Source organism: Dasypus novemcinctus, chromosome 9 (assembly GCF_030445035.2).
Source record: "Dasypus novemcinctus isolate mDasNov1 chromosome 9, mDasNov1.1.hap2, whole genome shotgun sequence".
NCBI classification, from domain to species: Eukaryota; Metazoa; Chordata; class Mammalia; order Cingulata; family Dasypodidae; genus Dasypus; species Dasypus novemcinctus.
The window spans coordinates 48,850,655-48,994,833 of record NC_080681.1 but is presented as its reverse complement, the minus strand read 5'-3'; the positions used below and the strand labels follow the sequence as shown (position 1 = coordinate 48,994,833).

At 34.9% G+C, this 144,179-nt stretch overlaps 1 long non-coding RNA gene and 1 pseudogene across 1 annotated transcript; both read left to right on the top strand.

Annotated features, from left to right (window-relative positions):
* The first annotated feature begins 56,536 nt into the window (after positions 1-56,536).
* LOC101414144 (methylmalonate-semialdehyde/malonate-semialdehyde dehydrogenase [acylating], mitochondrial pseudogene) lies at positions 56,537-58,017 on the top strand (annotated as a pseudogene).
* Positions 58,018-78,694: 20,677 nt separating this feature from the next.
* On the top strand, positions 78,695-115,538 carry LOC105745126 (uncharacterized). Its single transcript, XR_001117956.2, has 3 exons — positions 78,695-78,790; positions 108,501-108,596; positions 114,546-115,538. It is a non-coding gene; the product is annotated as an uncharacterized lncRNA (long non-coding RNA).
* Positions 115,539-144,179: the final 28,641 nt, after the last annotated feature.

The following is a 144,179-nucleotide window of genomic DNA, read 5'->3' as shown; positions in this document are numbered from 1 at the left end:
ATACATTATGGTTTATATTTTAGCTTACAGACCTTTATACATTTTTGGTGTAATTTAACATGTCCTATATCCATCATTGCATGATCTTGTGATAAATGGGACTTCCTCAAAATTAAAGCTTTCTGCACCTCAAAGGGGTTTGTCAAGAAAGTGGAAAGAGAGCCTACACAATGGGAGAAAATATTTGGTAACCATATGTCTGATAGGAGACTTATCCTGCATAATAAAGAACTCCTATATCTCAAAAATAAAAAGACAAACAGCCCATTTAAAAATGGGAAAAAGAGTTTAACAGACACTTTTCCAAAGAAGATATACAAATGGCTAAAAAACACATGAAAAAATGCTCAAAATCACTAGCTATTAGGGAAATGCAAATCAAAACAACAATGAGATACCATCTTACTCCCATAAGACTGGCAGCTATCAAAAAATCAGAAGACGACAGGTGCTGGAGAGGATGTGGAGGAATGGGAACACTCATCCACTGCTGATGGGAATGCAGAAGGATTAAAGGTATTTTAAATGCTTCCATTTATGTTGCTTCCTCACCAAATACATTTACTTTAGTTCTAAAAAAATTTTTTTTTTAGCTGAAATAACACCCAAGCAAGGGCTCTGCCATTAATACAATACGTAGGGGATATCCCAGAAAGACTAACATTAAATAGGTATAAAATGTAGGCTTTTCTAATACAGTGACCTAATATGTTCCTATTATAAGTCTTTCTATTATTTAAACAGCTGAACTGGCAGCTTTAGGACTCTTTTAAAGTTAATAGTGGAATTTCAGTAAGACTTTTTAAGTCCATATGTGCTTTAATGGATGTTTTAATTACAGTGTTTTATACTTGTTCTTATATATGTCTAGAATTATATGTTTACAACTTTCTCATATAAGTTATATTATTGTAAATCCTTATGTTTAACTTTTATGATTGAAATAGCATTGCATTTCAGCTTTGTTCATTTTCAGGATGTCTGTAATGTTTTCAGTTTTACAATATACAATATTTTCACAGCTTTCTGAACGCACATAAAGAGTCCCCTCCAACGCTATGAGGAAAGGGACTTGCCAAATCTTTTCAAATAAAATGGTCACTTCCCCTCTTTCTTTGAAAACTCATGTTTTCTTGTATTTTGGCTTGCAAGAGAAAAAAAGAAATCTGTTTTTTAAATTTTAACAAAAGATATTTCAGATTGGAGATAGTCTCTCTTATTTTTGCATTTTGTTTACTTAGAGGCAGATACAAATAGCATATATAATCCTACTACAATAAGTATTTCGGAGGTCCACAAGTAATTTTTGGTTTTATTTTTTCCTTCCCTCTCCTTTTTCTTCCTTCCTTCTAAGCTTAATAGAATAGTTGTCAATTCATTTAAAAACACTGATACTATATTCCTGGGAGGAAATTAATTATTCCTACATCTGGAGATCCAATCAAGACACTTAATGGCAGCAGCTCTGATTCAATCTTTAGAAAATTCAAACCTCATTATCATGATAGAATAATGGATGAAAGGATTGAGTTTTAGCATGAAGACTATAGAATAAACTGTATATTTTTAGAACACAAGCTCAGTATATTAATTATGTTCTTCATGCTTATCAAGATGATCTGAAGTCAGTGTAATGATAGGCATCCTGCCATCATGAATAGCAGAGATTGTCCATTTATAGGCCTAAAATGGTATGTGTCAATATTTCCAGACACAGAAAGCACATGTAAATCATTGGAAAATCACAGGTACAAATGTCTTTTCAAGTATTTTCATTACATTATAATAATTAGAATTGTAGGTATATTTTGTCAGTCAGTATCTTATGAAATTCCATGAAATGTTTAGGAAATATGAAATATAATAATGTCTTTTTAACCAAATAAGTAAAGAGTTGAAAAAATTTCTCATATAACCAGCACACTTATAATGGAGAGGATGTTCATTAGATTTGAAAGAAAATTGTTAACATACTTTTGCAAACTTATTTGTAAAGTGTAACATAGTGGAGAATTAAAATGAATTGAAGTTACCCTAAGTAAAATGGCATTGTAGAAATTGAGATTTAAATCCTGATATACCTGAAACCAGAGAAGGATAAAGTTGGAACGATCTTTGAAGAAAAGAAAACTAAAATTTACAAATAATAATAATTCTACAGGGAGCATCTGGCTCTGGGCTCTACTTCCTGAGAAACAATATAACTACTCTACATCAGTATACCAAAGAAAAGGAGTTTGTAGAGGGTACTCAAAGATATTGATGAAGAAGGAGATGACGTAAATGTTATCAGCTTCTAAGGAACATTGTTGGACTGTTTTCCCCCATATTTCCTTTCTCAGGAAGCCAAGATGTGTATGGTTGCTGTGAATGAGTCATCAGCTTGGGCTCACTCAGCTCTTGCGGTGTGATTGTAAAGGACCCTATTAGAGCATTTGTCAGGAAATCTGGGGTGCTTAATGACATGCATGTATATTGATGGATGGTAAGCACGGTTGATATGGATCTGCCTGTAATAAGGCTGAAGTTTTTTTACACAGACTGCCTGCCTAACCTGAACCACATGTCTTGCTCATATGACCCACCCATGAGAGAATGGACAAGTTACTATGTATGAATTTAGACAAAACCCCTCTTTAACCTGGAAAAAAGGCACACATGTCATCATCATTTTATCATCAATTTCATTATTAGACTGATCAAATTTAGAAAGTTAGAATCTCAGTTGCGATTATGTGGCAGATATATGTTGTATAAACTAATGATCATACATTCCTTGAAGGAATCATCTATTCCTCACTCTTCATCCAAATATATAAATAGGAGGACCTCACTTCTAAGACACAGGAGTAGCCATATAATTCATGTTTGACCAGTGATTTCTAACTAGAGACATTTGTTGGAACAATTGGAAAAGAGATTTTCCTCTTTTGTTGCTTAGGTAATAGGATGGAAGCTGGGAGCTGCCAGAGCTGCTAGAAGGAGAAGACCTACCTGAAAGTAAGGCCAACATGGAGAAAAGGGGGCCAAGAGATGGGGAAAAAGAAAGAGTCCTGATGACTCTATTTGAGCCACTGGACAGAGTCACTCATTAAGGTTACTGATTTTTAGACTTCAGAGTTTTACAAAGTCAACAGGTCTCCCTCTTTTGTGTGCTTGAATCTATTTGGTTGTATTTTTATAGCTTGCAAACTTAAAATTCCTCATTAGTAGAACTTAGAACATTTTTTTAATCTAGCAAATTTATATTGAATGTCTACTTTGTGGTAAATGTTTATTTAACCATTTAATTCTGTTTTTTTTTTGTAGAATCTTAAAGAATCTTATCTTCATGTCATCTATGATGCAAATTATAAAAGTGAAGTGTATGTTCAGAAAAATGGCAAAATTTGCATTCATTTAAATAATGGGCATAAACATTAATATCATTAAGCAAAATGAACATGCAGATTTATTTTTCCTCCTGTCCTCACAAAATTTTTATACAATAATTGTGTCACATTTTTGTTTTAAAGAACTCAAATACCAACAAAGGCAATAAGACATATTTAAACATTGAAATGTAAAATTATGCCATAAATATTTAAACAATGAGGCAGGAGGGTGAGATACTTAAAAAAAATATTCTCCTTCATAGCCTTGAATCTGCTCTGGCAGCCAAGCTTGAATGAAGCAGCAAAGCTCAATGCACTCAATCACATGGATGTCACATCTATTCCAAACATATTATATATCACAACTGTTTCTTTCATATTCTATTGATTCTCAGTATGTTGCAAGAATAGACAAGAGAGTTCATAGAGATAGAGGTCACACTACAGAAAATGTCATTTTTATATAAGGAATAAATCGTGTAATGTCCTATACTGTTGGTGTTGCACATTATACAGTATCAACATTATCTGTAAATTATAATGGATACAAAATGTTGAAGAGAACAGACTGAAATATCAAAATCAATCAAACTTGAGGCACTCATTAACATCCAAATAACTGCTAGGAAAGGGAAAATTTCAATCGTACTTTCTGTCTCTTTTTAAAACTGGTTTTCTAAAATGCATCAGATTTATTATTATGAGAACTACCAAAACCTTCACAGACTAGGTACAGAACGAAAGGGTGAAAGGCTAAAATGAAAGTCTAAATTGAGTACACTTTTGATATTGCTTTTTACACCATTCTTTCCTCCTTATCTCCTCCTATGTGTGTGAACTCTTAATAAAGAATAAAGGGCAATCCTGCTTTCTGTCTCTTCCATCTTTCACATTATGGCATTATGCCACATTCCTCTTCAAACTTGCCCTGTCAACTTGAATGGTTACTAATGCAGAAAGTTCTTTTATGCGGCCTCTGGTCAGGGAGTGGGGTCTTAATTCAGATGTTATACTTTACTTTGGGTCAGTGCATAACTTTCTTTCCTATCTAACAAACAAATGACACTACAGATCAGAAGGATTAAGATCAAACCCAAACACCCTAAATTGATAGTTTTCCTTTTTCCTCTTAAAAAAGAGGAAATAGCACTTCTCTACCCCCATCCTCTGAAAATTCATGACCTGTTCCTCTCTTTATGGGATTTGAAGAAATGCTGGATGGCAGAAGAGATAATACATATATTTGACCTTGGAGTTTTATAAAAACTAAGTTACCATGTTTCTTGGTCTCACTGATAACACTTAAGGGAAGATTTAAACCCATTTCCTTAGAGCCCAATCAGATTTTTGTCTAGAACAAATGCCAAAGTTCTAAGTGACAAAGAGCCTGGTATGACTACATTCAGTGGCATTACAAAATTCTCTTTATCAACTATGTATTGTCAACTTCTGGTTCATTCTGTTTTAATGGGGAAAACATTAATTTAAAAAAAAACTCCATTCACCATGTACCCTGTCCCCCCTTCCCTGTCTGCCATGGACCACACTGTCCCCAGAATTTTTTTCATGGTAGAATGAGTGTGATCATAAGAATGGCAGTTCATTACTTCATGTTACATAAAAATCTCATTCCTTCAAATGAAAATGATCACCATTTCACCAATAAGAATTGAACTATGCTAAATAAAATTGAATGAACAAAATCTGTTATACACAATTTAGAAAATAGAAACTGATTTGTGATTAAGCAAATCAGAGATTGACTCCTAGTGTCTCCACTTATTGGATACACATGCTTCTTCATCTCCAAAATGGAAAAATTAAACTAAGAGTGATAAATCAGATAAAGTTAGGAAAACTCACTGCACACACTGCAGACATTAAGAAAATGGTAGTTGTTCATTATCATCTCTGGGTGAGTCCAGTAAACTGGAGAGTAGGTGTTTCAACTCTGCTGAAATTCAGGGCTCAAGTGACACATGGACAGATCAAAGATTTAAGTCTCTGGTACATATATTTATTAAGCATAGGACAACTATCAAGGAGATGATGATGGACAACGCCCATAACAAGAAACAGGGAGTGTCTGCAACTGTAAGCAAGATAGTTCCATCCATCTGCCCCATGAGATCTAAGCTCCCTCTCAGAAGCAAAGTGGGCATCACTACCCCAAAATCCTTAAGATTGGGAAATGAACACTAGACTAAAGTAGACATTATTATTCTTCTATAGACTTGTTACTATTTTAGGAATGGAAAACTCTTATCATTGATATAAAGGTAGTGGCCACCAGAGGTTCTGAGGGATGGGAGAGGGAAGAATAGGTGTGATATGAGGCATTTTCGGGACATTGGAGTTGTCCTGCATGGCATTGCAATGACAGATACAGACCATTGTATATTTTGCAATAACCTATAAAGTTGTGCAGGACAGAGTGTAAATTATAATGTAAACTGTAATCCATGGTTAGTAGCAATGTTTCAATGTGTGTTCATCAATTGTAACAAATGTACCACACACACTAATGAGGGATGTTGTTGATGTGGGAAAGTGGGGGAGGGGGAAGGAGTGGGGATTATGGGAATCCCTTAAATTTTTTATGTAACATTTACATAATATAAAGCATCTGTGAAAGTAAAAAAGGTTAATTAAAAAAAAAAGAAAATGGCAGTTCTTTCCAATTTAATTTGATAGACATTTCTGAAAGTCTCTTATGAGCCAAATACAAAGCCTTGCAATTAATGTTGGAGGGGACAAAGTTGAATGCAGTCTACTCAGAGCAGCATGTGAGAGATTGTCACAAAACAATGTCAACTGTGCCTATTCTTTTTCTCATGCCTCTTTCTCTTCTTCTGAATGAAAACTTTCTTGAATGCTTTGTTCTTTACCCTCTTCTTTCTTTCTTTGCTCCTTCTGTGGTTACTATTTATTTCAAATTCTACTTTATAAAGCTAATTTTCAAGTCAAAATTTCAGTTTTCTCCAACTTTCTAAGCCAACTTTGTGAGTGTCATGTCAGATCCTGAAATTTAAAATATAGAAATATGTGCTCATCATCTTCTTTGACCACAGCCGTTCATTCTTTTGAAATCTCTGTTTCTGTTACCGTACTTTTCATATCATTCTTCAAGTTCTACTGTTATAAGCAGTAAGAGGAGTACGTCACAGTGTTTAAAGAACATGCTTTCTCGTGCAAAGCTGCTGGGTCTATCGCAGCTCTGCCATTAGAATAATAAAGTACACTAACACCTTAATTCCGTGTTGTTTTTCTGTGGATTAAATTATATAATATGTGCATGTTCTTAGGGTAGTATGTGGTATATAGGAAGCATGGTGGTAAACAGTGGATCTTGCAGCAGACACATTTGTCTGCTGTATTGTAAGTACAATTAAATATTTGATCCAGAGTGGAATTAGATATTTTTGCCTGTCTTTTCAACTTCTAATAATTCTTGCATCTCCAAAACTAGATATAATCCTTTTCTCCCTTATACTTCTGTAATATTTTTTTACTTCCTTTCTGAAATGTACTTTCTGCTTCACATTTGCATGTTAATCATAATCCCCAATTAATTAGTAAATTTGAAAAGTCAAGAAACTGTTTGTTACCCACTTTGGGTCACCCTCCCTCCTACCCAGAACAAAAGCTTTTTCATTGCAGGAACTAATTTGTGAAAAAAACCACTTTGAGTTAAACTTTAAATACTACTCTATAAAACATTACAGTTGTTAGTGTTGTATAAAGTACTAACCACCTTTCTAGACTTTGTTGAAGCTGCTTGTCTTTTCATTTCAAAATTTTTCTCCCTCTATAAGTTTATTGATGGAAAGAGCACCCTCAGCTAATCATATGTCACTATGCTGTGTTAGCAGTGTGTGGGTTGGATGTCCTGCAATTTCCTTTAGTTTAAGCTACATAATTTATATGAAGAAAAACGAGTTGGGACTTTATATTTTATTGTAAGTGAATACCTTATCTGAGAATGTGTAGGAAACTGACAGAATGAATTACTAAGGTAGAGTTCTAGGGCGTTTATATTGAAGAGTTGATGAATTACTAAAACCATCAATTTTTACAGTCCCTTCTTCCCCAGAATAAGACACTTAATGGCAACTGGTACCTGAATTTATTGATTAAAGTGAGTATAGATTTAGGGCAGAGATTGTAGGATGACTGATGTTCTTTGCCTTAGTGTAACCTTTATAATATTAAGGTTTTTCTTTTTAAAAGTTAATATAAGATTGTTATGACAGGGGCACTTAGTAATGCTGCAACATACACTTACTTGGTGTGACATTACGAAGTGGGAAAGTGATCAAAAGCAGGAAGATGGGTGAGAAGAACCACAATCCGGGAGAGATATAACTGCTCTGGGGTTGGAACATAGGGGAAAAATAGAACAAATATTTCAGTAACATCTTTGCTTTGGTGTATATATCATCAGAGGTAGTAGTAGGCAAATTAGAAACAAGAGCTTTTAATTTGAAGTCTCCCCTCATCCCTTCTCAATTCTTGTCATGGAGCTTCAACCACATGTTGAAATCATGTGGTGTTTTCTGCCTGTGGTTACTATCAAGTTTTCGTTTATTATTTCACTAGTTCCTCTTCCCAATGCATTTTAAGCACTCACATCATTCATACATAACAGTAGGTACTAGGGTAAAAGAGTTAATGAGATAAGTCCCTTCCCTTATAGACTCAGAGGAATTTGGGATAAACACTGATAGTACTAATTAAAGACAGGACTAATTTTAATACTTTAAAATAGTCTCCATCCTATTTTCAAATTAGTTATACGTTCCACTTATCCAGAAACTTGAAAACTGAATGACTTCCTTTATGAGTGAGCTTCATAATTCTGTAGAGGTTGTTTTGGCCCTTCACACTAGATTTTTACAAATATCACTTCGGGGTACTTAGATTTTGAGATATTTTATGTCATCTCATTTTCCATTAATAGTTTTTAAATCCAGTAACTTTGGAAAGCCATGACATTGATTTAAGAATTAAAAAACCTTGTCAAAAGCTCAGTTCAATAACAAGAGAACTGAATACTTTGCCTTCTTATAATTGAGTAATAACAATTTCAGGATCTACCAGTGGGAATGAATTCTTGGCTCATACATTGGAGAGTTTTTAAAGTAGCATATTTTGCCTCAATTTCTGGGTGGTACTCCTTCTTTGACAATAGGCAGTTGTTAATTTATAAGAATTTATTATTCTTTAAGTGTTCTTAATGTCCTACTGTTTATTTTGCTAAATTTCCTCAAAGAGAATAAAAACTTAGCTTAGAATAAAGGTCAAAGAAATAGTTCAATAGATTAGCTGAAAGCAATTATAGAAGGTATCTTGATTCTATAAAGGGCACTTGGTAGCCACAGCTCTGGCCACACACATCTCTTATACTCATGATTCAATCAATATCTTTGCTTAAGCAATCACGGTCTCTAATCCAGAAGATGAAACAGAAATCATACTCCAACAAAATGGAAGCAGATAAAGTCAAAGTGCAATGGCTGAGCTATTTATAGGGAAGCTGAAAAAATACCTACCCTTATCTACTACTCTGTCAAAACAATCAGTTGAAAAAAAAACATAATTGGGTCAAAATAGTTACGTCAGGTAGAAATGCAGACTGTAGTAAAGAGCACAAATTTTAGAGTGAATATACTTCAGAGTAGGACAGAATCATTCAAAAATTTCTACTTAACTGCTCATGCTGCTTTTACTTTGGGTGTTATATACAAACCATCAATTTCCTCAACTGTAAAGTTAAATATATAATAGTACTTAAATGTTATAAGCATTAAATAAAAATATGTATGGAATACAGTTATGGTAGCACCAAATGTACTTGGCCATCAAATATAGTTTCTATACTCCAATAAAACAAAAGGAAGTTTTTACCAAATATAATTATTTTTCCCATTTATGGGAAAATAGTCTTTAAAAATTCTACCAAATTATTAAATAGAGAAATATAGTCCTGTCTTGTTAATTTCTAATTCAATTCAAGATTGGACTTCTGAGCAGCAACATGGAATTTATTCTATTTTCCCAACTAGGAAAAGCACCTCTTTAAACATATTCTGCTGATAAGGAATTGTGTCTTAACTCCCATGAGCAATCTTTTCCCAGCAGTCTCTATATAAGCAAGGAGCACAAAGAGTTATCAAATTCCTTCAGTTATTAGTTTATATCTAAGAGCTCCCTGGTTTCTGTTTTCAACTGATACAAACTGCTGGTGTATGAAGAAGGAGCATGCAGGTTAAGTATAAATGTCTCTATAAAGCGCTCACCTGAAGAATTGAGCACATTGTGGTTAATGGTGACCCTCCCGACATTTTGGTATGGGGTTGGTGAATTTAGTGAAACTTCATATCCAGTGAGACATCCTTGGGGAAATCAGTTCTGGACTTTGGAACTCTGCCCCTCAGCTAGATGGGGCCATCTTTACAGATATCTTCTATCAGTGCTCTTCCAATGGTAACCCCTAGTTGATAAAGGTGAAGAGATATGTTCTCAGAATGTCCAGTCTAGAGAGTAAAATAAGAAAACAATAGTAGGTATTGGTTATATTGAGAATTAGTATACATATGTCCCTCATATGATGCGATCTTGACAGCAAGTCCTTATTTTTTTAATATACTTTTTTATTCTTTCTTTTTTTAAAAGATACATAGATCACAGAAAATGTTACTTTAAAAAATATAAGATGTTGCCATATACCCCACTCCACACAACCCCCACTCCTCCTACATCAACAACTTCTTTCATTAGTGAGGTACATTCACTGAATTTGATGAATACATTTTGGAGGAAATCTTTAAAAAGGCCTCACTATACACAGATATATAAGATTGTGTCTATTCATATTTGCTGTGTTGGAATGGTTTCTGAAGCTATATCATTTATTTATGGGTTATAGAATCATTATAATCATAAGCATCAACTTCATGATGGCAAACCTGTATATAACCCTTACTTTATGCCAGGAAATTAATATCCCAAGCATTTACACATACACACACACGCTAGTTCATTTAATTCTCTTCCCAATCTTATGAAATAGGTATTATCAATTTAATCATTTTACAAATGAAGAGTCCAAGAGGCACAAAGAAATTAAGTAGCTGTTTATAGTTAGGGGGGCTCCTAGTTCAGGCTTTTTATCACTCTAATGTTTCATACCAGTTTTTCTTAAAGTTTCTTAATTCTAAAGATAAAAAACAAAGAGAGAAATGGGGCAAACTTCTAATTTGCCAAGCTGAATTTTGTACCCAAGAAGTTCCTTCTATAGTGATCTAATTTTATTATTATTTTTGGCAGTGTTGCAAAACAAACCAGTTAGCTGTTCTTTGGGGAGAATTTGAAAAATGCAAAAATTGTCACCTTCCTGCTTAAGTGCACTTTGAAGATATGTTGCCAACATTTTACATTTCCCCCAAATTACTTTAAAATAATTAGAGAAGGAATTTTATTGACTCTTTCGGGCAATAGAGTATCTATGGACAGAGCACCTTCTATTCATCAAATATTGGATTCTATGCACTTTCCATATTTTCATGAAAGAATTTATTAAATGGACAGAGATTGATTAGCCCAGAAGTGTTGCAATTAAATATGCTGTGAACTAATGGAAAATATGTCTGCAATCCTTGATGGATGTGATGAGAGTTTCAGGGTATTTCTGTGGGCATAGAAGTGCATCCAGGGACTGTTAGAGGCAGATAAGGAGGGCAAAGAGATTGGAGAAGAGAAGCAATGGCTTTCAGAGAATACTAAGAAGGAAAAAAATAACATCTATATAACAGTGCTAGTACAGGAGAATTTTAGGTAGTATTAACAAAAAGTTCAAGTCGGCTTGCCAGGACACAGATCTAAATAGGTAAATGTTCTATGTTGCAGTTTTGAGGTTGATAAAGATGAGAGCTATGATCCAGTCATAGTCCATATTGCTTCAAATGATGTGTTTCTAATTTTTTATTCACTTGTCACCTTTAAAAAATCTGTTTGCAAGTACTTAAAAATTGTACATATCACTTAAAGGTTTTTAATGATAAATATAATGTCTTTCCTCCTAAGATTTGAGGCATTCTGATCTCCTGCTTCAAATGCCATTCTGACATACCCTCTACTATAGTAATTTTTGGTTTTACATTATTTCCTCGATTAGAATACGTTTTGAATTCTTATTTTGGAAATTGTAGCTCATTTAGTTTCCTTTAACAATTTTCAGAGAATCAATTTAGGATCTGTTCCTAGCTGGATCTTTGCAGTAGGTTTAAGACATTTCTTCCCTTGTAAAATAAGGATTTTCCCTTAAAAAGACAAAACATAATAACAACTAGATCTGCAAGGAAAACTGTTTTGGGGTTTTAATGAAAGGTGTACCCCGTTTTGTGAAAACAATGCAAAAATGTACTTAAAGTGTTGCATATCTCAGTTTGTTTCATATTTTTTAAGGAATTGTTATTAACTTATGTACATATTATATATTAGAATAGGCTTGTCATTTCAAATATGCTTTCCAACAAAATGCATGTTGTGGAGTATAATCTCTTTTTAAATTTTTTACCTTTTTAATCAGTTTTATTGATGCATATTAATAAAGCATACAATCTATCCAAAGTGTACAATCAATGGTATTTGGTATAACACATGGTTGTGCATTCATCAATCCAATCATTATTAGAATATTTTTCTTGTTCCTTTATGAATAGTAATAATAAATAACCCAGACAAACAAAAAACTGTACCCCTTAATAGTCACCTCTCATTCTCTCTAAGCTTCCCCTGCCGTATATAGCTATTTCATTTCTTTCTCTCTGATTTTTGTACATTCATATTTTTCTTAAGCATTTTTTTCAATTTCATTGATACATATTAATAAAGCATAAAATCCATCCAAAGAGTATAGTCAATGATATTTAGTATAGTCAATGATATTTGGTATAATCACATGTTTGTGCATTCATCACTCCAATCATTCTCAGAGGACTTTCATATTCCAATATTAACAATAAACAAAAAAACAAATAAACAAAACTCATCACCTCTTCATCTATGCCTCACCTGGCATACATAGCTGTTATTCTTTTTCCTTCTCTCTAGTGTGTTTGTATTTATATTTTGTAAAAAGAGTCTTATGTATGCAATACTAGCCACATTTGTGGTTTACATGGTTTTACTATCTTATATAGTCCCATGTTACAGTTTTTCACTTTCCTTCTAGTAATATATATGACCTTAGATTTTCCTTGTCAACCAGTCATACCCATACATTAGCACTGCAGGTTATAAACACCATGATACGCTTTAGTCATTTCTATTCAACACATTATCCCATATGACATATCATTACAATGAAAACTAAACCCTCTCGAATGCATGCCAATTTAATGATGTGATGAATCTTTATTATTTAAATGATGGAGATAGTTTTCAAATGCTTAAAATTTTGTCCTTTATGTGAATAAGTGTTAACTATCTTTTTTTCCTCTTTCAAAGATAGCAGAAAAATTTGTTCTCCAAATGTGGTACTTTAACATAGATGAAAAACTATGCTAAAATGCACCATAATTCGTATATAGTTTTATTTCCATGATAAATATGTAGTAAATAGTGATTCAAAGTAATGAAAAAAGACTTTGGAGGCTTTTCAAAGAGGGTTATTTCTATAAAAATTAGATGCTGTGTTTAATTCAAGGAGCTGCAGGGCATGACAATTTAAAGGACCGCAGAATGTTGGCTGGCTTGGAAACAAAAATAATGAAAGAAGGTGGAAGAATTTGGCCTGGAGGAGCGTGTTCCTAGCAACATTGCTGGGATAACTAAATTTAAACCAAGTTGTTATCTTAATTTTTATATAATTAATGTATTAATTAATTATTTAACTATTAGTATGGAACATTATTCGGTTTAAGACACTGTGCAAGGCGACAGATATAAAGTGCTAAGACAAATACCTTATCTGCCCTTATGGAACTTATAACCTAAATTACCATAATTTTTTATCTATTATATTTCTGGACTTCCTGACTACCTATAAATTCAGTGTACTAGAGTGCATCGGGAGAAGAATAAAAGATGAGTTATGAGTAGAAACACAATGTACCATAAATATTCTGGAAGGCTACATAAGTCTAACATCAGAGAATTTCCCAGGAGCAGCAAGCTGGGAATATTTTCCATGCAAAGTACCTTTTAGTCAATCCAAATATTATTTTAGAAACAGACCCCCAGATTATGATACTATCAGATTTTGAATAACTTTTTAAAATTGTGGTATTATATATATATATATAGATATATATAATTTTGTGATATATATATATTATACATATATATATCACAAGATTTCTCATTTTTATCATTTTTAAGTATATACACTTCCATCATATTAATTACATTCACAATGCTGTGCCACCAACAACATCACCCATTACAAATACCCTTTTCATGACCTCATCCAGAAAATATGTACCTTCTTAGCAATACCTTCCTATTCCCCCTTTCCCTTAGCCTCTGATAACCTCTAATTTACTTTCTGTATCTATGGATTTGTTTATTCTAGATATTTCATATAAGTGGGATCATAAAATATTTGTTCTTTTGAATCTGGCTTATTTCATTCAACAATATGTTTTCAAAGTTCATCCATGTTGGAATGTGTATCAGAACTTAATTAAACTTTATGGCTGCATATTATTCCTTTGTGTGCATACACCACATTTTGTTATCCATTCATCTGTTGATGGACTCTTGGGTTGCAAACACCTTTTGGCTTGTCACTAATGCTGCTATGAGCATTGGCATGCAACTATCTGTCTCATTCCCTGCCAGGTTGTGAATCTTGCTCTCCTATTTTGTAGCTATATGACATTAGGCCATGCCTCGCTTTCCTCACTTTTGAAATGGGAATGCTAATGCCATTCTTATAGGATTGTGAGGGTTGAATGCATTAGTATCTATAACAGTGAAAAAGTAATCAGGCACTTTAAGTGTTAGCAATTATTACTGAAGTCACACAAGCCAATCTCTAGGTTCATGTTTTATAATAGTACTAAACCCCTTACATGTCCAACTGCTGAAGGAAACAAATGAAAAGACAAACTGTATTTGTTCTAGACAAGACATATGGGTATAGTGATAGCATGCACTCACTTTTATAAGTCAAAGAAAGTAGAATGTGAGGGCAGAAACTACTCTCCTTTCTACTCAGGTTTCTTAGGCTTACAGTAAGAGAGAAACAGGAAGGTCCAAATTCTTTTTTTAAATGATTCAAGTTTGTTGCTGTTTACTTAAAGCAATGCTTTGGCCTTAGCGTATAGGTTTAGTATTATTTATTTAGAGCATTATTTAGAGTAGTTGTAAATTACCTAGTGTTCATTTGGGAAATGTGTTGGGGCATTTGTTTGTCATGAGTATGGCAGTACTGATATTTAGTGGGCAATTGCCAGGGTTGCCAGATGCTCTGAATCTGTATGGGAAAGTCCTGGACAAGGATTGGTTGTATCACTATTCATGACTTTCTAATGGTCCATTGAACACCCTAGTAGGTGAAAGACCTACGTATAAAAAACAGACTAGGAAAATCAAGCTGTCTTGTAAATAGTTTAAATACACACGGAATTTTCCAATAATGCAAATACCATGTATATAAAGGAAAGATTATGTTTTGTTTTGTTAAAAACATAATCAATAGTTGTTCAGCATTTCTCAAAATCACATAATGAATGACACTGTGTTTCTCTGGCTTTTGAGGCAAAAAATACAACAAAAGTGAGTCAATTCACATTTTTATCTGCAGCATTCACAGAGTCAAGTATCTAATGATTTCATTATATTTATCAGGATAGTCATGTCTAAACTCATCCTATGTATATTAATTTGTTAAATATTAATTTTTTTATTTTTCTCTTTCATGTTACAGTTCATATTACAGATATGTTTTTAAAATTGTGTGTTGGTAGATCATATTACCTGTTAATTTCATATCAAGAAAATAAAAGTGGCATTATTAAAATATTTGTTATAAAAATGGGGTGTTTCATCTGATGGGGTTGAGAATCAATGGCCTGGAATCTTGTACCCAAAGGAATAATTCTGTATTCTAAAAGTTTCTAACAATAATTTTATCTATAATATATTTTATCCATAGCATAATATGTTCCAGGTTTTCCTTGTCATTAATTCGCAGTTGTACCTGTCTATTTTATTTTTCCCAGTGATGTAGTATCAGTGAGGCAATTCATTAAGGATTTCAGCAATATAATTTAATATGTATGCACTACTTGTCTGTATTTATCTTTAAACCAAAAATAAACAAAAAATATCAAATATTAGAGAAAATTATTGATTGGTATATCACTGAAAACCCTTTACTTTTTAAAGATAATTTAAGAAGCATTAGACGTTCACATTTGTGGACTAGTTTCAGAAGTCAGTGATACTGGGAGAATCAACAACCTGCCTAGTAACGAGAAAGGTGACCACTCAGGTCATTCAATAAGCCACTTACAGGTTTGGTTTGTAAAAACAACACTATGAGAAAATTGCCATCATTTAACTCTCTGATTATATTGTCTTATTTTCATAAACTGCTCTGCAAAAATTCTGAATTAAATCTTTGTGGGAAATGGGAGACCCGATATTTGCATTACCGTTTTGATTTCTATAATAGTTTAATAAATGAAAACAATGGCAATAAAACCAAACATAGACTGTGAACTGTGGAAAATGGATTATATGGGACATCAAAACCTTTTAGTATTGACTTCATAAGAAAAACCTTGCAAAAAAAAAACCTATTGGCAAAAAGAGGAATAAGAAACAATAGAAATATATATAGCAAATAGTGAACTAGAAAATGGAATATAAATGTCATGTTAAAATGTGAAGTAATAAAATGCAATATTGCTTGTTATATTCCTATATGAGTGTCTTAATGGAGAGGAAAATCTTGAAATGACAAGGAGATGAACTGAATGCCTTAGATTCATTTCCTGTATTAATGAATAATTATATTCTACTTCAGAAAAGTATCTTTCTGAGAACTTGCATTTGGTGTGCCATTTTTCTGGTAAGGTATTTTTCCAACAACACTATGTGTGTGTGGGGTTTTGATTTGCAGTATTTTGGAATTAAAATACAGAATAATGTCAACAGTCAGGCAGCACATTGTGTAGTAATATAAATGTGTACAGCACATACCAGCATGATTTATGGCCATGGAATAGAATTTGAAAGTGTTAAACTTCGAATTGTTGGTAAATTATGCTTTTATAGATTCTGATAGAGATTTTCAAGAAAGAGAGTTTGTTTGTTTGACTAATTGCATGGATGCCTTGCAAAGACATCTGGAATGTTGAGGGTGTCATAGAAACAATGAGGAAGGTAAGACTCACCATTGCCAAGAAAGCAATCCTCTACTCAAAGAGGACAGCAAGTTCTTGGATCTCACGGATCCAGCTTATGGTTCTATATCATTCACAAGATGAGGGATGAAGAAACTCTGGGGGTGGATTTTTGATGTCCTGTATACTCCTCCCTTTTTGGAAACTTAGGCCTTCCTTCAACTTATTCTCAACTTCTCTATATTTTCATTTTTCTCTCCCTTATTTTCCTATATTTTTTAGTGTTTTTATTGAGATATTAATTTCGGTAGAGTAAAATGCACAAATCTTAAGTAAACAAGATGGTGATTTTTAACATATACACCTCTGTGATGCCCCAAATCCGAGATACTGCACATGTCCATCACTGAGTCAGATTTCCCCTTTCCCCTCTTAGTCAATTCTTACTTTATTCTCAACCTATCCACTTCCCTTCCCACCTGTGCTAATGTTCTGATTTCTATCACCGCAATGTTTTAAGGTTTTGCCTGCTTTTGGACTTCCTATAAATTTTTTCATACAGTATATATTCTTTTGTGTCTCGCTTCTGTTGCTCAAACATGCGTTTGAAATTCATCCATGTTGTTGCGTATCAGTAGCTAGTTGTTTAAAAGCTGTGGAGAAATGTGCATCAATAGAAGCACTGTTTAAACAACCTCTACCCCAACCCTGATCCCATAGTTCGGAAGTGAATATTCTATGTTTCAAATCAAGGCCTCTGACTCCAAATTCAATACAAATTTTTTTGTACTATAGTTGTCTCCATGGTAAATGTATTTTGGAACTAGAAGGCATATGAGAGGGCAGAGAATAAGATAATGCTAGAGTTAGATTTTCAGTCTGTGAGTCTTATTTTTATTTATTTTCACCTAAACTGTACCAAGTCTCAAGAATAGTGGACTTTAAAATCATAGACCTGGAGCAGGGCAAACCACAAAAGTCTAGCAAAACTTCAAATTGAATGAAGAAACAGTCACAAATTCAAAAGAGCTCAAATATTTTCTGACATCTTATATCTTTGCCCCTAGAGTTTTTATTGTCCTTGTATTAATCTTTGTGGTGTCTTTCACAATCCCTGACAATTTATTCAACCAGCAATTGATGAATTTATTATTTTTCTGTCCTTACTCAAATCTCTGTCAGGAATATATAATAATTAGAATACAAGATTTCAGTCCTGAAATAGTTTATAATTCAGTTTTTCGCTCTAGGTTTTGCTTTTACATGACTAAAGTGCAATGATTCAAGCAATAACTTGGATATTATATTTGAAATATTTTGTTTTATAGTAAATATTTTAATTTTATTATAGCATATGATAAATTACATAGGCTTACCTTATTGAGTTGGAAAATAAAATGCTTTGGGGAGTGAAAATATAACTTACTTGGTTATCTTTTTGTAGTTTATTTATTCTATTGATTACATAATTATTAATCATATGAAAAAAATTTTAGTGAGTGTTATTTTCCATCTTCCCATGTAATTTCTCATTTGTCCAAATGCTCATTGTTACCAATTCCTCTGCCTCCTATCCCCATTCTAGCCATCCCCACACTCACCCTCATATACCTAGTCAAGCATCTTAATTTAATCCTTATGATAGGATTGGCAAAAGCTGGGGAGATCTCAACGAATGTCTGGAGAAATACTGAAGTAAAAAGGATGCAGGAGTTTTCCAAAGTAGGCCTCACTTCCTGATGCTTTGCTGTCTGAATTTAAGGTCATCCTTCCAGTGGGTGTTAAACAGACTCAAATGCTACTAATTGTGTTTGAGCAATCGATGATGGCAACCAAACAGCTGTCGTGTTTGCTCATATTCTCTCCAGCATGGAGACATGATTGCACTCTCCGTAGATCAGAAGTAAAGTTTTGATTGATTTCATTGCCAGCTTTGCAATTGAAAGGATAATAACATAGACCACTGATATCAAACTAATTTTTTATAGGATAGTCAAGAATTGGATTTCAGCTGCATGCTAGAGACTAGGGAAAGAGTAAAAAGGTGACTACACATTAGAGAACAATAATTTCATCACTATAATACCGCAGTAACACCAATTTCATTTATAGGAAATGGAAAATTTAAAAACTATGCTTACTAACCTTAATAATTTACTTAAAATAAGAAAACATGGCAAATTAGTCTTCTCATACCTTTTGGCCATTATTTTGTGGACTGTAACAATTCATCATTGGATATCTATTGAGCATGTACTATATGTCAGGAAGCGTGAAAGATATGAGACAAAAAACTCCTGATTCTGATTCTCAAAGGGCTTACATTCTAATGAAATGGAAGGAAAAGGAGGACCAAGAAATAAACAAGAATTATGGTACAATCTGGAAAGAGTACTAATAAACTTATGTGTGAAAAGGTAGTGGGTGGCAAAGAAAAAATGATAAACTAAATGACACTAAAATGTTAAACATGTTTACCTCTGGGTGGTAAATTAATGGACTTATTTATCTTTTTTGTGTTTTTCTGTATTCTCAAAAATATCTATAATAAGCATTCATTATTTTGGTACTTCAATAAATAGGTTATATTTTATTTAAAAATTAAAAAAAAAATTTTATGCCTTCCACAATGACTGGAAGTTCATTCATGTCCTAGGGAAGAGGGAATGAGGATAGGACATGGTTCCAAATTTTCTGTTTGCATATGTCGATATTGTTTTATCTGTTAGTACAAGCTTTGGGGAAGATTTTATTTGAAGCAATACCATCTATATGGATAGATAGGGGATAAACACAAAGTAGCCTGGCAGAGACTCTTCTTCAGTGTCTCTGGCGAGAGATTCAGGGTCATTTGAGACAATTTTAATTAGTAAACTTGGCTAAAAGGTGTCTACTACTCACACTGCTTCTGTTCAGCGACTGAATCCATGTTTGATTTGATAGTTTAGAAACTGGCTAATCTTGTTTTGAGCACATTCTTCAAAAAAAACCTGGGTCCTAGTGTTTGGGCTTTCCCTCTGTCCTCCCTGCCCAGGCTTGCACACCATTCTGAATATTGGCAGATCTCTTTTATGATAATACATTGTAGAAAGAGGTTGAATTAACATAATGCAGCCTGGCAGAATTAAAATAGCATATGGGAAGCTGAAAATTCTCACAAAACCTAGCCTGTTAAATGTCCTCTGCCTCACTCATGATCTGCTTAGTGGCTGGGAAGGATTCCTTCTGTCCTAAGCTGCAGGGGGTCCCTGTCTCATGCCTGCTTTCAATGTTGTAAGATCCACACTTCTGGCAATCTGGCCTCTCCCTGGGACTTTCACCCCCTTGCAATAATGTGTTTTCCTCTCTTCGGTGCACTATCAGCAGAATGATCCAATCCCTCAATTACCCTGAAGTTGGAAACAGACATCACTACTCTGCTTTCCTCTTTCTTGTGTCTTCCTCAAGTGGAAAAACTGCAATAAGAGCAAAAATCCCTGGTTACTATTAGAAGACACCAGGAACGTTTGCAGTTCTTAGTTACTAAACTGTCTTACTTTACCTATAAATCTCTACAATTGCCTACAATTGTCACAATTTATAAAAAAATATATTATGCCCATGTGTCCATTTCCTTTTTATTAAACAAATGGTTTGATTCTGTATGAATAATATGAGGGCAACAGTTATAAGTGCTGAAAAGAACTATCTTCTTACATGCTTTTAGACATCAAAAAATGAAGGCAATGCAATTTAGAATGAGAGTAAATAGAATAAGACTGAAAGACCATAATTGATCATGAAAATTTGGACCCATTTCTACTAGAAATAGGATTGCATTTTTTAAAAAAAGTTAATAAAATCAAGAGAACAGTATTAAAATAATACCTGATAACATTCAAGTGATGACAATAAAATGAATTGATTTTCTCAAAATTATCAAATAAAACAGCCTTTCACTCTGAATCAAAGTGGAATGATCTTGGCACTCCTGTTCAGGGCATGGGCTGCCCACAGTGAAAATAAATGTACACTCAGATTTTTCCCTGGGTCTCTTAGATTTAAAGGTTTTGTTTTCAATTTCTTTCTTCTTCTCCATCTTCTTGAAAGCTAACATATACCTTTAACTCTAGGTTAGAAATGTGCATTCACAGCCTGGTCTAGTTTGTCTACTCAGAGGATAAATCTCATTTGAGCTATACAGTACTCCTGTGCTTTACTGGGGATTGCACAGTTTTGTTTTGTTGAAATGAAATAGCACCACACATACCCAGACACTTTGGTTCATAGTAAGTTATCTGGCAGGCATCTTTATACAGTTCAGTAAAACAAACTGGTGCTCTCTTAAGATTCCCTTCCTCTTTCCAAATATATTTTCACTTATAATCTATAGATATTTAAAGTAATTTATATATTTACTAGTTTCCAATCTTCCCTCATAGTTAATTTTTCAAAAATTTTAGGTAAACACTGTTGGAAATGATGGAATACATATGATCTTACCAAATAATTTAATCACATTTAAAGAAGATTATTATTTTTTGAAATAGAGAAAAATGCTGTGAATGACTAGATGGTGTTACAAGAATGGAATTAAAACATCTATGGTAGATTGCATAATAAGATCACAAATTCTTCCTATTCTACTATATAGGTCTCTTCTCCGCTGACTCTGGAATTTGAGCTGACTGATAGACTAGGGCAGAAATGATGGTGGCTTAAGAGCCAGGAATCCAAGAAATCCTGCAGCTTCCACTCTTACCTTTTTCCAGTGTTGGCTTCACAAATGTGTGACCTGGGCAATTTTACAGGATACCACACTTAGATGAGACTGGTCTCTCTTTATTTTCTACTGTTGCTTCCTTTAACTAAATGATTTTTGAAAAAGGGCCCCATGTTTTCATTTTCACTGGGCCTCACAAATTATGTAGCTGGCACTGTCCTTTTGGGACCCTGAGATCACCAGGATCTGAAGAAAACAGTCCTTGAGAATGAAACTCCTTGAGAATGAAAGGCCCCTAAGGAGAGAAACCCAAGTGTTCTCCACTCACCAGGTGAGCTTAGCCACCAGTTGAAGCAGAGTTAAATGCATTTGCATGAGTGACCCAAGGTGGGACTAGGAGAAAAATTACTCAGCCAACCCACAGAGGTTTGAAAGGTAATAAATTGAGGTTGTGTCGAACCATTAAGTTTTGGAGTGGTTTGTTGGATAGCAATAATAGGTAATTAAAAGAGCCGCAAATATTCACAACAGGAGAATCTATAGCTTTACAAGAATGGATTTGAATTAAAATGTGAAGAAAATAGTTCGCCAAATTGATTTCAGATTCTGTTTTGCTAATGAATATTAATGCTCTTATTGTGAGAGCAATCCAACCTAAATGGTTGATTTATGTTTATTTTTTAAATGTAGAATATTGTTTAAAAATGTGTATAAACTGTATCTTGAGGTCTTCTGGCCTGACTGTAACATTCATTTATTCACTGTAGTGATTCAAACACTAAGTATATTGAAGTTAATAGGTGAGATCTACTTGTAATAGTTGGTCATATGGAATTTTTAATAAAAAAGATGAGAGAAATAGGAATCTAAGATAAAATTAGGGTAATATTTATAAAATATTGTGTAAAAGATAGATTAGTGAAATGAAATAGAATTGTTCTAAAAATGCCATTGTTTAAAAAGAATTAGTCAAAAACTAAATATATGAATGTGGACAGCTCTAAAATTGACTCAAACCAAAATGTAGTACAATAAACATCACTCAATAAATGTAATATTTAGAATTTTTATAAACCATTTTCATTAAGGTGGAAGGGTGTACCAAGTGCCAAGTAGTAATGCAACTGGAAAAAGACCTTGACCAAAAGGGGGAAAGGGTAAAGACAAATGAGGTTATATGGCTAAAATACTTCAAAGTGAGTGGGTGGGGGTATTTCCAGAAGTTTATGCTTCTGCACATCTCAGCAGGATCTCACTGACTGCCACAGTAAATATTGCCTCAAATAGCAGGGCTCCTGAGGACTCTGGAGACATTCAGACACTATGGGCAGGGCAGACAGCTCAAGAGTTTGGCACCCTACCAGTGGGCCCTACTTTGGAATTTATGTTCTCCAGTGTGACAAAATTGGTCTCAGTTGTGGTTTCCCTACACATGGCTCTTCTGTCCCTTCTATTTGAACCTATAGTTTGTAATAGAGTTGATAGGTATATATCCAAGAGACTTAAATCTTTGGGTTGTCCATGTGCCAGCTGGGCCTTGAATCTTGACAAGCTTGCTACATCTACTCTCTAGTTCATTGGACTCACCCACGACAACTAACAAGGAGATGATGCTTGAAAATGACTATCCCAAGGAACAGAGAGTTTGCAACTGCAAGCAAGATAGTCCTATCCATATGCCCCAAGGGAAATAAGCCCCTCTCAATTTGAGACAGAGTGATATAACCATCCCAGCATCCTTAGGATTGGGAAATAAATAAGGGTAGACTTATTGTTATTCTATTATAGGCTCATTGTTATTCTAGCAATGGAAGAACTTTTATCATTGATGTGGAGGCAGTGGCCACTGGAGGTTCTAAGTTGTGAGGGAGGGAGAAGGAAAAATAGGTACAATAGGGGGTATTTTTGGGACTTTGGAATTGTCCTGAATGACAGTGCAATGACAAATACAGGTCATTATGTATCTTGTCATTACTTACAAAATTGTGTGGGAGAGAGTATAAACTACAATGTAAAATATAATCCCTGTTTAGTAGCAATGCTCCAAAATGTGTTCATCAATTGTAACAAATATGCCACACTAATGAAGAATGTTGTTAATGTGCGAGGGGAAGGGAACAGGGCATACGGGAATCCCTACATTTTTTATGTAACATTTATGTAATCTAAGTATCTTAAAAAAATTAAAAAGTATATTAAAAAAACAGGTTATAACTAACATAATAATAGAAAAAAATCATTGCTATTCTTAAAATACATGCTAAGGAAATTCTTCATAATTACTCAATGTAAATGCTTTCCTCAGTTTTTAGGGACCCTTAAGTCCTATAAATTATATTACAACAATGGAAATCGTAACTGAGTTACAATTAAAAATAAGGACAGTTAAATTAGATTTGTCTGTGGTCTGGTAAAAAAATAATTATGAGCCTCTGTGCCAGTTTGGTATTGTTTATGATTTCCAAAAATAGATATTGGATTTTGTTTGTAAACTGGTATGTTCCTCTGGGCATATTAGATTGTATTAGACTCAGAGGCTTCACTTTTAGTTTATTAAATCAAGATTAGGGCTTTTATTTGACCAAGTCAGTAGGGTTACTCAGTACAAGTCCCTGCCTACAGCTAGCTTACAGCTGTGGGCTATATAAATGGATGCTCAGTCAAAGACAGGGAAATAAATATACAGAGAAGGATAACACAGAAAGTTTAGTTTTGGATGCTGGAGTCCCAGGGAGATAGCCAATCCATTTGCCTGATAGTTTGCAACTGAAAACACCAGAGCCCTGAACTGCTGAGAAAGCCCAGAAAGAAACAGGCCTCAGGGTGAGAGAGATGAGACTTACACTAGCCTACAGCTGAGATCAGAAGAAGCTGGAACCATGGAGCCTTTGGAAGAAGAAGAAGACTGAACCTTCACAGAGAGGCAGCCATCTTACTCCAACACATGGCAAGAGACTTTGGTGAGGAAGTAACCTATGCTTTATGACCTTGTGACTGTAAACTTTTACTCTAAATAAATACCCTTTATAAAAGCCAACAGATTTCTGGTACTTTGCATCAGCACCCCTTTGGCTGACTAATATAGTCTCAATCCTTTCCCATAATATTATCTTGAGACACAAAAGGTAATCTATATGATTCTTTAATGTGAATCTATTTATACTTTTAGATTTTTTCATGTTTGGAAATTAAATTCCCCTTAATAGTGAATGAAATACAGTAAAAATATTTTAACATGAATATTTTGGTATTTAGATAAGGTCAACATTTTGCAACACAGACATCCTCAAGGATGGAGGTCAAAATTTTTCATTTGGATGAGATGCCTTTAATGTCCATGAGTTTATTGAAATAATTACGTCCCCAATTTAGTACACATGAATTGCTTTGTAAAAATAACTTATTGAAACTTATTGAAAAGCAAGTCCCATGTAGAATTACTAAGAGACAATAAAATAAATGTTTAATTTAATTTTACTTATACTTCTTATATTATCCATTTAAGAGGCCTTGGTTATACACTTCAAATCCCAATATTGCCTTCATAGAACAGAATATTAGCCAATCCCACAGAAAATGTTTCTCTGTATACTAATTCATACCTAGAGCAATGATCACAGTATTTCAAGGCTAAAAAGTAAATGGCTAAGGAGTCTGTTTTGATTTCTCTTGACAGTGAGCATATAATGCAAATTATTTTCCAGGATTGAAATTACATTATGTAAATATAGAAAATGGTTAAATATATATTAATTATTTTTAAAATTTTCTTTGTGTTTCTGGTGATTGAGATCAATTTATGGTTATGTGAACTTTGCTAGTTTTGCAGAGTTGCAATATATGGAATGTGTCAACATGAATAGTAATACATTTGGCATTTATTAGCTGAATACAGTAGACAAATCCTGAAGCATGAATAAAGATACATGCTGGTGTATGGACTTTTCATTACTTTAGTAACTCAGACAAATAGTATATAAAATTTAAAACCAGTATTAAAAATTATGTCCAGTGAAGTGCCCTAAAATGATAACATAATATCCATATAGAGAAAACTGGTTTAATAAATTGTGGCATACTCATATAAAATAATTCAATACAATGGCATAAATGACTGATCTAGATCAATATGTTTCACAATGATAAAATCTAAAAACATATAATTTGAGTATAAGAATTCATTGCAGATTATCAAGTATGTTATCATCACATAATTTTTAAAATTAAAAGTAATGCTACATTTTGTCTGTGGAAAATTATAATACATAGTAGAATTATGAAAATGCTTGAGGGTAATAAAAAGTAAAGATTGTGGTTATTTGAAAAGTAGGAAAGAAGGGGAAATGGAAGATAAGTTACAGAGAGGTTTCAGATATATTTGAAATGCTTATTTTTTTAACTGGGTTTGTGGATATATAGTTCTTAATTTTAACATTACTGATATTTTTATGTTTTCCAGAAATATTACATACAAAATAAAAGATAACATATCAAGTATGTATTACTACAAAAGTGCTAAGTAAAAAATAACCCTACATCTCAATTGAGTACTGAGTGCCTAAGTACAAAAAGCCAAATTTGAGTGGTTTCACATGCACAATTTTCAGGTCTTGGCTGGAATCACTCAGGTATCTTGGAATGAACTTGATTTTAACTAATTTAGCCTGGTCTTAGCTTGGAAGGCAGAGATGACTTGGCTCTTCTTCATGTACCCCTTATCTTACTGGGTGATGATGGCAGAAGATCAAGAGAAAGAAAGTAGAAACCCAAAATGCCTTCTGATTCCTGGGTTCAGCATCAGCATATCACCATTTCTACCTCATTGTAGTAGTTAGAACATGTAACATGGATGAGCTGAGTCAGGGAGGCACCACACAATTTCATGTCAAAAAAAGTGAATACAGAGAGATGAAGACTTGGAGCCATTTTTGCAAGACCCCAGTCTACTTTTATGCATTTATTCTTAATTCTCCCAAATGCAAAACATATTCACTTCATCTTCCTTCGATCATATGTCAGCTCAAGTATATTGTTATCTACATCAATTTGAATGCAGGCAACTCTTGATCTGGAGATCTTTGAACAAAAAAAAAAAAAAGCAAGTAGTATGTGCTACTCACATTCAACATTCAATGGTGAAACAGAGGCAAGATAATAGCAATAATTACTACCATTTACAAAGGCAAGAGAGGGAGGCTCCTTAGCTATCAGTCACCTAGATTCTCAAATTACCCTGAACCCAAATCTGCTACCTAGGAAGTGTTATTATCCAAAGTTCTTAGCTCTGCCCTTGAAGACATCTCTCATTTTCCAAGAGAAACTTGATCTCTTCTGAAGACAGCACTGGAAAAGATACCATTTGAAGATCATTCATGGTTTTCTTAATGACTATATAAATTTGGGTCCTTGAGGCCTATCTGTATTGTGGAAAGTCTCAGTAAATAGAAAACTGTCCTGATAGTACTTTTACAACACAATTCTCTTAAAAATGTGTAATGTTTTTGAGTATTCAATTTCAGTCCACTCCAGGTTCCAAAGCCACACTCACTATTATTCTGGTGATCTGCTTTTCTCTCTGGACTTTGTTAAGTTACATGGGTTATCATAGGATCCTATGGGATCATTCAGTAAGTTCTTAAAAGTCCTTTTGTCCAGCTGGGGGAATCTAGGAGTAATAGTAACTGCTTAGTTTTTCAGAAGTCATCATAAATAGACTCATAGCTACACCCTTAATTTAGCTTAATTCCTGAGGTCATATTTCAGCCACACTTATATAATATTTTGTTTTCCCAAAGAAGTATTTGTACTTCTTTGTACACCACCTAATACAGAGAGATAGTCATGATTTTAAACCTGTATTAGCAGACTAGTTTCTTTATGACTCAAAGAATTTCTTTATGAAGTCTAAGATATGAATTTTAACACAATAAAAATATTTGTTGGAGAATCGCCCTTTAGTTTCAAAGCAACATTCATATAGGAGATGCTTTTGATGAAAATAATGTTGCATAGTAGATATATGAGGTACATTGAAAATGACTGCAAATAATTTGCTACTTCTCCTATTTAGAGGTAGCATGTAACTTTCTTCACTTCAAATCTAGGCTGACTTTAGTGAATTTTGGACGGATCAAATGCAATGGAAGTGACATTCTGGGACTTCCAATACTAGGTCTTTAGAAGACTTCAACTTCCACCCAGCTTCCATATAACACTCTTTGGAGCCCTAAGAAAACTTGTAAGAAAAGTCCTGCTATGCTAAGAGTGCTAAAATAGATAGCACTATCTCAGAAAATGGAATAGCAAAATTATCTTACTGAGTCTAGCTCTAATTTGTGACCCACAAAATTAAGATATTTTAAGATGATTGTTGTTTCAATCTGCTAATTTTGGTGTGGTTTGTTTTGCACTAATAGCTAATCAGAACAGAAAGGATGGCTACATTTACCCAAGCTTGAAACATGTGGCATTGGCTTTCAGTACAGATGGAACGTAGAAGCTGGAAAAGATTTCGGGAAATTCTTTGAATGCTGAGAGAAACTTGAAAAGACTATTTCTGTGGGATTGAAGAGAGTAAGTAAAGATTTTGATGTTAGAACAAAGAGAACCTTATGAAACATAAGGTTTTCTTTTTATTAGAGAAGTTATAGATTTATAGAAAAATCATGCAGAAAATACAGATGAAAGTATTTTGTTTTGGGAAAAATAATCAATTCATAAGGTTCCAAATCTCACCTTCTAAATCACCTAAATCAAATGTGGGTGAGGCTTTGGGTAGATCCATCTTAGGACAAAATTCCTCTTTGGGGAATAAGCATAAGAAAAATCTTCCAAAAGGGACATACTGGAAGAAAAAAAGCAGTCATGGGTCCCAAATAATTTCACATTATGAAATACCTGCTAAGGTAAATCTATAAATTACTTTTGAGGGTAAGACTATGTTATCTATAGTAGGAAGCAAAAATGGTGCAAATTTTTACGCTTCCCAAATTTGTGACCATGTCAAGTAATTTTATATTTATTTTATAACTACTATATAGTTCTCCCCTACTATGATGCTGAACTTAAAAATCAGATGGAAATGCAGTATGTCTGAATACAGGTCTCAAAGGTCTTTACATGTTTGAACTTCTGTTATTGCTGTAAGTATATACCTAGTCTAACTTAATGGAGAATAAGTGACATGCAGAGTAGAGCTGAGTTGCTTTAGTCACCCCAATTAGGGATAGCCCAGACTTGCCAACAGCCAGCAAATATGCAGACACATGAGTGAGCCTGAAATTTAAAGAACTCCCTTCATGGCCCAGTCAAAATCAGCATCACACATTTGTCCACTTTTTAAGCCATTAACTGTTGGAATAAATCTTCATAAAGCTTTCTATAGTAAGAGATAACTGATTTGGATAATGGTGTTAGGAGTTGGGAGATGCTGTAACAAAAGCATAATATAGTTGGCATTGGTTTTGGAAGCGGCAGATGGAGTCCAGAAGAACAGAGCAGAGACACTCATGATCAAGGGATAAACAAAACTAAGGGAGGGCTGTAACCACAGACCACAGTAGATGATTGAAAAATAGAAAGATCACCTAGTAAACTCATCTTGCTGAAAAGATTTCTAGGAAGAATTTAGAAAGTGTCGACTGACTTATTTGACCTGAATAAAATATGGAAAGAGAGTAAATATAACATCATTCAGTCTTAAAGCAGAGTTTAGAGAAAACATAAAGAAGCTAGGACAAACTAGAGCTGAAATTGAAACTCTCTCTCATCTCCCATCTCTCCTCTTAAAGTATTCTCAAAGTAATGCATGGCCTCAGAGCAAGGACTAAATCTAAGCCAATAAATGTTGTCAATGACTAAAAAAAGAACCAAGATTGTGGCTGAAAGAACTCTTATTAAGACCTCAATTTCCTTAGTAATGCTAATAGTTAATTGCTGTGTTGCTGCTTGTTGTCACATGGACTGAGGTATACAGAGAGACCCTTGTAAACAATAAAGTTGTCTGATGAGTCTCTACTCACAGACCCCCTGGAAAAAAAAAAAAAGACCTCAAAATGTTTAAGATCACTATTTTTTTGGCCCTCCAGATAACAGGACTTCTCATTATCTAAAGAACGTAATTTCACAGTGGTTTCCAAAGTGGTCAATGATATAAGGGTGATTATCTAAGCATAATTTATGGGTGTGGTTTTCGAGTGATTAAACAACTTCCAATTAGGTTTATATAAAACCCACAAAGTTTTTAAGAGTATTGTATTAATAAATATATCACCAACTTACAATGGGTAGGGAAAATTCATCACAAAACTAACATCATGACCTCTAAAATTCTATAATCAGGAAGCAGAATAAAAAGACTACATAGAGTCAAACATGGGTCATTTCTTATGGAAAAGAAAAGATAATTTCAAGGGCATACCAATGAACCTAGAGAACAGAGCCAAGGAATCATTCCCAAGGAGCAAGACAGGTATTAATCAATGAATTATCAACATGTTTTCAGCGGTAGATCATAATGACTGCCATGTAGTTCCAGTTCTGCACCCACCTTCCATTTTTGAAAGAAATTGTCTCTTGTGATTATCCTGTGCCTAACTTAGTGCTTTTTGGATGTATGTCTGGGACTGCCTAATTGCTTCTTATCCGTTCACAAACTTTCAGATTAAGTACCCTACATGAAGAGATGCACTAGGGGAATCATATCTAGGGAGTCTTACCCACACCTGTACCTGATTTAGGTGACAAGATCCTGAAAGTTAAACCTGAGCCTGGTACTATAATTGGAAAATTCTTTGGGAACTCTCTGAAGGGAAAAAGCATATATATATTTTTGAGGAATGTAAATAATTTGTAACCAGAGAATTGATGGTGGTAAATTAGATATGACAACAAGTAATTTGACACTTCCTTCATAGATGTGGGGAGTATGTGCCCTCCCATTGACTCCGGGCAAGCTCTGACAAATAGAATCTGTTGGAAATGACATTATTACAGTTTGCAATTCTGTCTTAAAAGACTAGCATTTTTTGCTCCCTCATTTTTGGACCACTGGTTCTGGTCAAAGTCAGCTGTTACATAAGAAGTCCAATTATTCTATTAGGAGGAAGTCCTAGTGAGCTTTTGAAGAGGATGCATGCAGAGAGAGAGAGGGAAAGAGAGAAAGAGATGAGTGAACATATCCAAGTTTTTCAAAGCTTAAGCAGCAGATATTGACTAAGGAAGATTTTAGATAACTAGTTCCAGGTCCTACCTGAATTTAACAGTATATGATATCTTGAATGAGAAATACACAGCTGAGCCCAATAAAAACTATGGAAACTTGAAAAAAATAATAAATATTTTAAAATCATTATATTTTGAAGTAACATTTATGCAGAAATACATAGTTGAAATAGATTTAGGTCTATTTTCTAACCTTTCTAATTTAGATGTTAAAATCCTGGAACTTGAACTTGAGCTTACTATTGTAATGGGACAACACTTTTATGAGCCTTGAGAGGATGTGAGTATATTTTGCAAGTGGTAGAAATGTAAACAATTGTTGGTCAGAGGTCATACTGTGGTAGACTAAATATTTATAAAAATTCTTTGCAACTTCTCTCATTGAGAAGTACAGTCAATTTCCCCAATGTGACAGCATTGATAATCTGGATATCCAAAACTGGGTTATAGGAAACTTGAGCTTCTACCGTTCTCTCATAGAACATGTTTTCATGAAACCCAGAACCATCATTTAAGTTTGACTACCCTGAGACCTCTTTATGGGTAAGGCCATGTGTAAGTGCTGAGGTGGACAGTCCCAGCTAATCCCATTCTTACAGCCACCCTTGCAAAACTCCAGATATGTGAATGAAACCAACTTGAACCTTCAGACCTGCCCATCTGCCAGCTTAATATCATAAGGTAACTCATTCACCAAGAGTGAATCTTATTCAAACTCCTGACCCATGAATAATTAGGAGCTATAATAAAATTGCTTTGTTGTTATAAGCTTTTACATTTTAGGGGGATTCTTAGGGAGTAATAGATTATTTTTACAAATTATGCAAAATAGTGGGTTAAATTCAAGCCAGAATACATAATTATTAAAGATGAAATAAAAAAAGAAAACTAACCCTCAAGGAAATTAGAAAATTCTTCAATAGATCTTTTTTTCAAAGATTTATTTTTTATTCATTTCTCTCCCTCCCCCCTGCCCCAGTTGTCTGCTCTGTGTGTCCATTCACTGTGTGTACATCTCAATTTTAAGGGAAAAATAGAGGAACACAGAGACATGCTGTTTTACTTTGCTAGGCAGCTGCAATGCAATACACCAGAAATGGGTTGGCTTTTACAATGGGGCTTTATTGACTTGCAAGCTTACAGTTCTGAGGTCATGAAAGTGTCCAAATAAGGCATCTTTAGGCAATGTTTTCTCACCAAAACCCAGCTGCCAGGGATCCTGGACTCCTCTGTCATATAGCAAGGCACGTGGTAGCATCTGCTTGTTTCTCCCTTCTCTCCAGGTTTTGTTATTTCAGCTTATTGCTTCTGGCTTTTTCTCTGTGTCTCCCTCTCTGTATTCATGCCATTTATAAAGAACTCCAGTAAGAAGATTAAGACCCACCCTGGCCAATGCCTTACCAACGTAACCAAATTGAAAAAGCTCCCACCCACAATAGGTGAACAACCACAGGAATGAATTAGCTGTAAGGACATGAGTTTTCTGGAGTCCATAAAAGCCTCAAACTACCCCACATACACAAGAGAGTACATATTTCTCCAATTTAGACAAAAAAACATTAAATTATATTTTATAAATATTTTGACCTGAAATTCTCACTGTACATGTTTTATTTAACATAAATTTAGTTAACTTAATTTCTTAGGCAACTGGCATGAACACAGGATCCAAAGAATCCCAAATTATAAAATTAACACATTTAGAATTTGAATTGACATATAATCAGTTTCCATATAATCAAGAACAAGAACACTCTAAGTCCTTCTGAATGAAACCTCTCATGCATATTTGGAACTTAAAATCATCCTTTAAATGATTTAGGAATTTTAGGGTTACTCACTACCTAACTCTTGTATTTCATAGAATACATATATAGAAAAGAGAATATTACCTGCTGTCATGAGCGTATCACTTGCAAAATTCCCCAGGAGGAGTTACTTGCTTCCTTCTTTGTGCTTCCCTGAAGAAACCTGATGTTTCCAACTTCTACTATTATAGCACTTATTACACAGCTAACTATTTTTGGCATCTGTCTTCTTCCCAAAATAAATATTTTAGGAGTGCATATTCCAATGTCTAGAAAAGAAACCAGTAAATTTTTACATAAATGAGTATGTGAACATATGATTCTTTTCCCAGTATTAAAAGATCTTAAAATTGAGAACAATGTATTATTCATTTTTGAATACCCCAGAATGCTAGAAGAATGCTTTTGATATTTTCCCTAACTAAGCAAGGGAAAGCAAGAAGGAATTACTTATTAGTCATTAAGAAGAAATAAAAATAATAAAATGAATATTAAGCAAAGAATTTTCAGTTTATTGAGCTATCCGAAATGGAGGAAAGGAGGACAGAAGATATGGGCAGAGATGAGGAGAAGCTCCTGCTACATAGAACTGATTTTTGACTACCACTGTGAGCAGTCCAGTGGTCACAGTAATTTTTGTTTGCAAATAAGTCATGTAAACAGCCATTTTATATCTAAAACTACTAAACATAGTTAGTATAACCAAAGGTATCTTTTCTGAATTGCTTTTATTTTTAGGTAGACCAGCCTATTTTAGTACTACATTTATATAAAACCATTTTTCCAGGAAAATTAATTCCATTGTTAAATAATGCTAAAATCGACTTCCTTATTCTATCACAACAGTAGCAATGGAAGGTTGTCACTCTGCTAGCCAGAAAGTGGATATATCAATTAGGTAACTTCTCAGTGTTATTACAGTTGAAATTCGTAACACCTATTTATAATTATGCTTTTATTTAATAGAATGTGTAAAAAGAAATACAAAGTAAATTTGATACATTAAATATTCAAAGAAGAATCCAAAAATGCTTAATATAATTTCAATGTCAAGTCTGACTTAATGAGGAACAACCTCTGGAATATCCATGAAGTTAAACTTTGGTCTCTGCCATTGAATTGCTGTTGTGCAGCAAGAATACTGCTGAGTTCAGTTAAATAGATGGATTCAATTATAATTTCTTTCTAAAGCTTTCTTTACTTCATTCCAAGGTACGTGTATTAGGATATTGTACAATTCTAGATTTTTATTTTGTTTGAAAATTGAACGCATGTGGATTCAGTCACTGTGCCTCAGAGTCCACAGCAGATGACATTTCATGCTTAAAAAGCTAACAGTGACTGAGAATTCAAAGGTAGTTCTATTCCGCATTCCATATTAGTGCTGCCTTTGCATGGAAAGCCAGTATAACCTCTTAACTACAGTGTCCTGGGGAAGCTAACTGAATAACTGTAGACATCTAATACATGACAGATGAAGACTGGGCTCCCAGATATGTAAGTGAGCTATGGGGATTGTCGTCCCTTTGAAGTAATCTGCTTGCAAAATCAAAAGGAGACATTTGAGGAACCCTCTTTAAAACAAATTTCCGAGCTCACTATGTGAACATTGCTGGTTGCCACTTGGTGTTCCTGAGTTATAAACCAGGACAAAATTTCCCTAATCTTTACCTGCATCCAGTTACAAATGTTTTTGCTATGAAATTAGCAATATTCATCTTTTTGTTGACTGAATACATCTAATTGTCAGAGTATTTTATTTGGCTCCTTTTATAAAAATGAGTAAGAATCTATAGAAAATAAACTATTCAACAGAATTTGATAGTTTGACAAGTTGATTTCTTTCAGTGTTAGTAGAACTTGGAGTGAATTTTAACTATTAATAGAATTTGTCATTTGAGAGTTTTAGTTATTCCTTAGCAGATCATGTTTCTTCTGTAGCAACTATCATTTTCCCTTCACCATCTTAGTTTGCCAAAGACTGCCAATGAAAAAATTTCCAGAAATGGATTGGCTTTTATAAAGAGGGTTTACTTGGGGTAAAAGCTTACTGTACTGAGGCTGCAAAAATGTCCATATCAAGGCATAATCAGAGATGCATTCTCACCAAAGGTTAGCTGTTGGCACATCCTAGAGTACTGCCATGTGGTGAGGCAAGATGGTGGGTGTGCTGGTCTTTCTTTACTTTCTCCTGGAGCTCAGCTGAGGGTAATCAGCCATCTCTTCCTGGGTCTTGGCTCCTTGAGCCTCTTGGGGCTTCTCTGTTTTTCCTGCAGCTCTAAATGAATCTGAAGTCTTCTCTCTCACATGGCAGGGTCAAATGGCAGAGCTCCCTTTTCTGCATATCTTTCTGTGTGTTCTCAGTGTATGTAAGACCCAGCAAGAGGGCAGAAACCCAAACTGATTAGTGCTTCACTGATGTAGTCCAATAAAAAGTGATCTAATCATGGTTCCTTAACTGAATCTAATACAATCAAAAGGTCTCACACTCACAGCAATGGATTAGTCCAAAAACAACCTTTTCTGGGATTCACAAAAGAACATCAAACTGTCACACCATCACATTTAACTTTTTAGAGATCTCTTGTAGCTGGACATTAATTGAAGATTTCTTAAATTTAAAATAGCATATTAATAGTATTTAAGATACTCATTATTTTTGTATGTTTGGCCTCATATTTACAAAACAATTATGCTTGGGAAGGTGGGGCTATCAATATGTACTGTTGAGAGAAATTTTGTCCTTATTTGGTTTCTTGTGTGTTTGGATAAAAAAGATGATTTGAAAAGAGTCTAAAGTCATTTAAAGAATAAAGTACTGATTAACAGAAATTAATTATTTTACAAATTTACTGAGAACCACTCAGTACATGAACTAGGGACATTTTCTCCTTCAAATTGCATGAATCTGAGATATATTTTTAATTTAATTATTAAATATTTCCTCTACAATTATTTGTCATGTGCAGTGTAATAAAATATGCTACTTTGAGAATTCACCTTCTGTTAACCAAATCCAGTATAAAACTCTGGACAATTCTTTTATAAGAGAGTCATAATTTACTTTAATAAAAAACATTAGTACATGAATTGAATAGACAAATTCAGCTTTCCAGGATACATCTATTTCATAAAAAAAAGTAAACTGTATTTTATTCTTGAATCTATTCTAACTCTAGGTAATGGTTTGATATATGATTTTGTGTTTTTATTCTGATTTTAATTGTTAAGGAAATTTAAGCATTTCAGAAATAAAGTCTTTTACTTTGATTTTGTATTTCTAGTTTTCAAGTTAATTAGGTGGCTAGCTACCTAATACTCTTGATTTTTTTTTTTAATTTTTTTATTTTTTATTGACTTTGTAATAATATTACATTAAAAATATATATGTGAGGTCCCATTCAACCCCACCCCCCCACCCCCCCTCTCCCCCCCCCCCAACAACACTCGTTCCCATCATCATGACACATCCATTGGATTTGGTAAGTACATCTTTGGGCACCTCTGCACCTCATATACATTGGTTCACATCATGGCCTATACTCTCCTCTATTCCATCATGTAGGCCCTGTGAGGATTTACAATGTCCGGTGATTACCTCTGAAGCACCATCCAGGGCAGCTCCATGTCCCGAAGACACCTCCACCTCTCATCTCTTCCTGCCTTTCCCCATACCCTTTGTCCATTATGTCCACTTTTCCCAATCCAATGCCACCTCTTCTATGTGGACACTGGATTGGTTGTGTCCATTGCACCTTTATGTCAAGAGGAGGCTCAGATTCCACCTGGATGCTGGATGCAATCCTCCCATTTTCAGTTGTAATCACTCTAGGCTCCATGGTGTGGTGGTTGTCCTTCTTCACCTCCATCTTAGCTGAGTGTGGTAAGTCCAATAAATCAGATTGTAGGTGCTGGAGTCTGTTGAGGCTCAGGATCTGGCTATCACATTGTCAGTCCAGAGATTCAAATCCCCTAAATATATCTTAAACCCCAACATTAACTGCACCTCCAGCACATTAGCATGAAAGTCTTATGAAGGGAGATCCCATCTGAGTCCAGATTCATCACACATAAACACCATTTCCAAAGAGGGGCCATCTGCCCTGGTAGTTAACCCCATCGGCCATGACCATAACTCCCATGGGTCTCTTTAGCCCTCAAAGGAACCAATATCTGGGGGTTGTATCTGCTTTATCTGTCTCTCTGACTCTGCTCAGTTGTGCATGAGGGCAAACCTTCTGCCAGCCTCCAGACTCTTTTTTAGAAACTCGTAGCCATATAAACTCATTTCTCCTTTCCATTTCCCCCTTACTTTAGGTCAAACAGCATTTTAAAGTCATGGTATTTTATGTAGACATGGATATTCTGCTGATCCGCATTGAACCTTCCGTATAAGGTCATTTTCCAGTTGTATCATCAGTTGGTAGTTGATAGTGGTCCCTCGTTGCCAGGGAGGCTCATCCCCGGGTGTCATGTCCCACGCTGGGGGGAAGGCATTGCATTTACATGCTGAGTTTGGCTTCGAGAATTACTCTTGATTTTTATGACTTATTATTACCTCACAAATCTGACTACAATGAACCCTATTGATTACATTAATGTTGTTCCATTTCATAAGAGATATGGCAATATTCTGATAAATTACAATCATGACACAAACAATGGAATAGGAATTATTTTAATTCCAAAAAACTATAGTATAAACAGGAAATAAAAATGCTTTAATTCACTCTTAAAACTCATAACATCATGGTTGTTCTTACAATAAATACATGGCTACATAATATGTTCTCAAATACTTGTTGAATGAATGAATAAGGAGCAAGCTAATTTCAAGTGTATGCTATTCGAAACTTGATGTTTTATTTGTAACCACCCCCTTCAAAAAAGGGACTCTGCCTCCTGCCAGTTTTGGGTTGGAAGCAGACACCCAGCTGGAATTAGAAGTAAAAAATAAAATATTAGAAGAAATGGCTGTGAAGTATATGTGGGAGATAAAACAGAAGTAGTCAGGAAGTACCTTCAGACTGTAATGTAGGTCAGACAGTTGTGAAGGGAGAGAGGGAGAGAAGGATAATTGGGTAGGGAAAACCACATATTGCGGTGAGCTTTGCATGAACAGGCTAATTTGGAGCCACAGAGCAAAATTTCCCATTAGGATTGATCTTGGGAAGAATGACTATGACTCAGCTCTACTAGGCCACCATGCTCAGTATTTGTCTGGGAGTACCTGAGGGAGAATGTGCCTTGGCCTGAACAATGTGATATATCCCAAAGTTGGGCCAGGTGGAAGTTGCCAATTAATTATATTCCTCCTGGCTGGTTCTTTCTTGAAGGGAGTGTTGAGTGACCTACTCCCTTGTCTACCATAGCTGTGTCCTCCAAAATACTTAGTTACTCCAAATAGGGTCTTGAAGTTTTCTGAACTTATGCCCATTTTGTTTTTGATATCTTGAAGACTGATATCCTTTTGTATCTATCATATTCTCCATTCATTACTGTTTCTCCAAGGCAAACCCAAAACTCAATCACACACTCTTAATCCTGTAGACCTTGGGATATACCAGTTGCAAAAAGTGGTTGAAGAGTGAGTTCTCTCAGTAAAAATAAGGGAGAGCAGGATAAGTGGGAATGTTTATGAATGCAAGAAAGTATTAAGTCAGTCTGGAACATGGGTCTGGTGGTGTATTTCATGGAACTGGTAGAAAAACAAATGATGATGAAAATTCTTTAAAAATACAAAACTCTGGGTAAAGATCAGAAAGAGATGGTGTGGCATAGGAGTAATATTTTATATATGGTATTCCAGTAAGGAGATTTGCATGAAGGAAATAAGTCAGTCAGACAGTTATGTGGAGGATGTACTTTCTAGGAAAAGAATAGAGAAAATTAAAGGCCCAGACCAAGCACTCGTTTGGCTTGGCCAGGGAAAAATCAAGGAAGCTACTATAGCTGGAGCAGAATGAGCAAGGAAGAGAGTGGTAGGAGATGTGTTAAGCAAGGCAGTCATTGTCAAGATAAATCAGGAAGGAATCGTTGGCTCTTGTAAGGTCTTGGGTTTTATTCAAGTCAAAGGGAAAACATAACAGTTTTCAACAGATGAGTAGCATGCTCTGACTTAGGTTTGAAAGAATCACTCTGGATTCTATGTGGTTAATGGACTATAGGAGGTGTTTTAAAGTATAGAGCATCAACACATCAAGTAGGGTCACTACATAAGAATATTTACTAAGAAGACATAGAAATTCTGAACACATATTAACATAATAAAAGGCCTCAAAAATATATATGAAATAAAAATTGATAGTACTGCCAAGGGAAATTATAAAAATAACCATACTATTAGAAAATTTTAATGCAAAAAATTTCAAATTCTAAAAAGAAAAATAAGTAATAAGTAAAAGAACTAATAAACTTGATCTGAGAAATAAAGAAGTGCACCCAACAATTGGAAAATTATTCTCAGATCTATATGGAACATTTACAAATATTGATCACATAAAGAGGCATCTTAATTTTCTGACTGCTGAAACAAGTACCATACAATGAATTGGCTTAAACAATGGGAATTTAATGGCTCACAGTTATGAGGCTAGGAGAAACACAAAATTGAGGCACCAGCAAGGCCATTGCTTTCTCCATGAAAAGTTTCATGTTCTAGGGCTGGCTGCCAGTAGTCCTTGGATTTACTTGGCTTTTCTGTCACATACCAATGTCCTCTTCATTCTCCTTTGGGTTCTGTTGACTTCTTCTTTCTAGTTTCTCCTGGCTTTCTCTGTATGCCTGAATTTCATACTGCTTATAAAAAGGACTCCAATTAAAGATTAAAGTCCAACCTGATTCAATTTAACCACGTCTTAACTGAAGTAACATCTTCAAGAGATCCCATTTACGATGGGTCCACACCCAAAGGAATGGATTAACATTAAGATCATGTCATTGTTGTTTTCTTGGAAGGGTGAGTGGGCAGGGGTACATAGCTCAATATATCACAAAAGGCCAAAAAACTAACCTCAAAAATTATCAAAGAATAAGTATATAGAGACCATATTGTCTATTTGGGCAGGGGTACATAGCTCAATATATCACAAAAGGCCAAAAAACTAACCTCAAAAATTATCAAAGAATAAGTATATAGAGACCATATTGTCTATTTACAAAATGATTTAGATATAACAAAATACATATCAACATTTCCTGAATTAAATAATGACACACTGATATATCATAATTGAAGAAGAGATCATAATGGGCATTAAAACTACCTAGAAATGAGGAATAAAGAATACACCACATATAAAATTTTAGATCTTGAGGTAGGAAAAACTTTCATAAATGAGAATAAATATTTGTTTAAACACTTAGCTGTGTAAGAAAAGTTGCTAAATTGAGCATATTAATTTTTTCCCCTTTTTTCAAAAACACTAAATAAAGTAAAACAGACAAGTTAAAACTGGTAAATATTTTAATACCTACAAACAATAACAGGTAATAATATAATATGTAAAAAATCTCCTACAATTTGATTATAAAATCTCAGAAAAAATACATGAATCCGCACATAAAAATACAGATGGCCAGTAATCATATGAAGAAACGTTCATTTCTAAGAATGATCATGAAAAAGTATATCAAGAATATAAGGACGTCCTATTTTTTATCAACTTACCAGTGAAATATTTTTTAAAATCTGACAGTAGCAACTAATAGGAACTGTATCTATGCAGGTACTTATTTATTACTGGTGGCAATGTAAACTAATATGCTCACTTTTAAAAAACAGAAATTGTCTTGAAAAGTTGTAATTTCTTATCCCTTACAACCTTAGAAGCAGACAAGGATGACTGAGAAATGTTTTCTTAAGGAAGTGCACTCAGGAGAAACTTGTAAGGGAGTTAGGAAGCAGAATAGGGAAGGCAACTAAGCTGAGCAAGTCTGTGGTTTCAGGTGATCCCTCTGAGGTCTTCCTTGCCTTGAGGTAAGGTAGCAGGGCTTTTGCACGTTGTTATTGACTCTCAGCTGTATCACATTGGGAGAGTGGAGGGGAGAATAATCCAGGTAATTCTGAACAAGGCTGCACCAATGTCACAAGAACAATCCTCCAGGAAAGACTGTAGATATAAGCTTGCAGCAGCAGTAACAATAGCAAGTAAAAGGAATCCCTGAGAATCTGGGAAGGCGCTAAAAGCATCTACTACAACCTGAGGGAAACTTCTCCACGTGGACAAGAGTGTCCATAGCTGCACTGTTTATAGCATTCTAAATCTGGAAATAACATTTGTACTAAATGACATGAGAGTGGATGTATCATCTGTGGGATATTTACACAATGGAAAGTATTCAGCAGTCAAAATGATTTACCTTTAGCTACATTCAACAATGTGAATGAGCAGCATAATATTAAGTAAAAATAAATTCAAATACACCGTGAAAGCCTTTTTTATGAAGTTAAGAAACAGAAATGTATATGAATACAGATATATTTAAAAAATAGCAAAGGAATGGTGAATCAAGTATCTTGATAATTGTTACTTGGGTTAGGAATGGCAGGGATATGGGGTAGAGGCATAGGGAATGAATATATAAATTACCCATTGAGTCCCAGTCTTTATATTGAATGATAGGTTCATGAGTGCTTACCACATTATTAAAAACAAACAAATGAATAAAATATAAAATAAATTAAAAAATCTTTATGTGGGCAAGTGAATGTGTAATGAATCATTAAGTAAGATCAATAAATATCTGTCCACCTATAAAATAGTATTTTAAAAAGGAAAAGAACAAGATTTTCTAATTATAGAGTAGAGGTTCTGTGAAGAAGATGGATTAGGTTCAGATGGCTTTAACAATTTTGGCTTGAACTGCTGAAAACTGTGATTGTCCTTTACTATGATGAGGAAATCTAGAGGGAAAGAAGATTGGCGGTAAGTGGATGGTGGGAATGAAGATACAGGTTTTGGACAGGTTAAGTCTGAAATGTGTATTTGTTATCCAAATACAGACATTGGGTAGAGAGTTGGATTTTGAGCTGGGATTAAAGGCAGAGTTCTTGGCTGGAGATAACTATTTTGAATTGCTACTATGTATTTAAAACCTGGGTACCTCATACAATCACTTAGGTGGTACATGCAAATAAATTGATGAAATAGAACTGATCCCTGGGGTGCGTCAAACATGTTAGATTTAAATGTGAGGATAAAGAAGAACCAGCAAGATGGCGGCGGAGTAAGGAGCTCCTAGAGTCAGCTCCTGTTACAGGGCAGTTAGCAAACACCCAGAGCTCTCTGGAGCTAGCTGAAGCACCTTTTTGGGGCTCCAGGAGATCAGCAGAGCATCCTGCAATGTCTTTGAAGGAGTGGAAGGAGGAGACTGCCCATCTGCAGAGAAGACTCATAAGTAGGGTGCTCCACTGCCTGGAGGCACTGTGCCCATCCTTCACTGGAGGCACAAGTCACCTTGGGACTGTTCCGCAGCTGGAACTGAAATCTCCACTTCCCCAAATGGGGGAGGAAGATATGATTGGGCACCAATTTCAGCCATTGATGAGTAAATTCAGTGGCTACAGTATCATCCTGAGAACAGCTAAACTTTGAGCTTGTCCAAGTCAGAAAGAGGCTGGAAGCCACCATCTTAACTCTGCACCTGGCATTAGGAGAAGCAGGGAGGACTGAGGATCCCAGTGCTGGTGGGGACTGACTTCGTTCCATCCAGATCAGATTGAAGCTCTAGCCTAGGCTCCAGTGCCACCTCCAGCAGGGAGGAAGCTGTGGGGACCTGTGCCAGCCTCTCTGGGAAATTACCGGCCAAGCCACAGAGGCTGGGGATTATACTACTCTGGAAGCACGAGCCACCTCAGCAGCTGTTCTGTGGCTGGAATTGGAAGCTCCATTTCCCAGAAACAGGGAAGGAGTAGATGGTTGGCTGCCAATTTTGGCTACTGATTGGTAGACTTGGCTGGCTAAGAGATAACCCTGGGAACAGCTGGGGTGTGAACCAGCCCAAGTCAGAAAGAGGCCAGAAGTCACCATTCTGACTCTGCCCAGCCAGAGGAGAAGCTGGGCTGATTGAAACTCTCAGTGTCAGCAGAAACTGGTTTCTTTCCCACAGATCAGCCTGCAGCCCTAACCTAGGCAGGGAGGAGGCTGAGGAGCCCTGCGCCAGCCTATACAGATAACTGCAGGTACTTTTGACTGGCATAGAGTGAAAATCAGAAGTCTACCAGGGCAACTGCAGTCATATTGGACCTGCACTGCCTAGATTCCTGCCCACACCTGCAGCTCCATCCCCACTCCAGGCAGGGGAGAAAGGGATGTGAAGCTTCATAAGTCTCTCTGGGCAACTACAGTCTAGGCCTGCACTTGGATTATTCCACAGAGCTGTGACTCTGTCCCTACTCCTGACAAAGGAGAAAGTTGGAAGATGCTTCATTGGTCCTTGGCTCAATGAGAGCAGCTTGAGCCTCCACAGCTTACAGCACCAACTATATGCTTGGCTCCTACTACACAACAAGCAAGGGAGAAAGGATAGTAAGTGCTAAACTAAAGAGAAAAACTGCACCCAGAAAAAAATACTCTAGTAAGCCAGATGCAAAGACATGAACAAAAAATTACAATCCATACCAAGAAACAGGAAGAGATGGCCCAGTTAAAGGAACAAGGTATGCCTGCAGATGACATAAAGGAGTTGAGACAACTAATCTTAGATGTTCAAAAATCTCCTAAATAAATTCATTGAGATGGCTAAAGAGATTAAGGATATTAAGACATTGGATGAGTACAAAAAGAATTTGAAAGCATACATAGAAAAATAGCAGATCTTATAGTAATGAAAGGTGCAATAAAGGAAATTAAAAAACATTGGAATCATATAATAGTAGATTTGGTAAGGCAGAAGAAAGAATTGGTGAGCTTAAAGAAATGACCTCTGAAAGTGAACATACAAAAGAACAGATGAAGAAAAGAATGGAAAAAATTGAACAAAGTCTCATGGTACTAAATGACAACAAAAGACATACAAACATACATGTCATGGGTGTCCCAGAAGGAAAAGAGGAAGGAAAAGGGGCAGAAGGAACATTTGAAGAAATAATAGTAGAAAATTTACCATCCCTATTGAAGAACATAGATATCCATGTCCAAGAAGCACAACATACTCCCATTCGAAAAAATGCAAATAGACCAACTCCAAGACACATACTCATCAGAATGTCAAAGGTCAAAGACAAAGAGAGAATTCTGAGAGCAGCAAGAGAAAAGCAATGCATAACAAATAAGGGATGTCCAATAAAATTAAGTGCTGATTTCTCACCAGAAACCATGGAGTCAAGAAAACAGTGGTCTGATATATTTAAGATTCTACAAGAGGGGGAAACGGACTTTGGCCCAGTGGTTAGGGCGTCTGTCTACCACATGGGAGGTCTGCGGTTCAAGCCCCGGGCCTCCTTGACCCGTGTGGAGCTGGCCCATGCGCAGTGCTCATGCACGCAAAGAGTGCCGTGCTACACAGGGCTCCCCACAGGGCTGTCCCCCGCGTAGGGGAGCCCCACGCGCAAGGAGTGCACCCATAAGGAGAGCCACCCAGCGCTAAGGAGGGAGCAGCCTGCTGAGGAATGGTGCCGCCCACACGTCCCGTGCCGCTGATGACAACAGAAGCGGACAAAGAAACGAGACACAGCAAAAAGACACAGAAAACAGACAACTGGGGGAGGGGAGGGGAATTAAATAAATAAAAATAAATCTTTACAAAAAAAAAAAAAAAAAAAAGATTCTACAAGAGAAAAACTTCCAGCCAAGAATCTTATAAATCAAAAAGGCCTAAATAACTGGAAGAACATTCCATGCTCATGGACTGGAAGACTAAATAGCATTAAGATGTCAATTCTACTCAAACTGATATACAGATTCAATGAAATTCTGATAAAAATTCCACCAGTATTAAAGAAAAAAATTGAAAACACGATCATTAAATTTATTTGGAAGGGTAAGGAGTCCTGAATAGCCAGAAACATCATAAAAAGGAAAATGAGCCCTCATCTACGGACTTTAAATCATAATACCTACCTATAGTGGTAAAAACAGCATGGTACTGGCCTAAAGACAGACACAGTAGACCAATGGAACTAAAGTTATGGTTCAGAAACAGACCTCACAGGTATAGTAAAGTGATTTTTGACTGGCCTGTCAAACTCACACAGCTGAGCAGAACAATCCATTCAACAAATGGTCCTGAAAAAATTGGACATCCATAGCTGAAAGGAGAGAGGACCTGTATCTCATACCTTATCCAAAAATTAACTCAAAATGGATCAAAAACTAAAAATAAAAGCAAGGGCCATAAAACTTCTAGAAGAAACTATTGGAAAATGTGTTCAAGGCGTGTGTTGTTTGGGAATTCTTCACATGTGCATGACTGTTTTATAAGTTTACAACTTCTGTCATGAAAAAAATATATTTAAAAAATAATAATAGGGTGGGTTGGGGGAAAAACACACCAAATGTAAGGTAAGGACTATGATTAGTAGTAAGATTTTGGCAATATTCTTTCATAGTTTGTAACAATCATCTCATCACAATGCAAGGTGTAGGTGGAGGGTTGATGTATGGGACGCCTGTATGATGTTATGCATGTTTGCTTTGTAAGTTCACAACTTTTACTATACACTTAATTGTTTATGTATGTTCATATATAAATGATATAAAGGTAATAATACTAGGATTGGTTAGGGGAAAATACTTTAGTAATAATATTTTGACAATGCTCTTTAATCATTAAAAAGGTTTAAAAACAATGCAAGTTATAGGTGGTAGGGTGAGATGTTATATATGTTTGTTTTGTAAGTTCACAACTGTCATACACTTATTGTTTATAAATGTTTATGGATGAGTGATATATTTCAATAAATTAAACAAATAAATAACTATGAGGATCAAGTAAAAGTGATTGAGAAGTAGCATATTGAGGAGGAAGAGATTTAAGAGAGAATGAAATCCAGGAACCAGATAAAACAAGTGTTTCAAGATTAAGCAAGTAACTAGACATTCTTTCAAAGGTCAGGTAAGATGACCATTGGATCATCAGCATGGAAGTCATTGGTGTCCTAGAACAGATAATTTTAGAATTGTGGTGTGGTATGTTCAAGAAAGAATGAGAGGAGAGAAAGGGGAGAGAGCAAGTATAGAAACATCTCCTTGTTTATGGGTGTCTAATGGAAACAAGTTTAAGAAATAGTGCTCTGGCCCACTTACCTTCCATGAGATTAGCGTCAGTGTTAAAAGTAATTACAGATATACTGATTTTAAAATCTGAGAAGGACCCTAGAGATGACTTTATGCAATTCCATAATTTTACACGTGAATAACTGAGGTCCAGAAAGGTATAATTAGTTGCATAATAACCTAAAGCTTAAGAGTTAATGAGAGAGTCAGGATGAAATGAGACGATTTCTGAATCTTAATTCAGTGTTATTTATATCCTACTGAAAAAGCCTGATAGCCTATAATTCTAATTTTTCATGGAAGCAGAAACAAAATGTATTTTGTTTAGCTATTAACAGAACAGAAAGCTTTGCTGTTGTACTTATGCAAGATTTATTGGACTACTTCATTCCTGGGTTGTACCATGTGCCACTTCTTTAGTCTGTCCATGTCATACTCATCATTCTTGTTGCAGCTTACATGCCAGGAAGGTCAAGTTTCTATTCCTCAAATTATGTACAGCAAAGCCAAATATAACACAATTTTTATTATTCATATTTTTGAATTATACATGAATTTACTTCTTTTATTTGCAGGGGTAATTGAGACTTTCTAAGTGTTTGAGCTCAAATGATTCCTAACTCTTCTAAGAATCAAGAAGAGTCCTTCTTCCTACCAGTAGATTTTCTTTAGTTATAAAAATGCAAATGTAGGTTAAAAAATTTAGAATTGTATTATTGATTACTTACACATTTAGCCCGACAACTGATTCAGTGCTTGTCAAGAGGCTTTTGCAAAGAGAAATATAATATTCCAAACAGGTTACAGATGAAAGATACATTTTTGGGAAATATGAATTTATATGTATGCTCAGGTCAGGTTACATATGCATTAAGAGGAATTGTAAGAGTTATTTCTCAACCATGTCATTATAGGGCAAAAAGAAAAGATTTCTTTAAAAGAATAACATGTCACATTCTTTGGGTACTTTCATTCAGGAGAAATATAATACTCCTAGAAATATTAAAAATCCCTAGAGTGTGCAATATGGCTAATGTCATCTTTTTTCCTCTCTCCCTTTCAATTGGAAGCTAACTAGTGAGAAAAATTGGGGATTGTTCCTTTCAGTGAAAAAAAAGAGACAACTAATGACTATCTATTAATCGAATTGGAAGCAAATGCAATGCTCCTTAAAAATACCCAGGGCTTGAAACCAGTAGAGGTCTCAGATTAGTTTCACCTTTGTAGGATGATTATATTGATTCCATTACGATAATGTAAAAAAAAATGGTGGCTGTTTGCTAGCTTCATCTTTTTCTAATATCAAGTTGGAAAGTTAGCATGAATTTTGAAAATCTCCTTGCTTTTTTTAAGATATATTTTTAATTTATTTTAAAAAGATACATAGATCACACAAAATGTTACATTAAAAAATATAGGAGGTTTCCCTATGCCCAACTCTCCACAACTCCACTATTCCCACATCAACAACTTCTTTCATTAATGTGGTACAGTCATTAAAATTGATGAATACATTTTGGAGCACTGCTACATTTTGGAGCATGGGTTATAGTTTACATTGCAGTTTAATTTCACTCCCAGTTCATTCAGTGGGTTATGGCAGGATATATAATGTTCTGCATCTGTCCCTACAATATCATTCAGAACAACTCCAAGTCCCCAAAATGCCCCATATTGCATGTATTTTTCCCCTCTCCTTGCCTTCAGCAACTCATATGGCCACTGTCTCCACATCAAGGATATAATAATTTCTATTATTAGAGTCACAATAATTCTAGAGTAGATTACCAGTAAATTCACTCTAATCTGTATTTTATTCCTCCCTCCTGAGGACCCTGGGAAACCCACTCCACCTCTCAGATGAGAGGGGGATTTGATCCCACATGGCTGGTGAATGGGACTTTCATGCCTACAGCTATAGACTCTCTTGGTTCCTTGGTGTGGTGGTTATCCATCCTCACCTTTCTGTCATCTGACTTGGGTAAGTCCAAGGAACTGGAGAGTAGGTGCTGCAACACCACTGAGTCTCAAGGCCCAGCTGGCATATGGACAGCCCAGAGATTCAAGTCTCTTGGGTATACACAAACCCCAGCACCAATCACAGGTCAAAAAAAGGGACAGAAGAAACATGTGTAGAGAAGACACATCTGAGTCTAATTCCATCACACTCAGGAGCACAAATTCTAAAGTAGGGCCCAGTGGCAAGGCACTGAACTCTGGAGTCATCTGCCATGACTGTATGTCCTGGGTGTCTCTGAAGCCCTAGGAATACCACTATCTGTGGTTGTATTTCTTTGTCTGTCTCTCATATCCTGCTGAGAAGTGCATAAGCGTGACCCCCTCCGATGACCTCTCAACTCATGTTTGAAGTCCTAGTCATATAAACTCATTTGTCTTTATCATTTCCCCTTTTATTCAAAATCTTTTTCTAGTTGCATCACCAGGTGGTGCTCGGTAATAATACCTTGGTGCCAGGGAGGCTCATCCTTGGGAGTCATGTCCCACACTGGGGGGAAGGTAATGCATTTATATGCTTTGTTTGGCTTAGAGAGTGGCCATATTTGAGCAAAATGGAGGTTTTTGGGAGGTAACTCTTAGGCTCTCGGCAGTACTAAGCCAAGTTGAAATTTCAGGTGCAACAGGCTCATAAGCATAGTCATCAGTATCAAGGGCCCATCATTGGACCATCCTTCTTCTCTGGTCATTACCCTTGCACTTGGGGGATTGTTGCTGTTCCATTGGGGAATGCGACAGAGCTCCCCAGGATGGGAACCCAGTACTCCCTTAGTTGTTGTGTGACCCACTGTGTCAATACCCAATGAACACCTGAACATATCTATATACATGCCCAGGTGAACTCCCTTCTATGCATTCCCCATCAATGACAGCCTACACCAATGCTCCTTCCCTGCCATAGTTGAACCCCTCTGTGATCCAAAACGTCTTAAAAAATGAAGCCTAATATATTGCCAAATTCAATTAATACAAAAATAAAATAGTAGTGACAGTTTTAAACATTAGAAATAAAATGCATAATAATTTAGAAGAACTAAAATAAAGTAAAAAAATTGGGATATTAAAAATGAAAAACATTATAAAAAATTTTTTTGGCTTTTTGTTTTTCATCACTATAATAGGTGTTGTCCTGTATGTACACTGGCAAGGCAATCTCTTCCATTTCTTCCTCAGTGTCTTACCTCTTTCTTTTTTTTCATTATGTCTTCAAAGAAATTTCATGTCATAGTAAAGTCACATACAGAATATAGGGGACTCCCATATACCCAACATCCTCCCCTTTTTCCCCCATCTCCAACAATTATATTTTCACATGAGGATGTTACATTTGCTACAACTGATTTACAAATATTGAAATATAGCTACTAACCATGGTCAGTAGTTTATATTATAGTTTATATTTTAGATTATACACTTGTAAATTTTTGGTGAAATTTAACAAGGCCTGTATCTAGCATTGTACCATCATACAGGACACTTCCACTGCCCCTCCTTTGCTTTTAATATTTAATGTTAGCTATAAATGTTCAATGTATTTCAAAGAAAATTTAATATAATCACTCCTGATTCACTTATATGGAATTCCTAAAACTTTGTTTTGATATTCAAGAAGTCTGAAGAGACTTTTTAAAGGCTTCACTTAGCGAAGAAAGAGATTTTATTTTAGTAAGAAGAAATAATTTGTAAGAATCCCTAAAATCTGTGAATGTTCTTAATGTAAGAAACTAAATGTATAAATAAAGGTGTGCACTTTATTCCAGAAAGCCATTCCTTTTCAAGATGGTTCTGGAATCAAGAGAAAAAAAACAAACAAAACTAAGAAAGTTAGCATTTTTGGTGTATCTGTTCACACCTTGGTGCCAGGTGTTTTGTGTATATTTTCTCATTTAATTCCTATCTGAAATCTGAGATTGATTTTTATGGAATTAATGTACTAGCTGTGATTTTATTGAATCCATTTACCAATTTCAGTAATTTGCCAACATTCTAAATCTGTCTGACTCCAAAGCTCAGGCTTGACACTATGATTTCATGTCAAGGAATAAATGAATGAAGTAAATTGAATTAGAAAAATTGTTCCACAGTCATATTTATCATAGGCCTTATGTTTTTCTATCACTACCTAGTTAATTCTCTCTTCCTCACTTGAGGACTTGTAACATAACTATTTTTGTGTTTCCATAGGACTTGGCCTATACAAAGAATTCGGAATAATAGTTAAGTTAATTTATCTTAGTTTAATTGCCTTTTGTATTTCCTTAAATGTCTTTTGTGGGAAATAATACAATTGATTTCAAAATGTGAATTATCATTGTTTTTTTTTTTTTTTAATCTTTATGTTTTAAAGATGACCATGATTTTTCCAGGGAAAAACCCCAAGTATTTGCAAGGTTTTAAAGCTATAAGGCATTGTCATTGTTAAACCATAATTAATCTGAAACTAGAAACTATATAATTCACCATTCATGGTTATATTTGTATTATAAGGGATACAAGATTTGTAGTAAAGCAATTCTGAAGCAAGGGAAGAAAGAACACAAAACAGGACATGAAGAACTAATTTATAATCCTGTTAATGCCATTAGAATTTCTTGCCTAAAATATTGAGCCACACTTCACAAGGTTATAGAGGGTCTACAATGTGGTTCTTCTTGTGAAAAACTCTGTATAACCTCTTTATGCTTAAAGTATTATTATTGGAAGATTTAATAAATTATGGGTTTCAAAGCTTTCTACTAGTAAAATGTCAGATAACACACTTTGTGACCTTGACTACAAATTGATTCTATGGCTATATCATCTTTATTAACAAAACGAGCTCCCCTGAAGTCAGTGTTAATATAGAGTCTGATACTCTTAGATGATGTGCTATACTTCAGCAAATTGTGTCTATGTGTGTAGGGGCCAACTTCTAATTAAAAAAAAAAGATTATGCATTCATTCATTCACACAATTGCTTTAAGTACAACTTGTACTATGTGACTTGTGCTAATCACTGTTGTAAGCACTAGAGGTATAGAAATGAGCAGAACATGAAAAAATCCTTGCTCTAAAGGAATTCACATTCCAGGGATATGGAAAGCGCGCAGAATTAATTATGAGTCTAGTAGATTCTATAGGTATTGAGCAGAATTCTATATTACAGAAAGATTTAATAAGCATAGCCAATTTAAAGTATTTTGTGATCAATGTTAATTGGTAGATGTGTAATTGACCCTTTCAGGGTCTAGTCACGTAATATTGTCTTACCTCTCCATCAGGTAGGTAGTTGTTCTGATGTAATCAGTTGGTGAATGAAGGCTTCAGTTCCTGTCAATATATTCCCTACAAAAAAGTGGAAAGCACCCCCTTAAAAGCATTTGATGAACTGACAAAAAAGTGAGAATTACATAGACTGAGGATTAAGTGAAGCCTGGAACTCAATAAAGTATGTTTAACACTGAAGCTGGCTTTAACCTTGAGGACATTTGTCAAACCTGGTGAACTCAAACTGCGGTTTCCATGACTTTGGGGAACACAGGAGACGGCACTCAGAGCATAATCACAGTAGGGCATCTACTAGCAAAACCTCACTGTAAATGTAATATCCCAAAGAGATAGTGTCATCCTCAGAATACTGGTGAATAAGAAATACCCCAATTCTGCCCCATCCTGCCCAACAATGAGCTATTGAGCACCTGAAGAAAAACATGTTCCTGAGAGGATGTATCAACAAATAGGATCTCACAAATTTGAAGCCTAAATTTAGTGTCTGAAATACCAAGAATGTATCTGAAGAAACTGAATAATTAGGCCAAAATGATCTCAAGCTGATAATGCTCTTGTCACCTGACAGGAGAAAATGCAAATCCTCACTAAGGGATTACACATTTATCCTTTGCCTCATTAAAAACATGTAATTCATAATTAAAACTCAAGATGCACATATGGGAACAAGGCCCAATTTATGCATTAATTTATTTAATAAATACTTATTGGGCATCTACTATGTACCAGGCATGTAGCAGTGAACAAAGTAATTGAAAATCCTGATTTTTATGAAGTTTACATTCTAAGGGAAGAGAAAGAACATAAACAAATTAATTAACATAAAAACGTGTTAGATGTTGGTAAGTCATAAGCACATAAATATATATATGAAATATATTTAGCCTCATTAATAATTAGGGAATTCAGAATAAAATCACAATGAGATTCTATTTCATACTTAGCAAACTGGACAAGACTGGCAAACCTAAGTATTGGTGAATATATAGCACAACAGAAATATTTCTCATTATATTAGTTTCACAAAGCTGATATAACAAATTGCCACTAACTTAATGGCTTAAAATAGCACAAATTTATTATCTTCCAGTTCTATGGGTAAGAAGTCCAAAATGGGTCTCACTGGGCTCTCTTCCATCTTCTAAAAGCTGCCCACATTCCTTGACGTGTGGTTCCTTCCATTTTCAAAGTCATCAAAGGTGGTAGAAGCTTTCTTACATCAAATCACTCTGATTCTTCTGTTTCCCTTTTCCACTTCCACTTTTAAAGGCCCTTGTTAATGGGACTCACCTGGATAACTCAGGATAAATAACATATTTCAAAGTTATTAACTCAATTAAAATGTAGAGTCCCTTTTGTCACTGAAAATAAAATATTCTCAGTTTCTTAGGATTAGAGCCTGGACAATAGTGGGTAGCCATTATTCCACCTACCAAACTCATCTACCACTAGTGTGAATGTTAATTAGAACAGCAGCTCTGAATAAAACAATATGGCGTTGTCTAGAGGAGTTCTACATGCACATGTTGAACTAGATATTTTGCTCTGACGTGTTTAACCTGAGAAACCTTTTCACATGTTTATAGCATATTGTTTTTAACAACCCCAAAGTGGAAATAAACCAAATGCACATCAACAATAGAGTGGCTAAATATATTGTAAAGTGTAATAAAACTGAATATTCTACAGTAGAGAAAATTAATGTATTAGCAACTATATTCATTAATTCGACTTTAATGACTCTCAAAAACATGATATTGAGGTAGAGAAGCAAATCATAGAAGATTATATATAGCATGATTCCATTTATAGGAAACTCAAAAACATGAGAAATAAAACAATATATTCTTTATGGAAATTGAATTGTTAATAAATTATAAATGACAAGTGCATTATTAAGCTAAGTAGTGTATATGCAAACTTCAGTGCTTTCTTGATGTATTTTGCTTGCTTTATTTTTATTTTTTATATTATTTACTTTCTTCAAGGTGTAACATATATTTTACAGTACATTTTTAAAACACATTTGGGCAGTCTAAACTTTCATTGATTTTTTGGAGCAACTGTGATTAGAGCAATTCACAGTTATTGGGTAATTACTGTCTAACATGGGATTCATGGAAGGAGCAGAATACAGAACCTCCTTCTAAGGCAACACCAGGACTTTCTTACACTCTTGGTCATAAATTGGAAATAGAAACATGGAATCATGAGCATTGAAATCAAGGGGCAGAGTCACTCCTGCCATTGCCCAGACACTGCTGAGCCCATCTTCCTGCCACTATCCACTCTGGACACAAAACATCATCATGGCTAAATGTGAGCTGGTGCAGGTCAAACCGACCAAACGGGCTGAGAGACACAATGAAAGGGCAGCCTTTGTAAAGTTTGTAACAGCAAGGAATTAATCACCCAAAGAGGAAAGGAATCTTCTTTCAGTTGTTGATATTAATGTTGTAGGAGCCCAGAGTTCATCTTGAAGAGTCATATATTTTTTGAACGTAGCATTTAAAAAAAAATAAAGAGAAAAAAAGGTTAAAGTTCATTACAGTCCTGATGTTCTGAAGCTTTCTTGTGATTTGGAGTGATCAAATACTTCAAGTTAAATGTTTTAAAATGATTTAATCCTTACACAAGAGAACAATGAAATGAATGTGTAAAGTCTGTCCTAGTATATAATATAATTTTCAATTGGTTAAAAAAAGAAAAAGTAAGGAACAAAGACAGAAAGGACTGAAAAACAAATAAAATAGCATATGGCTCAAGAATACACAAAGGAGAGCTGCCCAACACGAAAAAAGTGCAGCCTGCCCAGGAGTGGTACCACACACACGAGAGCTGACGCGATAAGATGATGCAACAAAAAGAGACACAGATTCCTGGTGCCACTGACAAGAATATACGTGGACACAGAAGAACACACAGTGAATGGACACAGAGAGCAGACTACTGGGGCGGAGAGAGGGCAGGGAAGAGGAGAGAAATAAATTAAAAAAAAAAGAATACACAAAAAAAACTGCTATTGAATTAAGATATATCTGCACTGAAGTACTATGTCTTTTGGAGTTCTTGATCCCCAATGCTTCATAAGAAGAAAACAATGTTTTCTATTTGAAAATGAAAGGAGACCACTACCATTACATGTCTGAGGTTGCTGTTGGTGACGACAAAATGAGAAATTGTGGATCAGTCACAGCAAGTATACCAATAAACTTTTGAAATTAGAAAAAGGAAATATTTGGTGCAAAAGAAATTGCCGTTTCAGACCATGAATTTTAAATCATTATAACTAGGCTCAAACACATCTTTATTAATCAAAATAGGAACCATTACAATCAGCACATTTTGCCAACAAGAAATAAGTTTGCTTATTCCTATAGCCTCCCCACACCTTTGCAAACAGTCTCTTCTGTTACTAAGCTTGGGAACGTCCAAGCTGTTTCCTCTTGATGTCCTGATTGACACAGAGGCTGTTGCAATAGACCACATGTGTAAAACAGGAGAGAGGGGGATAGAAATGGAGATGATGAATAGAGGTTATATCCTGGACATATTCTGTAAATACAACCAAAGACACTTGATGATGAATTGGATGTGATGCTGAGGGCAAAAACAGAGAAAGGAAGACTCCTGGGTTTGTTATCAATTAATTGGATGGTTGGTTCCATTAAAGGAGGTCAGGAAGCAGCAAGCAGACAACTGGTGAAGAGAAGAATGGAACTCAAGTTTTATTTTGGACATGTTATATATGCAATTGTTTGGCTTTCTTCTTTCTGTTCTTGTCCTCTATATAAAGAATACAGAAAGTGGTAGAAGGAGGCTGACCTTAGAGGGATTGATTCTGGGCAATGTTGTTGAGGTCAGTTTTCATCTTTGACCCAGATATGGAACTCAGAGGAGAGGTCTGGGCTATAGATATAAATCTGGGGATCATCAGCATGTAGATGATATTTAAAGCCATGGCACTGGTTACAAACACTGATGAAGAGAGCATGGATCTACTCTCCAAAATGTACAAGTCCCTAAAAAGCACATATGTCTTCTTAGTCCACCGCCATCTTTTATTTATTTTTAAAATCTCTCCCATTATCTATTTCATCTATTTCAGGGGTTTCAGAACTATGGGTCTCTACTTCTAGCGACTAAGTGCCAAATTTTTCTGTTTTATTAATTGTTCCCTTCCCTGAAATTATTATAAACAGCCTCTCTTCCTGCACTCCTGAGCTTTCTAATTTTGTAGAAGTTACTATATTTTCTCACACTTTTACCTATATATTCTATGTTTTCTCATTATCTCTCTGCTGCTGTTGAAAGACTTTGTTCTCTCAGTTGACCAAAATCATCAGTGCTCTGCACACTGCACAATGTTTTTGTAGCTACCATCTCTTACTGAACTCAACCTTTGCACTCCTTTTATTTCCCTTCTATTTTTAAGTTTTATCCCTTATTGCAGATTTTGATTATGAATTAACAAACTGCATCATAGTTGGCTCTAGAATTCCCTTAATTAGCTCTGTGCATAGAGGGAAGCAGTGTTTATTTTCCTTCAAGAAAGGACATAATTTGGAAGGCTAATATTTTTCTTTAATTGATGCTACTAGAAAGACCATCCACTGAAAGAACAAAACAATTTATCTAAGATAGCTTGCATTTTTTAATAGTTACATCTATAAGATGAGACAAATAAGATAGAAAAGGACCTTCAGTTCCTGGGGTATCAGGTAGCAGCATAATGTATTTAGTTTTCATCCTCCACTATTATACCAACCTATACTTAAATATTCCTTGGTAATTGTGCATATAATAGGATGATCAGATTCCCAAATTGCCTGTTTTAACACTGAAAGTCCTGTGTCCTGTTAAAACCCCCAGTCCTTGACAAACTGGTATAAAATAACTCTACAGTTTGCCAGATATTTCTCAGTCATTTCAAGTCAAAGAGATATAGTACAGAAATGCAGCATTTGCATTTAGGTAGCCAGAATGATTCAAAGTAACAATCTGTCTCATATTTATGAAGTTGCAACTCTTAGAAAATAAACTACTTTTGTAAGCAATAACATTATCAGCTTCTTTTTCTCATATTTTCATTCTGATATGTAAAGATGTGTGTAATGCATTTCTGTCTCTGGCCTAAGATGTGTGATTTATATATCTTGATGTTTTCTAATATTGGGAGGACATAATAAAACAAAACAGAGCAAAACTATTAGCTTTTATTCTGAGTTTCTATGTAATAAACAACAACATGGTGAGAAAAAAAATCCCATCTTGTCTCCTATGTGCCACTTTTGTGTACATATCTTATACCCTTGGTAATCTGTACATGTTTCCCCTTGTCCTCATACTATTATTTTTCTTTTCTTTGAGTCCATCAAAATGAATTGTTTCCATGTTTGATACAGCATTGTGTTCCTGTAAGAAAAGAAAAGCCTTCTTGTTATTCTACCTCTATTAAGCTACTTTCACTTTGCTGATACTCCCTCCTCAAGAATAGCTTAATTTAGCAATTACTCATGGTTTCAGATTGTTAGTTTAAAGGTTTGAGGAGGCAGGGAGTAGGTGGAGAGCCATGGCAGTGGCAGCTGTGGAGGCAATGCAGTCCTGCATCCTGCAGGTTTCTTCTAAGATGAACTCCACCTGGGGTTCAGTATCCTCCTCCTCTTCTTCTTTAGTGCCAACCATAAAACTCTTAATTGGTGGCACATTTGTTGAATCCAAGAATGACAAATGGATTGGCATGCACAACCCAACTATGAATGAGACAAACATCAGGGTCCCTTAGGCCACCAAGGATAAAATGGATGCAACCTATGCTTCCTGAAAAGGTGCTTTTCCTGCATGGGCAGGCACTGGATTAAGTCGTCAGCAAGTTCTGTTCCACAACAAATTATTAAAGAAAATTTGAATGAAATCTCCAGGTTAATCATGTCAGAACAAGGGAAGACTTGAGCTGATGCACAAGAGATGTATTTGAAGGCTTTCAGGTGGTTCTGCATGCCTGAAATGTGACATCCTTCATACTGGGAGGGACCATGCCATCCATCATCAAAGACATTGCACCATTCTGTTTTCCTGCCATGATCTCCCTTTGGATGTTTCCCATGGCCAAGGTGTATGGAAATACCTTCCTAATGAAACTATCACAGTGTGCCCTGGAGCAACTACGCTTCTTGCTAAGGTGCTCCAGTAATCTGGTATGCCAGATGGAATACTGAGCATCATCTATGGAAAACATGAAGCTGTAAATTTTATTTGGGATTATCCAGACATCAAATCAATTAGCTTTGTGCTATCCAACCAGGTAGGAGAATACATTTTCAAGAAAGGGTCAAGACATGGCAAAAGAGTTGAAACCCACAGAGGAGCCAAGAACTATGAAGCAGCCATGCAAGATACCAGTAAGGAAAATACCTGAGCCAGCTGGTTGGGGAAGCATTTGGAACTAATGGTCAGTGCTGGATGGCTCTTTCAACAGTGATTTTGTGGAAGATGCCAGGAAATGGCTTTCAGAGCTAGTGGAGTTCACCAAAAACCTGAGAGTCAATGCAGGAGGCAACCTGTAGCTGACCTTGGCCTTCTGATTACCTTCAAAGTCAAAGAGCAAGTCTTTAGTTTGACTGATAGTGGAACAAAGGAGAGATACTCCATTATCACTGATGGATGAAAACTTAGTTAAAGGCTATGATAATAGCAACATTGTTGGACAAACTGTCATCTCAGAAATCAAGCAAAATGTGACTTGTTACAAAGAGAAGATAATTTGGTCCGGTTCTCGTGGTTCTGGAGACAGAAGCATTGGATGAAGCCATCAAGATTATAAATGGCAACCCATGTGGAAATGGAACTGCCATCTTCACTACCAGTGGAGCCACAGCTCAGAAATAGTCCTACCTGGTGGATTTTAGCCAGGGATTATTAATACATCAAAAAAAACCACACACACACACACAAAAACAGGCAGATGAGGAGCCAAATTGCACTTGGCCTGTTTACCTGTGTGAGCTTGTGGAAATTATGTATCCCCCTTGTGTCTCAAGTTTCTCCATCTGAAAATGAGAATAATAGTCCCCACCCCAATCAGCATGGCAGAGTAAGACACTTCAGGGCTCCATCCCTACACAGAAACATTTGAACAACCAGTAAGAGCTGGCAAAACCATCTTTGCCAAAACTCCAGAAAACAGTTAAAGGACTGGAGTAATAGGGTGAGTGCTGAATAAAGAAAATGACCACTTAGAAGTGGTTGGATCTTAGGGCACCTTGGCTGGACCCATCCCTAGCCCTCACTGTCTCAGCACAGAGCTGGCCTGCTTTCCCAGTGCAGGTTCCCTAGTCCCTGTTGCAGAGGGAGCATGTGTATCTGACCTTTTCTTTTGGTAGTTGCCTGGTGGATTCACTGTCCCAGAACTTGCTCTGTATGTAGAAGGCAAGTTACTGAACTCTCCTACAGAAAGTGTGGGAGAGTAGTCAAGTCATGCTCCCTGGGGATTGCTGGCTGTAGAACTACAGTGCTCTGGATGATGGGAAGGGGGAATATTCATGTTCATGTAAACAGGGGAATTCCTTGAATCACATGCACTTGCCCAAAACAAGACACAAGTCCAGAAAACTCCAGGGAGGCCTCTACACTTTGGTCTAGAGCTATTGTCTAAATTCATTGTATGAATAATTCCTGAAGGACAGTACTTGCACAGGTCAATCTACAAAGACTTGGGAAGGGTGGGTTTGTGTGTGTGTGTGTGTGTGTGTGTGTGTGTGTTTATTAGCTCCTGACACGAAAGGTCTGTCACAATACTAGATGGATACAATCTTCAATAGCAGACACCACAGAGTCTAAATTCCAGCAACAACACATTAAAATATCAACATGTCCAGGTTTCAGCAAAACATTACAAACTATACAAAGAAACCAAAAGAAGTGGTCCAGGCAAAGGAGAAGATTAAAGCATTAGAAAACATCAATGAGGAGTATCAGACCGGGGATATACCAGACTTTAAAAAAAAAAATGGCCCTAAATATGCTCCAAGAGCTCATAGAAAACATGGACAAAGAACCAAAGGAAATCAGGAAAAAAAATGAATGGTATACTTGGGAGGGGTTGGGATGGGAAGATTTCTGTTGTATATATGTTTCTGCAATTAAAAAGAAAGAGCAACCAAAAAGATAATAAAAGTAAGTGCAATACATGAAACTGGATGGTATCTAAGAACAGAGAAGAAAAGGCTTAAAGGATATTATTGAGAAATAAGAAAAACTGGAATATAGAATTTGTGGCAGTTTGATATTGTTTATGAATTCCAAAGATAGATATTGGATTGTGTTTGTGGACTGGTCTGTTCCTTTGGGCATATTAGATTATAATGGATTTGGAGGTTTCCCTTTTACTAGATTGGGTAATGATTAGGGCTTTGATTGGGTCACATCAATAGGACTTTGAGTCCCCACCCACCAAGGAGACAGGGACTCAGAGAAACCACACCGTAGAGAAGGGAGGTGAGAGTTTTGATCCTGGAGTCTGGGAAGTAAACACAAAGAGAAGCAGATATGTGAGAAAGGAGAGAAGGCTCCATTAGACATGGCAGAGGCCCCAGGAAGAGAGATGAGCCATGCACCTCATAGTCTACCACTGGCCTTATGGAGAGAGCAGAGCAGCTGAGCATGGAGAAAAATGAGCCCTGGGAAGAAAGGAACCCAGGAAACCTGCATCCTTTTAGATGTTGGCAGTCATCTTGCTCCATTATGTGGCAACAGACTTTGGTGAAGTAACTTACGCTTCATGGTCTTGTAACTGTAAGCTTCTACAGATTTCTGGTATTTTGCATTAGCACCCCTTTGGCTGACTAATACAGAATGTAAGCTTTATATCAACATTAGCTTTCTTGGACTTGATAACTCCATTTTAGGTGATTACATAAGTGAGTATATGTGTTCATAAGGAAATGTACATGGATATGAGTTCAAGGGTTATGATGTGTGCAAACTGCTCTCAAATGTTCAAAAATAGATGATAGATAGATAGATAAGTAGGTGATGGAGTGATACGGCAAAGATGACAAAATGCTGACATTGGTGGATCTGTTTACCTGGGGTGTGGTAGAGGTATGTTTGATTTCTTTGCATGGGGTTTATATTACTTTTGCAACTGTCCTGTAAGTTTGAAATTATTTTAAAATAAAGCATTTTTAAAAATCAGAAAAAAATATTGTTATTTTAAATGAGAAAGTTTGAGAGGATTAGCCTCTTTCTGCTACTCAGTAAAAGCCAGAAAAATGTAAATCTTCTTGGAAATATGTAATATGTCTATTATTTCATTATCTATGCTTTGCAGAGAGAAAGATAGGGAAAGGATTGTACCCTAGTACAGTCTCCTCTACTCAAAGTGAAAGAGCATTTTAGTTGAGAAAGTGTCAAAATTTGACTTTTATTTTCCTAACAGAACTAAAGTTTGCCTGTGAAAAATCACAAAATACAAGACAGTGAAGTTTTTAGTGAACCCCTGATTATTTCACCTACTTCGTTCATGCAATCAGAATTCTGAGTCGAAAGAACTGAGGTTTATCTAGGCTTTCTCATTTCTAGCAACATTAAAATGACATGGTTAAGCAACAAGGAGGCTTTCAGGAGATAACTCTTAGAGAATATATACTACTAGGCTAAGTTTCAATTTCACAAGAATGAGATTCACAAATACAAGCATCATTAAGGGCCTAGTGCTGTAGTATATCTTCCTTCACTAGACATTGCCCTTGTACTCCCGGGATTCTTTCCACTCTATTAGTGAACGTAGCAGGACTGCCCAGGATGGAAATTCAACACTCTTCATTTGAAAAATGATGATGGACAACCCCCATTCCCAAGAAGCAGAAAATATCTACAACAGCAAGCCAGACAGTTCCATCCATCTGCCCCTGGGATCTAAGCCCCCATTCAATCAGAAGTAGAATGGGCATCGCCATCCCAGAATCCTCAAGACTGAGGAATGAACAAACCAGGGGGGGGATGCAACTACGGACTAAAGTAGACTTATTCTTCTTCTATTATCGACATTATTATTCTAGCAGTGGGAAAAATTGTACCATTGATGTAAAGGCAGTGACCACTGGAGGTTCTGATGAGTAGGAGAGGGAAGAATAGGTGTAACATGGCGACACTTTTGGAACATTGGAATTTTTTTGTTTGACACTGCAATGATGGACACAGGCCATTATATGTTTTGTCAAAACCTCTAAAGTGGTACAGTGCAAAGTGTAAACCATACTACAGTCCACAGTTAGTAGCAATTCTTCAATATGTATTCATCATTTGTAACAAATATACCACATTAAAGAAAGATGTTGTCAGCAGGGAAAAGTGTGGGAAGAAGTGGATTGGTGTATTAGAATTCCGTATATTTTTCGATGTAATATTTATGCAATCTAAAGCTTATTTAATAAAACAAAATGACATATTTGGGCTAAATTCTAAATTCCCAGCTTCTCCGAGGTAAAATTTTAATTGATCCATTGGAATATTTTCCTGATTAATATCTAGACTCAGAGAATGTCAGGTATTCAAAGTCAGAAAGTATAGTCAGGAGAGACAAATTGTCCTTGAGGTTATTGTATTAATTTTTTGTTTTTTGAGTAGGAGTATTTTGGCCATTCTTTAGCATAGCATAGTTGATTAAGTCAATTGGAGTTGAATGCCCTATTTTTTCCTTTTTTATTCCCTCTCTTCTCCTCATAAATCAATTTACTGCTTGACAAATAAGCACATAATGCAAAAGGCCAATTTACAGATCGGTATTATTGAAGAGAGAGCACAAGTTTATTGGCAAGGGACCACATTTCGCCTACACTGCAGCTCTGGTGGTGGAAAGCTGTTTACAATGTTTGATATATGACCTCTACATCTGCTGCATTGTGAGGAAATGAAGATATGGTCAAATGGGACCAAAATTAAAGTGTAGAAATTCAAATATTCATGCATTTTCTCCATTAAAATTTGATTCGTTCACAGTCTTGTCAAAATTGGGAATTGATTTGTTCTGATCAAAGTAATTTCAGTTACAAAAACATTGCAATTGTTTTAACAAAAATACTATTAAGAATTCTATTGGTTAACAGTTTTAATTATGCTATTCATATGAACAATTGAATTTTCAACGTCAAAGCAAAAATTATAAATAATATAAATAATTATACAAATTCTTAGAGTTTCTGTTATAAGGTAGTTTGTTGTGCTTTGTAGCTTTGGAGACCTGTGTGTGAAAGTGAAGAAAAGATAGTTGTTGGCTTAATATGAGAAAATATTTTTACAATAAGAGATTTTCAAATACAGAATGTTGCCCTGTGCAGCTATGAATTTCTCTATCAAGGGATGGATTTGACCAATTGCTGACAGACCTCCTCACAGAATTACTGCTAAGGGAATTTCTAATGTGTCAAGGAGCAAACTAGATGTCCTCACAAGTCCCTTCTAAACCTATCTTGATAACATTCTCAATAAGGATTCCATAACAGTTATTTCACTATAGTTCTATATGGTATATAATAAACCTGCTGCCAATATAGCTTTAACATTTAAAAAACAATTTAGGCTGTTGTGTTGGGGTAGATGTGGAGATGTTAACCTCTTTTAAATGTAGTGAGGGCTATGATTTTTCTTGAACATTGTCTTTTCCATTGTACTGTATGGTTCTAATATTTTTTTAAAGAAAACCTGTCTGGTGCTTTTAAATAATTCATGCTCTTTTTCATTACAAAACCAAAAAGTCAATTTAAAAAGTTAGTAAAATTTTTATGAAAGCTGGAGACTATAATAACTTTGATTTTTTAAGGAGTGTAAAGCAACAATATTGCTTCCTTGTATACCTCTTTTCAATAAGAAACAATTTAAAAATTTACATTTTTCAAGGGGAGATGATTCTCATAAACACAAATAAGTATGCATCACCCTGTGCCAGGGTGGATGACTGTCACTCAAATCACTGTCAGACTGCAAGCTACCCTGATAGAATCAGAAAAGAAAATAGAGTTAGTAAGATGGGTTTACAGAATGATGTCTGAATGAATGACAGATGTTTGTGCGATAACTATATTATGTGCACTAAAGCTTTACTATAGAATAATTGCTTCTAATAACTTTTATGTTCATGATTAATTTGTCATAAATTCACATGTATTTCAAAAATGACCTAAGAAATCTAAATAATTGTTCTTCAGTTGTTTTCTCCCAGCACGTTCATTTTAAAAAGTAACCGATTTGAGCAGCTATTGAATTGTGGATTCCAATAATCTGTGAGATCACAAATATATGGACCAAATCTTCCTGGCTCATGGAAGACCTGACATTATGCCCAAGATTATTATCACTCATCAGCCACATAATATCGTCTGCTATAAAATGGGTAGTGTGATTAATAACAATAATTTGGGCATGATCTAGAAAGCTGTGATCTTTATTGAGTAAATGGATTGGTGACTTTTTCTTTTCATGTTGATTTTACTCAATTTGTGCTGCTTTCAGTTATTGATACAGTTTATTACTGTTTCAATTATGATGGCATTTCACATTAAATGAATTCAATAGCAAATGTCAGGTGAAGCAAGAAATGCATTTATTTGTTCCGTAGAAACACTTTCAGCCTACTCTTGAGGTCTCCTATTTCATTCATCACCAAGCTGATGGAAATACTTAATCTATGCTTGATAGTCTCTTATTCAAATGTGTAACAGATTTTTGGTCTTGATATTTAAAAATATGAAGCTTTTTTTAATTTCTTCCCAATTCCTTTACATGAAGTTTTATTATGATGACCTTTTCTGCTGAATCAAAACAAAATATGCAAAATATTATTCCGTGAATACACATTTATTACTTGGAAATCAACTGTTACTTCATGTTTGTCCCAAGTATATATCTATCAAAACTTTAAATATGTGCCTATATATAAATGTATATAAAGTGCATACATATTGCTTTGGTTCCTACTGGAAACACACTGTGATTAAATTAAATGTCTTCCTGTATTTAGTTTGAAATGCCAGCTGGTCATCAGCCAAAAGCAATATATTGTAGTCAAATAAGAGAATAGGTAGGTGAAGCCAGCCAGTTTAAGTTGAAATTTTACTTAATAACTTATTTGCCATTTAATAAGATCTGAATTAAATTCTGTTTCATATTTTTCATTTGTAAGATGAGAGGTAATTGAATGTATTAATTCATTTTCTAACTATTAGAACAGAGTCTGGCTCATAAGAAATGCTTCATTACTGCTAACTATTACTGTTAATTAAAGGTCTGTCCTGAGGCAAAATTCCTCTCCTCTGTCTGATGGACTTGTGAAACCTAAGAAACAAGTTATCTGCTTCCAATAGGGAACTGGCATAGAAGAGCCATTCCTGTTCCAGGGGGAGAAGTTGAAAGGAGAAAAGGCATCACATGTCAAATGCATTTCTGAAAATCAGAAAGGCAATCTCCATTAGATTATAGGGTCTGAGTCATCAGTCCTTGTCTTCTGGGCATGTATCAGCCCCAGTCTTTCCAAGCCTAGGGAAGCAACCATGTTCTCTCTGACCATGTTCTCCTCAAACTCAGGGATAGGGCCCACTCTCTAAGCACTGAGGTGACAGTTGCACCTACCTGAAAGCTGATGTGGAAACACCAGGGTGGCCCACACTTTTCAAATGCCAGGGTGGAAGACCAGCCCTATCCAAAGTCTGGGGCAAAAGTTACTCTCTCATACAGAGGAAATATCTTATGCCTAGACTTCTGCTTCCATAGTTCTGCACTTGAAAGGTATTTTGCTTCACTTTGTGTTGTCTCTGTACTTTTCAGCTCTGGTTTGCAGTGTCTTTGTTCACACAAAATTCTCAAAAATCTTGTCAGCTTTACATGCAATTCAAACTACCACACAAAAGGATCTTCCCCAATCCTTCTTGGATAATTGTATTTCTATTCCTGGCTTATTTTGAGATTGTTAACTAACTAGATCCATGAGTTATAGGCCTAACCAACTTAGCAAACAAATCTTCAGCCACAGTATAGCACCATTTTCTGGTGACTTACCCCCTGGAAACTAAGTGAGGGTCGGTTCTGGCCCTAGTCTCAGAGCACATTATTTGAATAGGCTGAGAATTTTCCAAATAATGAAGTGCTGGTTCCTTTCTGCTTAACAGTTCAGTCCTTAGCTTATCCCTTTCCTCTCTCATTTTACTTTAAGTAGCAAGGGTAAACCAGGCTGTGCCTTCCATGCTTCTCTTGGAAATCTGCTCAGCTAAATATTCAAGTACATCACTTACTAGTTCCACTTTCAGTCCAACACTAGGACATAATTCATCCAAGTTATTACTAATTTATAACAAAGATTGCCTTTTCTCCAATTTCTAATAACACATTCATTATTTCCTTCCAAGCCCTTCCTGGAAGCACTTTTAATATTCATATTCTCTTACAGGATGATTTGCATGTTCTCTAAGATGATAAAGATTTTCTCTACATCTCTCTCTTATTTCTGAGCCTTCATCAGAATTGTCATCAATGCTCATATCTCTATTAACAGCTTCTTCAAGCAAGCTAGACTTTTTCTATCAAGCACCTCTAAATTCTTCCACTCTTTACCCATTACCCAATTTCAAATCCACTTCTAACTTTCAAAGTATTTTTAAGAGCAGCATCCTGATTTCTGGTACCCAAAACTGTCTCAGTTTGCCAGGGTACCTATGGTAAATATCACATACTATTTGGATTATACACAGGAATATACTATCCCGCAGTTTTGGAGGTTAGAATTTCAAACACAAAGTATTGGAAGGGCTTGCTTTCTCCTGGAGTCTGTAGTATTCTGGCCACTCTCGGTCACAGAACACTCTCTCTCCTCTCAAAAAATACTGTTTTTATGCACTTTATCAGGAATATACAAAATTGAGAAAGTTGAACAATAAAGGACAAGATAATGAAATCAAAGAATCAGAAAGCCAAAAAAAAAAAAAAAATGAAATAGATTCCACAACAAGTGGTAGATCAAAAGAAGAATCAACTCACATTGGAACAAGAAGGTATAAGTTTTAAGGAATCAGAGTTCTTGAAGTAAATTACAGTGATATCTTATATAAGGCAACTATATATATGAAAACCCAAATATATATAGGCTAAAAGTTGTATCATGAACTGATTACTACAGAAAAAAACTTTGTATGATGACCTGATTACTGTAGAAATAAGTATACAAATGAGAAAAGAAAGCAATTTTTGACTATGGGAAAAAGTATTAGTTGTATAGTAAAAAAACCCAATCCTATAACACTTGACTTCGCAGTATATTATTTTGACATATTCAAATATTATGTACACTAAATAATTTAAAGATCAGCTTAAATAAATTCAAGAATATCTGCAGAAAAATATTGTGAGGTCTTTGTAAACATACAGTGGGATAGTCATACACATACGTGTATGCAATCAAATTAGAATGACACGTGGAAAATAAATCCAAGGTAGGAGGACTGGTTTAAGATGCCTAAATATTTATCTACCTTATTCACAAATCATTAGATAATATGTAAAATGTTATTACATCTATCAATAATAATACATGAACATTGTTTGGAATTAAGGCACATATAAGAACAAATAGAAGGAAGTACTTTCACTTGGAGACAAGAACAGGAGAATGAGGAGAAAGGCAGCCAGGACTGTTCATTTACAGTGAGTCCTAGGCAAGTATTATTTCAATAAAAATAACTTAGCTTTAGGTTTAATGTGATTGCATACACATATGTGTATGACTACCCCACTCAATGTTTACAAAGAACTTTGTAAATGAATATTTACAAAATATTTACAAATATTTTTTTTTGGTAGACATTCTTGAACTTATTTAAACTGTGCAATTGATTAGTAATGCAGACCTAGTCATGTATATGCATACAATTATACAGGAGTACACACCTAGAACCCATACATACATACACACATGCATCATGTTCAATTAAATGCAAAGAAGGTTCAGCAGCCTGTGCTCAGTCCATGTTATCCTAAAGGTTAATTATCAGTCAGTCAACTCAAGGTGAGTAGAGAATTATAGGTGGTTTTCATGGCTATTTTAAATTTCAGGTGCTTGTTGCTTTTGCATTTACAGTAAGAAAGAGAAGCAGTGTTTAAATATACTGATTTTTAAATCAAGATGGAATTTATAGCTCTTGAGTGTACAAATGGATGATTTTTGACAAGTTTTCTCATATATTCCATACCCTAATAAGATTTGGAGAGTCTCCATCACCCCAAAAAGTTCCTCATGTCCTGTTCTAGTGAATTCTCACTCTCTCAAAGGCAATCACTATTCTGATTTCTATCTACATGGGTATGCCTATCTACATAGGTATGAAATGTATCATACAATATATCCTCTTTTGAACCTGATTTATTTCATTCAACATAATATATTTGAGATCATTCTTAATGTTTGGTGTGGAAGACACAGAAATGTTCTTTATTTTATTTTTTTATTTTTTTTACTGATTTTGTAAAAATATTACATTAAAAAAAATATGAGGTCCCATTCAACCCCACCACCCCCACCCCACCACTCCCCCCCAGCAACATTCACTCCCATCATCATGACACATCCATTGCATTTGGTAAGTACATCTCTGGGCATCTCTGCACCTCATAGTCAATGGTCCACATCATGGCCCATATTCTCCCCCATTCCATCCAGTGGACCCTGGGAGGATTTACAATGTCCGGTGATTGCCCCTGAAGCACCATCCAGGGCAACTCCAAGTCCCAAAGGCACCTCCACATCTCATCTCTTCCTGCCATTCCCCATACCCATCAGCTACCATGTCCAATCCACTTTTCCCACTCCAATGCCACCTTTTCTCTGTGGGCCTTGGATTGGTTGTGTCCGTTGCACCTCTATGTCAAGAGGAGGCTCAGATTCCACATGGATACTGGATGCAATCCTCCTGCTTTCAGTTGTAGGCACTCTAGGCTCCATGGTGTGGAGGTTGTCCTTCTTCAACTCCATCTTAGCTGAGTGAAGTGAGTCCAATAAATCCGATTGTAGGAACTGGAGTCTGTTGAGGCTCAGGGCCTGGCTATCATATTGTCAGTCCAGAGATTAAAATCCCCTAAATATATCTTAAACCCCAACACCAACTACAATTCCAGTAAAGTAGCATGAAAGTCTTATGAAAAGAGATCCCATCTGAGTCCAGTTTCATCATGCAGAAACACCAGCTCCAAAGAAGGGCCATCTGACATGGCAGTGAACCCCATCTGCCATGACCATAGAGCCCGTGGGTCTCTTTAGCCCTCCAAGGAACCAATACCTGGGGATTGTATCTACTTTATCTGTCTCTTAGACTCTGCTCAGTTGTGCATAAGGGCAATCCTTCTGACAGCCTCCAGACTCTTTTAGAGACTCGTAGCCATATAAACTCATTTCTCCTTTCCTTTTCCCCCTTAGATTAGGTCAAACAGCATTTTAAAGTCATGTTATTATATGTAGACAGGGATATTCTGCTGATCTGCATCGAACCTTCAATTCAAGGTCATTTTCCAGTTGCATCATCAGTTGGTAGTTGATAGTGGTCCCTCGGTGCCAGGGAGGCTCATCCCCAGGTGTCATGTTCCACACTGTGGGGAAGGCATTGCATTTACATGCTGAGTTTAGCTTCAAGACTGGCCACATTTGAGTAACATGAAGGCTGTCAGAAGGAAATTCCCAGGCACAGTGCTGCTCTAGGCCTTGTTCTTATTTCAGGCATATAGGCTCACAAGCATAGTCATTAGTATCAGGGGCTCACTGTTGGACCCTCATTCCTTCCCGGTCCTTGCCACTGCACCTGGGGGACTGCCGCTGCTCCCCTAGGAACCACAACAGAGCACCCCTGGCCAGGAACCCAGTATCCCCCCAGCTGTAGTTTAAGAAAGAACTCACTGGCCAGCTTCAAGACTTGTGGTTAATTGACTGCCTGTAGCTGTTAGCTCCTTTAGAGTTTGCCTCTGTTTTCTACCTATACTACACTTTTCTTGAAGGCAATTTCTGACCAATGGCAAATCAAGACAGAATTAATTGACCTTGGCAGTTCTTCAGGAAAACCTAAGCCCATGACAGACCAAAGTGGTAATACAAAGCCCTACACATATACTTCCAATGCAGGACTCCTCATATGAGTAATCTTTGCTCTGAAGCAACCTGTTGGACTAGCAGACACTCTGTCAAGACTGCATAATAATCTAGGGTTTCCTGACTGTAACAGTTTGAAGCTTTTTGTGGATCCCAGAAAAGATCAAGTTACTGGACCTAATCCATTCCTATGGGTGGGGGACATGTTGATTGGATTGGATTCATTTGGGGAAGGGACTTCAGTTGAATTGCTTCAGTGAGGTATGACCAGGTTGGGTCTTGGTCCTCTTGCTGGAGTCTTTTATAAATGAAAACTGGAACTAGAGACAAGAGAAAAAGTGGCAGAAACAGAGAAACCCCAAGACTGAGAGACATCCCAAAGGCCAGAGCCTAAGATCAGCAGAGCACAGAGACACAGAGAGACGCCCTGGAGAGGCTGAGAGAGAGACCTGGAGGAGAAGCGAAAGGAGTCATATGTCTAATCACCCACAACTGAGGTCAGCAAGTAAGCCTGGAGGGGAAGGCAGAGACCTTGGCAGAGCTGCCATTGTGCCTTACCACATAGCAGGAGTCCAGCATTGCCAGCAGCGACCTTTGGTGAGACAACTTCTCTGATGATCCTTGATTTGGACATTTTCAATGCCTCAGAAGTGTAAGTTTTTAACTTAATAAATTCCACTATAAAAGCCAACCTATTTCTGGTATATTGCATTGGCAGTCTTTAGCAAACTAAAACACTAACAAATTATACTTTCTCTCTTCTTCCCTAGATGTTACTCTCCAATATTTTTGCAGTTCTTATTCCTCATTGTGTACTTCTCAGTGTAACCAATCTGTGATATTGGATGTATTCATAGTTCTTTTCATTTTACTAATCACTAGTTCTCCCCTCTATGGATATACCACAATGTGTTTATCCATTCTCTTGGAACTTTCTCGTTTGGGGTTGTGTAACTGTAAACATTTTATTTAATATCCTTATTTTAGGAGGGGAAGGGGACTTTTATTTGCATTTTTTAGGAGTAGAATTGTTGGATCATAGGGTAGATGCATAATTAATTTCATAAGAAACTGCCTATTTTCTAAAGTGGTGTTATCGTTTTACAATCCCATCAGCAACATGTGAAAGTCCAAGTTGCATTACATCCTCACCAATATTTATTGTTGAAAGTCTCTAAATTTTAGAGTTGTTAAGTGGCATTTTGTGATTTAGATTTGCATTACTCTGATGTTCATTTTTTCATACGGTTATTGATCATTGTTTATATTTTGTTGTGAAGGGTCTGTTCAACTTTTGCCTGTATTCTCTATGGGGATTTTTTTTTTTTTTTTACCTTTGCTATTTAATTGTAGGAGTCCTTGTACATTTCTGGATTAAGTCATTTACAGATATATTGCTTTAAACAAACTAATCTTGACTCCTGTGAGAAATCTACTAACCTCCACTCCTGGAGTACAATCAAGGTGCAAGCCCAAAGGTCTCTCCTGCTATGCTTGCGTGCTCCCTGCTGGCTGGTTGAGCCACCTGAACCCATCAGACTTCCTGCTGACTCCTTGCTGCATCTCTCTCTGTAAGGTGTAACAAACTGATTTTACCATGCTTTATGGTCTTAGTTTCCCGTTGTGTCACACTGGGCCTCCATCCAAATCCCAATTTAAAATCCAAATTAACTAATTTGAAACAAACCCATATCACACTGACTTATTAATTTAGGTTTATAATAAAGTCTGGCAAGGTCTGATCACCAATATGCTTGTCTTTTAAAAGATATTTTCACTACTCTAGGTTGTTTGCATTTCCATATAAATTTTAGTATCGGCTTGTCAGTTTCTACAAGGAATGCTTATGTGGATGTTTGTTTGAGATTGCAATAAAATTATGAATTGAATTGGGGAGAATTAACACCTTAATCATATTGTACCTTCCAATTTTTCAGCATGGCATACTTTCCTTTATTTAGGTCTTTAATTTTTCACAACATTTTATTATTTTCAGTACAAAAGTCTTCCCTGTATTTAAAAAAAATACATGCCTAAATATTTTATGATTTTGATGCTATTGTAAATGACATTTATGAAATTTCATTTTCTAAATTTCTGCTGCAAATGTATGGAAATACAATTGTTGGACTATAGTCTTGCCAATTTGGTTTTTGGTTCTGTTAGTTTTGTTGCAGATTTTTATGATTTTATATGTAAAACAATACCATATTATCTGTAAATAGAGTTTTCTTCTGTGTAGTTTTAACTAGAGGTGTAACAGTGGGCATTGTCATATTATCCCTGATCTATGGAAAAGCATTCAGTATTTCAATATTAGATATGTGACTATGATGTTAGCTCTAAGTTTTTCAAGAATATCTTTTTCAAACCAAAAAAATTCCGAAACTGCTGAAAGATTTATAAAAATAAAAAATGTAGATGTTGAATTTCTTCAAATTTATTTCTGTGTTTTAATAGCAGCATTAAGAGACATAGTACACATATATAATATAATTCACCCTTTAAAGTGGTAAATCTCAGTGGTTTTCAGTATATTCAGAGTTGTGCAACTATCATTAGTATCAACTTTTAGAACATATCCATCACACAAAAAGAAATCCTTATTCATTAGAAGCCGCTTTCCATTCTTCCTTCCCTCAACCCCTTGGCAACGGCTCATCTAGTTTATGTTTCGGTGGATTCATATTTTCTGGACTTTTCATATAAATTAAATCATAATATATATGTGGTCTTCTGTGACTGACTTCATTCACTTGACATAATTTTTTCAAGGTTTAACATGTTGTCACACGTATCAGTACTTTTTTTTTATTGTCATATAATATTCCATTGTACAGAGATAGCATAGTTTATCCATCCATTAGTTGATGGTCATTTGCATGATTTATACTTTGTGATTGTTACAAATAATTCTGCCAGAAACATTTGTCTACAGAATTTTGAGTGGATGTGTTTTAATTTCTCTTGGGTACATATACCTAGAAAAAGAATTGTTCAACCATATGTAACTTTATATTTAAAAGTTGAGGAACTCTCAAAATATTTTCCAAAGTGGCAGTAGCATTTTGCATTCCCACCAGCAATGTATGAGGATTACAGTTTCTCTGCATCTTCACCAATAAGTATTATTACCTTTTTTTTAATTATTATTATAGGCATCCTAGCGAGTGTGAAATGATATCTCATTGTGGTTTTGGTTTGCATTTCCCTAACAATTAATGAAGTTGAACATATTACTTGTGCTTGTTAGCCATTTATGTATCTTTTTAAAAAAAAATATTTATTTTATATATTTATGCCCCCCCCACCCACCCATTGCTCATGGTCGCTGTCTGCTCTCTGTGTCCAATTGCTATGTGCTCTCTGTGTCTGCTTGTCTTCTCTTTAGGAGGCACTGGGAACCAACCTTGGGACCTCCCATGTAGGAGAGAGGCACTTAATCACTTGTGCCACCTCAGCTCCCTGGTTTGTTGTGTCTCTCATTGTCTTTCCTCTTTGTTGTATCATCTTGTTACATCAGCTCACCATGCCTGCCCTTCACACCAGTTGGCCTTCTCCAGGAGGCATCAGGAACTGAACCAGGACCTCCCATGTGGTAGGCGGGAGCCCAATTGTTTGAGCCACAACCACTTCCCCATTTATGTATTTTCTTTGGGGAAATGTCTATTCAAGTCTTTGGTTATTTTGTGAGTCAGGTTGTCTTTTTGTTCTTGAGTTGTAAGAGATTGTATATATTCTAGACATAAAAACCCTTATCAGATACATGATATGCAAATATTTGCTCCCATTCTGTGGGTTGTCTTTTTACTTTCTTGATAGTATTTTCTGAAATGCAAAAGTTTTTAATTCTAATGAATTCAAACTTATTTTTTTCTTTGCTGCTGTTTTTTTGTTTTCATATTTAAGAAACCATTGCATAATACAAGGTTATTAAGATTTACTCCAAAATTATTTCTAAGAGATTTATAGATTTATTTCTTACATTTGGGTTTATGATCCATTCTTAGTTAACTTTTGTATATCCTGTAAGGTAGAAGCTCTACTTTACTACTTGGATGTGTATATCCAGCTGTCCCTACATCATTTGTTGAAAAGTCTATTTCTCTATTGAACTGTTTTGGAACTTTCATTGAAAATCAACTACTGTAAATTCAAGGTTTATTTGTTGACTCACAATTATGGTACATTGATTCATATGTCTATCCTTATGCCAATATTACACTGATTATTATAGCTCGGAAGTAAATTTTGAAATTGGGAAGTATGAGCTCTCCAAATTGTTTCTTCCATTTGAAGATCCCTTTGGCTATTCTGGGTCCCTTGCATTTCTAGCATTGGTGTGGAACATTTGTTACAATTAATGATAGCACTTCTTATAATGGTACTATTAACTGTAATCCATGGTTTAACTTAGGGCTCATTGCTAAGTGTGCTCATTGCACACATCAAGGTAGTGTGGTTCCATGGATTTAAAAAATAATTACTGTTATCATTTATACACTCGAACATTTCTCCTTTTAATCACAATCAGATATATATTTCTGTGCTGTTAATTACATTCACAATGTTGTACTACTATGATAACCATCTATTTCCAAAGTATTTCCCTTATTCCAATAGAAACCCTGTACATTTTAAGCCTTAATGTCACAATTCCTATCCCCACCCTGTTCTTTGGTAATATTTCATTTAGATTCTGACTTTATGAGTTTGCTTCTTCAAATTATTTCAAATTATTTCAAATCAGTGAGCTCATAAAATATTTGTCCTTTTGTTCTGGTTTATCCAGAACCATGCTGTGTTCAAGGTTTATCCAAGTTGTTGGATAAATGTATCAGAACTTCATTCATGATAAAGTCTATTAAGGCATAAAGGTTAATTTTGAAGAAGTTCCATATATCTATTTTTTTGTGTGTGTGTGGCTTGTGCTTTGGGTATAAAGTCTAAGAAACTATTGCCTAACACAATGTCCTGAAGATGATTCCATATGTCTTCAGCTAGATGTTTAATAGTACTGATCATTATATTTAGATTTTGACCCATTTTTAGATGATTTTTGCATCAGTTGTGAGGTAGGGATCCTCCTTTTTTTTGTCTCCCTCCCACCCCCTGCGGTTTTTTGCATCCTGTCTGCTCTCTGTGTCCATTCCTTGTATGTTCTTCTGTGTGTATTTATTTATTTATTTTTCCTTCCCTCCTTGTGGCTTGCTTGCTGTCTGCTTTCTGTGTCCATTCGCTGTGGGCTCTTCTGTATCCTCACTTGTTTCCCTTCTTTTTGTTGTGTCACCTTGCTGAGTCGGCTCTCCACGGTGCCTGTGGGTTGGGTGGCACTCGGCAGTTTGTGGGCGAGCCTGCCTTCACAAGGAGACTCCAGGACACAAACCAGGGCCTCCCATATTGTAGATAGGAGCTCATCTAATTGAGCCACAGCCACTTCCTTCTTCTTTTTTCTTTTTTGTAAATGAAGGCCCAGTTTTACCAACATCATTTATTGAAGAGACTATTGTTGAATAGTCTTTGCCATCTTGTCAAAATCAATTTCCCATAAAAGGGAGGGGTGATTTCTGAGATCTCAATTATATACCATTAGTATATATGTTTGGCATTGTGCCAGTACCATGCTGCTTTGATTTCTGTGCCTTTTCAATGAGTTTAAAGATTGGTCAGTCTGAGTCTTCCAACTTCATGCCTCTTTTTCAAGAGGGCTTTAGCTTTTCAGAGCCCCTTAACTTGCCAAAAAAATTTGATGATTGACTTTACCACTTTTTCCAAAAAGGATATTGGAGATTTTATTAGGATTGTGTTGAATTTATACATTGCTTTAGGTAGACTTGACATCTTAATGATATTTAGTCTTCCAATTCATGAACGTGGACTATTCAATTTATTTAGGTCTCTGCTGATTCCATTAAACAGCATTTTATAACTTTCTTTGTATAAGAGCATTACATTAATAATTAGATTTCTTTCTTTGTATTTGATTCTTTTAGTTGCCATTGTGAATGGAATTTTTTCATGATATTTTCTTATGATTGTTCATTGTTTGTGTATCTAAACATTGATTTTGGGTTGTTGATCTTTACCCTGCCACTTTGCTGGATTCATTTAGTAGCTTTAAGAACTTTGTTGTGGATTTTTCAGGATATTCTGTATATAGGATCATATCATCTGCAATAAAGGAAAGTTTTACTTCTTTCTTTCCAACTTGTATGTGTTTTTTATAAACTTTATTTTAGAGAAGTTTTAGATTACCCCAAAATATATGAGATGTCCATATACCCCATATATTTCCTCCCCACACCATATTTTCCCCTATTAATATCATCTTAGATTAGTGTGGTACATTTGTTACAATTGATAAAACAGTATTGAAGCATTAGTACTAGCTACTGTCTACAGTTTGCCTTATGGTTTATACTTTACACTGTACAGTTTTATAGGTTTTGACAGAAGGTATAATGGCCTATATCTGCCATTGGATTGTCATGCAGAACAATTCCAATGCCTTAAAAATACCTTAAGTTCCACCTATTCTTCCCTTCCCCTCCCATAAGAACTTCTGGTAACCACTATCTTTATATCAGTGTTGCAAGTTCTTCCATTTCTACAATATTAATCTACTTTAGTCTGTGGTTGCATTCCCCCCTTAAATTTGTTCATTCTGCAAATTTGAGGCTTTGGGGATAATGAGGCCCACTCTGCTTCAGACTGGGAGAAGGTGTAGATCTTATGGGGCAGATGGAAGGAACTGTTTTGCTTGCAGTTGAAGATAGTCTTTGATTTTTGGGATATGAGTCGTTCATCATTATCATTTTATTAGTTGTCCTGAGTTAGTCCAATGGACTGGAGAGTAGATGTTAGCTGTCCCTCTGCTGAGAGTCAGGGCTCAACCAGCACATGAACAGAATGAAGATTTAAGTCTCTGGGGCATAAATTTAACTGGTAATAGTGTTGATTATAGGTTCAAATAAAAGGGGTAGAAGAATGAGGAGTAGGTAAATTATAAATGAGGCTAATACTGTTATACTGAGGAAACAGATTATCATATAGTCCAGGATAAGGTCCACTGATGGGATGTTGATTTCATAAGGCCATGGGCCTTGCCTAGAGTTTCTGGATATTTCTAGAGCCCTCAGGAGCACTACTGTTTGAGGCTTGTTTATTGTGGTAGCTAGTAAGATCTACCTGATACATGCATAAATGGAACCTCTGAAATGACTTGCCAATTCACTTTGAAATATCTTAGCCATAAAAACTCTCTTGTATTTAATATTTCTCCTTTTGGTCAAGGTCTTTTTCAAAATACATCATTGGTTATAACATTTGGTAGTCATCCCACAGAGTCAGAAAGTCTCATCCTGGGAGTCATGTCCTACATTGGGAGGAAGGTAGTGAGTTTATTTGCTGAGTTTGGTTTGGAGAGAGGCCACATTTGAGTAAAACAGACGTTTTCCTGAGGTAACTTAGGTGTTAGGTATTATTAGGCTAGGTTTCACTTTTAAAAGAACAAGGTTCATAAGCACAAGGATCAATATAAAAATCTTGGCATGTTGGTCTGTTTTCTTTTATTAGGCACTGCCAGAGATTTTTGTGACTATTTGAGAAACTAGCAGGACACCCCATGGCGGGAGTTTAATATTTTGTTGGTTATTGTGTGGGTCTCCACCCACAGAGTAAACACCCGATGACAATATACACATTCATTTTCCAAAGTGGCATGCCCCTATGAGGTGCACCCCTCCTTACACATCCCCCTATCACTGGTCTCCTCCACCAGTGACACACTCCTGTCATAGATCCCACAAGAACATTCCCACCATTGTATTCTCAACCCTAGTCTTGGCCTCCCCAGAGTTCACCAAGCCACACATTCACCTGTTCCTTCCCCCAGCCTTCTCCAAGCTCCGTGGATTATACAACCCACCTCCTTTTCCCATTCACACTTAATACTCTAGCATTATTGACCCTCCTCAGACAACTGCACCACCCTCACCCTCATCCACTCCAAAACTGCCACCATCCATCCATCTTATTATAGATTCTGCTGAATTTGAGTATCAGCTTACTACTCAATACTCCCTTTCTATCTCCTAGTAACTTATAGTGGAGATTTCAATTAATATCATAACTTTAAAAATCTAGTTAGGATTAAACCTGATTTAATTTCAATATTATACAAAATGTTTGATCCAATATAGCTTAAATTCTCTTCCTTCTTGTTTGTATTACCATGCAAATTATATATTTTATACATTATGAAACCATTACCACAGTTTTATATTTATTGCTTTAGGCATTTTTCCTTTCAACCAGATAAAAGAAAGAAAGCTTTGCAAACAAATATACATTTACACTGTCTTTTATTGTTATTTATGTAGTTCTTGATGTTTTCATGTGGATCTGAATTATGCTAGTGTCCATTCATTTTAGTCTGAATTACTTCCTCTATTATTTCTTTGGACATATCTGGTAGCAAAAGATTCTCCCAATTTGTATTTATCTGGGATTGCCCTAATTTCTCCCTTTTTATGAAGGGTAGTTTTGCTAGATATAGAAATATTTGTTGATAATCTTTTCTCTCTGCATTGTAAACATGTTTCATGCTGCCTATGGCCTCCATGGTTTTTAATGAGAAGTCAGTTATTAATCTTATTTAGGATTCCCTTTTGTGGTGAGTAATTTTTTTCTTGTGCTTTTAAGATGCTTTCTTTGTTTCTTCCTTCTAAAAGTTTGACTCTGGTGTGTGGAGGTGAGGCTCTGTTTGATTTTATCCCTCTTGGAATCAATTTGGCTTTTTGTTTAAGTGGATTAGGCTTTCTCATGATTTGTGAAGTTTGGGCTCATTATTTCTTTCGATATTTTCTTTATTTTCTTTGTCCCATTGTCCCTCTCCTGTCTTCTGGGACTTCCATTAAGAGCATATTGTCATGCTAATTGATGTTCCACAGATTTCTGAAGTTCTCTTCATTTTTATTCATTGTTTTCTGGATATCAAACTGGATAATTGTAACTGACATATTTTCAAGTTCACTGATTCTTCATCTGCTAACTAAAATCCACTGTTAAGACCTCTAGTAAGTTTTCTATTCTAGTTTTTATACTTGTTAACTCTTGAGTTTCTTTTTTTCACAATTGTATCTGTCTCTTTATATTTTCTATTTGGAAATATATTGTTTTTATTAATTCTTTTAATTATTTAGACATTTTAAAGTTAATTGAACATTTTTATAATACCCATTTTAAGTCTCTGCATAATGAATTCAACAACTCAGCTTCCTCAAATTTTCTTCTGTTTTTTTATTTGAATGGTTCCTATTTCATTGAGTATCTTGTATTTGTTGTTGCTATTGAAAATTGGAATTTTAAGTAATGTAATGTATAATCTCTGGAAATCGGAATCCTTCCCTCTGCCCCCACTGCAGTGTTGTTGTTGCTGCTGCTGCTACTGATTGTTTGTTCAATGACTTTACTGGACTAATCCTGTAAACTCTGTATTCTTTGTCATGCATGGCCACTGAAGCATCTGCATAAATAGCTTAGTGGATGGTAAATTATTAGACAGAGATATTCTTCAATTTCTTTCACTAATTCCTTGCTAAGTTTCTCCAGGCATATGTTGGAACATGCCCTCAGTAATCAGACAGTTTATGACTTTGCCTTATCCTTTGCTTCATGCTTGCAAACATCAAGGCCAGCCAGCCAAAGGTAAGATATTAAGGTCTTTCTGGGTCTTTCATGAGTATGTATGTAGCCTTCAAATGTACATGATCTTCTTGATTCCCAGAAATATGTCAGCACTTTTAATGGCCCCTACTGACATCTCATACCCCAGATTTTCCATTTAAGCTTTTATGGAAGGCTTATTCTTTGCTCCAACTGTTTTGCCACATCAGGCAATGGTGGTATGAAACAAATGATGCTGATTATTTTCTACAAGCACCCAGAGGATAGAGTTTTTTAACTGAGCTCTGATGCAAGTCAAATGAATACAAGCTCTGTGAATGGGTGAATGAGGCTTTTCCATGGGAGCTTCTGGCAGTAACAAATATCTGGGGAGTAGGCTTTGGGGGAAGCTCGAAATCCATTCTGATCTCTCCAATGGCTCTGCTATGGTGTTTTTGTTTTTGTTTTTGTTCTTTTTCAATATAGCTACCATGGTTTAGCATCTGCTTTTTTTCAAGGCTGCTTCAGATCTGAGAAAGGGGCATAGGAATAAGATCAATTAAAATAGAACCAAGCTCACCAGTTTACTGAGAGCCATTTTATTGACTAAATATTCCTCAGATTTTGTAAGCATTTGGTTAATTTCCATAGTGTAAAACTGTTGAGTCTGACAAATTTTTTTTGCAGTTTTTCAGGGTTGTGTAAATGATGGGGTTTTCTAAGGTTCTTATTCTAAAATTTTAGAAGTACTTCCCCCAGTATTTTTCTTCATCATTTAAAATGATAACATGATTTTTTACTTCATTCTGTTAAGGTAATTATTATATTGATTGATTTTCAAATGCTAAACCATCAATGCGTTCTAGAAGCAAAACCACTTTTAGTTAAGATGTGTAATACTTTTTATATATTGCTGAATTCAATTTTTAGCACTTTGCTTTTTTCCTGAGGAAAGTTGATATGTAATGTTAATATCTTATAGTGTTTTTGTTATGTTTGTTATCAGGATTACGCTCACTTCAAAAATGATTTCAGAAGTATTTCATTTCTTCTGTTTTGTGAGAAATTTTGTATAAAATTGTGTGACAGTTTGAAGCTGGGTAGATCCCAGAAATCCTGTTATTAAAGCTAATCCGTACCTGTGCATGTAAACCTATTGTAAATGGGACCTTTTAACTAGATTCAACTAAGTGACCTTCCTTTGGACCAGATCACTTCAGTAAGGCCTTATGCAGTTGGTGCAGGATGAGTCTTAATCCACTTATAGGAGTCCTTTATAAACCGAGGAATAAAAAGCCAGACGTACAGAAAGGCTACAGAGACAGAGAGATGCCTCCTTGATAAATATGAGAGAGAGAAAAGCCACAGAGCAGCCTGAAGCTGAAAGCAAAGAGACCCAGAGGAGAGGGAAGAAACATTTTGGACATTTTCCAAGCCTCAGAACTGTAAACGTTTAATGTAATGAATTCCCATTATAAAAGCCAACCCATTTCTGATATGTTGTTCACAACAGCTTTTCACAAACTAAATCGTACTGGCATTATGTATTCTTAAAAGTATTTGATAAAATTCACCAGCAGACAATTTGGACATATATTTGTTGTTCTAAGATATTTTGTTTTTATTACTAATTTAATTTAAAAGTAGCTATCATCCTATTCAGATTTTCTATTTCTTCTTGTCAGTTTTAGTAGTTTGGAATATCAAGGAATTTTCCTTTATCATTTAATTTGCAAAATATATTGATAAAACTTTTCATGATATTCTTTTATTATCCCTTTAGAATGTACAGAACTGAAATATTGCCTCTTTCATACATGGCATTCAATTATTTGTGTTTTCTCTCTATTTTTATCATAATCACTCTTATTGGATTTTTATGTATCAATTTTATTGATGAAAGCAAGGTATTTTGCACAATTGGAAGCACATAGTTAAGTCTTCATAAGTGTTATCTATTACTAGGTTTGAGTAAATAACTTTTATTTCCTTAGACTGTTAGGCTACCTTCTTTGCTTATCTATAGCTTGATATAGAGAAATAAACTGTGAAGGCAATAAACTACTTTCTTTAGTCCCCTTTAGGAAGAGCCCATGCTTTTTTCAATTGGGAAATGGGGTTGGGATTCTACCTTTTGTCAAATATACACTTTCAATTGTCTTAAAATTTCCAATTGTCTTAAACTCTCCTGATTTGATCACCACACTGTAAAAACTCCATATCCTTTAGTACCCATATCAAATATTTTATTCCTTATGAAGATAAATCCTTCTCACCAATTATGACTAATTGTTCTCTCTGTATGCTAAGCCTTAGTTTGGGTTCTTACAGAAACAGATCCTGAGTCAAGGATTCAGATAAAGGTAGATTATTGAAGTTGATCCCAGAAATTACCCATAGAGCAGAGGTTCTTAACAAGGGGTCCATGAGTGTGAACTGAAATAAAAAACAAAAAACAAATCCAGTATTCTTGTGGGGACATGTTGGTTCAGGTGTGATATATTTACTAAATAATATACAATATAGTGTGGACTTAGTAAGGGATCTATGGAACAAAAAAAGAATAAGAAACCCTGCTATAGAGGGTGAGGAAGGAAGAAGGGTTAAGTTGTTTACCACTGTGAGGCATTGGGACTCAGTTCCACTAGGGAATAGAAAATTCTTCAGTATTAGCCCACCAAGGGATAAACATTCTGGAACTCTCATCTGTCATTGTCCAAATCTCCTATCTTTTATTTCTTCTTCTAAGCACAGATACTAAGGATGATATGTAGACTTCACCTCTCAATTGAGGAGTGGAGTTTTCCGTCAGTCATGTCTTTTTTAATTGCCATAACTGTATAGATCATATGCCTTCAAAGCCATCATATGCACTGCCATAATAATATTGTTTTTAATATCCAAATCTTTTCATTCTCTCCCCACCCATATGCTTAAAAATTATCAAAGCTTCTATTCAGTATTGCATGTATGGTCGTATGTATTATGATCTGGTCCCAGCCTATCTGCCTAGCTCTTTTTGTCCTTTTTCTCCATGTAGCTATGCTCCAACAATACTGAGTCACTTTTAATTCTTTAGGAAAAATTGCCAGCAACTATATGCACTGTTCTCTGTTCAATAAATAGCTTACACATGGCCCCAATCCCAAAATATACACATACACACTTTTCTCTCTTTTCTCACAACTTAACCTGAGATAAAAATTTTTGTGTGTTTTCTCTTCTTAAAGAAAGAGATAATCCTACTTTCTAGAGGTATGATTGTAGTCGGTATGAGTTTTAAATTAGATATTATATGTGTATGGCATAGTATATTATAGGCATAGATATTAGTTCCCTCTTATCTTTTCATCTTTCATAAACTTTCATTTCACATAGAGATAGGTATTCCCGTAATATGTGGCAAGTTTAGTTGACATGATACAAGTGACTTTAGAAGTTAATCAATATAAACTTATTTGAGGTCCACAAAGTTGAGGTGGTCTCTATAGTCTGGAAAAGTTTGATATTAGATATTCTGTAGTGAGGTTTGATGAAATATAAATTAAATATGTTTTGTATTGTTGAGTATTTCTGTTATGACAAAATAAAGAGGGAGAGGTTGACAAGATAAATGTGCCATTTAAGTTCTTTTATTTTTCAGAAAACTTATAAATAACAACACTGACTTAAATCTTAAATCAGATAAAAGAAAGCATATTCCACATTTAAAAAAATCTTAAATCAGTGTTATTTTCATTTGGTTCTCAAAAATGATTTACATGCATTGAATTATGTGTTATAGAGTGGACTATGGGGTATTGGTGATGAATAATTTTTTGTCAGGGAATAGAATCCTGTGATTCTGAAATGGTTGGTTAACTATGGAATGAGAGCAAGTAAAAAAACATCTGGATGAGGAAGTGAAATATCCTATCTGTCCTCTGAGGTCCAAAGACCTGGGCAATATTTAACTAACTAGGAAAATTCTTTTCTCCTGTGTTTAGATGATACTACCTCCTTTAACAATTCCCTTTTTATTTCCTAAACCTTTAAGAGGGAGGGCATTTTCTAGAGCAAGAATTAAAAATTGGTTATTTCTTGGAACATACTCTTGGTAAACTAAATGGGCAGTTCTCAGAAGTGAAATATAATCTCTGTGAAGTCAGTGGACAGCTTCAAGGAGTACTTTGGTGAATTTCTTGGAGGGTGCTAAATATTTCGTTGACAAAGTGAGTTTCCTTAGAGAATGATTATTCATTTCACTCACCCTAGTTTCCTGCTGAAATGTAAATTTTAGAGAATTCCAACTTGTATTTCTTCAAATATCATGGATTTACTTTATTATTATTAACTTTTGCTTATCAGCTATATGCTAGATTATGAAATTTCTCCTATTCATTACTGTGTTTGAATAATTATCTTGTTCTACAGGTAGAAAAAAAAGAAAGAATAGCAAATATATATTTTAATTCTTCATAATTGTTTTTCAATGCTTATATGTTTAGTAAATTAATGAAAGCTTTTTTGATAAGAAAACTATGGAAAAATTGGATATAAGGGTATTTTTCTTGGTATTTATTTAAGTAGTGCCTTTGCATTTCATACGATTAAATGAAACATGTCTCAAAATATTTTCTGAGGTTTAAATGATTTACAACAGTGGTAGTGAATTCCTTCTTTCCCTTCATTCCCCAGCAAAGAAACAAGGAGACTTCTCTTTAGGGATTACATTGATTTGGAGTGACCCATGTTTATTGTTCCTTTTGAGTAATATTATGCCACTTTAGCTACATTTTTCCCTTATTAACTATACCTAGTGAGCTTTAGATACAAAAATGGAGATGCTAAAAGGAAAGAATTTGATATCTGTGCTATTTTAATAAATACTTCAGCTTGTTCTCTCTTGACTATGTTTTCCCACACTTCTTTGTGATTGCTAAGTGGGAATCAAATAAATTCTAAAGTTATTATTATGTATGCATTGATGTGTACATGAAGCTATCAACATAGGAATCTTTCACATTACAAACTTGCCATGACTTCCCTGAAGCTGTTATTTGGGAAGATAACTGTCTCTGATTTTTCCTCTTTCTTTTTTGTCAAACAGACCTTTAAGGAATAGAGCATATCATATATAGAATCAGGAAACATTTGGATTTTGCCCCCCTTGTAGGTTCATAGCAGCCAAACTATTTCATTTTTAAAATGTGAAAAAAATAATGCTCTGGGGCTAAGAATATATGCCAAGTTTACTCCAGCATCACATTTTTTCATAGCTGATTTATAAACCTCACAGAGACGATGGAAATGCTGACACATTAATAACTCTAACAGAATGAGTTCTGCATACTTCAAGAAAAAATACAGAAAATAAATAAAATGGACAATGACAGCCTAAAGAAAGGGAAGTTTCTTAATAAAATGGATGAGATATTTTGTTTCACATGAAGATTTTTCACCTTTGGAATTTGTAGTAATAAGTAAATAACCATATTTATTTTAAAAATAAATATTTACTATCATTTTATTTTACTTTATTCATTCAGATAATCTAATATTAGTATAGCATTCAAATAGGTTATGTTTTAATGTCAGTAAAAATATTTTCTTCTTTTGAGGCTGTTTATGTGTTATATTTGAACCCTGTAAATAAGTCTTAAATTGTATAGAAGGAAGACAAAAATCCTAAATATAAACACTGTAATCCTGTCATTAAAAATTTTATCTAGCAAAATATCAAAAGCATTTAAAAAGATAATATATAATGTCTTTATTGATACAGAAAAAAAGGTACTTTCATAAAACCTATTAGAAGGTAAATTTAGCAATATGTATCAGAACCCAGAAATTCATGCATGTAGACTCACTTATTACACATCACAGAATGTATCCTGAATTTAATTAGTATTCAGGTAAAGATTCATGAGTTAAGATGACATATATTACTTATAAAATTGGAAATAATTTATATGAACATTAATAGAGTGTATTTTACATTAATTATTGTATAAAAGCCAATGGAACAATGAGTAAATTTAAAGAACACTTCTTCAAAGAATTAACAAAGTGAGAAAAGTGGTACAAAATTAAGTGAAAAAGATATATGTATAGTTATAGATGTAATGATATAGTTATAAACGTACATACTGATATAGATATAAAAACAAGTAAATTATTGATGCCTCTACTGGGTACTAATATACAATATGTGAAAGTGTCTGCCAAATCACCATATGCATGCTTATGAAGTAAATTCTGTAGAAACTGGTCTAAGAATTTTTATTTCCTCACCCCCTTGAGACTAAGAAAGGTTCAAGAGAGGGGATGAGGGTGAATTCTTATGAAGATGCAATATTTGAAAAGGCTGTGTTTTGAGTCTCATGCTGTCTTCCAGCAGTGAGAGGATTTCTAGCTCTCTGTCACATGTGTTAGTAGGGAGCTTCTAAGGAGGTTCCCAGAGAGTTTATAGGTAATCCTCTACAATTAGCAGGCACGGTGAATTATGGTCTTGTGCCAACCCAGAATGTGTAGAATAAAGTTGAACTGACTGACTATGCTGGTACCTGACTGGTCAAGAACTGTTCCATTTGGGAAGGCTTTGAGCTTAGATTTCAGTAAGGCAAATGGTTCTAATGTTGTCAACAAGATGAGGCTGCCAAGAAGAGAGCATGTGCATGATTGTCTTTGATCTTTTCTTATTGCCTTGCTTAGAAGAGAGGATCCAGGAAGAAGAAAAGTGAAGTTAAATATTGAGGAGCTGATAAATGCATACCAAGTGACCACCCTGATCATAGGTTTGAAGCAACAGGATTACTGCCAAAGAAAAATCAGCAGTGATGTTCCCCAGAGGTCTCATAAGCAAGTCTGATGTGAAGTCAAACAAAAGGAGCTTACTACTTTTTTGAGGTGACTTTTGCAGACTAATACACTACAACTGTAAATAGTGAAAATATAGATGATCAGTTAGGAGAGCAGTCAATAAACTTTTCACTGAGAAGTCTTTATAGCTTTGTTGTCAGAGAGGACTAAATTAGAGTCTGAATATTCCAATGATTAGAATGAGTAATCTTAGACAAATTAATTAACCTCTTCAAACTACTGCTTCATCATCCATTTTTAAGAGGGGATCATAATGCTACCTAACTCCCAGAGTTAGAGTGAGGATTAAATGAGATAATTAATGTAAAACATTTAATCCAGTGTCTTGTAAGTAGTAAGTGCTCAGTAAATCTTAATTACATTATTATCATTACATCCATCATCATGCAGAGCAAAACACTTGGGATTATCAGGGTAGCTGTGATAAGCCTGGGCAAATGCTGTTGAGTCTCCTTCCACTTTTATGTCCGAGAGACACAGATGAATGCCTCATGATTAAAGTAGCCTCGTTGGCAAAACTGCTTTTAACACTGAAGTCCCAAATACTTTTGAAAACGTTAGAATGCATCTTTAACTTAAGACTCTGAAGCTTCTTGCAAATTGCCAACAAGGAAAACACACAAACACACACACACACACACACACACACATAAAACTGTCATTTCTTGGAATGCCAGCAATAAATGGAGATTACATAAAACTACCTATGTCCCCACTGGGAGTATGTGAACAAAAACAACATCCATTTCTTATGTTCTAGACAGTTTGTACCTTGCTAGAAAAGGACATAGGGCCTCCCTCGCTCTCTTTTCTCTGTATTATTTAACAAGGAGGGATATAATGTTCATCACCTCTCCATCTGAACTCTGTGTCTGCCAGTGTCACAAATGGTGTCACCAGCAGGAAGCTCACAAATGTTGTTTATAATTAAAAAGCAACATCACTCCCAGGCACATGTGCAGAATGTACATGCGGAAAATTTCTTCACCATGTGAACACTTACACTATAGTGTGAGATGTAAAAAATTAAATTAAAATATGTGCTCTGTTCTTGTGAAGGACAGTTAGTGGCCTGCAGTGAATCGGCATGATTGTAAGTTGTAGACACATGGCTTTGAATCCCTGATCTATAATTTACTGAGCATTCATACTCCTTTCATATATAAATATTCAGCTTGGCAAATCTGATTTCCTTTCCCACCAATCTCTGTGATTCATTTTCTATGACTACATGGTGTGGGCCTCCTGGGGAAAGCCTGGTATCACCCTCCTGCTGCTCTGTCCACCTGTTTAGAATTTACGTCCAAAATTCATCTCAAACATACCATTTTCCCTCCTGGAGAATGGCAAGTTAATATATTTACAAATTCCAGATGAACTAGATAAGTTTTGAGGACTTTGCAACTTTGTATTTTGCAAACTATACTTTGATGGAGTTGGCGATCTCTACTTTTCAAAGTAAAATCAAAACAGATCCCCTTCCCAAAATAAAGCTCAAATGAAACACACACACAAAAGAATTCCTCCTGTGCACATTTCCTGATTTTTCCCCCTTTAACCATGGCATTCCAACATGCCAGAACCAGACACAAACGATTATATGCATTTTAAGTTATATTTTCTTAATAAAAACAGACAGAATTTATTTTTCATGGGAATTATGCAATTTTTCTGAAGTTCAGGGCTACCTAGCCTCCTCAGGCAACTCTTCATACATCACAGCTTAGAGCAGAGCTCAGCTTCCTTTTCCCTTCTTACTAGTAAATTGTATTAGCATAAATTACTTTGCAGTGAACATTGTATGGGCTGATTTAATCAATGTTAGCAGAGTCCTCATGCTTGTAAGTTTATTCATAAGTTTCTCTTTTCTGTCTTAAAGTATTTTGGACTGAGAGTCACGAGCAGGGGGTGAGGTGGTGAAAACCTTCTTTAATTTAATATGCTCTTGCTAGAAAACTCCAGCTTCTGGAGAGAATTCTGAGGAACAGATGTATGCCTTCCAAAATGAAAAACATGCTTCTGTTTGTTAAAGGTCAAAACAATAAGAAAATTATAGCACACATGCATAAAGGTTTGAGTAGGTCTTCTAAAACTATATAGCTGAGCCTTATTTGTAGACAGCTGAAAAATCCACTATGGAAACTCACATATTATCTTACCTACACACACATGCAGTCCGGGGAGAAGGAAAGAAAAAGGAAGCTAAGGAAGAGTCGAATAGGCAGAGATTACACTATTAATGGAATAGGAATATAGTTGTTGGCTCCGATAATGGTGGGTTGTGACGCATACATGGCCATCTTTTTAAATATTCCACCAGGCTTTCTTTCCATTACTCTATTTTGGACTTACCTGGATTCATTTAGTCACAGTTGCCTATCTCTGCATCAGTGCCTATTTTGATTTCTGTTACCTGTAGATCAGTTTGTTTTCTTCCAAATGCCTGCATTCACGGAATGTGGTCAGGAACTGATAGGGTCCAGAATAAACTAGGCTGATTGTTTCTTCCTGTTTCATACACAAGCTTGCAGGAAGGATATCCCACCTTTTTTCTCCTTCAAAAATAGTGTTTTGAGCTGTTATATAAGAGAGAACAGATAAAAAGGAGGTTAGTTAGAGTGTTAATATTTCCTATACTGACTAGTAAGCCATTTTAATGTAATTAAGTGTTAAGATTAATTTGTTAATCCTTATATTTCCCCTTGTCCATTCAAGAAATGTATCTCTAATTAAATTTCCCTTTGGCCACACTAATGAAAAGAATATCATTTAGAACTCTAGCTACAGTCAGCATGTATGGGAAGTTGTGATAAGGTTGGATAATTGCAGGATTAATAATTGGCTTTCTACAGAGGCTGAAAGCTATGTACTGTATAGAAACTCACTGAATTATTTGAAATCACATCTATAGACACTTTGCTTTCTGTTGTTTGCTTTGTACTATTTATGCCAATAAATCCCTTTTCCCTTTTTTCGTGTTCTTCTGATTTTTGCAAGCAGGGTAACAATTATTTTATGGCTACTCAATTGTTTCCAGGTCATTTTTTATTATTGGTTTTACCTAACTCACTAAGTAAGAAGTGAAGCTGAAAGTGCAACTGTAGTTCTGTGATTATGAATACTGACTTACTATCTCTTAGTTTCCTTATTTGCACTATCGACTACAGAGTAACTGTAAATGTGGCAGGTGGATCAGGATCACTCTCATATCTTGCAGGGATGTGAAATAGTCTTATGATGATGTACAGAGCTTGCTGTAATACTGGTATATAAATAGTATAAATTTGCATCTTTTTCTTGATGGAACAGGGGTAGTGGGGGGTGAAGGGGGAGTCGTAAGGAACATAAGCCTTGATCTGGCATTCTAGCAAGTTTACCATCATCTCTTCCCTCCACCTTCTTAAATATGGAAACAAAACTTCTTTGTCACCCCTGGTACAAATTCTTTGTTAAAAAACAAACAAACAAACCTAATCCAGTCATCAGCCAAATCACTTAAAGAAATATTAAAGTATATTGGAAACAATCCAGAAGTAGGACAATGGAGAGAATGCCCTTTTGAATTGCTGTTATTTGTTATGGCTTAGGCATGATTTCTTCAAATACTGGAGCTAATAAAAATAAATATAAGGCTTAGCTATATAATGATGCTGTCTTGCACTAGGGAATTGGGGAACTTGCCACTCATTTCATCTTTTACTCTGTGAGCCTGCGAAGAAATAAAGCATCCATTCAATGATTCACTTCTGCCTGGTGGACTTCACTTCTGGTTTGGGTGACAGAGGACTCTATGTTCTGCTTAGCACCATTCTATTCCCACTATGCCAGTATATATACCCAATTAACTAAAGACAAAAACAGGTACTGTGGTTAGGGCAGAAGCATATTCTCCAGAGATCCCTAAGTGCTATGCTTTTTTTTTTCTTTCAGAATAAAGTATAGTGATAGTGTCTATGGAAGAAAAACTGACAATTGAAAGACTGAAAGTAGACTTTATCTATCAGAATTAATTAACAGCTTTACCCAACTGAGTCAATTCTTCATCCGTTTGGCTGTAACCACTGCCCATTTCCCTTCTTATGGTGATTCAAGTCACAAAATTTTTAGCCGTACAATTCTCTGCAGCCTCTGCTTTTGTTAATATCTATAGATTCCTGAAATACTGAATGACTGCCTTGAGGACTTTAGGTATATTATTATTCGTATTTTGGGCAGTTTAATCATTTAATATTCCTCTGCTATCTTCACATATTAATATTTATTAGCATTATCTAGTTAGAGCTTTATTTCATACTTTGGGGATACATTTCCTAGCACCATTTACATAGTTAGTACCCATGATTTCCAATGCACTTAGCAAAAGAGAAGATAAATCTCTAAGTAAATTGTAAACTAAGTATGGCTAAAAATGAGGTACTGGTATTCAAGGACAAGTGAAGTACATATTGTTCTTTTAAATCACATATTAACAAAACATATTTCTCATCCATTTTTCTTTGACTATAAATTTACTTTTAAAAGAAATGCTGTTTGGACCCTTCATTTAAGTATAACATAGAAGTTTCTTTTGCATTTATAATCTTTTCTCATAGTTTGCCTTGAAAGGAAATAGACTTCAAAGATCATTTGCTACAAATTTCCATAAAGAATGTAATTTATCCTGCACTATATGTCCATTAACTATTACTGTCTTCAATCTGTCAGCTCTTCAGCAATCTTTTCCTTAAATTTATATGCAAAGCTTATAGAAAACATCTTATTGATTGTTTCATTATTCAGCATTTTAATTTAATGTTTTTTGAAGAACTAATAAAAATCTAAACGATGAAGGAAAGGGAACTATTTACAATTCAATGAGACTAAAATACATCAAATCTCAAAATTTTTCATAAAGAAGAGTATAGAAAGAGATAATTTATTTATGTAAAAGCTTAAAGACCATCCAAGCAGGGGAGGAAAAATGACATTTTGCAATCATAGTTCTTTTTGTCAGAGTAGGAAATGGCTTTTAAAACACTGAGTTATGAGGGAGGGAAATAAGACAAACACAAGTGGAACTGTAGTCTACTTGGAGTCCACCTATGGTATTCTACATCCTTAGACAGATTATATGCAGCATTACATGTTATCTCCAGGCAAGTATATAAAGTCTGCTCTTTGGGAATCCTTCATCTTCTGGCATGTTGCACACACATGTACACGCATAGACACACACATTTGTGTTGTGGTGAGGGTGGGGTGGGGGTGGGATTCTTCATTGCCTCTTAACTCATTTCATGGCTAGAACAACCGCCGGTTCCAAAATCGTTAAATGTCCTGAGGTCAGTTATAGAAGTAATACCTGGGATGGCATTAGGTAATGCAAACATACACAGCCATTTCTTTTTTGGGTGTGACATACACTAACAACCGATACACACAACTGACACACACCCTTTAAATGAACAAACAAGCAAACCAAGCTATAGCAAAAACAACAAACATAAGCATAAGCTAGTCAAAATGAAATCAACATATCCCTGAGTTTAATTGATTAGAATTTGCCTAATGGTTACAGTGACATTAAAGTTATGATGTCTGATATTATACAGACCCTTTTGGTTGGATGGAGAAAAATTGTTTCACACACTATGGAGTCTTACCAACAGTTTCAATTATTATGGCTAGAGTAGTACAATCTATCGTCATTGCTGGGACAAAAAATATTCTAAGTCAAGAGCTATCTATGATTCAATGCATGTGAACAACGCTGCTTTGAAACATAATGAGCTAAACAGAAAAGTGGGCGACTGAGCGATGGTAGCCAGAAAAGAGTTTTATGAGCTGTCTTCCCAGAATAAATCAATCAAATATAAATGGAAAGGACAGAAAAACAGGTTTTAGATGGGCTTTCAAGGAAGAGATTAGAAGGAAATATCCAGTGAAATGATTCAGAATACTATTGTTATGTCTGTAGATTAAATAAATTGTGGGAGGCAGTCAATGTGACTAGGAACAATTGAAGACAATGCAAATAAGTAGTTAATTAGGGAAGATTCTTATTCCACCCTAAAATAAAAGGTTCACTTTGATTTCAGAGTTGATTAGAACCAATGTAGACTTCTGAAGAAGTAATATAAAGAAAAACAAAAACCAAAAATAGGCAATCTTGCTTTTCTGGATATTGTATAATATCCTAATTACTATATATTCATTCTTTTTAGTGGTGAAAAAGATTTTTGAAGAGTGCAGAATTTAAGGAATTTAATATAGGAGACCAAGAAATATTATATTTGAAACCTAAATTGTGAGTTATAGCAGACCAGAAACATATGGATTATTGTAGAATATCTCAACTTCTCTAGATCTCTACTACATTTTTGGCAAATAAGGAACCTAAAAATTAATTTCTAGAAATTTGAGATATAAAATTTCATGGCATATGAACTAGTAATACTGCAAAGTAAGGATATGTACATATTTTGCCAAATTAGTCTACTTTTTACATGAAGGATAGAAAGGGAGTGTAAGAGATGGTTTCAATATTTTGAAAATCTTAGGATCAAAAAACTTAGGGGTTCCACTTACTGTTGGGAAGATGTGTATTCCCTCACTTATTTTTAGTAGGCTTATTCCTTTCCTTGGCTTTATTTGTATATTTGGTGTTTCTTGTTTATTTGTTTTATTATTTACATTTCCTTTGAGAATGAAACTTCTGGCCACCAAAGTTAGTATTCTCATATGACAAGGGGAAAAAAACATGGCAAAATTTGATGAAATTGTAAAAGTCTATCCACTTTGCTGTGCACCTTTCCTGGGCATTAGTTTTATGAATCAAAACAGTGAAGTAGTAGTAGACTTCAATCATTCAAAACAGATATCTTTGAATAATAGTAGACCTGATGGCACATAATTTAGATCCTTCTTATAGGTGCTGGGGGTCAATGTCAGGAAGATTTGATCACAATGATGAACTGATTAGCAAGCCTAAGGGCACAGGAAGTCCACAGCCAACAGTAGTAGGTGAGTATAAACTGTTAGAAAATTCACATTTCTTACAGAGGTTGGCAAATAGCCTCTAAAACAGAAGATTTTACTACTTTAACATTGATGACAAAGTTTATCCTAGTGAACTTGGTAAACATTTTATTTTTCCATTGATAACAACTATGGTTTTATATATCCACTGCATCTCAAAAAAATAGATCCTGAATTAGTAGCCACATTATGGCTAGTGACCTGAGGCTGTGGCAAACAGGAATGTGTATGTGTATGTGCAGATTCATGAATACACGTATGTGGTTTTCTCTGTTCAGAGAAAAAACGGTGCTCATGGGGACATGGAGACTGATGATTACAGGCAGAAAGTTTATTGGGAAGCTCCCCCAATGGAGGGAGTCTGAAGATAAGACTTCAGCCCCACTGCCAGCATGGTGGGGGTCTGAAGAGAGACTTCAGCCCACCTCTGGCAGAGGTGGTCATGAATTTATACAGTATACCTATAGGTGGGAGAATGCTTAGTCAGCGGAAGTGGGTTGGGGCTTGATAAGACCTGAGGGCCAATAAGGAAGGCTAGGGGGTGATGGGCTAAGGTAGTGAATTCTAGGGATGCAGGAGGGGTTGGTGGTGTCATGTGGCTTCTTTGTCTATTCTTGTGAGGAAATGAACTGTATCTGAACATGCAGGGTCTGGATGGGAGACTGTTCCATGTAATGGGAATTCAAGTCACTGTTAACCATTGTAATCCTTGTGATCAGTTAATCATTTTAAATTTTGTAAGGGAGAAACCTCTAACTAACACTCTATATTCCCCCTTAAACTATCCAAAAATGGCTCTTTGATTCAATTAGTCACTAGCTGAAAGTCTTTCCACAGACATTCCTTACAAAGACAGAGAGAACACCCCCCCCCACACACACACACTGGTATACAGAGACCACGTACACTGTCTTATATTTTCTTGTGCCTAGTTTCTTGTTTCCTGCCACATAACTTTCTTACTTACCCATGTGTTAAATCCACTACAACATTCACTTCAGAAACAGTTTTTCTGTTTTACCTCTACCTTCTGTCTAATCCCTACCAATTCTCCAATTCTTCTAGCCTAGTCTGTAGTACATTCCCCATTATGTGCTTTCTTTGTTACTAAGCACATATATTGCAATTAGGATTTAGTCTTCTAGCTTTACATTAGATTAAAATGTCCTTGTATTGGTTAGATGTCCTTAAATTGCAATTAACAAGATATAATACAAGTTGGATAAGCAAAAAAGGGGATCTACTACAAATATTTAGCAATGCCTAATTGGAACCCAGGGGCTAGATTACAGCAAGTCATCAGGAAAAAACAAACAAACAAACAATAACAACAACAACAGTTTAAAGGATCTAAAAACCCAACAGAGGCCATGGGAGTTTTCTCTGTTATCTTTGTTTCTCTTCTATTTCAATACTGTTTCTCTTCATAGACTAGTGTCGATAATTCTGTTCATATGGTAGAATAGTATTTGATCACCCTGGAGTCCAAGAGTTTACCCATTATAGTAACAGCCACATGCAAACTAGTTTTCATGTGAACAGACTTCCCAAATTTGCTGAAGAGAGAATTTGATTATTTCAGCTTAGATTGCAAACTCACCACTGCTCTAATCAGCCAAAGTTAGAAGAATGTCAGAATAGCAACATCATTGTTGAGTGATCACTCTTATGGATAGAAGTTGCACAGAATCTTTTTATTAAAGTCTGGAGATAATCTTTTATCTCGGACCTCCTACTGGCACAGTTTTGGCATATAACTTTCACATACCTTTCTGAATGAATGAATCAAGAGATGCATGAAAATCAACTCTCTCTTTCATCGGCTATTATTTACACTTTTGCATTAGAGTTTCTTGGGCTTTTTTTTTCTTCCTGTCATCAGAAAGGGCAATTCACTTGACAGAACAATGAGTATATTTTGTTGAGTTTGCATTGTTTAAAATTTGCTTCAGAGCCACATTTAAAATTAATATTTTTTTCAATTGAGGAAAACACAATGGTGTTGCCATTTCAGGATTGGGATAAATGCTTTATAATCTTCTTCTAAGTAGATGGAGAACTGGGCCAAATTTTCCTCTCAGATATGTCATCTCTTTTCCACTCTGTTACTCAGATATGATTATGTGGAGGTCATACGACAAGGTGTTTCCAACCTGGAAGCTCCAACTATACCTGTGAGGTCTGCAGCTGCCATTTGAATGGTTGAGGTGTTTTAATTAATTTATTTATTTTCCTTTGTTTCTCTTTCTCCCCCATAATGAACAACATTGTTGCCAAAGACATTGATTCATTAATAATACTAACATTCCCTTAGAATATTATCTTCTAATTTAGAAATCTTTTCATGACTGCTAAGCAGTCCGGGCAACTGATTTGTGTATGTATCAAATTCACAAGCTGAGAATGTAATGAAGAGATCTAATAGTTAAGAGTATTTCTAAAAAATATGTTGAGATGCTAAGAATCTGGCAACCAAGTAAAGATTAGGAATTAGGAGAAACAATTATTTCAAAGAGTCACAATATAAGCATAATCTATTAACTTTGGACACTAATGCAGCTGATTAGGTTGTGATTTCTTTTGACTAAGTAGTTGTTCCAGTTCTAAGTTGTATGAATATATTATATGAACTTGATGTGATTCCTTTGCTAAGACTAACAACTCCAGAATTGCTAGGCTTTATTTAATGATTCCAGCAAACATACCTATTCCTGATGTTAAAAGGCATCTATTTCTAATTATTATTTCTAATAATGTTTTATCTGAAGTTCTAAAATAAAACATAAGAATACATTTAAAGGTCACATTAGCCTGTGCTCCCTTGGCTTCCACACTATTGAATCACGTAGGAAATTAGGGCAAAGGTGATTTCCTGTAGCCTACGAAGAGTCAAAACACACAGCCTGTACAGACAAGGTTAGCTCATTATTTACAGAATATTTACAGAATATGCTACTTACTTAGATGGAGTAATCAACTGAGGAACCACACCCAGGTCACAGAATCCAATGTAGAGAAAGATACTCAAGGACAGTAGCAAGTCATCTATTGTTTGACAGAAGCATTTTTAAAGTCTAAGAGTATAGGCTTATAATGAGCAAGGACAGTGGAAAATATGTCTCAGTATTAATATCTCATTCACTAGGGAATTAAGGTTCTTAAGTCTCACAAAGAAATAATGAGGTTCCCCCCATATGTATGTCTACAAAAAAAATTAAGATAATTTTGAACTCAGGTATTTTCCAACCCCAAACTTTGATTTAACATTCTGAGAAAAATCATATATAAGGCTTTGTGGAGTTTGCTTATTTCCAAATTGTCTAAAATATTCTGAATTTTTAGATATCTAGGTGCTTCTTGGCACAGTTATTGAAATCTGTAGACATACTATAATGAGACAGAGCAACAAGTTTACAAACCATATATTGATTAATGGAAAATGTATTCTCACCTGCTCCACCTTTTGCCATGAACCCCCTTGTAATGTCTATACTGCAGAGTATATGGTGAGAAATCAGACAGAAAGAATGGTAAGTACCAAGGCTCTATAGTGGGAGTTGGCAAGATCAGAGAGTTAGAAACAAATGCACAAAGAGTCCTGAAAGATATATTGTGGCCTTGATACTTTATTTGCAATAGGAAATAATTGAAGGTACTTAAGGTGAGAAGTAATATAATTGGACTATGTGTTGAAATGATCTTTGTGTACTGAGTTTTAAAACTAGAAGTTTACAGAGTGCAAAAGTTGTAGCAGAGCAGTTAGCTGGTGATTGTAAAGTGCAATTGAGAAAGTTGTTGGTTTGGATTAGAGTGACAGCAACTGGGATTGGAAGAAGCGAACAGACTGAAGGTATATTTTGTTAGCAGAGCAAATGAATTTGACATTGCAATGAAAACAAGACCATGAAGTAAGTGGCAACTGCTTTTCTCTTTATATAATGTATAATTGATATTGTCACACATTTCCTAAAAACTCTTTATTGACTGATTACACTAAAGAAAAAATTGAAAATCCCTATCAGATCCCACCAGGTCTCTGAACCTGCCAAGTTGTTTGAATCTATCTTCTGGCAATATCTTCTAATTCTTCCTGTTTTAGCTGGTCCAGCCCTTTCCCAATTACTAGAACTTGCCATTCTCTTTCCTGCCTAAGCATTTTTGTATGTGGTCTACTTCTGCTTGGAACATTTTTTCCTTTTCTTCAACTAAGTAACTCATTCTTCTACACATCTTATTTTCACCACTTTTAAAAAGTCACTTCTATTAAGACATACCTAAGATTGCCTTTTACGTGTTCAGATTATACCTTGTATTTCTTCATAGACCTCATCATGCATGATTTCTCCAGTAATCAATGCTATGTCAATGATATATAGGTCTCTGTAATTTTTGGATCACTATTTCCTAAGCCAATACCTAAAATTTGGAGAGAATTCAATAAATATTTAGACTGAATGTTGGCCTGCCTCTATCCTCCTTTTGATGACTCACAATATACATTGTTCTATTAAACACTCTCATCTTTATACAAATTCACACACAACTAAATAAATATAATGCATATATACGTATATATACACTTGCATACATACTTATGTACACATGTAATACCTTCATTTAAAACTACATCTCTTAATATTTTGTGTCATGGAGTTCTTTCTCACTGATCATCTATTATATTCTAATTGGGAAGTAGAACTACTTGGAGAAATGCCATGTTAGATTGTATTTTGTGGAAAATATTATTTTCTACATAGTTTTAACCAGCTAATATTAAAGAATGTTCATTCAATTTCCTATGAGCTAGAAGCAGTTGATATTCCTAAACCAAGGTTTCAATTTTTGTAAAATGAAGAATGTATCAGTGATTCTTTCATTGAACCGTGAGCATAAATGTGCTCACACATGTAAGAAAAGGGCTTAGAATGGTGACCTGCACATAGGAAGTACTCATTAGATATGAAATATTTTTATAACAAGTAATTTGCCATGTACAGTTTTATCTTTGGTGGGATAAGATCTTAAATTATAAATAAACCTGTAAGAGAGTTTGCCTTGAAATGTGCTTTCTAAAAAACTGTTTAGTGGTGAAATGTAAAAAACCTTGAAAATTGTTTAAGTTTTAATCCCCTTATTTTCTTCTAAGAAATTTAAACCAGATAATCTTTGATGTGCTTCAGTTCCTGGAAAACCTAAGACAAATAAATAAAAATGTGCCAAATACATATTTGATTACCTAGATATGAATATATGAATCATGAAACTAAAACCATATTTGATAAAGGGAAATATCAGGAAATGTATCTATTCAAAAAAGAACCTGTTACCACAGATTTTAATAACGTAAGATTGCTGAGGTTCTCATAAAATGAACTTGGAAGTATGACTTATTCATTTACCCTGGTAGTACTTTGCTCAGTTTAATTAAACATTACAATTGCCATTTATGTTCTAAGTTTGCAATACTTCATAAATTAATAACATTAATGATAGCAAGAGAAAAGTAATAATGAAAACATATTCACATTTATTAAATGCCTATAGTGTTGGGTAAAATACAGTCTCTATTCTGTTTTGAATACAGTATGTACTTGGAACTTTCCTGAGGTTGGTTTTCTAAAACTTTCTTTCTTGTACTTTTATGTTTCTTTGTCACCTGTTTTATAATTTATTCATCCTTCCAAGTCCTTTTAAATATCACATTTTTGTAATTCCAATGGAATATAGTTGATGTAGGGATCTAGTTCTCTTTAGAGAAGAAAATATAGTTTAAAACCTGATTCATCAAACTATTTCTATAAAGCAAAGTAACCAATTCTCAGTATAATATAATATACATTGGAGACTATTCTTTTTTCTTTTCCTGTTTATTTCTACAGTTCTTTCCAGAAAATGAAACATACCCCCAATGTGGTTATCTTTAATCTATCACAATAACCCATTGCAACTGATAGTGCATTCAATCGCTCTCCAATAGAGGACAACCCAGGTATTACAATGAATCCTTTGAAAACTAAGAAATTTTCATGCTTCTTTCTCAGAAGATGAATGGTTTGCTAAGAGAAAACTTTGCATGGAATACTCTGACTCAGTTATCCACAGATGAGGATGCAGTAGTGATCTGACATGTAAAGGAAACAAATCCAAATCCAAAGTCACCTAAGTGACTGTAAGAGACTTGTCCAGTGAGGGTAAATTTCTGTCTTTTTCAATTAATCAATTGAACACCAGACATATGAAGATTTTTTTTGACATATAAGGGGCTTAAAATTTGTTCCTATTTCTAGCAAATCAGACACTTAGCAATGGTAGTATTTTCCTTCAATCTTGATGGGAAACCCCTAGTTTTTACTCCAGGCATTGCCTTTTTGCATGGTTGCCCATTAAGTAATTGAACATCCGGTTGAGTAAAGAGGATAAAAATATGCAGAGAGGGTTCCTCTGTTTACCTGAATATTTAGAGCCTCTTCTTTAATGGGGCTGGGAATAGGGGTGTGGAAAATCCGATGAATTATCACATAAAACAAAAATAGTTTCATGCTCCAGAACTATTTTAAGAGGTCTAGTTTCCCATTCCACAAATTTTGTCACTAATTCTCCGCTCTAATATTGCTCCTTCCAAGACTCTATCATTCAATCAAGCTTTGTCTAAGTTCTGACGTCAGATCATCTTGCTTTTCAGGAAAAGTAGAAAACAAATGAACACATATTTCTCCCCACTGGAAGAATATAATGTTCCTTAGTCCTTCAAGGCCACTCTTCGTGAAATTGTAATGGCTAAAGAAACTATGTCCAACTAGGTCTGCTGTTGTTTATATAGCCTTATGTTAATGAGGTCAGAATTTTTAATTCCTCAATCATGCCATTATAGGAAATCCATGGAATCATAGTGGTGGGCTGTGAGAATGTGAAAACAGTAACACATATTTAGAGTGAAAATCTCATTCAAATTACTTTTGCCTTTAGTGTTTGTGTTTAATTTATTTAATGTTGTGGTACTGTTGAGTTCACCTGACAGCACCTAATGTCCTTTATAAAACATTCATTCTCCAAATATTCCCAATAACAAGGCAAGAAATGAATACCAAAAAAGGAAGGATTACTTGATGAAGACGGCATGATAGTTTCTGTTCCTTCTCTGATCTAGTTTATCAGTTATTTTTCTTTAGTCTAAGGATAATTAATTAAGGATATATATAATATCCTTCTAATTGATATTTCTGATGATAACAAATGAAGGATTCTAATACAGAAATTGTTACCAGGAGCTCAGGTGAAGGATGGAAGCAATAGTCTCAAAATTTCCATCTTTTGGTATACCTTAACCCAATACCAATTTCCAACCTCAGGTTTACTAAAACAAAACTTAAGATAACTTAAACAAAAATAGTAATTTATTAGACAGAAATTATATAGCTTACAGAATTGAAGGAAGAAATGGAAAACCAGACAAACATCAGAATATATCCAAGGACCTTGTCGGTATATGCAGAGTTCTTATGGGCTATCTCATTAGAGTTTTGCTGTCAGAAAGACACAGCTTTAATTGTTTTCTATCCCTGAGTGTCACACCTGAAGATTAAAATATCTGGGACTTATTTACTGGTATATGTTGAATCATATGTTTTCTTTGGGGATGTGGATGGGTAAGATAATAAGGTAGAAATTGCTCTAAAACTACATGGAATGTAAGAAAGGAAATTTCCATAATTTTGTGTTTTGTTCCACATGAATGGGTAAGGGATACTAGGCTGGCAAAAAAAGATCCACCTCAAACTTATAATGTAAAGCCATTTCTTTTTATGATATGTTTCTCTCCTCTATTCAAATCTGCTTAATATTCTAATTCCTTATCCATTAAACTTCCATATGATCTGTCATGGATACCAAGTTTCTCTCTATGATTGGTATGGTGAGGGACGAAACGGGGTCCCTGTTATGGGAGGAGCGGGGTCCCTGTTGCGGGACGAGTGGGGTCCCGTTGTGGGATGAGAGGGGTCCCTGGCGTGGGGAAGAAAGCCTCGTACGGCCGCTGAGGCTTCCCTCGGGGGCTCCGAAGGCGTGGAGGGCGCACGACCCAGGAAGGAGTCGCGGAGACAGGCTGATGGCACAAGTCTGGTCTATTGCGGAAGGGAATGCAGATTTATAGGATTGGGGAGTGGTGTGGCAGGTTCTGATTGGCTAGGGCAAATGCTGTTTCCATATCAGGCAATGTTCTGGCATTGGGCTAGTGATTGGCCAGTAGAGTATGTGCTAACTCTTGATAGGCTGACACTGTTACTAAGCTGATAGGTGGTTGTAAACTGTTGCTGGGCAAACAGCGTACTAAGAGATTAGGTTTAAGGGAGGGGGGAGGGGAAGTGAGAGCTGGGCTAGGCGGGAGATAGGAAGGGTGAGGGCGGTGCCGGCTAGCCGTTAGCAGCCAAGGCCTAGTCAGGCGTGGTCACCTTGTCTAGGCCCAGTGGGCAGAGGCGGTGTCACCTCTTGCCGCACTGTTTGCCACTGAGGCAAGCCGGGTGCCCCTCCTCCCACAGTATGGAAGTGTTCAATTCAGGTCACCTTGCCAACTGCCTTTTGCATGCATTATTTTCACTGGCTACTGAGTAGATGATGGACCTGGCTCATCTTTTTAATGGATACTACCTTGTAGGTTACTGTCCAGGCTATAAATTGGCTAGCTTTATATTTGTTGCCCACATCTGGTCCAGTCACAATAAGAAATGTTGTATACTGTCTAAAAGCTGCATCTTTTACTCCGGTTGTGAGCAAGAACTCTTAGATAAACCACTGTTTGATGTGGTCACAGGAGGAAATATCTTTAATATACAGTATACATTTAGAAATATCACTGGACAGCCTTATAGAGGAGTGTCTTTGGTTATGATTCTTTGGACCCTGAATCAATGACCTTATAAAAACCTCTGAATACCTGTTTTCAAATTGAATTCATAATTTCACGTTATGAACCCATGGCAAAATTTCCATTATCTATGGTTAAACCTCAGAAAGTTCTCATGGAATGTGTTGGGATATGTTTTTTTCAAACATACTTGTATATTCTCTGGTTGAATTTATGAACATCTCTACCTTCCAATTCTAGATTCTCTGCCTATAAAAATAAAGGTGATAGTTAAGCACAATGTAATTTTATATGGTATGCAGACATTTTACTTTATTAATATTGTGTAGAATTTCTCCCCCATAATGATTATATTGGGGGTCTGTTGACCCATTAAATGTAGTATTTCTCCATTTCTGAAAAAAAAAGTGGGCATTTACATGAATATGATTTAATTAAATATAACCAGAAAGAAAAATATTCTTGCAGCAATATTAATTCAACAAGATTTAAGAAATGTACACATTTGCATTTCTATCTAGAAGTCATTCAGTAGATAAATCTAAATTCTAATTTAAAATATATCCTTATGAAAAAGTTCAAGTTTTTATCAGTCAACTGATTCACCTTTGAGAGATATTTTTTAAAAATATGGGCAAAGCTTCCACCATAAAATTTATAAATCATTTCTTCATGGTGTAATATTGAAAAGAAGATAATGAAAATCTTGCCCCATATGATTTAATTATTTTAAAACTTATGATAAAAATTGTGCTGATTCTTCTATAGAAGGGATTAACCATTTATAAACTGAAGATTTTACAATTTCCCTTTTCCTAACTGCTAATATATTAAATCTTTTTAGTGGCTATTAATATGAAGTCAATCATTGGAAAGGCAAAGTAAAATCATTAGTTTTTTTTTTTTTGCATTCAAATTATCTTGATATTTGGTACTGTAGATAAACTATAGAACGTAACTGTGTACCATATATTTTTGTCTTCAATATTACTACCATATTCATTTCCCAGGAAGGATAAAAATATAACTTTTGTAGATTAATAGGGTCATGGAAATTGAAGTTGAAAATCTTGCTCCAATGACTTTTCATGCCAGTAGAATATTTTTGAGTTTTTTTAACTTTTAAAATTGAAGTTTATCATTCATATATGAACATCAGTAAACAATAGTGTATAGTATAAGTGGTGAACTTACAAAACAAACATACATATTATCCTACAGGGCTCCTATAGGTTAACCCACCACCAACACCTTGCATTGTTGTGAAACAATTGTCACAAACTATGAAAGAGCATTGTCAAAACATTACTAATAACTTTGACCAACATTTTACCTTTGGTGTATTTTTCCTCAAACCCACCTATTTAAGGAAACCCTTGTTTCAGATTCTTGAGAGAATCATCTTGTATTTGTTCTGTTAAAGTTGTTTTTATTTATTAAGATATGTTTACCTACCATAAAATCCATCTAAGGTGTACAATCAATGACTTTTAGTATAACCACAATCAATTTTAGTAGATTTTCATATCATCATAAAGAAAAACCCCATAACCCTTTGCACTCCTGTCTCAGTCCCTCCACCCTGTTTCTATAGGTTTATTTATATTTACATTTTACACAAATGGAAACATACCAAATGGAGTACTTTGTGTCTGGTTTCTTTCACTTAGCATAAAGTTTTAAAAAAATTATTGTAAAATTTTTGTTCTTAGAGATTTTTCTGTTTACATAAAAGTCATGTACAAATATAATATTCCCATATACTTCCCCATTGTTGACACTTTATACTTTGCATTGGTGTGGTATGTTTGTTTCAATTGATGAAGAATATTAAAACATGGCAATTAACTATATTCCAAAGCTTGTATTAAATGAATTTTCCCCTTATATCATCCTATTAATTTTTTATTCTACCAGGCGTCTGAGTGCACTAGCAACCCAGGTCTATTTTAAACCATATTCTTAGCCTGAAGTTTCTCTGGTACAATTCTAGAAGTGTAAGTTTGAACTGAGAACTCAAATGAAGGTCTTCTTTTGTGGTTATCAGTTCTTAGGAGATATTTTCCTCTCCTCTACTAGCACTAGGGTATGAAATTAATTTTTCTTATTATACCTTATGCAGGAAACTGAGATCCGTGGGTACTAGCTTTATTTTTAGGTTTCCTATTAGATTCCTCATCTTGGTCAGGCCCTTGATTTGAATTTGTATCATCTTATCCCATGACCTTAAGAAAGTCAAAGATCAAGGTTATCAAGGATCAGTGAATGTTACCAGAGTGAAAACTGACTTCACAGTTCAGTTTGCATTTCTGGAGTCACATTTTCTTGCAATTTTTCACACCTCAGTTTTTCTTACCTTTTTGTCAGCTTATTGGCACATATGAAAAGCAATTTCCTTTATTTTTATGCAACAATTTTGGACGTTTTCATTGGAGGGATCATTCGGAGTATCCAGGCAACAACACTGACTGAAACAGAAATATTCATTATTGTTTTGAAATAAGAAGATTGAAATTTCTCAGAAATTCAGGAAACCTTTCGAAATTCCTCATTACCATCACACCATAATCAGAGCACAAGTTGGATAATTAATTTGCCTAGGTAGGAATCTTGGTTTTACCATTCATGAGCTGCACTGTGAGGTATAAGTTAATTAGCCTCCCTTTGCCTGTTTTCTCACAGGTGATAACAGTACTTATTTCATGGGGTTGTGATGAGGATACAATGAGTTAATACACATAAACACTTGGAATAGTGGAAAATATTAAGTACTCAATGTATCTTAGCTATTATTACATTTGCTATTATTATCCTTTTACATGTTCTTCTAAGTTCTATAAAAGCTAATATGACTACTGATAGTGCTCAAGTTATTTTAGAGAAAAATTTAGGACTAAAAGACTACCAGTTAGAAAATTAAAAATGCTTGATCCCATATATTTACTCAGTAATTATTAAGCATTTATAATACCATTAGACCTTTTTTGTGTCAGGCAATTAGCTATGTCTTAGGGGGTAAAGTATTTTAATACATTAATTAAGTATAATTATAATTTAAAGGGAGACTGTTATAACCAAAATATTTTCATCTTTCTCAGCATAAAATGTAAATATTAGTTGATGGTACTCTTCTCGGGTACCTCCAAGGATTCAGAACAATAAGTGTCTTACTGTGAGATTTTAATTTACATCATTATAAAGGATACCAATAACAAAGTTTGGAAATCAAACGTTTCTTTTTCATTTAATTCTGAGGCACAAATAATCATTCAATTGGAATTTATACATATATATTAACACCTATACATGGGAGTTATTCTTTCTAACTTTATTTTAAAGTCTGATCCAGTTTATTTTTATTAGAGTATAGAAATGAACCCAGCAATAATTTCTTCTCAGTGGATGAAATATTTTAAGTGTTTATGTTATAACTAATGTACTTTGAATTTTTAAAATTATTGTTGCTTAATATCCTTAGTTTCTTCCCCCCTTCTTAGAATTACTATTAGCATTTTGGAATGTTTGAAGAGGTTATTAGGGAATTTGAAAGGTTACTAGGGGTTCTTGCATCTCAAACATGGTAAAGGAAGACAATTATTTATGAAGTTCAATAAAAGAATAAAACCCATTCCTTTCTGAGTATTTGAAATGCAGGACTTAATGTGAAATGCAGATAAGAATATATGTTGAGGTCTGGAAGCAATTTAATACCTATAGTTGTTTTACAGCTTTAAGACAGACAATAATCAGGCAATATAAACATAGTTTGATCAGATTGGACCCAATAGATTCCATTTTAATTCTAATACTCTGTTACTGTATGGATTGGTTAAATCAAATCCTACGGTATTTCATGTGTGGACTAAACCATTGCCTTTGCCTCAGACCTCCAACACCTTTGACACCTGGGGATTTCCTTGGTTTATTTTAGTAAAAGGGGCTCTAATTTTATAACTTGGTAGAGGAAAGGGATATGGCTGTTATTAGTGTACACAAGGTTACTGAGGGAAGACTACATGAAATCCTACTTGCCTGAAAATATAAAGCCTCTTGGGAAAAAATGATGAAGGTTATCTGGGGTTGTTTGTCCAGTTCCCTCTACAACACTCTTAAAAAAAATCAAAACTAAACAAAAATATAAAAACAAAAACACAAGTGATGTGAGTGATGGTCCAGCACTTACTCCAAGAAACCAAGAAAAGGCATGCTTTTTCCTGGAAACAATGATCATTATCAGGAACAAATAACATTTCAAAGCCATATAATATATAAGTAAGGAGAAAGAAAATCAGTTGGTCAGGAGGAGTCTATTAAAGACAAACAAACAAGTGAAAATACAAGAATGGGATTCTATTATATCACACACAGTCCAATTTTGCTCTTTAAAGAAACAATTTTACAAGTATTTTTGTCTTTGAATCCTTGAGTGATGCTGTCCATAACTTTAAATATATATATATATATTCATGTTTATTTCTTAATCCATTAATTTTCACATATGCTGTGCAAGTTGAGGATTTGCTCATTCATACTACTCTCTTTTCTTTTCCTGAAACCAATTTTGAAAGTTATATTATTGTTCCTTTTTTTGGTTAACATAGTAAAATTACATACTTTGAACTTTATTTCTTTTTCCTTCAAATTTCAGTAACAATGTTATTGAGATTTAACTTCAAATAATAAAGTGCACCCTTGTAAAGTCTAAAATCAAGATAGAGAGCATTTTCATCATTGCCCCAGTTTTCTTTGTTGCCTTTAAACCTATAGTTCATTATAATTGTCTACCCAGACTAAAAGTAATGCAATTTTCTGTCACTATAGATTAAATTTCTTGAAATATATAGCACTATAATAATAATTATGTATATACGCTTTTGTGTCTGGCTTCTTCAATCAGCAAAATGATTTGAGGATGATCCATATTGTTAGGTGTACTAGTACTTCTTCCTTTTTACTGCTAGATGGTATCCAGTTGTAAACACCATATTGTTTATCTACACATCCATTCATGGACACAGATTGTTTTCAGTGTTTGGCTATAAGGAATAAACCTGCTTTGAATTCCAAGGGGTAGAATGAATGAGTCATATGGTAAGTGTAGATTGAATTTTGCAAGAAAATTCTAAAGAGTTTTCTAAAAGTGGTTGCACCATTTTCCTTTTCACCAGAAAAATAATTCCAGTAGCCCCAAACTCTCACCAATTCTTGGTACTGATATCTTTTAAATTTTATTAGTTATGTAATCTCATTGTGGTTTAAATTTCATTTTCTCAGCTACTAATGAGGCTGAACATCTTTTGCTATGGTATTGACCATTCATTTATTTTCTTTTCTGAAATGTCTGTTCAAATTATGCCCATTTTATTGGGTTAGTTGTCTTTTTATTATTGAGTCATGAGTTCATTATATGTTCTTGATACAAATCATTTTTAAATTATATGCATTGCAACTTTTTCTCCCATATGACGGTTTGAATTTTCATTTCCTTAACAATGTCTTTTGAACACCAAATATTTATAATGTAATAAAGTACATTATATCATATTTTTCATTGATCATTTATGCTTGATGTAAGAAATATTTCTCTGCATGAAGACTGCAAAATTTTCTTCTAGAGGTTTATAGTTTTAGCTTTTACATTTAGATTTTCCATCTCTTTGAGTTAATAATTGATCACATATGTGTGGGTCTATTTCTGGCCTTTATTCTGTTTCATTAATTCTCTTGTCTATCCTTTTTCTTTTTCCAATATGAAATTCTTAACTAATATATCTTGATAGTCAATGTTAAAATCTGTTTGCATAAGACTCCATCATTGTTCTTCCTTTTAAAAATCGCTTTGGCTTTTCTAGATTGTTTGTATTTTAATGTATATTTTAGATTCAGTTTGTTGATTTCTATTTAAAAATCATGCCACAAGTTGGACAGATTATGTAGAATCTTTAGATAACATTAGAGAGAATTGATATCTTAACAATATTAAGCTTTCCTGTTCATGAGCATGGTATAGCTCTTCATTCATTTTCAGTTTGGATATCTTTTACATATTTTGTTAAAATTTTTGCCTGAGTAATTCATATTTTGAATTCTACTGTAAATAAAAATTGTATTCTTGACAAAATCTAATATGGTACATGAAGTATTTAAAAATATGAAAAGTCATGTTTTCATGTATAAATGTATATAAAGTAAATTTGTTTTAAATGAATGGGAGTGATAAATATCAAATTCATGGTAATGCTCATTTATTGGAGAAGGATAGAGATAAGATAAAAAAGAAGTACAGAAGGTTTTAGCTATGTCCGTAATCATTTTTCCTTTAAAAACTATAACGTATATATGACAAAATAAATTCCTGTTATTATTCTCAATATTTTTCTGAATATTCAAAGTAAGCCACAATGAAAAAGAGAGAGAAAAAAATGAACCTGCAGTGAGCCATCAGGAGATTTTTACATTGAACTCTGTGAGATATAATGTATATTTGGAATAGTGTAGCAACATTGGAATTGAATCCATGATGTACTTAGGAGGAAGAACCAATGGCATAGGTTGTGGAAAGGATGTAGTAATCAACTTTACTCAAAATTCATTCATTAAAACTGGATGCATTTGAATATTGCAATTCTGTTGTGGCTAACTTGAATCATTCCTTTAATTTTTAAGGGTAAAAATGGTAATAGGACAACTGAATCCAATGCCCCAGGTTAATTCCAAGTGTCTGATGATTCTGTTCTTGGCCCAAAGTGACTGAATGGAACTCGATAAAAGCACACAATCATGTGGACTGGAGTCATTTTAAATTCATAATCTTAAGTGGATCCTTAATGCTGCTTTATATATTCCCTTAGTCTAATAACCAACCATCTTTCCTTGTTCTGTTCACGATTACAAGATGCTAAATGTGATCTACACCCTTTAAGACTTCTAAACATTTTTAAAAATTATTTTTCTTTATTAATCGCCCACATGGTTCTCTCATCTGTCTACATATTGTTTGCTCACCTTTTCCAGGAGGCACCAGGAACCAAACCCAGGACCTCCCACGTGAGAGGCAAGTGCCCGACAGCCTGCGCTACCTTCACTCCCCACGGGATGCAGCATCTGCTGGTTTGTGGCATCTTCTTGCTGTGGCGGGTGGCGGCATATGATCTCTGTCTTCCTTTTTTTTTTTTTAAATTCACCATACTACCGTTTATTGTTTGAAATCTCTGAGTGAGATACTATGCTTGTTCTTTTTTTTAAAAATTAATTTATTGAAGTATAGCACTCATACATAAACAATAAGTGTATAATAATAGTTGTAAACTTACAAAACATATATAACATCATACAGGACTCTCATAACTCACCATACCACCAATAACTTGCATTGTTGTTAAACCTTTATAACTAATGATTAAAGAGCACTACCCATAACCTTGATCTTAGTTTCATTTTAGTTAAAAAAATTAAAATTAAAATTAAAAAAACCAGTAGTGGTAATCTGATCTAAACTCTAAACTTCATCCTCCAACATAGTTCTACCTCAACCTTCTCTCCTTCTATTCAGTTTCTTATGTCATGCTACTTCTACTTCTCAAAATCAGCCCCTTTTATTAATACCAATTTTCATTTTTCCCATTCTCTTCCTCCATGAGTTATTTCCATCAATTAATTTTCTGACTGCTTTACATTACACTACACTTTAATGTCACTTTCTGTTGATTCATTTTATGTAGTCTAAAAATGCTCCAAAGATTACACTTCCTAAAAGTTGTGCTTTATGTGGCTTTTCCCTTAAACATACTGCTTTTCTTTTTAGGTGAACTTCTTAAAGAATAACTGCTTGGGCCTTCACTTTATTGCCTTTTCATATCCTTCTGACAAATGAATATGGTTTCTCTCTCCATCACTCCATTAAATTTCCTTGATGGAGCTACTTGATGACTTTCTAATTGCCATACCTAGTGACAAAGACTTTATGGTCTTTATTTTATGCCAAAACCGTCTTATATAACTGTTTACCTTCTCTCCCTTATTGCACTACCTGGCCTAACTCTTCTATTAAACTACTGTCTTCTTAATAGCCTTAAGGAGTCGTCTTCCTTTATTCTTCTTCCATTTGACTATGAGTCAGTTCTTGGCTCACGGTGTTTATTATTTCATCTATTCATCTTGTGCATTTTAATTGTGATTACCTGATATTTTTATGCTGTTGAATATAAAGTCTGACCTTTAAACTCCCTATTCTTTATATATATGTGTGTATAGGCATATATATATATGCTTCAGATTATATAAAAAATATCTGTTGGACCTCTCTGAATATCATGCAAAACACTCAAAATCAATTTTTTTCCAAACTATAGTAATCATTTCTTCCCCAATACTAAGCCATAAATCCTTCTCCTTTACTTTCTACTACTTTTAGTGCTCTGCTAATTACCCAGATTACCAAAATATGCAACTAGAGATTTTTCTGGACTTTTGTCTCAGAATTTTGTACTACTATCTAGTCAATTGATACATTTTTCCTAACTTTAATTACTTTAAATGCATCACAATTCTGTCTCCTCTTCCCATCTCTAACCCTATTGCCCTACTTCAAGTCCCCATCATCTTTGACCTGAATAACTGCAATAATCTTATTAAAACATCTTTTTCTTTCTTCAAGCCATCTTTCCCATGCCTGTCAAGATGATATGATACACCTGGAACACAAATATAGTAATTCTCCAATAAATATCTTAAATAGCTTCCCATTATGAAGAAATAATTTCTCACTGAGGGTTAATCTGTGAAGAATTGGTAAAAAGGTTGTAGATCTTTGGGAATTAATAGAAACGGTGAAAGCATAAGGTGTTGGAACCTAGCAGAGCTATTATATGAAAATGAGTGTGGTTGAAAGGAAAAGTCTAAGGTCATGTATATTAATAGAAGGAAAGCTGAAAACTGTAACATAGGAATGTGTATGATAGGAAAAACACATGTAAAACATGAATATGGGTGGTATTGCATATATAAGCCTGTTTTTACAAAATATAAATACAGTTATACTAGATAGAAGGAAAAAGAATAGCAGCTATGTACAGCAGGGGAAGCATAGAGAGAATGACAGGTGATGAGTTTTGTTTGTTTATTATTACTATTGGACTAATGAAAGTGCTCTAAGAATGATTAAGTAATGAATGCAAAATATATGATTACACCAAATACTATTGAGTGTACATTTTGGATGGATTTATGCTTTATTAATATATATCAATAAAATAGATTGTTAAAAAATTTTTCTGATAACTATAGTAGAACATTCAGTATTCTCATGCAATGTCCCTGCATATTTCAACTGTTCCTACTTCCTGATACTAACTTCAAATTCTACTAAAATGCCAGATTGCTAGTATTTTCTAAGATGTTACATGATGATACATCGTCCATGCCTATGCAGATACTTTTTTGTTGTTGTTCCTCCCTGCTACTGCTTGTTATACCCTCCCCCTAATTTTCACCTGGTCAATTCTTACTCATTTCTGAGAGCTTTGAATCTAAGGCACATTGTCACCTCTTTAAGGAAGTCTTAACATACTTTTGTTGATCTTTTGCATCCCATGATTATTTTTTTCATAGTACCCCATTGCCTTAATTTAATCTTTTTACATATGTGTCTACTCTATGAGTAAAGGTAAAATCTCTTTATCTTTTTATCCTAACAGCCTAACATGAAGAATGTAAAGAGAAAATGAAAGATTTCTTTTGTGGAAGGCAGAATTCTAAGATTGCCTCCAAGATTTCTACCCCTAGTATACACACCTTAGAAAAGCTCCTCTCCTTGAATGTGAACATGACCACTGAATTTGATGAAATATCACTCCCATGATTTGGTCCCAAATCACTTGCTTTGAATCAGTCAAATGGGAGATTGTCTTGGATTGGTTTACAAGATTTGAGAAATTACATAAACTTCTCATAGGGGCTGGGCTCTTCCTGCAGTCAGACAAATTTGCCTGCTACCTCCATGAATTCTAGGATGGCAAGGAAATTAATTTTTCTAACATTTACCTTAGCGTGGAATGGTACCCTGAGCCTCAGGCAAGACCCAGCCCTGGTCAACGCTTTAGTTATAGCCTTATGAGACCCTGAGCAGAAGACCTACTTAAACTGTGTCTGGAAGGCTTCTCCCATGGAAAGTCTAAGATACTATATTTGTTCTGTTCTAAAATGCTAAGTTTGTAGTAATTTGTTCCACAGCATAATAAAACTATACTATTTTTAAAAGAGGAAACACAGAGTTGCAGTTCACTGAGTTGGCCAGAGGTATTGTAGACACAGGAGAAACTATATCCTATGAGATTGCATGTGGTATTCATGTCAATGGAAAACTATTGGTGAATGACCAACAATGAGTGCATCACAACTGGAACAATGATACATTTCCACTTGCAGCATTGACTGAATTGAGGGAAGTAATAGTAAACTAAGAGAATAACTAAGGAGTAAGAAAATAAGAAAGAGAAAAGTTTTGGAATGTTGCCTAGCAACCAATATGCTGTTCTAGCATCTTCAAGAGTTAGTAGGGGCATGCTAAATTTAATTCAATCTGTGTGGTTGTGTTGCAAGGATACACCAGGAAGTAAGGAGGCTCAAAATATATAAAATAATCTCAGCAAGAGCTGAGAGATTTTTAAGCTAAAACAACTTTTATTTTTTGCTCTCTTTTTTCTTCTATTTCTATTTTATGTCTATCTCTGCTTTTAGTATTTAGTCTTCTTTGGGGTTGATTCTCCCAAAATGTGTCTTCTCCAAACAACTCTTCTAACCTAGATAAATCATAATATTATCAGTTCCTTTGATAATGATTGGCTTATGGTGGTTACTTAAACAAAGATTGGCCACTGAGGAAAGAGGACAAGTCTTCTGAAGGGATCCTGGAAAAGACTTATTTCCCTGAACATAGGATAGGCAGAAAAAAGCTGGGGTTTTCTTATTTTCTTGGTGCTGTTGGAACTGGATTTACTTTTTAAACCACTAAGGCTATTTTGCTTCCAGCCTGAGAATAAATGTAGGGATCGGACATGATTCACAGGGAAGTGGAACTGGAGCCTTGAAATGTTGTCCCTAGACGATGACTGGTTCTGCATTTCTTAAGTGAGAAAAAATTGATTTCTTTATTATTCGGTATAATTTGGATCAGACTACACTATAAACTGCAGTCAGAAAGCATACAACAGGGCGGCTGACTTGGCCCAGTGGTTAGGGCATCCGTCTACCACATGGGAGGTCTGCGGTTCACACCCTGGGCCTCCTTGACCCGTGTGGAGTTGGCCCTTGCGCAGTGCTGATGCACTCAAGGAGTGCCCTGCCATGCAGGGGTGTCCCCCATGTAGGGGAGCCCCACGTGCAAGGAGTGCGCCCCTTAAGGAGAGCCGCCCAGCGCGAAAGAAAGTGCAGCCTGCCCAGGAATGGTGCCGCACACACGGAGAGCTGACACAACAAGATGACGCAACAAAAAGAAACACAGATTCCTGTGCTGCTGACAACAACAGAAGCGGACAAAGAAAATTCAGCAAATAGACACAGAGAACAGACAACCAGGGTGGGGGGGGCGGTGAGGGGAGAGATATAAATAAATAAATCTTTAAAAAAAAAAAAAGAAAGCATACAACATGGTATACTTACTCCAAATATCTCTTAGCTACTATACCACTTTACTGTATACCTTTTGTATGTCTCATAATTGAATGTCCCAAGACAGTAGTCATTCTGTGGAATAGGACATCTTTCTTAGCTAGAATTTTTGTATTAGGTAGGATTAATCATAGGCCACTAACATTCTTCATATCTGCTTCAGAGTCAGAATTTTATGCCTGGGCAGCTCAGAGATAGTCTGAGATACAGGTTCTAAAGACAAAATAAAGGTAATTTTCCTGAAGGACAAGCATTCGGCCATCTTGTACAGACTTGGGCATTGGGACTGATAATGGCCTGTCCAGGGGAGATGCCAAGAAATCTAAAGATTAACTTTACTCATGGAGTTGGATTGCCCTGTGTTGACCTCAGTAACTAACCAACCCAAACGATTTGGGGTGGCTGTGAAACTAAAGAACACACCTAGCACTGAGATATAAGCTTTATTTGAACTTAAGACAGGTGAGAGTCTCCAGTGGCAACCATATGGAGAATGAAGATAGTGTTCCACAGAGATGGGAAACTGAGGGGTGATACAAGGGGTTTCAGAACAAAGACATTCCCCAGAGTATGAGAACAGACTTCCTGCTAGGGTCCCATGACAGCACATATGGGGTGTGGTGATGTTATCACAGGAATGAAGTTTTACTGCTCTGAGGAGATTGTGGTTTACAATACCATCTATACATCCTTTCCGCTCTGGGGAAACTTATGTCTAGGTCACACAGGCTGCTGTGTGCTGAAGACTTAGGGGGAGCCCAGGTCCTGGGTTCCCACAGTAACAAACCACAAAGTAAGGCAAAGAAGAAAATGGTCTTACTCCACTGAAAGCACTAAGATCGTCTAAATAAAGAGACACATCTCTTTAGGTAAAGTTTGCTTCAGTCTTCGGCAATAGGATTGCACACTCAGATCAGTTAATTTGTTTTAAAAAGTCTATAATAGCATAGTAGAAATACAAAAATAAGTTGGTCTACAATGTTTGTATGTATATTTGAATTAAGAGTAAAAACCCTGCTAATGTAAATAAAATCAAATATCATCAAACTTATTCTTTTCCAGTATTTTTCTTCAGATTTTTCAAAAAGACTAAATTACAGAGCAATTTTAAGTGATTTTACTGAGAGTTATATAAATTTTATATACTGCCTTCAATCTTAAAGCTACTCATTTTTTTTTCCAAGTTTCAAGGTACCAGCCACAATTGAAGCCCAGACATTTTTTACCATAAGAATAGAATAAAATGGAAAGCTCATTTTCTGGGTTATGCAATAGAGAAAGAGACCTAAGAATAAATAGATTATTTGTGTATCAGAATGAAATGTGTCAGAAAATGACACTTCTCTCTCTCTCTCTTTTCTCCCACTTTTCATTTCTTCTCTTATTTTTTAGAATGAAGATACCTGACAGAACAATCAATTTGTGAATGCGTATGAATTTCCAGTTCACTGCAAGATAAAATCACTACAAAGTTGATCTGATAAATGATTATTCACAACCTAAGAGATGTTTCATGTAATAATAGAGCTCTGATAAATAAGTATATGTTAAAAGAATAAGCATTTTCTACAAGAAAGTTATTCATTTAATAAATTGTTTCCATTCTTCTCTGGCAGAATGAGTGACCGCCTGAATACTAAATAATATCAATTTGGCCTGCTATTTTCTGACATTTGTATTTGAAAGAAAAATATTATGTAAACCCAAGCACGTTAGTGAGAGAAGAGAAAAAAAGTGATGCTTAGGGCAATCGGATGGTATTCTCTAATATATAATGCTGTTTGTGTCTCTTCTTTGATTATCTTTATGTACCAATTATTAGCAGCCATTAGTGCCCTCAGGATAAAGCAAAGCAAAGCAAAACAAAACAAAGACCTGTCAGTCTGCAACTGACAGATAGGTCTTTGAGGTTATAGATGGATTTATTGGTTCTCTGTTCCTAAATCTCCCAAAAAGACCTGAACAATATCCTGCCTGAAAGAGACTGAGGACTGAGCACCTGGAGGCCTTTAATAATGATGATGGTAGGAAAGCATGATACTTTTGAAGTTAATTTTCAGTGTGAATTATATTGAGTGCTCTTGCTCAGAAAGAAACTCCTCTGGTGAGAGAAAGGGAAATATTTTCTGAAGAGGATATAAATGTTTTGTTAGATTCTTATTCTTAAAGGGTATTTACAACCCCAAGTTATAAAACCTCACTTGGGCTCCAGTGAAGAATATAAAATATTGTACTTATTTATACCTACTTTTGTTTCAATTCTCATACTTTGTTTCATATTTGAAGAGCTAAAACAAAACAAAACAAATATAGTATAAAAAAAAGAAACAGCATAATCCCTCTTGTAATTCTATTAAATGCAAATAAGGTGCATCATTCACAATATCCAACTAAAATAAATACACACATGTGAATAATATTTTATGGTAAATTCTGGAAATATTATTGTATTGTTTGCTACTTTTTTCAATAGCATTTGTTGAACTTCTACTATGTGCCAAGCAGAACACCAGGGGCTAAGAGATTAACATATATGTGATTTCTTTATGTGTACTCCTTTATGCTTAGAATATTATGAGGGGAACTAACAAGAAGAACTAAATAGACAAATATAGTAATATACTAAGTATTGTAACAAGAGAAGTGCCTGTTTCTGGTTGAACTAACTGTGTCATCAAAGTACTTGAGCTCAACTACTTCATCTGTAGAGTAGGGATTATAATTTATTACCTGCCTGAAAGCAGTCAAATGGAGCAGATGCTTTCTTGGGGTCTCTTGCAATGTTAACATTTATGGTTCAATAAATGAATAATTTCCTGGAAGTTGCTTAAAATATAAAATGTTCCCCTAGCAATGTAACCCATTAAAACAATCATAGAAAAAAATACAACCAAACACACACAATCTGACCTGTTTGCCCTTTAAGGGTTCACTAGGTCTGTTTAGCATACAGAGATTTAAAGCAAGGATGTGGCAGAGAGACAGACAATGCTAATTTGCCATGGTATTGTCGTATTATTGAATTAATATTCTTGTACTAACTGCTAGGTGAAGCTAATCATTCTACTTTTATGGCGAGGTCTTCCGATAAAAACAATGACAAAACTTCTTTTAAGTTCGTAACTATTTTGTGTCTTCTCAACAGATCCTACAAACCATGTTAGAAATTATAGAGAAAAATAATAGATTCATCTTGTTGGTGAATACTGTATGCAGTTTCCAAAACTGTATCTGGAGAGAAAATTGAAATGAAAAGGAATTGAATACAATCCCAAAAATGGTACTAGTAACTTACATTGGTAAATTTGTCATTTTTACACATATCAAGCTTTGTATTAGAATTTATAGAATATGGTACAGGTTTTGTGCATTTGCCAGGTCTTCAAATGAGGATACTATGTGGATGACAACTGCCAATGTGTTACTGCATCTTCATCTTTTAAGATTTCTAATTTACATTTTATCATACTTAATTTAAACAATATTCTGAGAATATAATTTTTAAATTAGCCCCCAAATAGGATAGAATGTGATTTATCTCAAATGACTGACACAGACTGCAATATTACTAAGACAGAAGAATACTGGCTAGTCAAAGTCAATTTGAAAGTTAATTTAAAAAATATATTAATTTTCCTGAAAGAGGCATAAGATAATTCAAATCAGTAGTTCTATGTCATTACAATCATCCTAATTATAGGAATGAAGAAATTGGACTAGATGACAACGTAGGTCATTTTTAGTGATAATAGCTTTTGTAGATCTAACTTTAACACAATTCTATAAATTAGTTGAAATAGTGTATATAGAAGTGATTTGAAAATTATATGCTTTTGCATAAATATACAGTTCAGGCCAACTGATTGTCGGCTCTTTCTCAATTTATCAGTTAGTTCAAATGTTTGATTTAATCTTTAAAAACAATTTTACTTATTTTTCATAAAAATAATTCTATGTGTTATATATTGACTAAAATTTGAGGTATTGAGGCAGCTTCTATATGACTATTGTTAGCTGGTTCAGATCTGAGAGTCTTAAAGACCAGAAATGGAGGAGTTAAGCAACATTTCTGCTTTGGTGCGCTCTGACTAGGCAAACCCAACTATTACAGATGGTGGGAAATTTTTTTTACCTATTACAGAATGTTCTTTGGAACTCGTATCTTGCTATACTCCTGAATTTCATGAGTCTTCAGAATTCTGTGGAAGAGAATTTCATCCCTATTACAGTGGTTTTCATATCTATGAAAATATGTGAGAGAAAGAGCATCCCTAAAAGAAATGAGGCTTGTGGGAGAACAATATGTTCTTTGAAAAAAATGTCATGGGGTGGGGAATGTTTGGCATAATGGGCCTAGGTTATTAGCAGGTCTGCATTGATGAAGGAGTGCTGTTTCCAGGCATAGTATCTCTGGGAAAGGAGCGTTATAATAAAGGAGGAATCAAATATTTTGCTGAGAAAATTTCCTAAGAAAGAGCTATTAGTCCTATCAGGAAAGCATTTTCCTAGTGATTAGCAAAGAGTGGAACACAAAATGATGGGAGTTCAGAGTAGGGAGAATGTTAGTCTATTTTTCTTTTAGGAATTATGTTTGGAATTTCAGTCATGGATCATTTAACTAATTAAACAATCTTTAAGTTTTCCTCTGACATATATCAACTAAGAGGATAAAGAACTATGATTTATTCAGCATCTACTTTGCATTAGACACCTGTTCATATGTTATGTCATTTCATTTATCAATTTAACATATATATGTGCCTATGATATACTAGGCAATGTTATAGGCATTAGAAATTCAGCAATATAGATGACATTACATGGATTTTAGATTCTAATAGAGCTGAAATTTAGAAAATAAGGTAATTTCTTTATCATAAATATTATTAGGAAAATAATAATGCAAAGTTGTAGAAAGACTGGGGCAATTTTGATTAGTGTGGTCAGAAAGTTACATTTGATTCAGGCCTGGAGAATAAAAGGAGAGTAGATTATTATAGATATTTAAAGAGAGTAACTCAAGAAGAAAGAAGAGTCCAAATGAATCAGCTTCTGTTGTTAGGTTCCAAAAGATGAGGACAGAAAAAGCATCATGAGAATTAGTAACATAGAGGTCATGGCTAACTTTTAAGAAACATAGTTGTAATTGTTGAGAATAACTTCCCAGAACTAGACATACTGTATAAAAAACTCTTTCAGTTGGCTTTGCTAGGAAAGAAAACTGAGTTAGGTAATAGCTGGAGAGAAATTTCATGTCCATGAAGGAACATTTTTCATGCTCTGAGATTAGAGTAGAGTGATAGAAATAATCTTTAAGTAGCAATAATAAAGATGATAATGATGAGACAATAACAATGGTGGCTTATAAATGCCAGGTATATTTCTAAAGACTTTAATTAAATAAATTTATCCTCACAACATCTCTTTGAAGAAGGTGCTTTAATGTACTCTGGTATACAGATAAAATTAAGACACAGAGATGAACTACTTTTCAAATTTATACAGATAATAAAATGGCAGAGTCATGATTTCTACTACAATATCTGACTGAAGAATGTGTTCTCAGTCATTTCTTTATAATTCAACAAAGCAAAAGAGAATGAAGATAATTTCTGAAGCAAGAAACATTATGAGGATAAGTAACTTGCAAGAAGTCATTCAACTCTACTTTCTACATCCAGTAATCATACTAGCAACTCTGATTCCAAAACTTTTTCTCAACTCATGTCACAAAGCCAACAAATCCCAGTTTACCCAAAGTGACCCCAAACTGTGTATGTTTTGGGGTGAGGAAAAGGAGAAATGATTAAAGGAATTCATTACATAAAATTTGCCTATCCTAATCTGAATATCATATCTGGTTATATTTCAAGGAAACACATGCTATTTTGAATTGAAAGCTCCTTATTTATTATTTATGTGATGATGGCCAAGTCTTAAACATTTTGAGCTTTAATTTTCATTTTATAAAATGGAGACACTAATAATTTCCTTAGTAGATATTTGAAAGACAAATTATGTCATGAATATGCAGGTTCTTTCTAGGCTGTGAAGTGTTATATTTAAGTAAGGTGTTATGAAGATCTTTACTATGATTGCTACTGTGTCCTTGGGTGCTTGGGGTATACCAGTCATTCCTGTGTATTACCTCCTGTGTATTACCTCTTTGTTCTCTCTTGTTGGAGGAAGAGGGTAGTGGGGGTGACATCTAAGTAATAATAAATTGGTCTTCTTTGCTATCTTTTAGTTGCATTTAGTCAGTAGAAGGCATCAGTATAAAGGTAAAGGATAGAAGGAAAAGGATTATTCCCTGGTTCACATCTTGCCAGGACACAGTTTTGGAATAGCTCTGTTTTTCTATAAAAGCCATCAGTCCAATTAGGCTCTTTCCATAGGTTCAGGTAGTTGTTCCCTCACCTTGCCCCATCAGGACTATGGGTGATAAGAGCTTTCTGCTTGTTGGTTTCTCTATGCTTGCCCTTACCTTCAGTAATGGTCCTTTCATTAAAATCTCTTCAATTACCCTTTTTGTCTATGCCACTTGTTTTTTGCCTAGACCCTGTCAGATACCTTGTCCATGAATGGCTCTCACTGTTGGTATTCTAAAGGTCTGCTCCTAGTTTTGATTTTTGCAGTGCTTTCTACTCTTTTAGTCAGTGATTCTTTTTCATAACCACCCATATCCAGAAGCATCTTTGTGTTTTATGTGCTGCATTGATTTTTTAAAAATTAGTGACACATAAAATTGTCCACTTGAACTTTTGATAAGCATGAAAAATTCAATTAAAATCTAGGTGTTTAATAAGTACTGGAAAATATTACCAGGTTTATTAATCATATGTGTTGCAAATACCTTTTATACTTTGTTTTGTAATATATTTTGTAAAACAATAGTTTTAAATATTAACATAAATTACCAACTTTTCTTCTTTGAATTGCGTTTAAATAATTTAATGAAGACTGATGTCATAAATTATTCTTCTAATAAAAACTTCATACTTTTACATGATATATGTAATTATTTAATGCAAGTACAATTGATTTTTAATATTGTGTGGGAAAAGATACAATTGTCATTTAAAAATATAAATTACTAATTGTGCTAGTACTATTATTTAATGGTTCTTCTTTTTCCCATTTTGTTTGCAGTATCAGCTTGAGCAAAGTAAGTTTCCATGTCCCTATTCCTTCCATTGGTTTGTTTTTCTGTCTTCATACCAACAACACCATCTTGATAAAGCTCTATAAGTTCTTCACAGCTGATTGGAACACACCTACTTTCTTTTTTTCTTCCTCAATAATGTCCTGGTTCTTGACATTTTATACTTCCACACAAACTTTTATGTTAGATGGTCAACCACTTTTTAAGTATGTTGGCATATTAATTTGAATTGCATTTAATCTATTATTTTGGGACATTGACAGCAGTGTGATATTGAACCTTAAATACATGAGCATGACTTGTTCTCATTTAGTGTGTGTGTGCATGCCACATTAAGGTAATTCCTTTATATTCTAATTTATTGGGAGATGAAATATTAAACTTTATCAAATGCCTTATCAGTATCTATTGTCATAATTTATAGTTTTATTTTTCTTTAATCACTTAATTTTATGATTCAACTTAGTTCATTTATAGTGCTAAGTAAATATTGCCATCCTGCAATATTTCAGATTTAGTCATGAGAAATTATATTTCTATAGACAGCTAAAATCAGTTTGCTAATATTTCACTTAAGATTTTTGTATTTATATCTATGAATGAAATTGGTCAGTAATTTTCCTTCTCATTCTAACCTTGTTTCACTTTAATTTGAATTAGAAAATCTTCATGTTTCTCTGTTCCCTAAAAAAAAAGTACAAAATTTGAATTATTTGTTCAATTTTTGATTGGTAGAATTCATCAGAAAGATATTGAGTACGATAGTTGTCCTTCCTTTTGGAAAGACATAAATTTGATTTAATACATTTAATGGTTGTAAAGTTAATCAGAGATTTCAATTATTCTTAGTCCATTTTGAAATTATTGACCTTAGCAACTATTACTACCTCCATTTTATAAACAAAGGTTCTAAAAGTCTGCTGCTTCCCCAAGATTACCCTGAGAGAAAGTTGTGCAAGGCAGAATTTGAACTCAGGCAGCTGAATCCACATTTGGGTAACAAGGAGGTAACTCTTAGACATTAATAGGGGGTTACATGTATTTTCTGTGTGATTTTTAAAATTTGATCATTTCTCTCTTCTACTTACAAAACTTCAGTGTCTCCTTCTTCCCTTGAGGATAGAAATCTCTAATCTGCCATGAAAGGATTTTTATTCTGATCCATTTTTGTTTAGTGCTCATTTCCTGCCTTTCCCAAACTGAATTACTTGCAATTTTCTAAAGCACAATGGACTCGGGTGTGTAGTTTCCATACATTGTACCTTGCACAAGATTTTTAAATATGTGGTTCTTTGCACCTGTTCTCCACATTGAAGACTTTCACTGTCTTCTTCTACCTCTCTTCACATGATAAATTTATACTTAATAAAAACATATTAGTGATTATATCAATTTATAATTTTTCTTCTCCTCCCTCCAGAATAGGGATTAATGTTCTCCCTTATCATTATCACACCCCTATTGTGAATTTATCATACTGAATTCTGTTATTATCTTCAAATTACAGATGAATAAAGCTAAAAATAAATTATTTTCTCAAGCAAGTAGTAGATTAGATTTTACTGTTCAGTTTTTGATCTTATTATGCTCTGATGTGAGGAATAGAGAGAATCCAAATCATGACTTGCATAGAGGTGAAGAAATTCTAAAGGATAGTTTCAGTTAGAGGTCTTCAAATGTTAAAAAAAATTTTTTAATTTAAAAAACATATGAAATCTTACCCAGAAACTCAATAGATAACATCAACTCCTTTTCCCAGCTTCCTGGGTATAGTAGTTTGAAAAACACTGCTCTGTCTGTTTTTCTGGTAGAATCAGAAACAATACAAACCTGCATGCCTAAGAAATCATTTGTGAGATAATGGCAAGAGGATAGACAGCTTAAGAAAAACAGGAAACAATCCCTATGGTACTTTGGATATTAATCAAAACAACTTTTCCTTAGGAAGACTTACAGTGAAGCAAAGCTCAACAGAATGAGTCATATCCAGTCCTGAAAGAGCCAGGGGAGGTGAGAGGAAAGTGTCAGTTTAGTATTCATTCCACTATTGGAAAGAAGGTTTTGAAATTATAACAAATACATAAACTAAAGCAAAACTGGATCATATGGCTTATCTTTGCAAAAGGCCTAATTATTTCTAAGATTCATGACTTTATGACAGTATTTATTACATCTTGCAATATTATTTGTCCATGAACTCATAGCCAGAAAACTAGGTTTAGCTGTAAGGAGTCCTGATTTGGAAACTACATTGTTTCTCTACATTTTGCAGAGAAGAAGGGTATTTTGTTTCCTAGTATTTAAGAACTTAAAATATGTAGTTAGACAAACAGGTTCAAAACTCAACTGTGCCATTTACCAACTAGTGACTTTGAGTAACTTGTTTAACCTCAGTAAGTTTCCTTGTATCTGTAAATGCAGGTAATAGTATCTACATCATATTATTTCCATGAGGATTAATAAAATTAAATTTCAGTTATAAGTGACCAGAAAAACCCTACTCAACTAGCTTATGTAAAAGGAAATTTATTTATTTGTTCTCATAATTGTCAAGGATAGCAATAGTTCTGCTTCAGGTAAAGCGTGGTCCAGGTTTTTTAAAAAATTGTTGCTAGGACCTGGTTATTCTCTCTACATATCCTAACACACATTCTCTTGTGTCAGCTGCTTCTAGGCCTTGCCCCTTATTTGTCTTGTCAAAATACCCTTGCAAGGCCTCATAAACTTTTCTAGTCACCCTGTTGGAAGTTCAGTGGAAAAGATAGATCTTTATTTTAGGTATATCTCCCCCAATCTTGTGATCCACTTTGATTGGAGTGCCTTAGATTGTCTGCCTCCCTTGGAACCACTCACCACGGTTGGGGGAATGTAAAAGCCTATTTCTTCTTCCCTGCACCTGAGAGTTGACAGCCCAGTCCCTTCTCAGACCTCTGAACTGAGAGAAAGGAGGAATGAATTTTTGAGTAAAAATTACAGGTGTGTGAAAGAGAGCTCTAGGTAAATGGCTGCCCAGGGAGGGGCTAGTGAGTAAACAACAAAATTCTACTGTCCTATATAAAGAGGTTAATGCTATAATTGCACACCAGGGAGGTCTCAATATGTGACAATGTCAGATAATATTTATCTGATATTGTCAGATAATAATCATTCACACCAGCCAACCGATATGATGCTAATCTTAATTTTTAATATATCATTCTCCCATGTTTTTGAGTTTCAAGAATAAAGATCATAAGCAGTAGACTTTCATGTTTATGAGATTTTCATTGAGGTTTTTTTTTGTGATTACTAGGGAAGCATCTGTGATTCTCTTCATCAAAAAAATGAAAATGATCAAATAAATGGTTTTTCTAATAAATTAGAAATAATCTGTAACATGATTATTCTTCTAAAATGATATTGGAGTTGATAAATAAAGAAGATAAAAGCAAAGAGTAGCTGGGGTTCTATAGCAGGATCATTTCATAAATATGTTCGGCTAAGTGACAGAAAGAGAGACCAAACAGGGCCACTGGTATAGGTCATATTAGACAAAAGGAAGTGCTTTGTCCCTATTTAGTTCTCTTAAAACAAATTAAAACAGTCTTAAATTGTTAGTTCCACTTATCCAAGTTGTATTTGTGAAAGGGCATTCATTAAGTTGATTTTTCACCAAACTGCTCTTCCCAACATCATATATACAATTTGTTTCAGCATTAGTGAAAACCAAACCAAACCAAACCAAAACGAAACAAACACACCTTTTCTATTAGCCTTGGACTACACACAATTGGGACTGCACACTATTCCAGATGTTTTGATGTAGTATTCTAACTTGCCAGTCAAGTCACAAATGGTATAGTTTCTCTGTCTCTCTCACCCTTCAACCCGGTGGTCCAGTAGCAGTTCCTGGTGGGCTTAGTATGATGTAGAATGAAAAGAGAATATGTGTTAATTTGAAGTATTTTTAAATAATCTCCTGGTTTATGACAGAACAGATATGCTAATTTTGTGTTTTTAATTGCATGTTGTTGTGGTTGCGCTGACTCAAAAGAAGCTGTCCTGTAAATAAACTGGCAAATATTTACCTGGTACTACATAACTAACAGAGTCGATTTGAGACTTAGTTCCTGGGATACTTGTAGTTTTAAATACAATACTCCTATGAATGGAATTTTAGTTTCACTAGTTGTAATAGTTTGAAGCTGTATAACTCCAGAAGAGTACATTTTTAAAGTTAATCCATCCCTGTGGGTATGGATCCATTGCAAATAGAATCTTTTGATAAGAAGGATCTTAAGATGTAACTCACATTATTCAGGATGGGTCTTAATTCTCTTACTAGAATCCTTTAGAAGAGAAATTCGGACAAAGATAGGAAAAGCCACAGAAACAATAAGCTGGGTAATAAAACTTGAAAAAGAAGAGGGAGACCAGCATGCAACACCATGTGCCAGGCCATGTGATAGAGGAGTCTAGAATCAACAGCAGCTGGTCTTCAGAAAGAAGGTATCATCTTGTTGACACCTTGATTTGGTCATTTTTATAGCCTCAGAAATGTAAGCTTTATACGCTAATAAATCCCTATTGTAAAAGCCAATCCATTTCTGGTATATTGCTGTTGGCAACTCAGAAACAAGAACCTTAATTTACATTAGTGTAGGTCCATCTACAACCAAGTGGAATTAGTTGAGATCTAAAAATAATTGACATGCTTATATGGATAACATAACTCTTGAGATTATTAGTCTTTCTTACCTTTAGTAATAAGAAAAGGAGTGGGACACATTTTTGGCGATGTACAAATAATTTTGGGTGCTGGATTCTGTTTTGGGACCACCTTAAAAAGTATAATTTATTCTTTTTGGGCTAAAGTTTAACTTTCTATGAAAGAAAATATATCAGGATTCAAGCAGAAAAGACAAATGGCAGGAAAATGTCCTTTCATGTTATTTTCATAAATAGTTTCTTAAAGGAAAAGTACTTCCTTAGATTCTAAGAAGTACACATCAAACCAGCATGGGTTAAGTCATTTGGATGTGTTTGCAAGAGACGTCTTATTACTTTAGCCTTTATTTCCTATCCCCATTTCCTGGTTGCTTTCAAGTAGGTGTGTGAACAAGACCCTAGTTAGGCATATTCTTTTGTGCCTTAAAGGACAGGGAAGGGCAAATACTTGTTAGTACCTATTTTTGTTCTAAAGCTTTTAACTATTACCAAGTCTTGTTCCAAGCGGAATAGTGATGAAATGTTAAGGGATTTTCAGGAGTGCAAATATTTCTTCAGTGACTAATTTGATTGAAAACTTCGAACTTTGAAAATTTAGATCTATCACTATTGACCATAAATTTACAGAAGATTTTCATTGTCTCCATGAAGATTTCACTTTTCTAAGCCATTGAAGAAAAATTTAGTGGGATTATTTCTTTAGGGGCAGTGAAAGGTACTCGGGAGGAATGGAAGTAGGACATTACGTCAAATGATTGAACATATGCACTAAGGGAGTAATTTGCTCATCCCTGTCCTCTCCAGGATCAGACTAAGTATAAGAGGTCATCTCATAGATTTATTAGTTAATGTTAGCAAAAGACAATTCGGGAAACTGCTGAAATTAAATTAGAATTCTGTAATTCAGCCTAGCCAATTAAAATACATTATCATAGTAGCTTACACTTTTACAGAGGCTTATTTCTAAATATATTAAACTACCCTTTGAGCATTAATTAAAGAACACTCACAATTCACTTGAGAGAGATCATTTTTATGCCAGTATTATTATTTCCAGGTAAGAAACATTAAGGAAAGAGAATCAAGGCAGTTGTCCACCCATTCATTGATGAGTCAGAGGCTAAAGCATAAACAGGACTCCTGACTGCAGTTTTGTTCTGTCAGGTGATTGCAGTATCTAAACTGCTCCCTTACGTCCTGGTCTTGTTTCCTGACATTGAAAAAAAAGGTCAACAAACAGGCTGTTGGGTCGTAATTAAATTCTGCACCATTAAAGTCACCAGTCTTTTATAAAAATATAAAATGTATACTTGCATCATCTTAATTTTTAAGAGAGACTGCTTTTGAATGTCATCAGGGCATGCTATGAGATTGAACATGTTTAGGTCAAACGGCATTAGTAAAAATTTTAGAACAAAACTCCCCTGTCCTTAGTACACCTCCCTTCCCTTTCTCTGCAGCAACCTACACTAGAAGGCAGGAGACTACAATCTTTTCCTTAGACTAGTAACAAAACACTTAAAAAAGATGAAAAATGATTCTGACATTTTCCCCAGATGTTGATTAACAGCTCAAGAGAGTACAAATGAAAATGTTTAATCACAGATTTAAAGGAGCAATATAAGTATAATACCATCTAACCCCTGGAAAAAGAAAAAAAATGTTGATCTTTGCAGTGTATACTTCTTACCTTTATCAAAAACAACACCTATTCAATGTGTTACCTATTGTCTCTGGTCTAAAATAACTTTTTTCAAGTTTAAAGGTTACCTCCATGAAAATGTTAGAGTATTTTTTTAAAGCACCCCATTTTAAATGCAAGAATGTGTTGAATAACTTTAATTAAACACTTTTATATTGTCTGTTAAGAGACACATCAAATGTGCTGAGAAAAGTTCTATTTTTCCACAGAAAATCCATCATGTATAACTTGTCCAGTATGGAAAAAATGATTCAACATGTACTTTGACTCCTAAGTTAGCCTTAAAGCTATTGCAGTGGTAAAACTTTATAATCCAATAGTTTAAAAATAAACAATGATTCTTAAAAAACAAACAAAAACCTTTCCCAGATCCTTAACTACCCCACCCACCATTCTTTATGCCTAAAATTAATGACTTCCCAATCCTTTTAATGTCCTGTTCTCCTCCCATAACCTCTTTAATGAAAAATAGAAGAAGCAATATTTCATTGTTTCACATCTTGGTATTCTAAGATGCAGTCTTGTCAAAACGGACATTAAAAATCACAATTTGCATGTCTAGAGTAGATTGAAATGTGCATATAACCATTTTAATGATTTACATGTTCATTACATGTCCTTCCACCTGTGCATTAAAACGTGAATATAAATTCTTCCTAACATCCAGCTTCTGGACACATTTTTAAATAGGAATGATAATATTAATAATAATGAAATATATCCTTGACTTGGAAAAGTGAAAACATGATGAATGTATTCTTTCTACGTAAATATTCTCCAAAGTGAATCTTATAAAATGTTCTTTAAATTACATCTCAAAAAGAAACTGAGTATGAGCAATTCAATTAAAACACCATTAAAGATCAGTCACTGCTCTTACTCCAAATTTGTTTTCATAATAAAAGAAAGTGTGATTTTCTACAAGGTCTTGTTTTTACTGGGACTAGAAAAGGAACCTGGAGTGAGCTTTCAGGCAGAAATCACTGGGCGTGAAAAGGTTAGATTATTCACTGGCTTTCCATGGGCAGCTCAGTACCCAGGAGGTCCCACTCCTAAGCGTCCTTCACACACCTATGTTGCCCTTCCCCTAGCTCATCTCTTTTCACTTCTGTGGGTCTGACTCACTGCTCACTGTTTTTCATGTTTTCATGTGCATAATGAGACAGAATTATTTGTCACCAGCACAAACCTATTTACACTTAACAGTTTTGCCATGTCCTTCTTCACAAATGAGCCACGGTACTGTTTCAACTTGTGTATTTAATGTGCATCACTACAAATGGACCAGATGTGCTCTTAGATTAAGTAAGCAGGTAGAAACTCAGGTCTTGTATCTAAAGTGTCTTTTGAAACCCTGAAGGAAGAAAGTGTGAGAAAATTCAGTGGTTATTTTACAACAGCAATTTCTGAGGATATAAGTTTTGATGGGGAAATGACATGGAAGAAGATGAATATTCCAATCACTGTTTAAAGTATTCTTTTCTTTTAAGTACTTCACACTGAATATTGACTCAGAGTAGTGTTTTTTATCACATTCAATAGCTCAAATCCTTTAATCCCAAATTCTAGTTTATTGTGATATCTGTGATCTTTCTATTTCTCACACGAGCTGCTCTTCTCTCTTCCCTGTCACTACACAGCAAATGCTTCTTCAGGAATATAGGGGACTAACAGTAGGTGTCAATGTAGAACAAATGAAATGAAGAAACTTCTAGCAAAATGAAGGGAGCAAAAGCTTCATTACTGGGAAGATTTTTACTTGGAACGTCTATGGTCTAAAAACCATAGCCATGTCTTCGGGGTGGTGGTGTTTAGAGCCATCATATTATATCAGGTTTGGTGGGTCTGTGGACCCTTAACCCCACGTGGCCCTGATTTACCCTGAGCAGAAGCGGTGTGCTGCTGAGAGAGAACCTGTTCATTTTCCACTTGAATGGAATCTGAAAGCACAGAAATCTTACAAGAAACTTAGGTCTCAAAAGGTTTCAAACCAAATTTTGCAGATTCAGGAGTGAAGTCAACTGAACTTGATAAAGCTGTGTGCTTTGGTTCCCCTCCCCCCCCCATCTCTTCAAATGAACCATCTGTGCTATTATATCTACTACAGAGAAAGAGAATCATGTCTTTTTCAACCTAGCAGGGATCCTCCACTTAGTGATAAGGATATATTCTGTTGGAGATGGGAAACATCTTTACCTCCTTCCCAAATTCAGTCTTACCTGTCTCTGGACCTTATCAAGTATGCTTGCCCCTTGATAAAATATCCTCTTTCTCACTACTCCCATAAACCATATTAAACTGACATGGAGCTTGTCAGTGCATTGCCTCAGGAAAAGGTGCCATGTACTAGTTGACACTGGACCTATTATAATGCCATAAGATAGGAACTGAGATTTACTCAGTAGCAACAGGCAGTTATTTCAGAGAACAGCAGGCATAGTACAAAATGTGATAGAGACAGTTGCTCTGCCTATTTTGCCTTTATTTAAAACCATCATTATATTCCTTCTTCTCAATTTTTAAAATGTCCCATTAAATATTTTAATTTGTAATTTATTCTAATATTATTTATATATATTTTTCTCAGCCAAAATGATACATTTTGGGGGTTAGACCTTCTAAATACTGAAACATTTCTCCTTAGCTCTTCCATTTGGAATTTGCTATGATATAATCATTGTATTTGGTAGATCAAAATGTTCAAAGTTTTTCATTATATTTAAAATGTCACAATTTTCTCTCAGCTTCCTCTTATATTTTTCATCATCCATTGAACCCATAACATTATGTAAGTGTTGTTAAATAAATGAAATGTTGCTTGCCATGTGTCATGTAATCTCTTTAAAAAGTATAAGTCAAGTAATTCTCCTAACAATCCATTAAAATAAGAACTATTGTTATCTTCCACATGCATCTTAAGCAATTTTACCAAGATCACAAGATAGTGAGCGGCAAGAATTCTATCCAAGCAGAATCTGTGTCCTTAACCACTATGCTATGCTCACTCTTTTGCTTCATGATTTCCTTCAGGGACAATTTATTTTAGGCTATTTGTAAATTGTCCTGGGAGATTTTGTATTAGACCCATTACAGGAATATAGAATCCTCTTGTGTTCTCTTAAATGGCTGATTGCACTGGAACTACTCTGTCAGTTAAGAAAATGTCTTGAAAGCATCAAGTGCTAAAAGCTCTTGATACAAACACAGTCCATTAAAAAAACATATGTACCAATTCCACTTATACAAATAGAAAACTATGACTTATTTTTCCTAGATAATTTTAGACATATCTCAAAACCAGCAAGACAAGAGATTAGTTGATTGACTCAAAAATGGTTTGTGCTGAAAAGAGAATAGAAAGTAAAATTTTATTTTATAATCTTCATCCAAATAATTTCTAAAGTGGGTGTTGGTGTTGACGGAACATGGGGGAATCAAGAATTTCAGATGGGGAAGTTAAAATAAAATTGAGTTCTGACTGTATTGACAGGTATTTCTGTATTGTTTAGAAGAAATAATGAACTACTACTGAATGTGTTGTGATTTCACGATAGACAACACTTGCCTTTGATATGTTGGTTGAGTCCCCCATCTGGTGGCTGAATTTTTCTTGGATGTTTTTGCAATGGAGACTCTAGGTCTGATATTATGCATAAGCATAATGTCTCAAGAATAAGTTATCTTTCTTGAAATTTCTCTTTAGAAAATTAATTATTTTCCTCACATTATAATTTTAGGAAACTACTTCCTAAAGGATGAAAATTTTAAAATATTATACTATATTGTTTGTTCCCCTTCCCTCTCCACAAACGTTTCTCAATTGTTGTCCAGGACCAAATCATCAATTGGGTGGCTTTTGAAATTCAGATTATTTGACCTCACCCTAGACCTACTTATTAGGACCCCTCTGGGGTGAGACTCAAAATTTACATTTTAAATGACTATCTCAGGTGTTCTTTGCATACTAAACATTGGAGGCTCTTTGGGAGAAGAGTCTTAACTTGGGCTCCTTTTTTCTGATGTTATTGATATTAATTTGAGATAGGAAGGACTATAAAATTCTAAGTAAATGAAAATTATTACAAATGCATCAATGAAGTAAAGAGATGCTGTCTTCTCAAAATGCTATAGACAAGACAATAGTCTGTTTGCACATAGCTATCAGAGCTTCCTGTCTGATATAACTTCTTTGGCAGTCTTTCCAAATATTTTTGGAATTAGTTAGGATATAAAAATTTGAAACACATATACATATAGAACATGCCCTTTACTTTTTCAATATGTCACATTTCTCCAATCCTTGTTTAAAAAGGCTGCCAGGAAAGTTTTTGAGTGTGTGTGTGTATGTGTGAGTGCACCTGCAGTCTTGCAAGTTGGAGAGGAAGTTTTTCCCCGAAAAATACTGTGGTTTTGTTTTTGTTTTGTTTTGTTTTTTTTTTTTTTTGCTTTGCTTTCAATCATTACTTTCTATTTACCAACACTGTCAGACGACACCATACTTTGTAGAGGATGGAATGACAAACCTGGCACTAATTTGGTGAACTGTGCATATAACTTAGGAATGCACACCCAAAGGTTTGAGAGGGAACTGTCAATCAAAAAATGTGGCTTCTTATAAAACCTTCAGTAATCCAGATTAAGGCCCTGGATCAGTTGGTCAATATATATATATATTTGCAGCTCTTTATTTCACTTTTCTCCTGGTATTTCTATGATGCACATATTGTCATGCTTGATTTTGTTTTTTTTCAATCTTTTTTCTTTCTGCTCTTCACCCTGGGCAGTTTCAGTTGTTTCATCTTGCAGTTCATGGATCCTCTTTTCTGCCTCTTCCAATCTACTTTTGAACCCCTCTATTTTCACTTGAGTTACTGTACTTTTGAGTTCCAGAATTCCTATTTGGTTCTTGTTTATAATTTCTATCTCATTATTGAAATCTGAAATTCTCATTTTGTTCATATATTATTTTTTTCTGATTGCCTTTAGTTCTTTTTCCTTAGTTTTCTTTAATCCTCTTAATAAGAGTTGTTCTAAAATCTCTGATGAGTAATTGAGACTAAGATTTCCTCTTGAATATTTTCCAGCTAATTCTTTATTCCTTTGACATGGCCATATTTTCCTGTCTTCTTGTAAGTTTTGTAAATTTTTGTAGAGCCTGGACTTTCTGAGTATTTTGGTGTAGCATTATGGAAACCTAGTTATCCTACTCTTGAGTGTGTTGGATTAAGTAAAAGAAAAAAAGAAGGAAGGAAATTGAGAGAGAGAGGTAAAAAGAAAAAAGAAAAGTAAAGAAAAGAAGAAAATACTAACAGACACACATACACACAACAATAAAAGAATAATGAAGTGCATTGCCTCTCTAAGTTTCTTGTTATATGCTATTGGGAAGGCAAAAACTACTGCTTTTAAAGTTGAAACCTGGGCAAGCATTCCTGATTGTCCCTCATGGATCTGCCAGATACAAAAATATAAAGCAGAGAAAGAAAATAAACAAACAAACAAAAAAGAAATGGAGGAAGAGGTGCATTAGCTCTGTATGTCCATACAGATGTTGGTATAAGGTCAGAAGACACTGTTTCTCAGAGAGAAATCAAGGCTACTTTGTACATTAAACCCTCAAGGATTTGTCACATTAAACAACACAAGAAAGAGAAAGAAGAAACTCAACCAATGAAAAAGTGCACAGGATTTTTAAGTCCCAGTAGATGCTGGTGTGAAGCCAGAAGCAGTGGCTACAGAGAGGGCTGAAATCAAGCCTAGAGTCTAGGCTGTGCCCCAGGGATCTGCTAGATCGGGAAATGCTCACACAGAGGAGGAAAAAAATCCAAAAAAACCTGATTTCAAAACTCAACCCCAACTTGCAGAGGAGGAGGTTTCCTCTGCCTGCCCTGGAATACGGGCAGCATTGCCTTAGCTGCAGCCTTTTCCTTGGTCTCTGCTGTGGGCCTAGCAACGAATGGGAGCTTGTCCCGGGCTTGTGTTTTCAATTACAAATGCTGAGTTCAGTAGCCTTTTTATTCCTCTGGCACACAGATAGTTATTCTAAGTGTCTATTCTGGTTCCAGGGTTACCACCTAATGAATTCCAGTAATTTTTTCAGCTCTTTCGTTTTTCTGGTGGAGTGAGTGTTGTTTTTTTAAAAATTTCTTACTCCACCATTTTGTGCCTATACTCTGTCACGGGGAGGTTGTTTAAAAAACGAATCCAATTTCTCTAAGAGACAGAAGGCTAGTCAAGTTACCTATCTTTCCTTTAGCGAGCTTTGGTAGTTTGTGTTTTTAAAGGAATTGGTCCATTTCATTTAAGGTGCAAATTTATTGACATACATTTATTAAAAATATTCCCTTCTAAAACTTTTAGTATCTATAGAAACTGGACTGTATCACCGCTCATATTCCTTATATTGTAACTTGTTCTTTTAAACTTTTTTTTTCCTGATCAGTTTGCCTAGACATTTATCAGTTTTATGATCTTCTCAAAGAACCAGCTTTTGGTTCCACTGATTTTCTTCATTGTTTTTCTTATTGAATTCATTGATTTCAACTCTGATCGTAATTTTCTTTCTTCTGCTTATGTTGCATTTACTTAGTTCTTCTTCCCTAGTTTCTTAAAGTGAAATCTGAAATAATTGATTTTTAGACAACTTTCTATTATAAGAATAAGATTTCTCCTAAACACCACTTCAGTTGCACATCTGAAATTTTAATGTATTATCATTTCCCTTTAGCTTCTTATTAGACCCATGGTTATTTAGAAGTGGTTATTTAGTTTCCAGTTATTTGGGGGATTTTCCAGGGGTCTTTATAATATTGATTTCAAACTATTCTATTATTGTCTCAGAATATACTTTGAATGCTTTGTATGTTTTTAAATTAAGACCTCTTATGGCCCAGGATATGGTTGGGCTTTTTATGAGCACTGAAATAGAATGTATATTCTGTTATTGTTGAGTGGAGTCTTCTAAATAGATCAGTTGAGTAAGACCGGTAGTTTTCTTCCCTAGTCACTGGATAACAGGGAACTTATCAATGTAAATGTTACTTGTAAATCCCTTTCTGGGAAGCCACCTAGCTGTCTTCAACCAAGCTCCTCTCTCCTATTGTTGACAATTTGATAATTTCTAGTCTATTCATCTTTCAGGATTCAACTAAATGTTTACTACTTCAAGAAGCCTTCATTGATTTCTTTTTCTAAAAATTAATATGGTTCATGTAAATATATATATTAATATTGCTAGTGTATTTAACTGCGTTTTATATATATATTTATTTACTTTTACAATCTGTCATATCTTGAAAGTAAAGACTATCTCTTATTCATCTACATATTCCTAGCAGCTAATAGAGAACTTAAAATTTGGCATACGTTCAATAAATGTTGCAGAGTAGAACTGTTCTTTCTTAGGGGCATTTTATCCATCATAATCTTCAATAGCATTTACAGAAAAATTGTCCTCCTTTTGAATAAATGGATTCCTTCTGAATATTTCAAACCAGTGAGCATCCAGACTTACTTTGAACACCTCTAATCATTTCCAGCTCACTATTTCTCACTATTTCCCAGAATTTACTCAGACCATTCTTGGACAATTCTATTAAAATTTCTTATATTAAAATCTGCCTTGCTGTTACCTGTATCTGGAAGGGGAAAAAAAAGACTTCTTCTTACATCTTTCTCATTCCTTTTTTGCTATTCTGTTGTCATACAAAATATTTCCAGTCCCTTTATTTATCCCTTTTATATGGTATGATTTAGTGACGATTCATCACTGTAGTTACATCACTCATACAAGGATATTCTAGGTTGTCAATGTATATTCTGCAGCATATAGAAAGGAAAAGTTTTCTACTTCTTGTCTGATCATAAATTTTCCTGTTCTGAAGACAATGTATATTTCCATATTACAATCAATGGTAGGAAAGATGAAATAATTACAGGTTTTTTAACTCCAGCTCTTAGGCAGGGCTACCACAAATGTTTCTGCAGGTTGTTCATTGCATAAGCATGTCCAGCAAAAGAGGAAAGTAGATGATAAAGTAAAATTTCTTTTCTGTTGACCAAGCCTTTGTCTCTGATATAAGGCTGTGTCTGGCCAGAATAAGAGATGTCTTCTTCTAGTCTGAACCGTGATGTTTCTTAAGGGGCTCATCTAGCCAGAATGAGACATCTTTATCTAATTCCCACAAAGATGCTGTGCATTTTAGTGGCTGCCCTCTTCTCATTCATCCCTTATGCTGCAAATGATAAAAAACCCAATCCCTAAAGTAGTGAAACAACTTCACTCCAAGCTGTACAAGTAATAAAAACTTTGCACAAAATGTGCTATGGAGATGCTCATGCTGGTTGAAATCTCATTATGGTTTGTACCTATATTTGCTCCCTATTTGCTTCTAACAATATTTGCTCAAAATGCTTATTTATGTAAGACTATATGGATTTAGGTTTTGTTTCCTCTGATGTGGTCTAATTTTGTGAAATAACCTTAATTGTGGTAACTTGAACATAAAGTTGCCAGATGGAATATTGTAGAAGACAGATATTACAGAAATAAAGTGTACATATGATGACTTGAGGCAGTTTGATTCATTGTTATGGTTAAATCCATATTTCATTCCTGGACAGGTTCACCATTGCTAGGTTACTGAAGACAGATCGTATAGTGTAATGATTTTACCACAAGCTTTATATAAAAGATGTGATCATATCATATTCAACCAAGAAGTTACAAAGTGAAATGTATTAAAAATTAACTTTCTGAATTCCATTGTATTTGCCATATTAGCTTCATGCACTATTTCATTTTCTTTCTCTTATAAAATTCATTAATTTTAATCCTGGATTAACAAAATAAGAAGAAGAGAATTGGTTTTCTCTAGCATCTTCCATACTCAAAGTATCCTAATGTGCTTTATAAATAATGAATGAGAAACTGTTAGAATTGGGACTCTGTAGGCAAACAGAGTAGCCATTGTACAAACTGGTTATAATTCTCAACAAAAATAAATACTAAAATGAAAGCCCTTAAATGTCCTGTCTTCTTACCCGTCTAAATTTTGGTGAAATTTTTAAGTAAGTTTTTATCTGGGTGTAAATGTCATGTCTAAAGAGAGGGATCAGGGAATGGCTATTAGAAAATTCATTAATCAAGGTTGTATTTGTAGGTCATGTTAGTCACTTATTAGTTTAAGTTAAGTTCATAGCCTTTTTTTTTCTTCTAAAACTTTCCCTTCTATAAAAAAGTTTTGGCTGAGGTTGAAACCCCTACTGAGGAATGCAAGGCATTAATAGTTGATAGTACTTAGAGACTTGTGAAATTCAAGCATATTTTCTTTAAACAATGGCGATAATGTATATAATAAACTAAGGTGAGTCTATACCAAACAAACATTTTTTTTTAGCTAAAAACAGAAAACAAACTCAATCAAGAGAAATGATTATATGAACAACAGTTTCCCACTTACAGCCTTAGTCTGTGTTCCTTTAGCTATAATTTAAACACACAATGAATCATGGAAATATGACTATCGTATGGGCACCATGATGAATGAAGAAGCCACAGGTGAATTTGGGAAGAGACAGCTACTTTCTAGCCAAAATTACCTGGATGACTCCAAATGTATTCTTTAAAAGGGATTCTACTATTTAAGGAAATTGAAATTGCCATTATATATCCTTTTGAAAAATAATTGACTGCACAGAGCCTTTTTTTCAGAGCCTACTTTTTCAAAACAAAACAAAACTTAATATGTAGAGGAAAGATTGGGCAAGACAATGTTTTTCTACATTTACAATTTTGTTAATTTAGACTGCTAATTCATTACCATCCATTATATCTGTCAGATGCCTTATTTAAGGGAATTGAAGGAATAATCCAGAAGAAATGCCAACCTTGTGGGTCAGGGTCAAGGAGCAGAAACCAGACTGGATCTGTTTCGCTGAGGTTTTAAGTGCTTGGAAGTATTCATAGTGTAAAGACTATGCATTGCAATCAGGGAGAGGACCTAAAGTGGGCTGCAGAAGAGTCATCTCAGAGGACATGTCCAGTCAGAGAAGGAGATGGGATAAGAGATGAGATAATCAGAATCAGGTCTTCAGGCAGACTGAGAGGTACAAATTGAAGCTACAATTAGAAGGTGAAATCTGAGTGATTCAGGTGCAAGGATGATCTGGGGTCAGCAAACTTTTTTCATGAAGGGCTAGGTAGTATTTATTTTACACACTATCACATGATTTGGTGGCAACTACTCAGTTTTGCCATTGTATGTCGAAAGAAGCCATAGATGATATGTAATCGAAGGGCGTAGCATGAATTACACTTTGCTTGTGTAAAAAAATGACGATCTGGATTTGGCCCATAGCTATCGTTTGCCAATCTCTGATATGAAAAACAGTGCTGGTTTAAATTAATCATAATCTAAGGGGCAAGCGGCACAGGACAGATGTGTAGTGCACTTTGACCCCTAGACACTGGGCACTCTTCAGAGAAGGCAACGCTGGCGAAAGAGCTATGTGGGATAATTTGGGTAAATATAAGACCTGGTCTTTGGGTACTGGAGAGAAGGAATAAAAAATAATATAAATTTTGAAGAAAAACAAAGAGAAAATTTACTTACTTCACACCTTTATTCTTCACCTAATGGTCTTCTATTAAGATAGGCACTGAAAATACTTACTAGATTCTTGAGAATATATATACAGTGTTTTTAATGTATATGTAGATATATACAGCTTATTTTTTTTCTACTTGGGGGGCTGAGATTCTGTTTTATTCTTTATACTTTAGGTTCTGATAGCTCCATGCATCTCTTTTTGGGTTAGGCTGTTTCACTGACAGGACTACTAGCATATGCCCCAGGAGATATATTTTATTGCCATTACTAGAAAGGGTATCTGATATATACCAGTGACTATTTAAAGTAATATATTGCCTGGCTGAAAATATAGTGAATGAGAATGCATATATGTACTTAAGGAATATGAAAACATATAACAAAACTTCACCAGTCAGGGAAAAAAGAAATCACTGCTCAGAGAACAATGAGAGAACAAAGACCATTTATAAACTTATTAGTCTGTATTCTAGCCTTTAAAACCAACTCCAAATGAAAGAATAACCAAATATATTTTTCAAGGCCTAAAGGCAAAGCATTTTTTACATTGAGATCTTTTTGAAAACATCAACTTTAAGTTATTGTTAAAATATTTTTGAAATGTAAAAAACTCTCTTACATATTTGTGTTTTTCTATAAAACAGTGCATATGCATTTCTTTATTTCATTTTTGTTCTTTCAGCTGAAAGAATCTGGAATTAAATTAAAAGATATTAACAATCTTGCCCACAGTCACCAGCTAGTATGCAGCAGAGCTAAGATTCAGAAAAAAAAAATCTGGCTGAACTCCTTAACCATCATACCACAGCCCATACATACATACATACATACATATACATTGTGTAACTAATAATAATACTTGTAAAAATATTAATATTCACTGCTAACATTTTTGCAGCACTTACTTATTGAGATAGAATACTGTAATAATGAAATCATAAATAATCAGCTCCTTGTTCTATTCTACTTCTGCTTTTCACTGCTGCCCTCAGGTATATCATTGATCTTGCATTAACATATCACAAAGTGTATCTGGCCTAATAGATAAGACTTTTTGCCCTACTTTATTTTGTTTGCCATGTACCAAATGAAGAGTTTGCTTTTACTGAACTCAGAACCTTGTTTCTTGGGAGAGTTAGTCTTCATTTGCTATTTTCACTTTATAAAGGATTATGTTGGTGATGGAATTATTAAGTGTTCTAGGAGCATGGTATATGCAACCTACTGTCAAACATTTAGGAAACTGAGAAACGCAGATAGGTATATGACTGACAGGTGATGGGTGGACAGATGGATGGAATGATTCAGCAAATAAGGCAAAAGTTAAAGCTGGTGAAATCTGGGTATCTTGTGGGAGGAGGTATGTGGAATTTCTGTGTGGCTCTTGTATTATTTTTGCAACTGCTCTGTAAGTTTGACATGATCTCAAAATTAAAAGTTTAATGAAATAAAAAGATTATGTTGGTGATAACTTCCCTTTAGCCCTATGAAAGGAAATTGCCCAGCATCCTCTGAATATGAATCGTTTCTCTTGCTTTTGTTCATTCACTCATTGAACAAATATATACTGAGCATAAATAATATATAAGGTGTTATTCTAGTACCAAACAGTGAATAAAACAGTCAAAGCACTTACTTTTACAGAGCTTTCCAACTGGTACATAAAGACAAACAAACAAACAATAAATACAAAATATTCAGTTGGTAACAAGCACTATGAAGTATCAAAAGGAAGAGCAAGGAGTAGAGGGTAACAGGTAGAGTGGCAGGGTAGAGATATGGAATCTTGCATGCATGGGATTTAAATAAATATGTACTGTCTTATCAGTAATTCTTCAAGGACTTCTTAATAGGCACTTTGGTCTTTTTAACCTTAAGGGATCCATGTACCCCCAGCATATTGATTCTGAAATGTTGCAAATGATACAATTTATGCTAACACTGCATTTAAGAGAAGAGACAAAATTTGCAAAGTTCTATGGCTGTCCAAAGAAAAAACCTTTATTAGTTTCTCAGTTCTTGTAAAAAAATAAGCATCCAGGTTTTTCCAATCTAGATGATTTATGTTTGAAAAACCATTGTCCCAAACAAGAAGAACTGGGGGCAATCAATTTGTGTGTGTTTGTGTGTGTTTGTTGTGGCTATTTGACTCCAGCTGGAATATAGATTGGTCCTAAGATCAGAAGGGAGCAGTAAGGGTGTTTAAGGTTATTGGTTTTAAAGTTGGCAAGGGTGAAATTCTGGGCTGTTATGTTCTTGAATCCTAATGTGAGAAACCTATCTTAAGGAAATTAGATTCAGTAGTGTATTAGTCAGCCAAAGGGGTGCTGATGCAAAATACTGGAAATTGGTTGGTTTTTATAAAGGGTACTTATTTGTGGGCAGTTGCTTACAGATACTGGGCCATAAAGCATATGTTACCTCACTCACCAAAGTCTATTTTCACGTGTTGGAGCAAGATGACTGCCGACATCTGTGTGGGTTCAGGCTTCCTGGGTTCCTGTGGGCTCAGTGCCTCTACACAAGGTCAGCTGTAGACTATGAGGCTTTCTGTTTTGCCTCTCTCCACAAGGTCAGCTGTAGACTATCAAGTGAGCAGTTTTGTTTCTCTCCCCAGGACTCCATCTTAAGACCAGCATCAAACTCCAACATCAAAACTCCAAAATTAAGAACCTTTAACTCTGTCCTTTGCCATGTCTTTTATCTTTGAGCCTCCACCCATCAAAGGGTGGGGACTCAATGACCTACTGGCACCAGAGGTTTACAAAATTACTTAATTACTCAAGTAAACCTATGAATCTGATATAATCTAATATCCCCAGAGGAAAAGATCAGTTTACAAACATAATCCAATATTTCTTTTTGGAATTCATCAATAATATCAAACTGCTCCAACTAGTATTTGAATAGTTTTGAAGACTGTTGAAGTCCCTAGAAAACCTTGAACAATGTAGCATGGAGGTACAACATTCCAACTAGGGATGGAATTTAAATGGTGTCATTCATGTAAAATCTCTGAGTAGAGAACCTAAAGTCAACTGTAGTGGTGTGAAGCTATATGTACCACCGGGAAAACATGTTCTTAAATCTAATCCTTACCTGTGAGTGTAAACTTATATAAATAGGAAATTTGGATGAGTCTACTTCAGTTAAGGTTTGACCACTTCATTCAGTATGGATCTTAATCTTATTCCTGGAGTCCCTTATAAACAATGAAAACAGAGAGAGGGGAAGAGGGAGTGGGAGAGAGAAGGAGAGAGCACACCATGGAAGCAAGAAGCTGAAAACAATGAAATCTTGAAAGGGAGAGATCAGCAGAGGCTGCCATGTGTCTTGCTATGAGGCAGAGAAACCAAGGTTCACTGGCAACTGATCTTTGAAAAGAAGCATCATCTTGATGATGACTTGCTTTAGATAACTTCTCAGCCTCAAAACGGTAAACTAATAAATTCCCATTGTTAAAGGTAAACCATTTCATGGTATTTGCTGGATCAACTAAGGGAACTAAAACAGATTTTTGTACCAGGAGAGGAGGTGCTGCTATTGCAAATCCCCAAAAATGTGGAAATAGGTTTGGAATTAGGTAATGAGGCAAGGCTTGAAGAATTGTGAAGCATTTGACAGAAAAGGCCCAGTTTACTTTGAAGAAACTGTTGTAGAAATATGGATGCTAAAGGTACTTCTGATGAGGCATTAGATAGAAAGTATGCATTTGTTAGTATAAAATGGAGAGAAAGTTTTCCTTGTTTTAAAATGACACAGAACTTGGGAAAATTGTCTTCTGATATTGGATAGAAGGCAGAACTTAAAAGCAAAGAGTTTGGATATTTAGCTGGGGAGATTTCCAAACTAAGTGTACAAAGTGTAGCTTGGTTTCTCCTTGCAGTTTATAGAGAAATGTGAGAGGAAAGGGGTAAGCTAAGAACTGAATGCCTGGGCACAAAGGAACCAGAAATAGATGATTTGGAAAATTCTGGGTTTCAGAAAAGTGAGTCCCAAGAGAATAGTGCTCCAGGTAAGGGAACAAGGAATGATTCAGTTATTTCATTGCAAGTCAGGATTGGAAAACACAGTTGTCCTTGAAGGATCTATGGAAAGTCTTACTGTATGATGTTTTGGACCCTTATGCACTATATGCAAAACAAACAATTTTTTGTGTATATGATCTGAGTGAATGGAACCACTGCCAGCCAGGAATAAAAAGGGACAGATTGAGGGGAAAATTACTTCAAGGAAAGGAACATAGAAACTGGACCAAACGCAGCTTCTCAGGCCAAGAGAGGGGGCCCACTCATGTGTGTCAAAAGAGCGAGTCTGCCCCAGCATTTGGGGAGGGTGGGTTTTCCATCCCATTGTTCAGGAAGAGAGATGCCAACCCACTGTTTTGAGAGGTTTAAGCCTATTTCCTGGGGATTGCAGAGAGTCTAGCCACCACCCCAGTGTTCTCAGATGGTTGGATCTTCACCCCATATTCAGGGAGAGTACAGCCACTAAGCAAATACTTGGAAGATGTGGAGCTGTCATTCCATCAGGCTTGGAGGACAGACCATCATTCCATGAATAACTGTCAGACCTTGTAATCTAATGGAGTATGTATACCCTGCAGGGTTTCAGAATTGTTTGGGACCCCTGACTCCTGTTCACATTCCAATTTCTTACACTGGAATGTGAAAATTTATCCTATGCCTGTCGCTCAAAAGTATATTGGAAGCAGAACTTGTTCTCTAAGTTTCACCAAGTCCACAGACAGAAGGAAATTGTGCCCTAGGACAGACCATACCTATAACTAATTTTGATTAGACTTTGTACTGAGCATTGTTTCTTAAATGACTTAAGGCTTTTGGAATATTGGGATGGAATGAATGCATTTTGCATATAGAAAGAACATGCCTTTTGGGGGTCCAAAGGGTGTGATATGGTGGTGGGATGCTATATGTATCCAAGAAAAACATGTTTTTAAATCGAATCAATTCATGTGAATATAAACCCGTTGTAAGTAGGACCTGTTGATGAGGCTTAGTTAAGGTGTGACCCACCTCATTTAGGATGAGTCTAAATCCTGTTACTGGAGTCTTTATAAATGGAATGAATACAGACAGTGAGAGATAAAAATAAATATGGAAGCCAGAAGCTGAAAGCAATGAAACCCATAAGAGAAGGGAGAGACCAGCAGACCCTGCCATGTGCCTTGCCATGTGGGAGAAGAGCCAAGGATTGCCAGCAGCTGGTCTTCAGGAGGAATGCTTCACCTTGATGATGCCTTGATTTGGACATTTTCCCAGTCTCAAAACTGTAAGCTAATAAATTTCCATTGTTTAAACCAAACTGTTTCATGATATTTGCTGGAGCAGCCTAGGGAACTAAAATGCCAACATGAACCAAAGTGATTTACAGAAGTGAAACACTCCTACCTACCCAGGTGCAAAGCTAACATTCCTTAAAAAATCTATTGAGGAATTCCAGATGTTTGTGTTGAGAGTTACTTCATAATTAATGTGCATTTTCTAGTTTTTAACAGTGTCAAACTTCACATGGGCCTGTTTATTTTAAAGCAGCATGGGTTTTCTTGTTTGTTCTGAAAAATATTTTTTCTGTGTTAATTTAAATTTAAATAATATGGGGAGATATTATTTGTTGACATTTTTATCAATGGCTTTTAATTTAAAATCATAGAGTGTAAATTACTTTTGCGTTCAGAAAAAAAACGTATTTCATAGGATTTCATAAGGGAGTTTCATAGGAGAAGGACAGAAGTGATTTTATAAAGTCTCCAGATCTTTGGGGATATTAAATTGCCATAATATGAAAAATTAATAGTTAACTAAGGAATGTTATTTTTAAATACACAGGATATTAATTTTTAAAAATCATTCCTGAAATAGTTGGAGAAAAAATGTTTAATGTATAGAGAAAGCTGTGGTACATTTGTTCCTATTTTGACTGTTCTCTCATGGAGATTTGGCCAATCTTTTATACATACAAATATAAGCTGCCAGGAATCCCAAGGGAGTAGAGGAGTCAAATAGACTTCAACATGGAGGTGAAGCTCAGAAACACAAGACACTGAAAGTCCTGAAAAAAACATCACCAGAGCCCATTGTGAAAAAAGGAAGCTAATACTGTATTTCTACACTATTTGTCAAGAAATTCTGAAATGCAGAGAATTATTTACAAAGTAAGAAGACATTAAAAAAATGTTTGAAATTCAGAAACAGGAGAATAATAATTGCTAAAACTTATACACACAGAAATCAATTATTATCCATGCTCTGAAGAGTGACAGAAAATAGAAGCCATTCAAAATGTAAAATTGCTGTCCTGGTTATTGGAGTAAAATGTTTTAAATTTAGTCTTAAATATTTTTTTGTATTTAAGAAATTTAAATTTGAAAGTAAAAAAAAAGAATTATAATAAAATACTATTAGAAAGGCTGTTCTCAAAGTTTCTATCAGAAATTTGTTTTAAAAATCATGTCATTGGGTGACATAATAGATGCACAAGTTTTATTCTTTTGTTTTTTAACAATTCCTATATTATATACAGTACTTTACCCTTAAAAGATAATTTTGCTAGTTAACCAAATTATAAGAATATTAAAATTACAAGTATGGTGTATTTCACAAATATAGTAGAGATATGATGTTTGGTAGTGCAAAATGAAAATAAAATACTAACAATATTTATTTCGTTGGTAAATGCTAAAATACTGATGACTAGGAAGTTATGAGGTACTGCCTTTGTATCAAGGAAGATTTCACATAGAGGAGATGACATTGACTTGAACTTGAATTAGGACTAGAGAGTTGACCAAATGAAAACTGGATAGATAAGAATTTTAAGTAGAA